The sequence below is a fragment of the Archocentrus centrarchus genome, chromosome 21, assembly GCF_007364275.1.
Source record: "Archocentrus centrarchus isolate MPI-CPG fArcCen1 chromosome 21, fArcCen1, whole genome shotgun sequence".
Taxonomy (NCBI): Eukaryota; Metazoa; Chordata; class Actinopteri; order Cichliformes; family Cichlidae; genus Archocentrus; species Archocentrus centrarchus.
Genome location: NC_044366.1, coordinates 5,893,769 through 6,037,947, shown reverse-complemented (window position 1 = coordinate 6,037,947; position 144,179 = coordinate 5,893,769). Strand labels below are relative to the sequence as shown.

Genomic DNA, 144,179 nt, shown 5'->3' with positions numbered 1-144,179 from the left:
ACCTACTCCAATTAGTGACATCATTAGGTGATGGTGATGAAAAATCTATACACAATATAAAAAAGAGACTGTTGCAAATTAGACTAGTGATCCACCAAATGACTACATGCACATTCCAGTGACAGCACGATGTACAGTTTGCACTGCTGTAACTTTACAGATGTGTTTGTAAAGATGGGCTTCGTTTGTGATGTTAGTAAGGCACACTGTCACAACTTGCACATTTAAAATCTATTCCCCCAGCAGAGACTTTATAATGCACTTCAAACACGTTTTTAAAAAGCCAATGAAAACATGGCACCTCCAGCCGATTTTAAACCAAATCACATAACCTGCCCCGAACAGGTTGTGTGTTCAGCGTAAGTTACCACTGTCTTTTAACCAGGTAAGAACAGAGCCACTTTCATGGCACAGAAAACTCTGACTTTAAGTTCGACACAGCTCGTTAACCCATTAATCTTGCGCCGTAGCAAACCCCTCTGCTGTCATTGGTTGGGTGGTGACGTGAAAGAGAAGGCAGAAAAAGATTGCAGAAAGACAAGATAGAGATATTAAAATGGATAATGATATGGCATATAAATACATGTGAATGGGGGGAAAAAAGGAAGTTAAGTAGACTTGCAGTATGCATCCCAGAGCAGTCTGAACCTGTAGCAGCTGGCCTCAGTCACAGAGACAATGGTCAGCAACCTCCTGGCAACCTCTGGTCGCTAGAGAAAGGGCTTCACTAGGTCACTACAGATTTAGCAATCGATTTTACAGACAACTGGCAACATCCAACAACCACTTGTGAATTATTTGGGGAATAAACATTTTTCCCAAGTGACCAGGGTTTGCTACAGAGTCACTGACCAGTCTCTAGGGGCCCAATTAAGGGATGTTTCAGGGTCACCTAAACATCCTTGACAAAAGAAAAGTTTGTCTGTCTCCTGAACCCAAACTGAGAGCTGATAGATAAAAGCTCTGCCTCCCATTCTACTATTGCCTGTAAGCCTGCAGTTTGAGATACTGAGACATATTGCTTTTTGAGATGAAGGAGAACTGAGAAAGGAAAAGAATACTGGACTAAGGGGGGTAACAAAGGACAAGATTTCACGTTTATATCTCATAATGTCTGAATATGTACACGGGCAACTGTCTGAGGTTCAACGTGCCAAAATAAAAGATGATGTTGCCCTCTCAGCCTATGCTCAGACATACTGGAACTCTCACCATCAGAAACTGTGAAACCTAAAGTAAATTTTACCTGGCATTTGGTTTCACATGTTCATGCGCTTGATTTTATTTGTTCTGCATTAGTTTTATTTACAGTATTTTTATCATATGCTGCAAGGTCAAATAAGTATACTGAAAGGCACTTTAAAAATGTAGCTATTATACCTGTTACAGGAAATTATTCACATTCACCAAGAAGAAAAATTTTGACACAGCATCTGGACATCAGGTAAAGCATGAGAATCATGTTAGTAGAGCAGCAGGTGCATCAGAAAGTGTTCAGACACTGGAATGAGCTGTATATACAACCACTGCATATGCATAATATGCAGGGAAATAGACCAGAATCAAAATACAAGATGAGTTCTATTTATGAGCATAAAGGACCAGCTCTTACAGTATATGGCCTGTGCAGACTGCTGTGCAAACAGCAAATAGTAGGAGTTGCTCATTTATGAGAATTCAAAAAGATGGATGACCAAAACATGCAGCTCTTTGCAGATTCTACATGACAGAGGTGATTTATGAGTCATGGGAAAAGTTGCTGCATGTGTGGGCACCATGTGATGAATGCTGAAATCAAACAGCCCAAAGCACATTATAAAAAGATACAACAGCAGTGAATGAGAGAAAGCACAACAAGTCGAGCCAAGGGCACACTTTTTTTTTTCTTTTTTTGCTTGGCTTTCTCATGGTCATGTGGCTGCAAAGGTCCCTATCTATTTGGCAATGCAAGTGCATCATCAGCGCCTTTCAACCAAGGCGAGCGAAGCTTCAGCTGTACAAATAAAAGGAAGCAGGATCCATGCTGGGATAATGTGTTTGAGGTAACATGTTTGTGGTCTGACACCTGCATCAAGTCAGATAAGGGTCAAAACTGGTGAACTCAGAACAGGCAAACTGTTTGATCGCTCTGTATCAGCCCTGCTCGGGTTCTGGATCTGAGCTCTGAACACATCTGCTCGTTTTAACGATAAATGGAAAAGATATTGCATCAATGATTAAAGCTTTAATAAAATTGCTTGAACACTGAGTAGACTTCTGAGGGCCAGCCAGCTCTGGTTTATCTGCAAAACAATAAGCAGACACGCAGCATTCAGCATTCAGCTTTGAAAATAATGAAAACAAACCCTTCCTCCTAGCTCTGGAGATGGGGCTAAATTTCAAATTGGTGGCTGCACACAGATGATTGTGTGTACGTGCAGCCATGGCTCAAAATGAGATAATATGAGACTGGGGCAAAGTTTCAAATGGCAGTTTAATTGAGTCAAATAATGTTATTGGAAAGTCCACTCGGAAACCAGGAAGATGAGACTATCTATAGCAGAATGGTCATGTGGAAGATATGATAGCCTCACGTTACATTTTTTTAATACTGTAAGCTGCTGTCTTCTTCTTCTTCATCATCATCACACCCTGTTAGTTACCACAAGGGCTGTTTCCAAATAACTGTAAATTCAGTTTGTGGCTGTAGGTTCCTTGGTGAATAATATAGTCATATTTATGTTGTAATTTTAATTTCCTGGGCTGCATATCCCTAAGCATTTAAATATCAAAGGGCAGCTACATGCAATGCCGGGGGCCCAAAAAGCTCAGACTTCACATGGCTTGAACGTCTCTATTTCAGACAGTCAATGAGAGGGTGAAATACCTTATATGGTCATTTCATACACACAACTCTGATTGTAAGCACAGAAGCCCCCCCCCCCCCCCCACATGCTGGAGAAATCCTTTGTATGAAAAGGGAAACTAATCAGTAGAAAGGTGTCTTAAAGGGGAAAACAGCTAAAACAGTTTGTTTCAGACAGACGAGCTGAGGATGAACTGCGTAAAGACCCATAGTGGCTTATTTTAAACTGTGAATCGCACAAAGCTAAAGCCCAATAATGAGGATAGGTCTTTTTTCTAACTTTTTCTAACCAGGAAGTCCTTTGAAATTAAAATCTCTTTTTTCAAGTGAGACCCAGCCAACTGTGTAGGTAAGAAACAAACAAAACCATGTTTGCACAGTGGAGGTCTGCATTACTGCGAGTGAAGGCAGAAAAACTACATTTAACTGAATAAAAGGAAATTTTAAAGAGTTTACTGGAGAAGGCATTTGGCCTACTGGCTGATAACATTGCATAAGATACTGGTAAGAGGAAACACATTTGAATTTGTTGGACAGGCTTTGAACAGCTGTGTTTGATCTCAAAGATGAACATGTTTTCCCCGACTTCTGCCAGCCAATCAGCTTCCATTCTGTCTGCTTTAAATTTCAGCACTCTTCCTGTCATATGTATGTGAGAAGTGGGTTAATGAACAAAAGATTACATTTTATGGAGGCAAGCGAAAGTCCAGAAAAGGCAGCAGAAAACAAAGTCCACAAAAGAAAATGGGAGGACATGGGAGAAAACACACAGACACCATGACGAACAAAGAACTAAGCCAAACTGAGGTCCTAAATACACAAGGTAATCAAGAGAAGAGGACACAGGAGGGTAACAAGACACAGCTGAAATTAATAAAAATTAGACAAGGAAGTAAAACTAAATACAAGGCACAAGAGAAAGTTGACCATCCAAGTAAAACAGGAAGTGTCAGACTCCAGGCCTGCGGGCCATTGCTTTCCGCTCCAATTGGAGGGGAGTGTTCTGATTACCACGGGGACCACTGTTACCTTCACCTTCCATATCTCATTGTACATTCTGTATGATGACAAATAAAGGCATTCTATTCTATTCTATTCACATCCTTTCTAGCTTTGTTTGTCCACCACTGCGATGTCCGGTTGGTTAGCCATCCCAAGTTTGTCTGTCTGTCTATATCTATCTGGAAGTGCCACAGGATCTTACCTCTGTAATTCTTGACCACCGTTGGGGGTATATATCCCATTTTGACCTTAAGACTTCCAGGTTATACTAGGCTCAGATTTTCCTTTATACTATGTCAGCATACATGGCATTCCATGTACCCTGCATGTTAGCATCTTATGTGTTGGACTGTCTCAGGGGCATCACTGCAGAGCCTGCACTTGGGATGTCGCTTGTGTGGTAGACCTCAGCCTCAATCGATGTTGTGCTCGGAGCTTGTTCCTGTGCTGCCATGATTAGCGCCTCTGTGCTCTCTCTCAGTCCAGCTTTGTCCAACCATTGGTAGGATTTTTCTATATCGGCCAGTTTCTTCTGCCGTGGTACATGCCGTGCAGAGGCCTGCCCTTCCATGATGGTTTCTGTTCTTGCTCATTTTCTTTCTCAGGTTTCTGATCCCTGAGGTATTCACTATGATCCTTTGTGGCCATCTTCCTGATGTATTCATGGATCTTTCTTGCTTCATCTAGGACAGTGGTTCGGACACTCACTAGTCTTCGGCCTCCTTCTTTCTGCTTAGCATACAGTGTCAGGGTGCTGGATTTGGGGTGAAACTTGATGCTATAGTATGATATATTTTTTCCCTGAATTTTAGATTCCTGCATCCCTTGGAGGACAAATGCTTACGCTAACATATAAACATGTTAATACTTCCAGTACAAGTACCCTCAGTGACATCATGCATTCTCTCGCCCTGAATAAAATGTAGCAGTCAATTAAAAGTCATAGCCCCGCCCTTACACTAGCCAAAAGTCTTATGCCTCAAACTGCTTTTTTGAAGGATGTGACTGCTAAAACTCAAATTTTCCCTCACAAAGTTAACACTAATACACTGCATATATACAGAGCAGATACGAACCCAATTTCTGGTGAGATTACAAGATATAGCTGTCTTAAATGGAAACCAAAGCCTTATATTTAAAAAAAACTCATGGGCACTGGGCACTGAAAATGCAGTCTAGGTGCAAGGAAAGAGACAATAATCATACTTGACATGATCCCTTTGGGATACTGAATGTAGCGAACTAAAGTAAAAAACATGCACTTTATTTGTCATACTGCCCCTCCCAAACACTCATTTCCCCAAAGACAAGAGGTGATGTGAGTTGTTGGCGTGGCTACACTACTCATTTCACAATCTGACTCCTTTCTCCTGTCTGGTATCATCACTGAAACACTCGGTGTAGAAATGGTTGGTCTTATGTAACTCATATGTTAGCCAATGGTCCATGTTCATAAAGCATGTCAGCCACTCAATGATGATCTCAGTTAGCCCTACCCGGCATTCCCATAATGTAGAACTAATATGGCCTAAGAAGCTGCCCTGTATTGCAGTGTTGGATTCATAGTTCAAAAAGTAAGTGCATGTTATTATTTTGGTGTTACTCTGCAACATCAGATTGAGATGAACTGTCATGCAATTGCAAAATTAAACTTGACATGTGGCCATTTATTAGCACAAATCCCTGTCTCACTAAGGAGGATGTACAAACATTGTTTGTTCTTTGTGCTCCTTAATAAAGTACCACAAATGCCAAAGGCTTGCTTGCATGTCCAAGAGAATCAAGCTAGCGCTGGCAGTAGGCTGTACTGCCCCAAAGAGGTGCAGTAATTAACAGTAAAATGGCAACTGATATCCTGACAGTACTCAAGGAAATTTTGCAAACCTAGTTTGTTGTCACTTGTCTCTGTTGACATTGTTCTATTGCTGCTGTGTATTTTTTTCTTTTCAAAATGTTTTTAAAATATTTAAGTGAAAAATTAAAAAAACATTTCAAATACAATTATACAATTTTAATACAAATGATTTTTCTCAACTAAAATGACAAAAATGGCATAAAAACACATCATCACCTTGTTAAAATAATGGCCTAAGTCATTTTTAAATGAAAGTTTTATTTTTGCCTAAATTATATAGATTTCTATTTTTTGTTGAGTTTTTGTCTTTTCTGAAACCCCCCCAAAAAAGGACTTAGGCCATTTTACCTTGACCTCCAGAAAGACTGTGAGGAATCTACATTAGAAACATCCTGTCTAAGAGTAATGCTGAAAAGCTAATTCATGTATTTATTACTTCTAGGCTGGACTATTATAATTCATTATTATCAGGGTGTCCTAAAAGCTCCCTTAAAAGCCTTCAGCTGATTCAAAATGCTGCAGCTAGAGTACTGACAGGGACTAGAAAGAGAGAGCAGATTTCTCCCATATTGGCTTCTCTTCACCGGCTCCCTCGTAAATCCACAGTTTAAACTCTTTCTTTTTACATACAAGGCCTTGAATAACCAGTCCCCATTTTATCTCACAGACCTCATCATACCATGTGACCCCAGGCTTAAAGCTTTCCTTTTTGATCAAGCTTATACTGGATCAGGTGACCCTGAACTCTCCCTTAGTTAAGGCGCAACAGGCCTAGGCTGCTGGAGGGGTTCCCATGATGCACTGAGAGTTTCTTTTTCACTCACATCTTTTCACTCTCTATGTATTTATACACCACTCTGCATTTAATCGTTTGTTATTATTAATCTCTTCCACAGTGTGTATTTTATCCTGTCTCCCTGTCCTCACCCCCAACTAGTCTCAGCACATGGATGCCCCTCTCTGCCCAAGGATTCTTCCTGTTAAAAGGGAGTTTTTCCTTGCTACTGTTACCAAGTGCTTACTCATAGGGGGTCTTCTGATTGTTGAGTTTTCTCTGTATTATTGTAGGGTCTTTACCTTACAATTTAAAGTGCCTTGAGGCGACTGTTGTTGTGAATTGGTGCTATATAAATAAAACTGAATTCAGTTGAAGTGATTGTTCAGATTCTGAGTCCAATCCCGCAACTGCCTCTTCATCCATCATCTGTAGGACCATTTAAAATTTATACCAAACAGCCATGACACGTCAGATGAGGAAACATAAAAGAAAGAGAATGTTTGAATGACAAGCAAACCTACTGATCAGTATGCACCTATAATACTGACCACATATGCATGTGCTCAACACACAGATACACATACACATACACACACACACACACACACACACACACAAACACACACAAAGATACAGTAGTCTTACTGAGCTAATTTTGAAAACAATAAAATAGGCACTTCTTCTTTCACACAACAGTCATGAATGCACACACATTTCTGATGTAAAACATGAAAATAATACTTACATGTATCAGCTCTTGTCATGTAAAATAATAATAATAAAGGGTGACACTCTGAGTGGTCCACAAAATATGTATTTCTGATGGTCATAGCTGATAAGGATCAAAAGTTCCCATGGAATTCCATAGGAAATGAATGCGGGTCATCTTTGACTCACTAATGGAAGCTTGGGGCAATAATGCAAAAACTACAATTTTGTAAAACGAATAAAAGAAACGTCAAAAAAATTAAATGGCGTCATATCAATACCTGGAATATGAACTCATAACAATCTTTAATTACAAAGATACTGCAAGAAAACAAACTCACTGGGTCATTTTTTTTGACCCATTTATGCATCTAAGGGTTAAGAGGAAAACAGAAAGATGGGGGAAAAAAAAGATACAGTTTGACTCAAACTCAAGTTGAGCATTTTCACTGCCCTTTGGCACCTTTTGTTTCCCTGTCAAAGCCACTTTTCTTTTGGGATAGCCACGACTGTCTAGCAGGAGCCCTGTGGATTTGAGACATAATGCAGCAATCAGCATGATGAAAAGACATTTAGCTTGGTCACAAATGGGCTACAATAGAAGAGATTAAATGTTTTGCTGTCCCTGAAGTGAGCCCCGTCTTCTAAATATGATGAAATTTAAAAGCCTGATGGAAAAACTTGGGGATTATGCTTCCACCAGCCTCCCTGCCTCCTTACATACACTTTTTCTGTTTTCCTCCAAATGCAATTGAGAATGCACATTAGCTGTACGGGAATGCTGCTCACAAACCATTCACTTTCATCATCCACACATAGTTTGAACTTTTACGAAGTGCCTCAGTTTGAACAGTGCAGTCACTTCTTTTGGGTCTGTTCTTTTCTGGGTTTTACAGTTTATGATAAAAATGCAGAAAGAAAGTGATTCTTTATTTTTTAGAACTTTTTCCCCATCTCACAGTGTGCCAGATACAGCAGTACAGCATCTCCTAGGAAAATGACTGAAAATAAACCTATGACATTAGAAATTAAGTTGCCATACATATAACATTTCATACGTTATGCTGGTAAGCTGGATTGCCAGTTTATGCTGATGATATCCATGAGTGGTGCGATATGAAATGGTTTGCATACTGTGATGTCTTTGGTCAAACAAGCTGAACTTTGAGGTAACTAATAATGTGTACGTAAGCACTGACTATCAAGTCCTTATCTTTAACGGTGCAGACAGCAGAATATCACAGTGCATGTGCACGGTGTTAAAACGGCCCGTAGTAGCTGGATTAAAGCAGGACTCTACACAAATGATAAAACAAACTAAAAACACAGTTTATCACAGGTGATGTGTGCTTTCAGCAGTCTTTGGTGTTTACCGGCAGACCTTTAAAGGCACCTGATCAACACAACCTAATGAACGAAAAAAAGAAGCTCTCTTATTTTCCGAGCGGCCACCACAGCAGATGGAGCGCAGATTTTACATCAGACACAACTCTACCATTTATCCAGGTACGGGACCAGCTCTAGGAGTTCACTTGCTTGTGATCCCCCAAAGGCTGGGTTTGTGTCTCCTCACCAGCTTGAAGCAGGGATCTTTTGCATGTAAGACAAATGTGTTAGTGGCTCCATGGTGTAGTGGCTCACTAAACAAAGGCCTTACTGTACATAAATTAAAGATTGCAACATAGTATCCTACAACCATCTCTGTCATCTAAAAAAAAAACATTTGAATACATTCCATCTTTTTAATTAGACTTTAACCTTGAAAAAGGTGCTCCAGACTCCTGGGGACTCACTTTGCACCTTTAAGAAAGCACAAATGTAGTATCATTTGAAATGATACTAGCATAACAGTGCAGACTAACTTCACCAGTACCCTCAGGGAGGCTGCTAACAAAGAAATACTCAGATAAAATATTCTGTCCGGCAGCTCAGCAAGCAGAATTATGATCTGAACACACTGTTGTGCCAAACACATTTGCTTTGCCAAGAGGAGCTCTGTCGGCTCTACTTGTTAGTCAGTTCCTTTTACTTTTATTTATTTATTTATTTATTTTGTATCCTGTAACAATGCCTGATTTGACAGGCGAGGAGGGAATTATTCTCTTTCTTTGACAATGCCTATAAATTACAAATGTGCAAATTCATGCTCTTCTGTATGTGTAAATGAAGAGCACTCTCATTACGCATGGCCCTCAGAGTTGTCTGCCAGTTTTGAACTGACTGTGGAATTTAAAAAATTGTGTTAAGAATTAGGGATGCGCCGCTCCGATATTTAGCCGGTGCGCTCTGATGGAGCAGAAGGAAATGTTTTTCTAGTGTCCAAAAGAAGCCTCTTCGTCCCTGTAACCTCCATAAACCTTTACTGGGAAACAGCTGGAGATTCTTCATCAACCACCTGATCAATAAGTGAAGAAAAGAGAACTTTGTAGCTGCTCCATCCACCCTGTTTGTTTCACACAGGGAAAAACTGCAGTACGGAAGTTAAAATATGCAGATGAACTGTTAATATGAAAAAAAGTATTTCTTATCCAGTGACTTGGGTAATCAATATAAATAGAATACACAATTGTTAAAATAATCGATAGTTGCAACCCTAATGAAATTTGCAACATGCTTCTCACATAGAAGCAACAGGATTCAGGTGATAGTTATTGTTGTAAGTAAGTAAAGTTTATTTATATAGCGTTTTTCACAGAAAGAAAAGCGCTGTACAATGATTAAAACACAATATCACACCCCCCCCCACCCCCAGAAAACACTATGTTGAAAAACATAACATTACTATATTAAAATAAAAAATAAAAATAAAGTCAGAAACCAGAAAGCCTGGTTAAACAGAAAAGTTATCAACTATTTTTTAAATGACGCCACAGAGTCAGCTAAATGGAGCTGGAGTGGTAAACAGTTCCAGAGCTTTGGTGCCACTGCCTAAAAAGCTCTGCCCGCCCTGGTCCTCAGTCTTGCATGTGGAACAACTAAAAGACTTTGATTTTGTTGTGTGAGAGACTGTTGACTTCTTTTTTTTTTTTTTTATGTTTTTAAATGCCTTGATCAATTTTAAATATCGGATTTATATTGGTATCGGCCGATATCCAAATGTAAAATATCGGTATCGGTATCGGACATAAAAAAGTGGTATCGTGCCATCCCTATTAAGAATATAAAGTTTCCAAAATGCCTTACTTTATGTAGATAAAGAGAGAATTTTGGTAAAATTATTTGTCTGCAAGTAGTTAATTGTATTTCATACATTATATTAAGTTCATTAACGACTGTGTACAACAGGTCCCTCCTAAAAATGCAGACGTTCTCTAAATTAAACCAATTAATGCATCAGTCAAATTAGCTGTCTGGAACTGTTTCTCTTGGCAGGGAAAAAACGAAGCTGACTCAAACTGGGAAGCACATTTTATCACATGCCCTGTGATGTTTGAACACCACCAACCTGCATGCTGCAGTGAGCGTGCTTGTCACTGGAGAACTTTCTGCTCAAATTGATCCCTGGTGAACGGAGAGCGCCTTTGAAGTAGCGGCCTTCTAACTTACAGCAGTGAAAAAGATGCAGCACGGATGTCCGGGAAGGCTTGATATATTCCTGATTGTGCCTGAAGCCAAAGGCTATTATGTTTATTGATCTTACCCTGTTTGATCCTACAGGACTGATTGTGCAGCTGCGCCTACCAAGTAGCTTGTTTTCCTGCTTGTCCTAATGACAGCAATGATCCATAGATCTGAAGATGTTAATGTTTACACAGGGAAGTCTCACTTCTCAAAGTAAAGAACATTTGTCCTGCAAGTTTTCTTTTTTACAACTGCAGCAGACATGCTTTAAAGGCCCCAAACACTTCATATAATTTTTGTTTTCTTTTCAGCATTTAAACAGAATTTAAAGAAGAATTAGAGTCATCAGTGTCATTAAAACATGTATAACCTTTTATCTAATAAGCATAGAGACAATTTTAAATGAAAGAAAAAACAAAATAGAAGAAGGTTTTCCCCAATTTGGTGTTGTGATGATGGTTTGATGGCACTCAGAGCCTTTTTTACTCTCAGTTCTTTGCAGGACACACAGAGATTGCAGCGTGCAGCATGTTTCCTTCCTAACCTAAATCTCAAAGGAAGTATCATAACCAAGGTTCAGCGAACACATGCAAGCAGGTCATCGGTTGTCCTGGTAACTTTGCTCTGAGGCACAACACATGTGCTTCTGGCTTATCGGGGTTTCAGGTGCTAACTTTAACCCTCATATTATTTACTTTCCTTTTTTTAGAGCGAGAATGATTGCATGCCTAAAATCTGACATCTTTAAACACTAAATGCCCCTGTTAGGACCAGCTGGGCTATCCTTGTTCTAGAGGAACACGCCATGAGAGTCATTAAATGAGCTAATGAAAGTCTGGAATATCTTTACTTTGAGAAAAAGCTGAAGTGAAAATCTTCTCAATGCACCAGTGTGTTCCACTCGTAAGGATCTCTGTTATTTATGGTAGGTCTGTGGTATGTAGGGTATGGCTATGTTTTTACTAGTGTGATGCACGCACATACATCTTTTTTCCATTCTGTGAGAATTTTTTTGGCTTAACATCTGGGTTTCATTTAATGCAGGAAGACAGGACCTGCCGCGCCTTTCTAAAAGATGAGAGCAATTTATATAGTTAGAGGCAGGAATTCTTGAAGCACCCTGGCTTGCGATCAAACATTGGTTTCATATGTATTTACATCCAGAATGTGGTAATTTGTATTACCACCGACCTTTTGAATATCACACAAGGAATATTCTCAAACACTTGGGACACGCATCCTTCACAATGCAGTTGCAAGTGTTTGTTCAGAGCTTAAAGCTTAATTAGATTTTCCTTTTGGAATTTTTTTTTGCAGCGTTAGAAGATTAAAAATTACTCTTATGTGTGTAAATATGAAGCTACAATCAGCTTAGCTTAGCTGAAACTGGAAGGCTGCAAATAGGAAAACCCTGGATATGTCCTTCATTTCCTTATAATATGAAGTGTTTGAGTGTAATAACTGCCCGTGGAAGATTTACAGATTGTGAAACTTTGTACTGTCCACAAAGTTGCTGATCCTAGCCAAGAATTAGTCTGTGCCGACCACTTCTTCCCCACCCTTTCTTACAGATTCTTGCTTCGCAAGCCAGTCAGCAGACAGTCGGCACCATTAGGATTTCCTTCCGCTATGACTCCTTCCCTTTCTTTAGTCTCTTAACTGATGTTATCTGCCACATGCATTAACAATGGCATTTTGTTTTGCCATCTTCAAAGTAAAAACACGCTAAAGCTGAGTCTGGTGAGCTGACATCGTCCTGCTAGCATTCCCACAAAACTGTGTGGGAATGCTCCTTTCCTGGCTCAGTTTCCTGCAATGTCCACAGTGGGGCTTCAACCCCCCCCCCCCCCCCCCCCCAGTCCCATTTCCCACTTTAAAACACACCCAGAATGTCTCTTTCACACACTCTAACTTAAGGAGAGGGACAAAAGAAGAACAGGAACTTGAACTTTCACACTTTCTATTTCTATTGTTCTGTCTTGTTTTCTCTGTTGGTTTGGGACAAGCTCGCTCATTCATAATTCAAATGTCATCATGAGCACTCACAGCGCCTTCCGCCCGAGAACCGGTCGACAGCAGAATGTTAAAATTTAAAGCTGGCTTAGTAAAGAATTGATGCAGTGAAGGCCTGAAGGAATTTTAATTTAAAATTCCAAATGTAGTGTCACCTTAAAGTTGACTTATTATGCTTTTCCTTATTGTGTCCCATACTGTATGTGCTTTTACAATAACGGATACCAAGGTTTTAAAATAATAAGGTCAAATAACACTGAATGCAATGAACCAAATCTAAAAAAAAAAAAAAGAACCCTAACCAGCTTTCAAGAGAAACATGAACAAAATCCAAACATGAATCAAAACTAAAGCAAGAACCATAAATCCCATCAGAGCTAAAGATATACCCACACAATAATCCCAGCCTCAAATGTAGACATCAGGATCCAGATATTAGATACAGGGGTAGGCTGCCATGCCTCAGAAACTCGGTGGACCAGATCAGACTCAGAATTTACAGTCTGTGATGAACCAGTGCAGGCAAAACAGTCTCCTGGGGGCCCAGCACAGGCAAAATAGTCTCAGTGGTAGCCAGTACTGAAAACACAGCGAGCATAGGCTCAGTCTCTGGGGAGACCCTGGGTGGAGCAATCCCTGGGGAGGCCCAGTCTCAGAGGGGAGGGCTCACGTTGATTGGCCTGGGTGCAGGGAAAAGCTGGCTCATCCTTGGACCAGGGACATGTTTGGGCCTGGTGTTGGCTGACGCAACTGTCAAGTAGGTTTACAACAATATTGAAATATCTATATGCAAGACATACTGTCATTAATGTAAAGCACTCAGATTAAAGGGGTTTTAAATTAACCAGCAGGCACAAGTGCTGTACCTAAACATGCATGCCGCTGTCCTTTCCACTGTAATGTGTACAAGATGCATAAATGGCTAACCTGGCTAACTGTTGAAGATAACTTTTCATATCCATGCAAACTGTCATAAGGAAGGACTGACTGCACTTCTTTTGTGATAAACTAGTATAGAGTGGACACAGGATACATCAAGATACTTCTCAGCTTGTTTGTCCATGAAGAAATGATATGATGAGAGCTTTTCTGTACTGATTATTACTTATACAAGAAATAATCAAACAAAATCAAACAAATCAAATATAATGAGCCCTTTAATAAGTACCCCAACCCCCCCGCAAAAAAAAAGTAAATGCCAACTCAGTTGTGACTATTTGCTGGTTTTTTTTGTGTGTGTGTGTGTGTGTGTGTGTGTGTGTGCCAAAACTACTCATAAATTAATGCATGACAGTTTTACCAGAGGTGGGGCTTGGCCCAACTTTTGTAGTATATTCAGAGATGGATACAGATCAAGGAATATTTGGAAGGATTCTTTACCATTCTGAAATAAGGCAAAATTGGGTGAGTCACGTCATACCTTCACCTTGTTGAAAAGTTAGGAGACGTCATCTTGAAGGATATCTGGATCCGGGGACTCATGCAGGGTGTGGAGGGTACGCTCAACCTTTGCAGAGGTAGGCAGTCTCTTTTTCCTGAAGCTCTTGTTTATCATTTTGGTGCTTTTGAATGTTTTCATGTGTGTTTAATGATTACTTAAATTGCCCAGGTAGGGCATGGGTAATGTGGATAATTAAAGAGTAAGCAGTTTGTTTTCTTCACTCTCCTATTTTTCTACACTTTTAATAGAGCTTGTTTTTTTGTTTGTTTGTTTGTTTCTTTGACCTGTAGAACTTTGTTCTGCAGTTCTTTTGCATTTTGTGCCAAATCTTCATCATCATCATCGTCTTTACCGTACAATATAAAGTGCCTTGAAGCAACTGTTGTTTTGAATTGGGGTATATAAATAAAATTTAACTGAACTGAACATAGCCAATTTTCATTATTAGCTCTCTTAAAAAGTGAAAACAGTGGCTTGAGTTGGCCGTCACAAGTATCACAAAACGTTATGAGTGTGATGGCGTTTACAGACATGGCACAGTGCTGAGAAAAGTGACAAATATATGGTCAACAAGGAATGGGTTTGCAGTATCTTGGCATTGTATTTGTTTGTTCAGATTTGGAGCATGCCGCAGAGGCTTGAACTGAGTTCCTCGTGGCAAATGTGTGAAAATTGGAAGTCCTGTTTCAATATTGATAGCACACTCCTTCCTTGTTTGTGTTTTTGCAGTCTCAGCACCAGTTCTGGTTGACTGCCAGCTGTTTCTTTAGCGACAGGCTTTTAACACCAACTATTTAGTAAAGTGGTGTGGCTTTCTGGTGTGGCTGAACTCTTCAAAAGGTCACAGCTATCCAAAAATAATTTTTCTCATATTATGAAATGCCGTAAATGACAAAAGTTTTGCTTTTTCACTTTATTTATTTTTTTTTTAGCCCAATCAGTATTGTCTTTGATGCAGAATAATTATTCTTAATAATGACGATTAAGAAAAATTAGCTTTGAGGTTTCAGCACATGCAGCAGAAAGAAACATGCTCCTCAAATCAGGACTAATCCAGCCAAGCATCCATCTGTCTCATGCTTCCCAGCAGGACTGAAAAGTTATATTTCAGGACTTCCTTTTTTTTGTTCCAAAGTGTTTCCATTCGCACGTGTGTTTTGAGAGTGGATGCACCTGTTGGTGTCCAGCTTGTTTCTGCACACACCGGCTCACCGCTCTTAACAACAGAGCACTGACATAATTGCAGTGCACGAGAAAGACATTTCCTGCAAGATATTTCCTAAAACTCTGAGCTCTCTCTCTGAAGCGCTTCTCGGAAACCTGTTCCCTATTTTTGACGACTCATGCAATCTAAATATAATCATATCACAACTTGCAGAGTGAAAGCACTTCACACTTCACTGTGACCCAGTGAGACGAATGTCACCCTGCTGCGTTTCCTCATTTAAAAAGAAACCCAACATTAAAACACTCCTAATGTCCTAATATGACCCCTAATTTTGGCTCAATTTCAGCAATAAACTAATGCCTAATAATGGTTTTAGTGTGTATATATATATATATATATATATATATATATATATATATATATATATATATATATATATAAATAAATAAAAGATCAGTTAGAATTTAATGCAATGCACTTTAAAGTTGGGTGTTACAGCTATGTGCTTCAGCAGGGCTTGACCAAAAGAATACAATCACTGTTTCAGCAGCTCACGAACAGCTGGAAGAATAGCTGGAACTTTTCATAATACAATATTGACAAGCATCATAAATTACACATTTGGGGCAGTGAGGGGTCACTGCCGGACTAGAGCGGAGATTAGCAAGTACAAACATCTGGGGGATTCTCGGCTCTGAGGTCAGAGGTGGCAGTGAGTTTGGCACAGCTCAGCACAGTGGAAGTAAGGCTTTCTGCACAGAGCACACGAAGCACATAAACTGAACGGAATACAATAAAAAGTCTACAGCGCTGACATTTTGAAATAAGTTATTTACAGGATACCAAAAACTAGAAACTGCATGTATTTTGATGTGAATGAATTAAAAAAAAAACTGACCATTGTTACTCAGCATAGCAAAAAATTATTTGGAAAGGATTTTACTTTTTTCCATGAATATATATACAAATGTTAATTGTAGTGAATCAATCATGTACCTAACTTTTATTTTTATTTTTTTTATGGCTGTCATGTCTGGCAGTTTTTGCAAACGGAATCATGATCTGAATGCATTATTGTACCAAACATATTTGCTTTTACAAGGAGAGCTCTATAAGTTCTCTATAGGCTACTCTTGTTAATGTTTGTCATTTCTTTTATTCATTAATTTTGTTTATTGTCCACAAAATATGACTGCCAGGTCTGACAGCCAGGAAGGAAAGAGTGAGAAGTAGAAAGGAGAGAGAGAGGGTGAAAAAATAAAAGGAGGGAAGAAAACAGAACAAATAAGGGAACAGACCTTGGTGTACATACACACACATATATATATACATGCGCACATACACACACACGGACAGTCTTAATGTGTTATGTTTAAATGTATGCGTGTGTCTCTGTCATGAAACATACTCAATAATGAGGGTGAGAAGCAGCAACCACGGCCCCGAGATCTCGAGGTAAACAAGGAAAGACCCAGGGGATCCGGGCCATCCACAGCCCACCCGGAGGTCAGGAGACCTGCGGCCACACATCTCGATGACATCCGCAAGCACACCCCAGAGGAAGAAGGAGGGAGACCCTAGATGGAGCTCCCATGGCCAAAAGGCAGAGGCAATGAGCAGCCCACACCCCCGCGCAAGCCGGTCACCCCAGTACGAGCCAAGAATGCAGCCCCGAGGCCCCAGGCACCCAAGAGTCGCCCAATCTCCAGCAGAGGCCACCCCCCACACCCCAACTGTACATATGCACACACATATATACCAGTCGCATCCTCATTCACAAACGCAGACCTTGCATGGTCACAAAGTGTGGACAAGCGGGTACCAGCACAGAGCCAGCAGCAACCCGGGGAAGCAGCCGACCCAGTCCTGAACCACTAGCCAGACCCCACCCCAGGCAGAGTGCAGGAAACCGGGGTGTGGGAACACCCGCCCATCCCCTCCTCCCACTCAATGTGTTGGGTGTATGTGCTGGTGTGTGTGAGTGTATGTAATGGGAAGAGTGATTATGACTGTGAGAAAGCTACAGTGCTGTCAAAAGTGGCGGGACACAGACATGAGCACTGACCAGTAACACTCATCCTCATGCCCCCCCCCCCCCCCCCCCCCCAAGACCCTCAATGTCTAAGATGTAAATAAAATTGAGGAGCAGGCAGCAGTGAGGAGACAAGTGGGGCCACCTCAGCAGCTCCACCCATCAACCACTGTGTGATACACCTGCCCCCCAAGGCCCTGTGTGTACTTGGACGTGCCATGAGCCGTAATGTCTATGATGTAATTAAAAAGGAGGGATGGGACATCATACAACCCAGTGAGCAGAGCCAAGGGAGTGGTCCCACTCACTGCGGTACTAACCCCCCCCCCCGAAAAACCCTACATTATGTACCTAACTTGTGGTTTTCTCTGACTGAAGTCAAATTAATTAATGCTGTACCACCTAACCTGAGGACATATTAATGTAAAGTGAATTATGGTAAACCTGCAATTAACCTAGTCTCTAAGTCTGACATTTTTTTGTTAAAAGTAAGCATTTTTTTAATGGGGGCCCTTTATTCTGACTCAGTAAGTATGCCTCAGTTGCGGAGAGAAGGTTATTAGTCACTGAATGTTCTTATTTCATAAATAAGTCAGTTGACTGGTTTGAACACATTTGACTGTCTTTTGCAACAAAAACCACTGTGTCATTTTTTTTTCCCCAGAAACCTCTTTGGACGAAAGGAAACAGTTGCAAAATCACTGAAGATGCAACTAAAAACTGATGAAAGCAGAAAATGAAAACAAAATGAAACACTGAACAAACTGATCAGCAATAAGTACAATAACAGAATAAGCAATAAACAAAAGATTTTTCCACAAGTGCAACCGCACTGTGCACAGTGCTCAAAATAAACAAAAAATGATAAAACTGACAGACAAATAGCAATCTATCGAAAAATTGTTTAAAAAAATAACCAAAAATAAAGAAGTATAAAGAGAGTGTCATGTTAAGTTAGTTAAGTACAAAGTAGTGCACAAAATTAGCACATAATATTATGATAACATTCTGAACAAACTGACAAATGGGATTTGACTTGTCTGGATGTCATATGATCGGATTTGCATCTTTTGATTGGTGGTGCTGTGGAGGGAAAGAGGCTCAGTGTGGGATTTAGCAAGGTCTGAAGAGAACACGTTTTAGTACACACTACACACAGAGGTGACATTTAGAGGCTTTTGAATTTGAAAGCTTTACTTGGAGGCCTTATTATATATAAATGCAACAGCATTAAAGGAAGCAGCAAAATGTTCATAGTTAACATATGAGTTTAATGTAGCCTGTTGTTGACGGTTCAAAGCAAAAGAGATCAGCAGATTATGACATGAACTGGAAAATGTATTAAATGTATTGTCAATCATGTTGATCATCTGTTCTCTTGAACACTCAGACAGCCCACCGCCCTGACTTATGTGACAGCATCATGTCCTTTCCTTTTATAATGAATGGCCCAGTGTTTCCTCTGCTAAAAGAGTTAATAAAGGGAGCACCAAAGCACCTTTCACTGGTATTTCAGTACTTATGTATCAGTACTTATGGTTACCATGCAGCTACACCTGGGTCACGTGACTCAGTTAGGAACTTTCCTTACAAAAACTACATATATGACCACAACCAACACAAGTGGATAAGGCTTCTGTGTACCTAAGAGGACGTTTAATGATTCAAGACTAAAAAACAAAAAATAAAAAAAATAGGGAAAGACACTTTAAAGTGAACATTTAAAGCAGTCTGAATCCTGAACTGTTTTTTTTTGTATTTTTAGGCAATGTTATCTGTGCTCTGTTCCTCCTGCTTGTTTGATGATGATGATGATGATTTTAGAGTTTTCCCTGAACACGCTCCCTTTTTGCTGAATGTGGAGACAAACTTGTGTCATCAAATTGCCTTGTAATATTTGCCAGCCACCAGCGAAAAGCAGCCATTTCTACACTGCTATATACTCATCAAGTCTCTTCTACTTCAGTACAGGCCTAAAGTGTGTTAGCTGCAAACTTGAAATGCAGAAGGGAATACATCTAAACTGCAGTAAATACCATATGCTGCATAACTGTTACCAGACAGTGTCTTTATTACTCAGGAGACAAACACTCATGCTTCGGGCATCGGCTTTTAATTCAGGCACTGTTGGTACTAAACAAACGCTGATGGCTTCAACAGAAAGGTCACATTAAGAGCTAAAGGGAATCCAGATCCTAATGATCAAAACAATCTAAACAAAGTCCCCTGACAGATGGCTAGATAAGCAAACAGGTAGTGTGGGTATGATTCATACTGTATTTTAACCATTTTTTTTTCTTTTATCAGAGATGATCCTTAACTGCTTTTCAGTGATACACAATGCATAAGGCACACAATGCACACTTGTTGTCAGTGTGTTTGTGTGACTAAGCAAATACCTTTAAAAATGTCTGTGCTCCAGCTTGGATCCTTTGCTGTCACAGAAAATGTGTCAGAAATACTATAAACAGTTTGTTATTCTATTTTAGACACAGTGGCACCTCTAAAACAAAGCATGGCCCAATTTTCAAATTGTTGTCCTTGGATGAACGAAAATATTCGTAATTTTAGAAGATATTGTCACAAGTTAGAACGTTTATGGAAGGCTTCCAAGCTTGAGGTTCATAGGTTACATCTTAAAGATTCTATTTTCTTACTAAATGACATGTTGAAATGTGCCAGAACAGAGTATTTTGGAAAGCTTATAGTTTCAAAAAAGAAAAACCCTCAAGTCTTGTTTGATACAATTAAGAAAATTGTCTGTCCTGATATTCCTCATGCACCAGTCTATACAAATTCTGAGTACAATGAGTTTTTGAATTATTTTGTAAATAAGGTCGCTGCCATCAGGTCAAGTATTTCTTCATTGTGTTCTCAATATTATTCCTACAATTCGCTTACTTCTGACACCTGGTCCTCTTTTGCTTCTGTTACCTTACAGGACATCTGTGCTTTGCTTGATTGTATGAAACCGACTTCAAGCCCCCTTGATATCCTTCCTACTTCATTGCTTATTAGTGTGTTTGACTCTATTGGCTTCTGTATAGTGGAGATGATAAATACTTCTCTTCAGACTGGCTCAGTTCCCAGCTTCTTTAAACAAGCTGTTGTTGAGCCAATTTTAAAAAAGTTACAGGCCAATATCCAAATTGCCGTTTGTGTCAAAGATTTTGGAAAAAACAGTAGCAGAACAACTTAACCATTTTTTGGAAGAAAACAATGTTATGGACACTTTCCAGTCTGGTTTTCGCAAATTGCACTCCATTGAAACTGCATTACTTAAAGTATCTAGTGACATTTTGATGGCAGCAGACTCTGGAGAGTTCACAGTTCTGGTTTTATTAGATCTCACCTCTGCTTGTTGATCACAGTATCAGGATAAACAGGCTCAGGGATCTGTTTGGGATTACTGGTGTTGTTTCAGAATGGTTCATGTCATATTTATCTGAGAGACCTTTTACTGTTCATATGAATCAAGTGATGTCAGAAACAACAGTTTTGTCTTGTGGGGTACCTCAGGGATCTGTTTTGGGTCCAATTCTCTTTTTACTTTATACAGTATATTCCCTCTAGGCCAAATTATAAGACGTTACAATGATATTTCTTATCATCTCTATGCTGATGACATTCAGTTATATTGTTCTTTCAGAGCCTCTGAGTTTTATAAATTGTCCATTTTAAGTAATTGCCTCACAGAAATCAAGCAATGGTTAAATGACAATTTCCTCCAGTTAAATACTGATAAAACAGAAACATTGATTATTGCTCCTGACCACATGATCTCAGAAATTAGATGACATATCAGCTTCTTTAAATTTAGGTGTCATTTTTGACAGTTCAGTGTCCCTTGAGCATCACTCCAAACAGGCTGTTTTTCTCATTTAAGGAATATTTCAAAACTTAGGTTACTGGTGTCAAAGGCTGAGCTTGAGATGATTATTCATGCTTTTATCTCTGGATTATTGTAATGGTCTTTTTACTTGTTTTAACAAACCAGCTTTGGATTGTCTTCAAACTGTGCAGATTGCTGCATCAAGACTTTTAACTGGCACCAGTAGAAGATCTCACATCACTCCAGTTTTGGCTGCTTTTCATTGGTTGCCAGTAAATTTTAGATTTCATTTTAAAATTTTAGTTTTATCTTTTAGGGCCTTACATGGCCAAGACCCCCAGTATATATCTGACCTGTTGAAACCATATTCTTCGTCCCGAGCTCTTAGACCATCAGGTCAAAGGTTACTGTTGGTCCCTCGCACTCGTTTCAAAACTCGTGGGGATCGGGCTTTTCGGGCTGTGGCACCAAGGTTATGGAATTCTCTTCAACTGTCTTCACGCTGTACAGACTCCACTGACTCTTTTAAAAAGCAGCTGAAGACATTTTTATATAGAAAAGCTTTTAATTAACTTGTTATGCTGTATTCTATTGTTTTATATTGTTATACTTTTATTTCTTGTCTTTTGCTGTGAAGCACTTTGTGACTTTTATCTGTGATGAGTGCTATATAAATAAATTTTACTTACTTACTTATGTTTAAGTGTTGGCTCATTATTTTTGAATCACTAAGCTTATGGCTTCTAGGGAAATAGAAAGGTGGCTCTGTGTGCCCAAAGACAGCACTCATCTTAAAGCCAGTCTGCAAACACTGCCAGCATGTTATGTAACACTGTTCTCAAGGGATGTACCTACTCTACCTGTTTTGTGAAGTGGGAATTCCTGCACTAGAAAGATGATCATTGCACATGACCTGCAATTCCTTTTCCTGTCTGAGTGTTTTTCTGCATCTTCACTTGTATTTTTTTTTTTTTTTGTTGTTGTTTTTTTTCACATGAACACATAAGTTGTCGGAACATTTAAGAGCTGTGGTAAAATTAATTTCCCACATCTGTGCAGCGTAACTCGCACTGGCCTCTTTAACCGGATGAAAAACAAGCCGCTTTCCCCGAAATGGAACAATAAAGGAAAATTCTGTCCTGAACAGATTAAATCTTTCTTTGATTTTCAGTCAGCAAAACATTTGTTGCGTTCACTGAGAAAGTTCTTGTTACATTTCAGGAAGAAAGAGTGCAGAACCTTGAGCTGTGCTGAATGAAGTAGTTTCAGATCAAAAGTAAAAACATTAATTAGTGACAGCTATGTGTGGAATGGTAACATTGTTCACTATGAAAAAACAAATTAAAAAAAAAGAAAAAACAAGGTGCCATATGTAGAATACAGTTTAGCTTTTTTCTGGAATATACGCGCTCTTTTCTGTGCATTTCTGTACAGGCAGGCTGCTATAAGCAAATTAATTTAAGTCCTTCACATCAAGTACTCTGTTATTCAGTTCTCCAGGTCCCCTCTCAGTCCCATATCAGATTATTGCTCTCTGCACATTTCCTCTGCGATTTTAAAAGTGTAGCTATCATTCCTGTCTGACAAAGCTGCTGCACATGTACCTACACACATGGACATGCAACACACGCATACATACTAAACAATCTGTTCATTAAAGCGCTGTCAAAATCTACTGTTTGTGTCCTTTTCCTACAATATAATAAGATTTCCAGGCTATTGCACTGCATGATTAACAAGATAATTACAAGAATCCTCCTTTCAGATTTCCATCTGAATAACAATGAATAAATGAAATCAACTGCAGAGACGTGCAGAAGATAATCAAGTCAGCATTTATCTGGTTTCAGACAGACTGATTTGCATTTGCTTTCACAGTCAGTGACAACTGACTTGCAGTTAACTCTGTGGAATTTGACAGCATTGACTGAGTGCCTGAGACTTTAGATTGCTATGCAGTAGTAGAATCACCTCTCTATAAAGTGCTACATTATATGTGAAAAACAGGCAATGATTCATGCTGTATATATGCTTTAAATGCTGGGGAGTTTGCAATACTGTGCAAAGGTCTTGAGTCATCCTTCATTTCTTTATATTTTGTTAGGGAAATGGGAAAATCTGCAGAGATGCATAAAAATACAGTATATAAGGCATCAATTCTAACAAGCTTCAGTATTTGGTATGACCACCTTTATTCTTCAACACGGTCTGAACTCTCCTACGCAGCTTTCCTGTAGTTTTCAGGAATAGTTCTCCAGGCTTCTTGAAGGACATTCAAAGCTCTTCTTTGGGTGTTTCTGCCTTTTGTTCTGTTCTCTGCCAAGATGACCCCACACTGCTTCGATAATGTTGAGGTCTGGACTCTGGGGAGGTCGGTCCATGACTGATAGTGTTCCTCTGTGTGTTTTTCTATCCAGGTATGCTTTTCCTGCATCAGCAGTGTGTTTGGGATCATTATCATGCTGAAAAATTAAGCCACAACCAAACAGATGCTTTCCAGATGGTATTTCATGGTCTATCATTATTTTAGTCCATTCGTAATTCCATCCATTTTGACAATCTTCCCAACACCACTGGATAAATTGAAGCCCTAAAACATGACAGAGCCTCCACCATGTTTTACAGGTGACTGTAGAAACTTACTGTTGTACTTCTCCCCGGATCTCCCACAGACTGATAATTTTAACCAAAAATTTTAAATTTAAAATTCAGAAAATCTGTTGCCACTGAGGCTCAGTCCAGTTCTTGTGTAATTTGGCAAACCTGTGTTTTCTCCGTTTCCTTTACCTTCTGATGAGGCTTCAGTGAACACTGATTGACTGAAGGGCCAGATGCATTTCTCAGGTCCTGTTTTGGGTCTTTGCTCAATTATTTCTCCTGTTTCTTAAAGCCATGACTTACAAATACTGTTCATCTACTGTAGATGGTTTAAGCTTCCTCAGGCCACTTCTTCTTCTTCTTTTTTTGTCCTCTACTCGTCCAATTTCACCATTTTTCACCAGTGACGAGACATGCCAAGATTTTTGCACTAAACTGTGTCTATGAAGTAACCCTTTTAAGTACATTCACATATCTTTTACACCTGATAACATGAGTGGAGGGCAGCATGGTGACACAGCAGTTCGCACTGTCTCCTCACAGCAATAAGGCCCTGTTTTCAAATTTGATGCCCGGATGAGGCATTGCTGTGAGGAGTTTGCGTGTCCTCCCTGTGCTGTGCGGGTTTTCTCCAGGTATTCAGACTTATTCCTACAGCACAAGTACATGCATGTTAGGTTAATAGGTGATTCTGAAAGCAGAAATAACTTATATTTCTGTTGCTACTTTTAATTAAGACCATGCTTGCTAAATATTGCCAGTGCAGTTCAGCCTCTGATTGATCTCATCACTTGTGAGATGAGAACTCCAATTCTCTCTTCATACCCATCTCCTTTTCTGAAACCCTGAGATTTGTGAAAAATATTAAGGCAGTATCTTATATCATACATGTTGAATATGTAAGTGATGCCTATTTAATACCCAAATTATTTGGATTGCAGAATAAATAGAGTTTTTAGAGTTGGATGCATTTTTTTGAAATTTTTGTAATTTTTAGCTATAGGTTTAGCTGATCTACACATTAACTCGCTCTGCGGTTACCCTTCAACAGGAGCACAGCTCTGTGGGAAAACTGCAGACCTTTCAACCCTGAGTTGCGCTACCGAATCCCATTTGTTGTAGCCACAATAACTGTAGACATAAACCATAACAGAGTGTATAAAAACAACAGAGTTGCTCACTCTGCTTCCTGTGTCATTGTATGGCATTAATAGGGAGTGCAGTGAGAGGAAAACAAAAGATACAAACATTTTGCACACATATACTTTAAATATTATAGTTTTTTTTGTTCTGGAAAATATATAATTTCTCTACTAGAAAGAAGCCTTCCAAAAAAAGTTCAGGGAAGTCACACCTCTACAAAAAGGTGAAGCAGGGCTTCCATTACACTCCAGCTCTAAAACAAGGGGACAGGAACATCTTTCAACATGTGGGAAGTTTCCACATAGTGCATCCCCATTACAGTCCTTTGTGGGTTGGCTTGGTGCAGTGTATCTTGTTTCACATGACACTCCACTGCCAGTCAAAGAGCACTTTGGGATGCAGTTAATCTCTGGAGTAGATGATGTGCAAAGCCCCTGAGAGGGGTTGAATGGAAGATATGACATTTTGTTGAATGTGAGAGCTGATCTGCATGGACAAAACTTCTGTTCTCCAACATAATTTTAGGAAATGCAAAAAGTGCTACTAAACGGCCAAAGAGCACTTTAATATTTTGTATAGCATTCTGTTGTGGATAGCTAATAAAAAAGAGTGCACAAGGCATCCAGATTTAAACTGACAAAACAGGCTTGATAACCCTCACCAACCTACCTACATATTTCATATTGTGGAAAATCTCTACCTGTTATACAAATCCTGGATGCAGCTCACATTAGTATTTAAATCTTATTTGCCAGCCTTTGATTGTGGTATACTTAGTTGTTAATACTTTCAAATATGAAGAGGCTGAAGCTCCAGTAACACCTTTTTAAAAAAGAAAAAAAAGCAGCATCTGCAACCAGAATCATGATCTGAACGCGCTGTTGTGCGAAACACATTTGCTTTGCCAAGAGGAGCCCTATAAACTATATCATTCTTCTTGTTAGTCTTTTCCTTGTTATTTTATCCATCCATCCATCCATCCATTTTCTTCCGCTTATCCGGGGCCGGGTCGCGGGGGCAGAAGCCTAAGCAGAGAAGCCCAAGCTTCCCTCTCCCCAGCCACCTCCTCCAGCTCATCCGGAGGGACCCCAAGGCGTTCCCAGGCCAGCCGAGATACATAATCTCTCCAGCGTGTCCTGGGTCTACCACGGGGCCTCTTCCCGGTGGGACATGCCCGGAACACCTCACCCAGGAGGCGGCCAGGAGGCATCCTAATCAGATGCCCGAGCAACCTCAACTGGCTCCTTTCGATGTGGAGGAGCAGCGGCTCTACTCTGAGCCCCTCCCGGATGGCCGCACTCCTCACCTTATCTCTAAGGGAGAGGCCAGCCACCCTTCGAAGGAAACTCATTTCTGCCGCTTGTATTCACGATCTTATTCTTTCGGTCACTACCCAAAGCTCGTGACCATAGGTGAGGGTAGGAACGTAGATCGACCGGTAAATCGAGAGCTTCGCTTTTACGCTAAGCTCCCTCTTCACCACGACGGACCGGTGCAGCGTCCGCATCACTGCAGAAGCAGCCCCGATCCGCCTGTCGATCTCCCGTTCCCTTCGCCCATCACTCGTGAACAAGACCCCGAGATACTTAAACTCCTCCACTTGAGGCAAGAACTCGTTCCTGAGCCGGAGATGGCACTCCACCCTTTTCCGGCTGAGGACCATGGCCTCAGACTTAGAGGTGCTGATTCTCATGCCAGCCGCTTCACACTCGGCTGCGAACCGTTCCACTGCGAGCTGGAGGCCCCCCCCTGATGAAGCCAACAGAACCGCATCATCTGCAAAAAGCAGAGATGAGACTCTGAGGCCACCAAGGAAGAAGCCTTCCGCCACCTGGCTACGCCTAGAAATTCTGTCCATAAAAATTATGAACAGAATCGGTGACAAAGGGCAGCCCTGACGGAGTCCAACACCCACAGGAAACAAATCCGACTTATTACCGGCTATACGGACCAAGCTCTCACTGTGGTTGTACAAGGACTGAATGGCCCGCAACAATGGGCCAGACACCCCATACTCCCGCAGAACCTCCCAAAGAACACCCCGAGGAACACGGTCGAATGCCTTCTCCAAGTCCACAAAGCACATGTAGACTGGTTGGGCAAACTCCCACGCACACTCGAATATCCTTGAGAGGATAAAGAGCTGGTCCAGCGTTCCACGACCAGGACGAAAACCGCATTGTTCCTCCTGAATCCGAGGTTCGACTAACGGACGCACCCTCCTTTCCAGCACCCTGGCATAGACCTTACCGGGGAGGCTGAGGAGTGTGATCCCTCGAAAGTTGGAGCACACCCTCCGGTCTCCCTTCTTAAAGATGGGGACCACCACCCCGGTCTGCCAATCCAATGGCACTGCCCCAGATCTCCACGCGATGTTGCAGAGGCGTGTCAACCAAGACAGCCCTACAACATCCAGAGCCTTCAGGAACTCAGGGCGAATCTCGTCCACCCCAGGGGCTCTGCCACCAAGGAGTTGTTTAACTACCTCAGTGACCTCACCCCCAGTGATGGTCAAGTCATCCCCCTCATCCCCAGACTCTGCTTCCACTACAGAAGGCGTGTCAGTGGGATTCAGAAGGTCCTCGAAGTATTCCTTCCACCGTCCGACTGTAGCCTCAGTTGAAGTCAGCAGCACCCCCCCCCCGCACTATAAACAGTGTGAGTGAAGCACTGCTTTCCCCTCCTGAGTCGCCTGACGGTTTGCCAGAATCGCTTCGATGCCGTCCGAAAGTCTTTTTCCATAGCCTCACCAAACTCCTCCCACACCCGAGTTTTTGCTTTGGCCACTACCCGAGCTGCATTCCGCTTGGCCTGTCGATACCTGTCAGCTGCCTCCGGAGTCCCACATCTTATTTTATTTCATTCATATTAGTACATGTGTAATTTTGCAATGCCAGAGCTGACAGACAGGGAGGGGAACTAGCAACACTTGAAGTATGTAAGACAGTTATATTGTTTGAAGCATTTCAGCTTATTAGCATGAACATAAAATACACTGCTCAAAAAAACTTAAAGAACAAACATCAGCTCTCAGTGCAAAATCATGCCACATATCCATGCTGGTATGGACTGGGTAATGTGTTAGGAATAAGAGGATGCCACAATGTTTGATGGAAATGAAAATTATCAACCTACAGAGGGCTGATAATTGATGCGACTGCTTAATGTGATTTGGCGCCATATAAATAAAAATGGATTGAATTGAATCGAAAGACAGCGAGAAATTAAAGTGAATGAAAATGATGCAGCAGGCCGGTCCATTCTGCTGAAATTTCACTGCGGCAGCTCAGAATGGTGCTCAGCAGTACAGGCAGTATTTCCAAAAAGGACAACCAAAAAAAAAAAAAACAATTAAAATAAATCTGCAGTCATTCAGGCTTCAACACTTTTTAAACTTTTTTCAAAACTCGGTAAGATACTTTGGGGTCAATATGGCCAACTGGCATGGAATAAATCAATGCTATTCAAATATGCTATTCAAATTTTGCCTTTTCAGTTTGTACATACTGTAAAATGAACCATGTTTATGGAGAACTAGAAACAGTCCACAGTTTGGCACAGGGCTCTGCATCTGCTGCACCGGTCTTCTAAGAAACGACACAGCACCTCTGCTCCCCCTGCAGTGTGATACTATAGCACTCATGGAAAACATCTATTAAAATTGCATGGGCAGAATTCAGTGCCTGTATTTGCCAAGGACACCAGTCCAACTGTATTTTTAAAGTATTCAATCAAATGCAAACAATAAAGCAAGACTGACAAAAATCAAAAAAAGCATATTCACACTTTGACCTCCCAAACGCCTTAAGAAAACACAATGTTCTTATCTATACTCACCATACTTTCACAGCCGAAGCATATTCATTTTCAAGTGCCTCTTCATTTTCCGTACTGGACTCACCCAATATCATTATTCAGAAGTTATGAAGTTCATAGCGCTTTGACGTACTTCCAAGTGTTGGCCTTGGAGAATGCAATCTGCTATTGTATCTATAAGACCTCGGGCCTAATGGAACACTATTCCGGGGATTGTTGCCCTTGATGCCTTTCATTCACTTGCTTTTACATCTACTGCTGATTGAATCTCTTAATATAAAAGCTTTATAGCATAGAAACAGTGTTGAAACATTCCAGCTGTGATTTTGAAGACAGAGAGACATTTGGTCGACAGCACAGCAAAGAGTTATTGAAATGATTTGCTGAACAGAACACACACTAAATCTTACTTCAGAAAGGTGAATCACTGGACTATAAGTGATACGTGGCTCAAGGAAACATATAAATAAAGCAGTTAAAAACTTCAACAGCCAAGCAACTATTACACCGTACTATTATAAAAAATCCCACAGCATTCCTCAAATGAAACATGGCTGTCACATCAAGTTGTCACAATATCAGCAAATCACACAAGCAGGAAACAGACTGTGACAAACACAATGAAACTTTCTGTAAATCTTAGTGTGACAAAAAAAAAGAGAAGTTAGAAACAGGATTATTGTATTAGGTCTGTGTTTAGATGAATGCCCCATCTGTGCTGCCAGAGGCGGCTGATGTCATCCGGATGAGATGAGGATAAATGTAAACTTCAGCCATTCATGGATGGCGACACACCAAAACCAACAAAGCAAGCAAAGCCATTATGTCCTTACACATAAACAACGTTACCGCCCTCTGAAACAACCCATCTGACCCCAAATCTTTACATTACATTAAGTCAACAGAGCAGATGCATACAACGGAGAAACTCTCCAGAAGTAAATGGAGTTCATTCACATTCCCATCAGTTGAACGCCTTTAAGTCACTGAAGGATGCATAATTAAAATAAAAATCATCCAACCCTCTAACTGTGAAAAAAATGTATAAAAATAAGGAAATCCAGCTTATGTTTATTTTATGTACTGAGTCACACGTTGTGTGTCTGAATTGTGTCATTTCATTCCTATTTCCTACCTACAGCATTCAGGCTTTCCTGTGGTTGATAACACGATGATGACCATAAAACATTTCAGTCGCATGCTTTATGTACATCATCAACCACACGAATGCCTCGCTGGCTAATACAACAGAAATTTTATTAGCTTACCAGATCCCAGATTTTGGTAGATGCAGTTCCTTGCACCTGTGTGCTCAGCATTATTTCTTTGGATTGCCTGTGGCTCTGGAGGAAAAGCAGGATGTCCTTAGAGCTGACTTGTCCAGCTTACATGTCAAAAACTGATTTGCAATTTGGCCAATTTTCTTGTCACTGTTTTTTTTTTTTTTTTTTTTTTTTTTGATGGGTACCAGCTTAAAACATAAAAAGGTTGCTGGTGTTTTGGAACCCGGGTACAATTATCACCCAGTCTGCAATTATCCCTCACTCTGAGGAGTACTTTAGCATCTGTCAGCAGGACTCTTGCATCACTTCAGATCATTGTAATCAGTGTCACTTACAGATGCAGCAGGCAGCTGCAAAAAAAAAAAAAAAAGCTATTAGGCTCGTTGTAATGCTTTAAAGAGCCACACCATTCAGCAGGTGGAAGAACTCAAAATAAAGCTAAATGAATTTTTTTGAACAATGTGAAAAGTCCATTGGTCTTAAAAATATAAACGCAGAGTTAAAAGATTAGCTGTCTTAAGATGGACAAACGTTAACATACACTTGAGATCCAGTGGAGCCCCGTAGATTTTCTTCTTCTTTCCTTTTGCATTGAAACAAACTGAAATTTGCTTAGCAAGAAAAAATAGTTAATAGTGGTGGTACTGAGCACTATAACAACGTGCAAATGCTTTTTAAAGCTGGTTTTAGGGTTCCCTGGTGGCTAAGTGGTGCAGAGCAGCCGCTCAATTCCCTGAAGCCCTTGGCCTGATGTGTGTAACAGCACTCCCTTTTCAAATAAAACAGCGGTGTAATCCGAAGAGGCAGCTGTTTAAACTCTAGATGAGCCTGACTGTAGCCTCAGGCCGACCAGCAGCTTTTTGTTTTTTTGGTTAGCATTTTGCTGGCTGGAGATTAAAGACAAATTGTCTGGCCTTTGCCTTTTTACCTAGTCAGTTTCAAACAGCTTGAACGAGGACCTCAGGCTAAATGATCTGTTTTCTTTTACTTCCAACATTTCAGATTGATACTTTGTTTTTTTCTTTACATGCTTTTACAATTTTGGTTCACCTTCATCTTGTCTTGATTGCTTTTACTAAAACACCAAAGAAAATACCAGGAAGGTGATGATTCTAATTAAAATAAGGGGACACACAAAAATGATAGTAAGTCATTTCAGGGCAGGGTCTTGAAAGGAGTTCTGTTGTTTGGATTTATTGGAATAATTAGTCAGATGGCAAGCATCTGTCTATTTAAATTAATCTGTTTGAGCCTAATTTGACTTTACTTAAATGCTGTGTATGTGTATAAACATAAGTGAAATGAATAAGATGTTATATTAAAAAAGATGTTAGTTTTAGAGTTGGAATTTGAGCCTTCTTAAGTTCAAAATGCTGCTGTGACTTTCCTCTAGCTTTGCTTATTAGCCGCTAACCTTTACTGTTCCAAGCAACTCTGCAGTGATAAGGGGGGAGCAGAGAGATGCAGTAAAAATGTTGCATAAACCAGATCTTTTTTTTTTTTTTTATTTTCTTTCAGGGCAGCAAACTCTGAAACTTAGGCACATGTAGACACTTTATGGTTTAGTACAGTAAGTTAATCACAGCACTTCACTGGGGCTACAGTATCTGGTAACAGTAGATTTCCCAGGAATCCAGCTCACACAAAGGCTTCTTAAAAAGAAATGTTCATCCTAGAAAGAGGATGTCCATCACCATCACAGATAACAAGGGGGTCAGAGCTGAGCTCTGATATAACCCCAGCCCCACCTTGAACCCATCTGTCACTCCTACCACACATCTCACCACTGTCTCCCTGTCCTCAAGTCCTGCCACTCCTGATTTCCTCATTCCCATATTTCCACACTTGGCACCCCATAAAATGTTGTCTAGATTATGTTGCTTGTACAGCAGTAGTGAGAACCTGCCTCTTTTACTCATAATGGGGAAAGCTAGTGGAGGCAGGTCACAGCCAGCCTATGATGTTTAATATCATCAGTGTTACAATTCATAACACGCTGCAACATATCTGTGTGTTGTTTGAGTAATATAGCATCCTGTTGTTCACCTCCTTAAAACTGCCTCTTATTAAACCGCTCTCCATCTCTGTCATAATTCACAACAATTTGCTGGACCCAAAGGCAGACACGACAACAGTAGTGATTTAATGTGAGTTTATTTAGAGTGAGCAAATGGATTAGCAGTGTGAGAGCTGGAAGATAAAGCGGCAGGCAATCAGGGAGAGTCTGGAAGAGAGAAATAAACTGTTAGTATGACCAGAATAAACAGTAGGGAAAAGGTGGCTGCACTAAGTATGAGTCCTTACTTGGGGACTGAAGAGCTGAGGCAGGGAGGGTCCAGTAAGTGGCTCACTGTGTTCCCAGGAGAGTGTTGCGGTGTGGTGGAGAGTGGCTTTTCTGAGAGATGTGACTGGGAGGTTAAGCTCATGGGCTGTGGGCTGGGATTTCTTCAAAGTGACGCAGGTGAATTCTTCCAGGAAAACGCAGAAGCGAGGAGATCCAGGTAAAGCTCCTTGAGTTCACAGGCTGCAAGATGGAGACGATTATTCGATTACTGAACGGATCAAACTAAGTCAAGTTCATGCACAGACAACACTTTACTGCTAAGGGTGATGCAACAGTCTAGCAGAGCCCCACAGTCGCAGCCCAGTCTGAATACACAGTCCACCAATGGACCAATGACCAAATGTGTGCAGGTGTGCAGGAGCAGTGCCAGCCTGCCCACATCTCCACCTGAAAGAAATGGACACACACACACACACACACACACACACACACACACACACACACACACACACACACACACACACACACACAGACACACACACACACACACACACAGCCTGTATCCTGACAGTCAGCCTCATTCAACTTTGCTTCTGTCTGCTTACCAGAAGTTATTTGCATACATATATGCAAAAAATATCATCTAATATCCAGAGCTTGAAATTGTGTGGACAACAGTTCGAGGAGCAGCAAATTTCCCTCTTTTCATACACTTGGGGGGGGGGTTGTCCCCTGTGACAACCGTGCATAAAAAAACGCACATCCTTCTGATAAAATATTCAGAAAACTATTCAGGACATGATTTCATATTTACCAGCCAAGGCACTTTGATTACTCAATCAAAAAGCAAAATGAAGTGGTCAGACTCCCTTTATGCACATGGGCACTCGGTGTGTATGAGCAGTGAGTAGGGGTGGCAGGACTATTCCAGAAACCCATTAAAACCTGTGTGTGAGTACTTGAAACCGTGGGTGGGCTGAATCGCCTTTTTTTTTTTTTTTTTTTTTCCTTATAATGCATCATTGTGAGAGCAAATTATATTCTATCCCTGAGTTGACTGTCACTTGAAGTGTGCTCACAGGTCATGTTAGTCATTGTTATGATGAGTCATTCATGCTGCAGTGCTGGAACTATCTGGACGAGACGAGAACACTGCGTCAGATACAGTACAGGGTTGTTTTTTTTTCATGTCATCATTACATCATTGCATCCTTACCTAACATTCATTTAAATCTTTTATTTTTCTGGACACAAACATTAAAAAACAAGTGAGCAAAATTTTCACTTTTAGAAGCCTTCTACTAACTGATCAACAACAGATCTATTTATTTCTTTAAGTCTGCATCCTTGAAAAATGTGTTATATAAGGACGCACCTTCCCGATGTAAACAGATGTTCCAGAACTTGGGGATAAAAGCTGTTTTGGCAGTGACTGCAGTGTTATAAAGTATTCTGTAAATTAAATAAATCTCTATATGGTACTCAGGAAATCAAAACAAGCATATGATGTGTTGTATTTGGCTGCTAACTAAACAGGATGTCACCTGTTTTTCTGCTATGCTTTAAACTTGTTTAAATATCCACCACAGTGTTTGACAAAACTCAGCTTGAGGTTCACTGTGGCCTCATCTTTTATGTACAGTCTGTAATTTAAAGAGTATCACAACACCGTAATTGCATCGTCAATGACTGCGAGAAACAAGTCAATAAATGCTGGACATGTCTCTACTAAGCCACACACTCTTGCAATCGCAGACACACTTTCCAAGTAATTACTTGTGTAATGTACTGAAAGAAATTAGGTGGATTTGACCAAATTTCTTTTAGCGTTTTAACAATTAACCGTAACGAAAACACATATATTGTTCTGCACAGTGACGAGCAAACATTCAAGTAATGTGCTGTAAAACAAAAGAGATGCTTCTGTTTAATAAATCTGCCTGTTTGACTCAGACTGCAGCACTAATAATCCGAGAGTTATTAAGAGCCCAACATCACTGAGTGTTAAATTAATTCAAATACAGAGTGCATGGACGTAGCTGACACCAGCTACAGTCTGTCACAGATTCTGAATATTTGCTTTAAGGTATGTTTTGTTTTGGTTTTTTCTTAATGAATTTATTTATTGGCAGCCATCTGCTGCAAAATCCCAGCAGTGCTTCCACAATGACGTCAAATTAAATATAATTTCTTTAATTACATTCAGTTACGGGCAAAGGGCACAGGAATGACAGGACGCTTTGTAAACATTCCATCCGGTGTTTATAGGAACGTCTTATCTGAGGATGTGCAGGAGATTAAGCACAAGGAAGTCTGGAGCTTTTTTTTCTTTAGTATAAGCAGTTATGAAACAATCCACTGTTTACTCATTCCCATCCAGAGGCTGTAAGTGTAAATACGACATTTGAATTCTAAAACAATCAAACCATGATATCAAAATGCTTTTGTCATTATTTCACTTCCATTTTCAGGTACAGGAATAATAATTCCATCCATCCATCCATTCACTTCCGCTTATCCTGGTCAGGGTCGCGGGGGGGCTGGAGCCTATCCCAGCTGTCATAGGGCGAGAGGCAGGGTACACCCTGAACAGGTCGCCAGCCTGTAGGAATAATAATTGCACTCTAAAATAAATTATAATCCCCAAAGACATGTTGCAAATTTCCAACAGTGATTCCCAGGCAGCGGGGTTGGATGGTTCCCACAAAAGGTTAAATGCATCTGTAAGATGATTAAGATGGGAGTGGGAGACTTTTTTCCTGGATTTGTTTTTTGTTTTTTTTTTTGGCCGGGGCCCTTTTTCCGAAAGCATGAAGATATGAATATGGATCAAACTGAACAGCCACAGTTCACTTACGTTACTATAATATTAGGTAAACTCAATGAGATTATTTTAAATGACTTTCAGCAGAAAATATGTAGAATCTTCAGAATGAAAATTTCAGATACTGCACCTTTCAAATGTGGCTTGGCATCAGTTAATGAGTTTATTTCAACATGTGAACACATTTCAATATGAAATTCAGTCAGAATATGAAAGAACTTCTGCAGCCTGCCTTTAACAACTCACATTTAGTCCTGTTTTAGAAACTCATCTTTTCTCAAATAACCATCATCTACAACAAGGTGACAACTGTGACAGGCACTTATCCATCAGTGTGATTTTCTGGAACTGGACCAAAGCATAGCAAATGAAACAGAAAACAAAGCCTCAAAGTGCCTTCTATTTAGTTACTCAGGGAGAAGTGAAATCGGGTCAAAAATGTTGGGAACCCACATTTTCAGCAGCATCCTGGTTAAATTTTTACACCTTAAACAGCAATCTTGTACTTTTGATGGGATCGTGTTAAGACCCCTGAAGTGGTTTCAGTGTTTTCTGATGGTCAGATGCTTGACTTTATTTCATGAGGAATATATTAAAAAAAATAAAATCAGTTGGCAGATGTTTGGGGTGGAAGCACAGGTCAGCAAAACACCAGGTTTTACCTGATGAGTTTGTGTTCCATTACCAACTGACAGTCAGTGCTTTGAGGCACGATCTGTTCTCCAACATTAACCAAAGCGTTTCAACCTGGAGGTTTGTATGTACAGGTAACGTGCAGAACTGCAGCCAGGAGAGCTGAAGTCTAACAAGAAGTGGTTCCCTCCCAACAAACATGCCTTTATCTACACCTAGTCAAATGTATTATAATTATAATACATTTATACCACTGAACACTCCTGCGGTTCAAATGTATTATAATTATAATACATTTATACCACTGAACACTCCTGCGGTTCAAATGTATTATAATTATAATACATTTATACCACTGAACACTCCTGCGGTTCCACTAGAAGCCCAGTAGGAGTTGCTGAGACATGGGACATAAACTTTGTTTCTTTTAAACTGGTGATTTAAAAGAAAACATTCCCCACTCAGACAAGCATTTAATCACCATTTCAGAAATAATAAATTTAAGCCTGTATGCACATATCACATGACAATTAGGGTAAACCTGAAGCAGAGGGTTGTTATCTTGTAGAAAATAAAGAAAAGGAAAGTAATGTCAAAAGGTAACATCAGAGATTTCTTTACTTGGAGCAATAATGACGGTACTGGGAGGAAATGTGATGGAAAGCAGACTGGAAGTAAAGAGAAAGCAAATACATATAACTGGGAAAATCATCCAGCGCCACAAGGATAAAATCCCAGAAGACATATGAGCTTAGATTTAATATTTTGTTTTAATGTTGGGGACCGATGAGACCTAATGGGATGAAAACCATCAGTGTCTGCATGATAAATGTTAAGTCTCTGATTTCTGTCTGTCCAGATTAGAACACAATCCTTGAATAATCACAGTAAAAGTGGGTGAGCAGCATTTCCAAAAGACTGTTTAAGGAGTACTAAATGTGTACATTGCATAAACAAGCTGAACAAATAAATATAAATTGAAAAGATGCATCCAAAATAACTTAGCACGCCTTAAGCTGCCTGACTGGGAAGACATAGAAACTGATCAAACATAATGTATTTTCAGTTGCTTGTAACTCTTCTGTTTTAAAATGTAAAAAACAAAACAAACAAAGAAAACAAACAAAAAACCCAGCAGAATATCAATGAGGTAACAACACTTCTGCAAGAGAAGGACATTATGCATCTTTTTATGTGTGATACAGCTTGCTCATACCTATTCCCGTCATAGTTCATTACCCAAATGCAGTGATTTAGATGATCTAACCTTAAACTGGTTCTTACAACACCGCCGTCTGCTGCTTGGAAAGGTGATCTCTGACGCCAATGCTGTTTGGAATTTTGCTTTCTTACTGTGGCATGCTGCTGCTTCTTCCATGCAGTATGCCACCAGTGCTGGCTGCTCTTGCCTGGGGCCAGATAAAGAACCTCTGCAGGCACTGCAATCCCTCTCTAACATAATCCACTGTTGGCTCCTGTGAAATTTAAAATCCATTTGAATTTGTTTTAATCTTTGGTTGTTTTTTTGGCATATGTGCAAATTATCATCTGAAACTCTGTAGACAGGATGAACAAATCCTGCAGCCTAATGCTTCACAAAATAAAATTAAACACTAATTAACTGCAGCTTATCACAAATCACATTAAATTTACTTTCATTTCCATTTCTATTTAACAGAAGTCAAACTATAGTTAGCAGAAATTTGAGTAAAATATTCCTGTTAATCACCATAATTGTCATGTCCTGGGCCTTTTGCCCAGCATTTTGTGTTTATAGTTTATTTCCTGAGCTTGTCCTCCCAGTATGTTTGATGTCATGTTCCCAGTGTTGTGACTCGTCCGCGTGTTCCTTGCTTTATCACTTCCTGTTTTATTTTGCCAGTGTGATTTCCCTGTGCTTTGTGTTTAGCTTTGCTTCCCCTGTGTAATTAGTTTCATTTGCCTCACCTGTTGTTCCCTGCTGTTTTCTCTTGCCCTGATTACCCAGTGTGTATTCAAGCCCTCAGTTTCCATCTGTTCTTTGTCGTGTCGTTGACTTTGTGTGCCCCTGTGCTCCCTGTGGTCTCCCTTTGTCTCCCTTCTGAAAGGTTTTTGTATTCTTTCCCCCCCCATCTTTAATAAACCTTTTGAGTTATGTATGTCTCCGGAGTCCTTCGTGTTTGCCCTTCCTCGCCCGTTTCCTCCACGGCCATGACAATAATGATGTTTTCAGTAAATTACATATAACATAGGACAATATATTCCCTTGGTCCCTACGCCTTCTCCTGCTACTATATAGAACTGAGGTTAACACCAATCAGATTATGTGTTTACTGACTGATTGCAATTTAATAAAAGCCATTTCCTCCGATTAATGTTTAAAGTTCCTGGAGCACAGAAAAGATTTTAGTACCAACAAACAATAACAACAACTTTATTCCTGAATGAAGTCTTGCATACTGATACAGTACAGTGGTAGACAGGTACGTAAAGTATAGAGTAACATCTTGTTTTTGTGTTGTTTAAAAAAAATCTGTCCATCTCTATGAATCTTCCCCCTTATCATGATGCTGGGGTTTGTGTGTCCCAGGGCTCAGGCTACTGCCCCGTGACCTAGCCCTGAATAAGTGGAAGAAAAAGGATGATAAATAAAAATCTGTCTCATTGTGTTTAAAGTCTCATTCATTTCTAACAATTGTATTGAAGTTATTTGTGTTTGGAGTTTGTTCTACTTTAAATTATCAAATATCTGTTTGATTTATATGGGTGTGCACATATAGTCGAAGCTTCTTAAAATATAGACCTGAAGATTTGGGCATTTTTGATTTGACATAATTTATGTGATTTTTGATATGTTTATTCTAAACAACATTTATCTTGTGTTTTGGCTGTAAATATTAACTCAATATGATACATGATGTATCATCTGCCACAGTAGTAAGCGTTGGTTTATAGCTAAATTAATTTTTTTAGAGAACACAAAATTTTAAATCAACATTTACAAACTGACATGGTAATAAAAGAAAAGAAAAACCTATAATCTCACTTTAGTGTGGGACCGTAATCTTTATGTTTTAGATTGCTTGGTGTGTTTTTTTCCCCCACCAAGCATCACTCAACAAGTACGAGTTACAATTTGCTGGAGAAACACAATTATCCTCATGACTACAAGCTCAGAAAGTATATGTACTAAAAAGCAGTGTTTTCTTTTTCCTTCTCCTACAATTGCCGGAAGTCTTGTGGCCTCTCAGTTGTGAACAGCCTGGACAGACATTTCCTTGTCCTGATAGAGTGAAGAGCTGCCATTCTGCAGTCTGTCTTGTTAGCAGATGTCCTGAACAATCGGCTCCACAAACAAGCCACCCCTTTTCTCAGCTCAACTGGGTGGAATTGTGTAAATTGTTGAACATTCCAGTTTCGCTTGCTAAATGACAGATTTTACGGTTGAGGAAACTTTGTTTTGTCTTCAAGCAGGAGCAACAAATGACCTGATTGTTAAATAAATACTGGTTGCTTTATTTTTATGTGTTACCATGTTAAAATTTGCTAATTAGCCCACAGTAAAACATTAGGATGATTTTTGTAGGTATTGTTTTTATTAAAAAAAAAAAAAAAGCTCTCATAATTTAAGTTTGATTTGATTTTATTGGGTGAAAATATGGTTTTGGTTTTGGAACTGGACATGGGATGAGTTGGGGGGGGTGGGGTGTATTCATACAGAATATAATGACGCATAAGTTTTATTTAAAAACATGCTCTTTTTGTAAAGGTAAGGCTGGAGATGCAGTGCAAGTGGTGAGGAATATCTAGGTCACTGGTGAAGAGGGGGTATGCATGCATTTGGCACAGTGTGGTGAAGCTAACAACATGGAACTGACAAGACTTTTGGAGCATACAAGATGAGCAGAGTTAAAACTAGAAAGCATTTAAGACTAAGAGAAGATGGCCTTGACATTACTACCAGACAGCTCAACAGAGTAGTGAATAGTAGGACTGGGGTATTTATACTGCAGCTTGATGAGTGGTTGATAGAGATCAGGTGTGCCAGCCAAAGAACTGTGAAACAGGAAGGGGGAAACAACAGAGAAGGAGAGAAAAAATGTCAGCTCAGCTACTTGCTTATAAATGCAGATATTTTGCAGTTGTGTGCACTGCTAACTTGTATTATAAATTACAGGTTCATCAGGCATGAAACCCTGGTTCATGTCTCACTGGTACCTTTGCATTTTGCACATTGCGATAGCTGATTTGTTTAGCTCTCCACTTGCACTTTTCTTTCGATTTGACTCACTGGTTACAGCGACACCGACTTCATTAGGTTTAGGAAAAGATCTTGGTTGAGGTTAAAACACACCCATTCATAACTAAATCTGCTCTGTGGCAAATGAAGACTTAAAATTTCCATAATCCAGTGCATCAGGGCACAGATGCCAAAAGACACAAAAGGACACCCTGGAAATGAAAATGAGCTGATGGAACTATGGCAAACCAGAAGATTATGAAAATGATTTCAGGTAATCCTAAGGAGAGCACGGATATTGAGATCATAAAGATGCAGAAATGATCACAGTTGCTGGAATGCTCGCTATTTTGATATTAGATCTGCACCAAAATTTTATGCAACATCAGGGAGGTACTGATAGTGTGGTGAAAAATGAAAAATTGAGGGATTACAACCATATATTACATGAAAATCCATCTCATCAATGCAGCACATTTGAGCGCATTGGACTAATCACGTGACCAACAAACGTGGGCAGTATTTATCAATATTTAACAGAACTCATAACCTGCACATCCCAAGTTTAAGATCTTTGATTATTTCAGTTTTTTTGGCAGCAAACACATAAAGAAGATCTCCAGATGATCTTCCACCGGAGGACCAACTGGAACCAGTCCCAGTGGTGTTAGTTTCAGCTGAACTGCTGATCTCTTCCGGGTTCCATGTGACAGATTTAGCAAGGAGTTAAATCCCTAAACCTCTGGTGTCAAATCCAAGGGCATAGGAAGTATGATCATTACAGTACACACTGAGGGTATTTTTGTTGCCATGGGCACCAATGCAGGACTGGCATGCACTGCGAAACTGCACGACTTGCATTATTATTCAGGACTGGATTGAAGCGAGAATTACAGCATTTTTGAGTGTGGATGTTTGGAAATATGTGCATACAGAACTACATTCATTCAGGACAGAAACATTCTGCAACACATCTCTACAATGTTGACATACAAAGACACACAGCTCTAATTTCGCACACGCAAAAGCTCTGTCACAGCTTATCCTTCCATTCTCACTTTCTACAGTGTCCGTGCCACTGTTACGATACACCTGTCATCACGCTTCCCATCATCAGCTGCCAAACAGCTTTCTGGCTGATGTGCATTAGTGCTTCCTGGAAGCTCTACGCGGTCAGCCATTTAACTGCAAGCTGCTGACAGAAACTTATCTTAAACAAAAAGTGTGTATATGTTGAGGCCAACACGCCTAACTGTGGTGCAAATTTTACTCTACTGATCTGGTACATCAAATTGGAATTAGTAATTTTATCAGCATGTTATTAGTAAAAAATTAATAATACAGAGCCTTCCAACTCTGCTTTTTCATCCTTTTTTTTTCTCCATCTGGTAAACCATCCTTGAACAAGTACTGTGGCATTTCTTTAAATATTATAAGGCTGTATTTAATTGCAGTTTGCACCTTAACCTAAACAAGTTAATATGCATGAAACAGCAGCAGTTTCTTCCATGTTGCATCCTTCAAAAACCTGAAAAGTATCTCTGCTGCTTTTTGATCCATTGCTCCCAGTCAGCCAACCCTCCTTTGAGGTGAGAGTAAAGTTTAAATTACTTCTGACCAAAGAGACACGCCTCTATTTTCTTACCTGTTGCTTCTACCTATAGGGTCAAAATAGGTAACTTTAAAGATAAACCTGTGAGGACAGGGATTTGTCCAGTCTACCTTCAGAGTGCCCTTCAGAGTGTCCCAAAGTATGAGAGACTCATAATTACACCACGTAGTTATTTGTGAATTTTAAGTATTCTCACAAAGACACTAACATTAATTATGTCTCTCAAACATTTTCTCTCCTCACATTGTCACAATGTCACAGTGTCACCGCACACCAAAGCACCCCCCCCCCCCCTGAGTGTTTCCCAAGGAATGTGAAGCCTGGGTGAACCCCTCGCATCCCACATGGTCAGAGGGAGAAGCAACCCCAAGATTCTCAGATATCTGCACCTGTCTGCGCTGTGAAGCAAAGGAGCCCCACGTGAAAGCTGCAGGATATAAAGAGAAGTTTGTCAGTTTCAGAAAGAGATGCATAGAGCATGGAGCAGGGGGGGTGGAGGGGTCAGAGGGAGCGGGGGTCAGACAGAGTCAGGCTCAATTTCCTGGTACATCATGGTGCTAAAGTAATAACTCAGATTCCCCAGATAGCCTCTTATTAAAACCAATTTGACTGGCCACAGGGGGATAAACTAATTTATTAAGTACAGTGGGATGAGCATTTCTCAACATGAACTCAAAATGAACTGCAGACTGGCTTAACCCTTTAAGCGCTAGAGAGAATACTTGATCGTAATAGCTACAAGCTAATATAGACTGCTAATGTCCTAACAATGAAGATGCATAATACTCACCAAACTCACCATCTCAGTTTTGCACATTAACCTGCTCACATTTGCTAAAACTTAAACACAATAGCCCACAGCTGAGGTTTAAATTTTTGCTTTGAGAGAAGAAGTCAGACGATAAAATCTGTAATATTTATGCAGAAAATAATGTCTGCATGAACCCTATTTCGCAGAAATCCATTCACATTTCAGTCTTCAACAAACTGACTACCAAGCCAGGTGACTAAAAGTAGGATATTTAAGTTAGATGGTTTCAATAAGCAAGAACATAAAGAAGCCAACAATAGTGCAACTAAACCTTTAACTGCCTCCATCAGATTGTAGAACGAAGCCTGAGAAACTGATTAAAAATTAAAACTGGCCCCTGTATTGAGGATAATTCCTATGCTTACGTTATATCAGATAGCTCAAGATGTGACTTTCCCACTATCACTAATAAGACATGGTCACAGGGTCTTGCTTTTTGGACACATACCATCCAACCCAATACTGGACACAAAAATTAAGATACGTTTGGTTGTAAGGGATCCCTCTGAAGGCCCTGAGGGAAGCTGGGGTAAAGGATGTATAGGCTGCATCCTTAACTTGTTATTGCCATAACCCTGCACAATGATCTGTGTGTGTGTGTGTGTGGGGGGGGGGGGGGGGGGGGGGGGGGATAAAAAAGCAAAAAAGAGGAAGTCACTGCAACTGTGCACTCTACAGTTTGTATTAAAGCCAAATCCTCAAAACAATACAAATATAATTTGTTTCTCTTCTTTATTTTTATCTGTGTTCCCAAAAGTGCAGAGCAAATAAAAGTGTTTTATTCTAAAAATTCTATTTTTTTCTTTCTTTGACATATATTGATAAATACCCCCAAATTTCCACATAAATATTTGAGGAACAATGCAGTTCATATTGATATATGGTAGGTGGGGGAGTTATTCTTGCTTCCATGACACAGACTTGCCCTATACTCAGCCTGCATTCTTTAAAATCCCGCCCATGTGACCTACAAATAGTACATTCTGAGCTTCCCCAAAGGCAAACAACCTTCTTCAGCATCTTTCCAGTGTCTGTTCTGCTGTGTGTATACGGCAGTTATCACTATCAGTCAGGGTAAATGTTTCCATTAAGCCATTTCCTCTACTGTCATGAAGGGGTGCAGGATGGGGGTGATTAGAGAGTGACAAGCGCTCTGCAGCTTGTTCAGTATGGTGCAGTGAGGGGTCAGAACTATACTGTTGTGGTAAAATAAATCAAGAGAGGAACTGCTTTTCCTTAATGGAAGCTATTCCTACAGTGCATAGCTGCAGTGCATTTTGGTCTAATGACAGAGTTTTTTTTTTTTCCCCAAAAATGAAATTACCACCCATTTTATGGTTTGTTTAGCAATTCAGTTTAAACCGAAAACACGAGAGTGTCATGTCTCTTCCTGAAGTATTGGAACAGTGAGGCCAATCCCTTTATTTTTGCTTCGGTTTGACATTAAAAGATGAATACGAGAAAAAAGATCAGATTCAGTTTTTATTTCCAGGTATTTACATGTGAATGTGAAACACAGTTCAGAAGATAGCACCTTCTGTCTATACCCACGCATCTTTACTGTGAGCCAAGTATTGGAACATGTGACTGACAGGTGTGTTTTGTTGCCCAGGTGCATGGTTCTAGCCAGCAGTTGATGGCTGAGAGTTTCAGCAGTTAGCTACCAGAACGGATTCCTAATGTAACAGTTAGCTAGCAACGCGGTCATTAGCATTAGCGAGCGATTCATCCACTGATTTCAGCTATCACTCCATTTACTGTAACGGTCATTCATTTCATTACTGTTAATGAGCTGTTTCATCAGTTTGTCCATTATGTTTGATGAACAGTTTTGTTTGAGCTGCTGGTACGATATCAGCTGTTTGTCCGTACTGTTAGCTAACAACCCAGCAAACATGTCAACTTGGGAGTCCTTGTGGGGGGGCACTGTGTGCAGACCCACATGGACCCCAAGGTGAGCCAATTCACTACAGTGAGCCTACAGTGGACAGCCCACTGTGGGTTACAGAGTTCTTTCTGCTGCTGGCTCTGTGCAGGTACACCTGTGGCAAAAGTGTGGGTTCGCCTACAGTTACCCACAGTGGGTCCGCACAGACACGTTTGCTTGGAATTTAACTACTTAACTACTGTTTAGCTAGCAGATGTAATTCAATTGTTTTCATATAAACAAATTAAACTCAGTTTTCAATTTAATTTGTTTCTTCATATTATTCACTTATAATTTTGTTAACCATATTTTAGAAAGCTTTCAACCATTTATTCACTTCTTTAATAATGTATGTATTGCTTTTGGCAGCTTGTTTCTTCTACTACTTACCCATTACGTTGATGAAACTGTTCCATGTACTCCCTGGCTACTGTAGAAATGCCCCTGGGGTATTTCCCTAGTTAGGAATCACTGAGCTAGACAGCTACACAATGAGCTGAAAGTCATTATTAAGTTGGAAAGTCAAAGTGAGATACAGAAGCAGCTAGTTCTCTTTAGATCCCCAACTCCTAGCATTGTTTTTGTTGTTGTTTTTTTTACATTGTCATTTGAGATAATAACATTCTATAAAGATACATTGTAGCATCTTCAATAAAGCACAAATTCCATTGGGCAAAAGCACAATTATGACAACAGGGTTTGAGGTGCACTGTCATTTCTGTTCCTGGTGCTGCCCTATTGATTTTTGTTCCACTAATCCACATTTAGAATATGCTCACATACATTAAAGGAACACTTGATCATCACAGTATAACACAATCAGTTAAACTACAGGGAGATCTGTCCAGTTAGGAAGCATTTACTATTGGGAATCCATGAAGCTGTCAGATGCCATGGTGTCTCCAAACTCTTTCACACCTGTCACGTGTGCTCAGTGTGAACCTGCCCTCATTTGTGAAGAGGATGGGGTGACGGGGTTTTGCTGTTCTCTGCCAAATACAAATCAAACTGCATTGTGGTGAGCTGCAAGTACAGGTCCCACTGAAGGACCTCATGCCACCCTCATGGAGTCTGAATGTGTAACCTGCTGGAGGTCACTTTGTGGGGTTCTGACAGTGTTCCTCCTGTTCCTCCTCACACAAAGGAACAAATTCCAGTCCTGCTGCTGGACTGATGCTGTGACTCTAACCAGCTTTCCTTGTGTAACAGCCCATCTCCTGGTATCTTCTCTACAGCATGTATGGATGTGCCATCCTGCTGGAGTACCTGGGTGTACCTGTGTAATCTAAATGATTGGCAGGTAACATGTCATGCCAGCATTTGTCTCATACATTAGCAAAAAGCTAAACTGGAGAGAAATCTGTCAGGAAAAGGAGGAAAACGGTCTGTGGTTCCCACCTGCAAAACCTTTCCCTTTTAGTTGTTGTCTTGTTGTTGCCTCTCTGGTACACCTGTTGTCAATTTCTTTTGCACCAAAGGAGGTGAAATTGATTGACGGTCGTTTCTGCTTTGTAACTGAACAGATTGACATCCCTGAATTAATTTTTGAGCAGTGTTTTTATTTATCTGTGTGAAATACAGCTCATTTGGGTCAAAGTGTAGAAAACAACACACACACACACACACAATGTCAAATAAAAAAAAAAAAAAACCTCCTTGTTGTGCGCCATGTGGAGTGTACAGCTGTACCACAGCTTTTGAGGCTAAGTGCAGGTGACAGCAACCTAAAGCAACCTTTTTTTTTTTTTTTTTCCTTTTACCAGCCAGGGGTGTACATAGTTACTTATTCAGGTCACATAAGAGGGAGACAAGCTGGCAGCAGCAGAAAAAAAAAAGACATAAAATGTCTGATGACATATAACTACAGGAAATGTGTTCCTTCATTTCTGAGGGAAAATTCTATTTTTAACACTTTTGCTCAGGTGGCACGTTGTGGTTTTCCGTAAACCTCTCTTGCCACATGCTGAGCCAGAGAAGGGCCATAAGAAATTCCATATGTCGGCTCAGGCTGCTGTAGGCAGTGGAGCAGGAAAAGTGTGATGCCGGGAGTTTTAATTGGACATACAGGAGGCTTGTGCCGGAATGTTTTTTGTAGACTTATATTGTTGTACAGTGTTGCTGAAGTGCACACAACAGAACATTTGAAAATAATTGATCTTATAATCTCACAAACAGTATTATGCTGCTACATATCCCATTAGGACTTTACTAATTTAAAATATCTATGAACATTATCCTATTTAAGTAGCATTAGTGGTACTGCGGTTGTATTAAATGTTAATCCCTACATTGTCTCAATTTACATGAACATTAATTCCAAATTAATTACAGTGAGAGCAAATTCTTTGAGACATGGCTCTCAATGGAGCTTAAATGCATGAAAGTGTGCTGAGGTTATGGATGGCTGGTGTCTGTAATAAGTCAGGGAAAAATATTTGTAACCTATGGGTGGACTTTAAAACTTCTGATCATCACAGGAGTCAAAGATTTAGAGCTCATAGCTTTGTAATCACCTTCAACTTAAATACATCTCAAATGCATATTTAAAAATGACTCAAATACTGATTTCTCATTTTAGAGAATATATTACTCGATTTGCATAGTGAAAATTTTAAAATTGTAAGGTCATGATTACGGGGTGGGAATCAGAGTGACTCACAATGCTGTCATGACACTGATGGTGCCATAGTCCACACATCAATTTACAGGTGTGCCGTGGAGAGCATCCTTACATCATTTGTCACTCAGGAAGTGTTTGCAGTGGGCAGTTAAGTCTGCAGTCTCCCACTGAAAAACTCTTCATCCACAGTTGCAGGAACAGGACTGCCCCCCCCCCCCCCCCCCCCCCAGGAATAAGGTTGTGCAGCATCAGGGCCAGAACAACCACACTCCATCCAGAAACTGCGACATACAAGAGACTTCTCCAGGTGCAAAGATCGACATACCATTATTCACAATACCAAATTACACACAAAGGACTCTCTCTCATGTGCAGTAACACTAAATGTTCATGTTTATACTCATATATATATTAAGACTTTCTTGGACAATCATTGCACCTTAAATTGCATTTTTATCTTACTGATATAACTGTAGCTTTTGTTTTTCTATATTTAGCTTTTATCTTAAAATTGTGTTACTGATTTAGTTGATTAGTTTAACCTACTGAACCTTTAACTATGATACATTGATTCTGCAATACTTGATACATCACAATAAATGACTTTACAAATGATGAAAGATTAAAATGTGTTTTTATGGGGGTAATCACTGCACTGTGTATATTAGCATGTATTATCAGTTTCAATGAGGTGAATTTTTTCTTTAACTCTGTTCACCTAAAAGCAATGTTAGCACAAGGGATTTTCACAAGCATAAGGGAGCCTGATTACCATACAACAACACTCCGACAGAGAATGGCTGCTCAGGCTGGTCCTTACGTACAGTACTGGCAGGCAATGAGCAAATCAGGAACAGGTGTGTTGCCTGAAGAGCGGGAAACCCCTAATCCCGACCCTGACCCTGCCCAGCCCAGGACCATGACAGTACTACTCTGGCGGTAGCTGTATTGCCAGAGAAGCAATATACACTCACTCACAGGCCGCTTTATTAGGTACAGTTAACCATTTCTTAATGCAAATAAATAATCAGCTAATCACATGGTAGTAACTCAAAATGGACTGGTACTTCTACTCTGAGTATTCAAAGGGATTTTTACTACAAGCGTCATTCACACAGTCACACAGACATTAACGTAAGCACTTTTTTCTATACTTAAGCACTTTGTCTAACATTTGCACACACACTCACACCCTGATGCATGCATCAGGGCCAACTCGGGGTTCGGTATCTTGCCAAACAGAGGCTGAGGCTAAAGTTCACACAGGCTCTCAAATCATTACCTGGTCTCGAGTCTGCAACATTTGGATGCTAAGGCCAGAATGACATCAACAACATGTCCTGCTGCGTGCCAACGGTTCAGACTGCTGCTGGAGATCTAATGTTGGAGATATTTTCTGGGTACACTTTTAGCTCCTTTGAGGATCTTACCTGATTATTGTTGCTGACCATGTCCATCCCTTTATGACCACAGAGTACCCATCTTCTGATGGCTGCTTCCAACAGGACAGAGCATCATGTCACAAACCTCAGATCATCTTAAACTGGTTTTTTGAACATGACAGTGAGTTCAGTGCACTCAAATGGCCTCCACAGTCACCAGATCTCAGGCCAATAGAGCACCTTTGGGATGTGGTGGAACAGGAGATTTGCATGATGGATGCGCTGCTGAAAAATCTGCAGCATCTATGTGATGCTATGATGTCAATATGGACCAAAATCTCTAAGGAATGTTTGCAGCACCTTGTTGAATCTGAGCCATGAATTACAGCAGGAAAAACAGGTGATGATGCACTACTAATCAAAAATGTATTCATAACCTATAAACAAGGTTAAAGGTTCATGAAAAATTCACACCTATCAAAGTGCAGACACAAAACCCCACAGCAATCATTTTTCACTCAGTAAATTTCAACTTGTCTGTGCAGCATTAATAAAGAAAATATTATTACACCTCAGGGTCTTTATGTACTTTGCAACACTTTCAAGTTTCAACATTTCTGCACTCAGTCACCTGTTAATGTGTTGCTCATAAACTAGGTTAAATTAAGTAATTTATATTAATATGGTGTTAGTCATAATCTCCCATTATCACATGATTTTTTTTTAATAGCCTCTTCAGAAATTACTCAACACTAAAGGGATTTGGGAATGGAATAATGTTAAAAAAGAAAAAAAAAGAAGCCTGTTTGTTCACTTTGACAGTTTCTGTGGGGACTCTTTGGCAACATAGCAGATGTTTCTCATTACAACGGCCCCCCACTACAGAGCCCCAGAGGTGTCAGATCAGCTACACAATTCAGTTACACTGTGTTCTTTTCACTTCAACACTAAACTCATAAATCAAGTATATAGTCGATGGGACAAGCGAGAATGATATAAAAATGTTACGTGGTACCATTTACTGCTGAATACACGTGCTTGAATGGCTGTAGAATAACGAAGGCGAGAGCTTTAACAAACTGAACAGAAATGACCTGCACTGGTGAATGATATGCTGGCCACATTCTAGATGTGATATTATGAGTCGTGCTCTCTGTTGAAAACAAAATTTACTACAGGATGGGCATTGTACTTCAGTTTGAAGCAGTTCTGTATCTGGATTTTTTTCATTATTGCTACAGTCACACTAAGGAAAACACCGGTTGGAGACTGTGGCACAACCAAATTAACTGGTACTGTGTGCAATTAGAAATAGTTGCTTTGAAGATGGGAAACAGGTCTGTGACCACTCGCAGTCAGTTGCCATCTTCAAAGCAATTTTGGTAAAGACTGCCAGAAAACGGTGAAAAAATGGTGATAAAATGCTATCAGACTGCAATCAGTCTGCAATCAGTTTGCTATAAGTTCATGATTGAATGGAGTCAGGTTGGCAATTTCTTACCTTCTGTTACAAATCTGTTACAAATCTGTTGCTCTCTCACATTACTTACAGTCCAGCCAGAACCTAAGATTTAAAACAAATTCAGAAATTCCTCCACAAATAGTGATGGACTTGCTGCAGGACAGCAATAGTAATACAATCAGAATACAACCAGTTGAGTTGAGTTCCCTCTTTCAAGAAGAGGCCTTGCAGATGAGTTGCGCTCATCGAACTGATTCAGGTTGATTGCTGACACGTTTCAGTCTATCTGCATTTATAAATTAGATGGCAATTATTCAAAAACACTTCACCAATCTGTCAGAGTGAGGCTGAGTCAGACCATGACTGTTTGGAGAAAGGTCGTCTCCTACCAGGTGACCTGATTGCACGGGTCACCCAGAGGTTGAGGTTGTCGCACGCTCGACCGCTGGGTGACTAGTTGGTGACCGCGACTTCTTGCAAGTGGTCGCCAAATGCAAACAAATAAATAAATCAATGCAATCTTGAGGCAACCACCAATTTTTCTAGTTGCAAAGAGGTTGCTGTTCTGTTTTTAAATGCAGTGTAACTGAGTCATAGCGTAGTGATATCTTTTCAGAACCTAAACAGGGGCCATTTGAAAATACTTGCTATGCTACAACGTCGACATTGTATGTTGATATTGGACAAGATGTATAAAAAAAAAACAATAGAACGAAAGAAAAAAACTGCTGAAGGTTGGTGCTGTGCTATACTGTATTAGTATGTAGATACACACAAGATAGCAACATTGTCTAACTCAGTGAAATAATTAAAAAAGAGACATTGTACTATATATATATATATATATATATATATATATATATATATATATATATATATATATATATATATATATAATGTGTTCTTCACATCCATAAAACAAAACCAATTACATTCAAACAGTAGTGTGAAGTCAATGTGTCAAGACTACCAAAATTAGAAACAGTACAGTATAAACAAAAACTACAGACATTGTCTTCAATGCTTTTGTCTTACTTTACAACATTTTACCAAATGTCACCAGGGACATCACAAACCCTTTGGAGAGTCATATGAAAACATTTCACACATAAATACAGAACTTAAATGATACACAAGATTTACTACATTTACCAAAAGCCTCTGGCTTTTCCACAGATCTGATGAAATTACTTTCATAAATGATTATGAGGCATTACTACACAATAAATGACTTTTATGGATACTTTATAGCTTTGTCATTGTACATTTATCACTTGCTGCAAAGCAGTGATGTGTCAACCATAAATGTAGATTGCACAGTTCATGTTTAAATGAAGAAACTGTCCTGCAGATCTGATATGAAAAAAAAACTACAAACTGTATGTTTGATACTAAAGCCTGAACTCATATAGTGTCAGTGTTTGAATACTGAGAATATGAAACACAAATTAATTGGTTTTACCTCAAACATTAGTCACTTAGTGATTATGTTTCTTAAAAATATGCCAATTCCCTGTTTGTGTAGAACTGAGCGGTTTAAGTCATCACAGTTGTATTAAAGACTGGAAATGGAAACATTCAACAGTTATCATAAATGAATAGCCAGCAATGTAAATTGATTTGCCATTTCAGTGAGTGGTTCTTTTAGATATCCATGAAAGAGTTACCGTATCCAACCAGGAAAACATTCCCTTTGGAAGGTTGAATGTGAATCTCCACATATCAAACTTGCACCATATGTGTATTTTGATAATATGGCATGAATAACTTACACAGAATGCACTTGTGTTTTTCTTTGCATCCAATGACAGGCAAAGAAAAAAAAAAGAATCTAAACAGGATGATGACAAGTAATAAGGGCAGCCAGCTAAGGTAGCATGTTTCCTGTTTCCTTCCCTTTTTAAAACACAAAGTAGTGGTTGAATGCTTCGATGAGTATACTATACTCATAAATACTGTATATATAAATCATGCATACTATCACTCACACGTTTCACTTGTCCTCTTTGCAGAACTGTTAGATTTACAAAAATATTTACATCAACTGATAGTGACTCATGTTCCCAGCATTATGGAAAATGTGTTTAAATGATTTACGGTGAAGAAAGGAAAAAAAAAAAAAGGATCTAAATGAGCAAAATGACCACATAACTGTATAAAAGTGCAGTGAATATTGACCAGCTCTAGAAATTGACTAAATGCTTTAAATAAAAAATGTTTTCAGTACATTTTTAAAATTTATTTTATTTTGGTTTTGTCACATGACATGTGAAAGGTTCATCATATGTACTTCTGAATAAGGCTGTGTGCACACTCTTAAACCTTAACCCAGGTCATCCATTGTGCACCGGCATGACCTGGAAAGGTTTTCTTTATACCTCACTCTCAGGGACAGAATAAAAATATTTGAGCTTAAGTTGACTGGTCAGGTTTCCATCCAAATGTAGCAATTTTAAGCTTAAAAAGAAAAAAAAAAAAAGAGTAAATGATTTGTGTTTTCTCCTTCCAGGTCATCAAATAGAGACGTTCTATCAGATGCCATCGGCATCCCGTACAGAAATACCCACAGGCTGTCCTTTTGCATCTGCCTAAAGGACACCAAAAACTACTAGGCTAGCTTTAGGAAAAGACCATTCTTTTGACATTCATAACATTTACCCTGCATGTACAAAAATAACTCTGAACTAGTGTGTTTAAATACAAAACCAACAGGTCCATTACATGTGTCTATATGTGATGATTTGGGGGCAAGACATCACCTAAACTTGGTGCGTAATAGCACCACAACCTTGTAAGTGTCATTAAGACTCCAGTGGCTTTGACAAAATGTCAGAATTTGATGCTCTGGGAATGACAGTGGGCTGAATCAATGCATGCATTTTATACACTAATGATAAAGATTTGGTTCACTGAGGCAAGAAGGTTTTTGCCCCAGTGAGGATTTGAATGAAAGTAACTGAGGAAGCACCAGTCAGACCTAAAAACAAACACAAATGGGTGGTGGAAGCGATGGGGATTTATAGAATTTGCTCATGTATGAAAGTGAGGAACATTATTATTGACGCTTCATACAGATCTAATGCCTTTTTCTCTTTCACCATTTTCATTTCTTCAGTGTAGCAGAAGCTTTAGTGGACATTCAAGTTGCATGCTTCATTTACGGCAGGATTTTGCCCAGTTCTATTGCACTTTTCATGTCTTTTTTATGGGCAAACTGAAAACGCAATCACTGAAATCAATCGTCCACACTGGCCTAAAACATCATTTCATAGCACGGCTATCCTGCAAAAAGACAACAAGATACAAAAGTAATCACACGAATATGGGGATTTAGCGGCCTGAAGTTCTCAAAGTGGGTCGCTTACAAATTGCGAAACTTTTTAGCTGCAGACAGTAAACTAGCTAATATTAAGATACATGATCAATTCAAATGATTAACAAAAATATAAATAATGTGTATTAGATTTTAAGAAGATGAAGGTGAATCAACCCCAATTTCTAACAGTTGCACTATGAAGAAGTAGAAACATGGCTTTATTCATTAGAAATAGACTTACTACATGACTGCACGGGAATATTGTTTTAAAATACTAAATCGCCCTCCTCTTTCACGTATGGATTAATAAATCTGATCTTCCTCAATTCAGTTTCATTTTCCTGCTTCCTACTGCGGTGCTTGAAGAACCAGCACCTCATTCAGTTACCTTCCTGCATTCAGTCTGAACACTGAGCACTGTTGACATCTCAATTATCTGTAAGTGGTTTGCGAGGGGTAAGAAAAGAGACAACGGTGAAAGGGAATGTGATGTGTGCTTAAGAGAGCCAAGCCTTTAAACAAGTGCTGCATTCCATTTGCCTCAGAAGTCGGACGTTGTAGCTGGGAGTCACTCCCGAGTCGAGCGTGTTCCAGCTGTAAAGTCAGACGAGCGAAGAAAAACAGGATTCGGTTTGCTCCTCAGTAAGGTAGAGCTAGCCGTGCAATACAGCACAGTGCTTGTTTAATACGCTTAAAAACGCCACTGCAGCACACTCACAGAGACCGCCCGGTCAAGGCTCTGCATATGGCTTATTTAGCAAGTCAGAAATATACAACAGCGGCAGTGCAGAGTTTTACTAATGTTTGCATGCACTGCCGCAGACCCACCAACAATAATTGCACAGTCATGGTTTCCACTCCGGCTTTCTGAGCTGGAAGTCTGATTTGAAAGGGCGGTCCAGTTGAAAATTCCAACTAGGAACTCAGAAACTCCAGCTTCCAGCTTCAGATGAAATGCACCACTGACTCTTACATTCAAATGTGGCTTCTCTCTGATGATATTGTGTTAACATGTTACATTACAAGCTTCCATCTGGCTTAAATGATGCACATGTCAGTAAGGATCACTTGAGCACGCTCAAACATCAGCATGACAAAATGTCGAGATGCTTAGAAACGAAGAGCACGAGCAGAAACACCTGCATTAAACGCACACGTGGGAACAAACACTGAAACAAAGAAGAAAATGCTGAGAAAGTTTATGTGCTGCTGGCAACAGGTCATATCAGTATTTCATTTTGAGAAAAAAAAATCATAAATACTGTATGGCATTTAATCTATTTTCATTTAATAAACAAGAATACGTTGATAAATTAAGTTTAACATGTGAAAGATATAGATAAAGATTTAATACTTCACTATGCACATGTTAGACGTCCTATCTGATTCATTACTGATAATAAAAAATAAATGAGGCAGGCAAGATTTCTTGGTTTGGCACTAACTGTGTCAAAAGAATTTACAGTGTAACCGAAGGCTTTCTGTGCACAACATGAGCCCAGGAGGATGATCAAGCAGTCCGCAATTATTGATTTAAGAACAGTTTTGTCAGGCAGAAAGATCTGAAAGCGTCGTAGTCCAAGTAAAGCAGTTCAGTTGCAAATTGTAGACAAAGCACTGCGCAGGAGTAGCTGCATCAAGCTCGCCATACAGTACAGTTAAAGGACTTGTGTTTGCGTGGATAAGAAGTCATCGTTTTCTTCAGGTGTGTGAGAGCCAGGATGTACAATCTTTTTACTCACTCATTTTCCTCTGACACTGCATCTGTGGCAAGTGGCCAGTTTTCCTGCATGGTGAGCTCCAAACATGTAGCAGATTTTAAGGGTGATGGTGGGATGGACAGAGTCTGACAACACTGTGTATGTCAGGCATAGGGGCTGTCTGATTTCAGTATGGAGGCATCTGAGTCATGGCAGCCCTTGCCGTTCATGTGTTCTGAGTGGCAGTCGATGCTGTAGCAGCCCTGTACCTCAGTGATGGAGGAAGCTGTGTAGGAAGCAGAGCGCAGGGCATCTGAGTGGTTTCCTATGCTGCTGCCAAACTGGATATGATACTGGTTCCAGTGCCGCCTCAGAACAGCTTGGACCTAACCAGAGGGATCAGATATCAGATATTAGCTGACAGGAGTGCTTAGGAATCATAAGCTGACATAAAGCTCGATTAATAAGTGATAAGCCCAAAGTAATTTTGCATAAGATGGCAGAAAACTCCTAGAATGGCTCCTTATTTTATAATCTCTACACCAACAAAATAGAAATTAAACATGCTGTGTTTTTAGATCTGTGAGAAGTCCAGACTAGCTTTCTGGCAATTACACAGTGATGACACTGCTGAACATCACTAGTGACACCAATCAGAAAGATTTTTTTTTTTTAAACCTTAGACAAAACCAGGCTAGCAGTTTTATCCTGTTTTTGTCTTAATGGAGCCAGAAGCCCGTTAGCCTAAACTAGTAAAGAACTCAAAGACAAATGATAAAGAATTACAATTAAGTTATTTATTCATTACCTTCTTAAATATGAAGACCAATAATATCCAAATTATTTGATATTATCATAAACTGATACAAATACATTAGTGTTGTAGTAGCGGTACTAGTAGTAGTAAATGATAGGCATCTTCACACTTTTCTGACATTCAATCCAGTTGTTTTCAACCTGGACTTAATTATGGGATGTTGCATGTGTATAATTATCATGGAAGGAAATATGCATTTCTTCTTTTATCTGTGCTAATATGAAATATTATATTAACTGGGTTACTCACACACACATTAGAATACATCTTTATCATCTCAGTTTCTGAGAGAAAGCAAGACTTTTTATTCCAAGCAATTTAAAATGATAGATTCTTAGAAGAACTGATAAGTAATACAAATAGCTGAGACATGGCTAGCTTAGCTTAAAGCTGGAGGTACCAAGCAACAGGAAGCCTTTGCCCACTTCAGCTTTTCTTTGCTGAACAACAGCGGCGCACAGTGAAAATTCAGACCCACGTCTTCGCGTGACATTATTTCTCCTTCGCTGCAAATTCTTTGTGAAAAACATGCTTTGATTAAGGATCGCTCTACTGTGTTTTCCTGAGCCTGTGTGTTTCTGTGTGTAGCTATAACAGTGCCACTTTCTTTGAGCGTACAATAAGCACAGGATTAGGACAGACTTTGGCAGTAAATCAGTAGATAAAGATCAAAGGGAAGCTGCTTAATGGATCTTGTAAATCATTCACTTCAAGTGAAGTCAAGCTATTTTCTATGTAGATGAATTGCCTGCAAAATTGACAGTAATCAGCGCACAGCCTGTGGCTGCTTGCCAGCAACTTAATCTTCAGTCTTTGGAGAGCAATGCTGAGGAGTAGTGCTGTTTTTTTCTCTACTTATCCACTGTGAGTACAAACACGCTGTTTCTTTTTTTTTTGTTTTTAATTGAAAAATTGCTTCTGTACTGTAACTGAGCTTCCTCTGACCCACCACAACCTCTTTTTCTTTAGTTGTGACCACTGGGAAAATCAAGCCTAGATAACGTATTTATCAGCCATCCACAGTCATACCTATTGATTATTGCTATTTATTAACACATGTCCAAAGATACTGTAAGCTACTTTAGGAGTTACTGAATGGCATGTTTTGTATTGTACTTTGTTACAGTTTCATGTCACATGTAAAGTTTAGAGACACTGAGTTAAATTGATCATTTTACATTAATTCCCTGGGGTGTCTTTGCTGTAGTTTATTTTTCTTCAAATTGGTAGCTTGGAAAGTTATGACTACAGATTGAATTCCCCAACACTGGAAGACAGGCCCTGGGGGGTCTGACCCTGACAAGGCATGACCCTTATGCACCACAAGGTCAGCACAGTGGATGCTGTCTTGGATACCCGTGATCACAAAGAGGAAGTGTGGGATAGTGTGCGTACATGTGTTTGCATAGCTGAAAAGCACAATAAAAAAGGGCATAATCAAAAGGTCTTACTTCGCCATTGAAAAAGCAGAAGATGGTGGCCACGAGCAGGCCCTGGAATGAAAAAAGAAACACATGAAAAAGAAGATTGGCATGCAGCTCACTAATTGGACTCAGGAAAGTTGTTTGTAGACAACATCTTAGGGTCTAAAGTGCTGTGAAGCAGAGAAACTTAGGAGGTCAAAGTGATTACATTTTGAAAGCTGATTCAGGCTGTTACTCAAGGCACGGCGCACACTGGGACCGCTCAGGATGATCAGATAACGCTTCATCAACATCCAACAGATTTCAGTCTCTTTCAGCTCAGATAATTTGTGCCTTCCTTCCTGCTGTTCTTGCCTGGGCTACACAAACAAAGTCTTGTCTGCGGCTAATGGGAATGTTTGACTTTTGGTAAAAGCTAGGAAAATACTGAGGTTGAAGTCCATTTAATGGATCATTTTATTAAAATAAATGCCTTTATCACTGGAGGGGAGAGAGTAATCACTTTTCATAATAATTTTATATTAGGCACACACAAAGATAGCATAACAACACAAACAGTACAGAGGATGACCTCAGTAAATAACACTGGTAGCAGACTCTCTATATAATATATACAACAATAGACATGTGGAAATGATGGGAATCACTTCAGGTCTTCACACTGACCATTAACCACCGTCTCACCTGGTAATGCATGAGTATGTGCATGATGTAGTCGTATATTTCAGAAGAGACCCGTCCCTCGGGCTTGTAGGGAAGCAGGACATACTGAATTCCAAGGAGAGGTACCAGGATAAGCGTGGCTCTCACTGCTTTCATGTAGAGACTCGATTCTGCCTGATGGGTCACCTTCAGTTTGGTAATCAGAACTCGCACGATGTTAAGTAGAAAAAACAAATTGACCTAAAGGGGGAAGATGTAAATAAAATCAGCATTACAGTCTAGTCTTTGGATAGGATCAGGTATAAAAGTATAAAGAACAAGATGATATTCATATAAAAATGGAAAATCAAACACTCCAGAGTGATTGGAAATTTTTGGGCTGCATGCAAATATGGAGGATATCTTGTAAAAATTGCCTTTTGACATATTTGAACAGTCTTTTTTTTTTTTTTCATAGCTGATTAAATACTTTAAGTGGGCAACACGTCTGAAGTACGGTCAGTCCAGTTTAGCATGAAAACTCTTACAACAGAGTCATGCTATTATAAAACACATGGCATCCATGTCAACCATTACATCTGCACTAATGTACTCACATATCACCATTTATGCTGTTTTTAATCTGTGTCCTTGTCATAAGCTAGATGATTACTCCCCTCTTTAGCCAAGAGAACTCAGCAGTCCGAAAAGAATTCACTTACATTTTACAGTGTCACAACTTTTAAATTGGTAAATTAAATTTGGTATAGAATTTTACTGAGCAAAAAATGTAAGTACACAGAGTTTAGCTCCGCCCCCTTTAGTAGAAATAAGTTGTCACTTTAGAATATTGACCCTTCACTTTAACATTAGTGTAGATTAGTGTAGTAGATTTTGCTAGTATGATTTGGATCATTGTACAACTTCCACAAAGTTAACTTGCATTATTTTTGTTATGAATAATAATAATTTTGTTATAAAGTAGAATTTAGCGCTGAATCACTGACTGTAAGGAGCCCAGTCCCTGAGGGAGCAAAGCAACCTCAAACTAGAATGTTTCCTCTTCATGTCTGCTCTTACTGTGGCTAAACAAACATATTTGTGATTTATCTGTCCAGAGTACATTAGTCAAAAAGCTCTGATCACATGTCTGTGCTCGACAGCAAGGGTGGTTTGTGTGTGTGTGTGTGTGTGTGTGTGTGTGTGTGTGTGTGTGTGTGTGTGTGATCTGTATTTGATTGTAGACACATGAACTTTGACACCAGCTATAAAAGTTTTCTGCAGATCCTGAAATAAAAGTTTAGGGTTCTTTGATATTTCTTTGGCATCAAGCAGTCTGCTCCAGGGGGGTGAATCTGTTAATGCATTTTATATCAAGCATTTGAAATTTACGCCACGTGCAGATTATTTTCCATAAAGCTCTAGAAGTTCTTTTTATATCCCCTGCCAGACACGAAAGCATCTAAAGCTTTTTTCCAAAGGCCTTAGAGAGTTCTTTAGATCTTGAGATGATGACACCACACACTTCAACAGTAAAGAAAATAACAGAGTCAAGATATCACAGGTTATATCTGTCACTCTCGACCAAAGCTGGAATCATTGGCACTCAATCCAATCCAAATTTTAATTATATAGATTTGAAATTTGGAGGATTTTTAAGTAGTATTAAATTAATTTTTTTTCCATGTTGCTGAACATTTTTTAAATAATTATTTACAGTGCAAATATGTAAAAGTGCAAAAGTTGTGCAAAAGTCCTGAACCATCCCTCGTTTCTTTATAGCTTGCTAGGGAAAATGAGAAATGGGTCCAATCATTTATAAGGGAAAAAATAAAGTTTGTGCAATTCTACCAAACTCAATATTCGGTACTGCAACTTTTATTCTTCAACACAGCCTAAACTCTCATAGGCAAGCTTCGCTTAATTTCTTGTAGTGATCAGGAATAGTTCTCCAGGCCTCTTAAATGGATGTTGGATGCCTTTTGTTCCATTCTCTGTTAAGATGATCCCACACTACCTCAGTCATGCTGAGGTCCGGGCTCTGGGGAGGCCAGTCCATGACTGATAGTGCTCCTTTCTATCCACGTACGCTTTTACTGCACTGGCAGTGTGTTTGGAATCATTGCCATCCTGAAAAAATTAAGCTGTTGCAAATCAGATGCTTTCCAGATGGTATTGCATGCAGGGTTGTGCAATACTGACAAAAAATGATATCTTGATATTTTCTGTAGTTTTGTTGATAACGATGATAAAAGACATTTTGCATTATTTAAAAATGTGTTTGTAAAAGAAGTGAAAGCTATTATTTACTGAGTGTGTGACACTTTGGGTGATGTAGGTTTGTCTTGGACAGCGGGCTCCCAAAAATTTTCAGATTCCTCATACTCTAGGTGGTGGTTTGTTCAGAGATGATGGAACAAGTTAGTTGTCAAGCTATCCTTAACGGCAACCGCTTTCTTACAAAGTCTGCAAATTGCCATCTTTTGAGTAATGTCAGTCTTTTCAAATCCAAACCACCTCCACGCGATTGAAGATGATCCTCGCCTATGAATTAAATCTAAGGCGGTAGACTGCGAGGCTGGCGATGTCTAAATTTCTTCCCCCGGTGCAGTGTGTTCACTCATTTCCAGCTTTAGGTGTGTTGTTTAGGCAGCTATGCACAGTATGGGCACTCTCAATGCGCACGCGCAGCAGCCTATACTAAAGCATAAATTAGTGAACCCGTGGAGTCGAGGCGTTTTTATTGCTGTATTTTTTTCCCCACTCAGTAGCATACTCAGTAACTTAACTCACACATCATTAACAGGGCAATTAAGATATTATCGTAGACGATATATATCGCACACCCCTAACTGCACAGTGGATCAAAATCTGATGGTACTTTCTGTGTTCATGATTCAATCAATTTTGACAAGATCCCCAACACCATTGGCTGAAATGCAGCCCCAAACCATGACGTGGCTCAAGACTTTTGCACACTACTGCATATAAACTATGTTTAAATGTGTCAACCTTAACAGGCACATTTCAACAGGACTTCCAGGAGGAACGTTTACTTATTCTAATATACTGAGAAAGTTGTTGCTATTATACTATAAGTAGCTGAGACACAAGTTACTTCTGAGACATGATAAGGTTTACTAAAAAAAAAAGCACCAGAGGCTGAAACCTACACATAACATTTTAAAGGATGTTGGAGGCTGAACATTTAGTACAGACAGGGTCCTAAGGGACCATGTTCTCTGAAGCATGCCCCAACGTGCTGATTAGGTGAATTCCTAGAAAACAACACAAGCCTGGGGACCAGTGGGTGGCTCCTCAAAGGGGAAGATGCATTGATTTCACAAGACAAACACATTTATGCATGCTCTGAAACTGTGTCCTGCTCACAGGACCCCCCGCAGAGTCCACTCAGAGGAGGACACAAGCAGCTTATTGTACTCATTGCGCAATAAAAACAGTGTAGCAACAGAAACATGAACCAAATCAGTTGGTTTATTTTAGTAAACACATATATAGTGATTTATTTGTTGTAACTGACCGGTGTTAGGAAAGAAAAGCTGTAGCATTCTTACCAAAAGAGCAGCACAGATGGGACCGTGGATTATGTAGAGCAGTGATGTTTTTGAGCTAATCCAACAGCTGCAGAGGAGCGAAGTACGGGAAAGGTTTACACAACAGTAAAATTTCCTCACATGACAGCCGATATATCACAGCAATCTGTGGATTTCCTGAAAAAAACACATTACCGGGGAATTGCTTATGCAGGCAGTAGTGTTAACTTACTTGTCGTTGTAGTAGTAACTACGAGCAACAGCATGTATGGTGGCTGGTATAAGAGGAAAGCCTGCAAAACAAAGGAGCAAATTAAGTAAAGAAAAATTTAAAAATGTACATTGTGATTAGCTGATTAATATCTTTTTCTTACCCCATCCTAGGAGATAGTACCACATCAGATGCTGCTTCTCAGCAAACACCGCCACCACGATGAGAGTGTGCAAATATATTCCCTCACACAGCATCCAGAAGTAATTACAGCCAAACAGGTACAGATGAATAAACTGGGACACTTTACAGCTTGTCTAAAAAAGAAAAACAGACATAATGAATGTGGATGCTGGCTGTAGCCAACAGTGCAGTTTTATAGCAGCTGATTTATGTTTATTTATACTAAACTAGAATGACCAGAGTAATGGTGCATATTAAATTAATAGAGAAAGCTCTGATACTATGGCAAAATGAATCAAAACAAATAATAAACTATAAAAGATTTGGGTAAAACTGACTGGATTGCTCTGCACCAGCTCCTGGTTGTTGGCCACTGCAGTCAGCAAAATGATGGTGATCACAGAGTTCAGAACAAAAGAGAAGAAGAGGTTCTTATGAAGGGTGATCCTTTGACAACTCAAACTCCTGGAAAAATAGAAAACTGATGTTATGTCACAATGCTTTATGTCACGGACAGACTGAGAAATATCAGTCTATGGAAGCTGCTCATATAACATATGCTAACTCACTTGAAATGGAAGAATATAGCTAGGGAGATGAGGAGGGACGTCAGGGACAGCCCATGTCCAATGAGGGCAAGGTAGAAAAGGTTCATTGCAGTCTGAAAAGAACCAAGAGATAGAAATCAGGTCATCTGATTGGATACAGCTTAGCGTTTGCACAGAAATGCTCTAGAAATTGTTCCATGTGCCTTGAATGTTTATATCAAACAACAGCACATTTTAGTACTGTACAAAAGTCTTGAGCTGCCACCTCTTTCTTTATCTTTTGCTTCCAAGGAGCCAAAGTGGTCTTGAGCAATAGTTCTCCAGGCTTTCTGGAGGCCTTTTTCTTTCATCACTGGTTGATTCTTCACTGATTTTTAATCCAGTCCTTGTATCTGACCATTTTTAGAATTTGGAGGATTTTATTGGCGTCTTTGCTTGTTGGACCACCCAACATTGACCTATGAATCATTTAAGCATTGCAAAATAAACACTGAGCTCAAGGGATGATCCAGTGTTGTGTCTACACATAACAGACCACTTAGTAAAGAACAAATTTTAAATTACATCTTTAGCCAATTTGTGACCAACAGCCTGTTGCCAAAAGCATAAATTGTTCCCATTTCTTTATCATGAATCTACAATAGATTAACATGGTTTGACAGGTATAAAAAAGTCCTAAGAAATAGCGGAAAAAAATCAAATAGGAAAAAAAAAAAATCAAGGTCTCTGTGGAGGGGTTGCTGTCAAGAAGCAGAGAAACGGGGAGAAAAAGGCTGAGGTGTGCCAAATTGCACAAGAACTGGACTGAAAAATCTGTGGCAACACATCTTATAGAATGAAGAATCCAAATTTATGAAGGAGGTCATACGAGAGGTCCAACAGTGAGTGTCTACAGTCATCTGTAAAACCCGGTGGAGGCTCTGTCATGGTTTGGGGCTGCATTTTAGCCAGTGGTGTTGGAGAGCTTGTCAAAATTAATGCACTTGCGAATGCATAACAGTAACACTGGAGCTTGATCCACCATGCACACTATCAGTCGTGGACTGGCCTTCCCAGAGCCTGGACTTCAACATTATTGAAGCAGTGTGGCACTATTTTGACAGAGAATGAAACAAAAAGGAGCCAACATCCAAAGAAGAGCTTTGGAATGTCCTTCAAGAAACTTGGAGAACTATTCCTGAAGACTGCTTAAAGAGATTACGATAGCTTACGAAAGCGAGTGTTACAAATAAAAAGTTTGATAGTTCGGATAATCAGCTGAGGTACCATAAGAGTGTTTCCCAGACTGGGATAAAATTTGAGACCTTGAGACCACAGATTTAACCCATCAGTTAGTCTGCTGATTATAATGTCACCTCATTGTGGAGAAACTTTTGGAGAAACGACTGAAATATAATTACTTCAAGTAAAAAGGTTCAGAAAACATTTTGCAACTTGGCTTGAACCTTATTTTTGTAAAAAAAAAAAAAATGCCAATATTTAGTGCCAATTCCAATAGTTACTATTCACAGATATTGTACAAAGAGTAGATATAAGACGGTGACAGAGCGTAAGTGAAAACAAAGTGGGAAAGTCTAAGGAAAGCGTAGGTGTTAATTTGTAATCTCTTTGCATTTAGGGGCTTGAGATGTGCAGGCATTGGCTGTTCAAGGTGCATGATTGTGTGTGCATCTGTGTTAGTGTGAAAGTGTGTGTGTGGAATATGAAAAGAGACAGAAAAAGAGTCTGAGTGTAAAAGCACCTACCACTCTGCCTTCTGTAGTGTGCTCATTGCAGCGGGTGTAGTTGGTCCATGTCCGGTTGCTCTCCGGATGCAGAAACCAGTGACCACTGTCAGTGCAAATCTTTGTGACCATCTCTGCAGGAAAAATAAAGAATTAAATAAAAACTCCATACTTAGACAGATTTTTGTCACTAATATTTTATGGTATTAAAATACCATAAAATATGGTATTTTAATACCATATTTTATGGTATTTAGAGGCACTGCCAGTAGAAGGGGAGAGGGAGATGAGAAAAACACATCAACATGTACAGAGCTAATGAAAACAGCATTAGAAGGATTAAATCTAATTATAAACCTGCAGGTCCTGTTGACGGCTGTGCTTGACTGAATTTGGTTAAGAATTCCGCAGAATCTTAAATCTAATTTACTGCAATAAACAGAGTAATGCATTTACACCACACACACACACACACACACACACACACACACACACACACACACACAGAAGTTAATAAATGTAAAAAAAAAAAATCATAATAATAATAACCTGCATCATAAATAGAAGCAGCTGCACTCGGTCTTTAATACACACTGAAAATTAAAAATGCTCCTGCTCATCCACTGAAAGCATCAAGTCTTCATGCTTCACGGTCATTTGCTGTAATTGGTTTGTGCATTCAGTGTCTGGGCAGACTGTGAGGTATAATCGCTGCTATTTTCACCTAGAATAATTCAAGCTAAAAGATCAAGCAAATATATACATGAGGAACAGTTCACTAGTCATGAAGAGCTCCCCCAGCCTGTGAAATCTGTTGCATAACACCATTTGTGGTTCTAGAAAGCTTTAACCCTGGTCATATAATATAATAAGGGCTATCTTGGTTTGGGCTTTTCTTTTTAACTAAAAGCATTCAAAATTATGAATGAGGATCTGATATCCATAACAGGGACTAACTGTCAGAGTATCTTGACCTCTGCTGATTCTGCAAACTTGCAGCTAGATGAAGCACATTTGGCTGCTACAAGCTACAGATCTCACCTGAAGGATCAAAATCCTGGAAATAGTCCGGGCAGTGCTGCTCAGATGTAACTCCTGCTTTGGTGTCATCCCAACAGAGCCAGCCATCCCAAGTGCGATTGCACATGGCCTCTGAAATCACACACACAAAAAATAAACAAAAAGCTTAATAAGTATTTATAATACAGTTGATACAATAGAGAAGACATGATGTACTTTATTTCTATTATATTTAACCAATACATCCTTTTTGCTGACCAGTGTACTGTTTGCTCCTGTCACTGGGAATTAAAACAGCTCATCAAATGTCAGAAGATGCTTGTTTTACGTTAAGAGCTTTTTCCACTTCAGGGTGGAAATTTACTCTCCACAGTTTGGACATTGCAAACTAACAATGAAAGTATACATTTGTAGAATTTTGAAAGTAGGGTTTTCATACATAATTTCAATGAAGACAGCTTTACCTTGTCTGCTGTGTGGATTTTCTTTCATGATCTTTTGGTAGCACTCAAACTGGGCTGTAACTATCTGGTTCCTGGTGACTGTCATGTCATGGTATACATTAGTTGGATGCTGCTGCTGGGTATCATTGACCTCCAAGCTTGCCTTTGCCATAAACTGCAAGAAAGGGGAGAAAATGTAGAAATCTAGTCATTTTTAACCTTTACAAAGTAGCATAAAAGATGCATTATACTGCCAAAAGTATTCACTCATCTGGGAATTTTTGACCATTCTTACAAAAGTGCATCTGTGAGGTCAGACACTGATGTTGGACAGAAGGCCTGGCTCACAGTCTCCACTCTAGTTCATCCCAAAGGTGTTCTACAAGGTCGAGGTCAGAACTCTGTGCAGGCCAGTCAAGTTCTTTCACACCAAACTGGCTCATCCATGTCTTTATGGACCTGCTTTGTGCACTGGTGTGGAATCATGGAACAGGAAGGGGCCATCCCCAAACTGTTCCCACAAAGTTGGGAGCATAAAATTGTCCAAAATATCTTGGTATGCTGAAGCATTAAGAGTTCCTTTCACTGGAACTAAGGGGCTGAGCCCCACACCATAATCCCCCCTCCACCAAACTTTAGACTTGGCACAATGCAGTCAGACAAGTATCATTCCCCTGGCAACTACCAAACCCAGACTTGTTTATTGGATTGACAGATGGAGAACCACGATTTATCATTCCAGAGAACATGTCTCCAGTGCTCTAGAGTCCAGTGTCCAGCATGCTTTAGACCACTGCATCTGATGCTTTGCATTGAGCTTGGTGATATAAGGCTTGGATGCAGCTGCTTGGCCATGAGGTCAGACACTGATTTTGGACAGAAGGCCTGGCTCACAGTCTCCACAGAGACCTACACAGACCTCCAGACTAGCTCAAGAACAGTGCGTAGAGAGCTTCATGGAATGGGTTTCATTCCATGAAGCTCTCTACGCACTGTTCTTGAGCTAGTCTGGAGGTCTGTAGTGATTGACCCTGTAGAACGTTGGTGACCTCTGTTAAATATGCACCTCAGCATCTGCTGACCCCACTCTGTGGTTTTACGTGGCCTACCACTTCGAGGCTGAGCTGCTGTCGTTCCCACTTTGTCACTTCCACTTTGTCATAAACCCACTAACAGCTGACTGTGTAATATTGAGTAGCGAGGAAATTTCACGACAGGACTTGCTGCACAGGTGGCATCCTATCACGGTACCATGCTGGAATTCACTGAGCTCCTGAAAGCGACCCATTCTTTCACAAATGTTTGTAGAAGCAGTCTGCATGCCTAGGTGCTTGGTTTATGCACCTGTGGCCATGGAAGTGGTTGGAAAACCTGAATTTAGTGATTTAGATAGGTGAGTGAATACTTTTAGCAATATAGTGTATGTTATGGTACAGAACAATAGAAAACTCCAGTTCCAATAACTTGACTTTTTCTCCCAAGTTAAAAACAAACTGCAACAACACTTCTGCTATTTCCATGTTTTGAGTGTATTTGCTCTTTTTCTTTTTGTCCTTCCTCACTGTTTAATAAAAAAGTACTGTTGCTTATGTTTAACATTAGTGTCTGAGCCATTTTTTGGTTTTCACCTTCTGGTGATGTATTAGTGTAAAACAGTCATCACATACTACCTAATACAGGAAAAGGGAGTCATACTTAATGTTTCATTAAACTAATTTGCGCTGCATGGAAACTATGACATCTGTGCAGAAGTATTGGTGCACAGATGTGTCCAGACACCAATTTGAAGCAGCATTTTTTGTCCTTTAAAGGATTTCAAAGAAAAATGGCAAAGCAGTAAATAACTCTGAGGTAGAATTACAGTGGCTGCAGTACTTATGAAATCAGTAAGAAGTAAAGTGTGTCTTGTGTGTATTTTGGCTGACCTACCATTGTTGGATTACACAGCAGTATGAGAGCTACCATCCAAATCAGTCCAAAGCCATTCAGCTTCCTGTCAGCCATGTCAGAGCTGGATGATGACTTAGAAGCTGCAGATCTGCATGGAAAGTAAACAAGTAGGCACTAATATTAAAGCATAAAATATTCCTCAAAAAAAGGGCCACTGAAGGTCTCTCTTGTATACATGATATACCATCTTTTTCACTAGAAACAGACTGCAGTGAAACCTATGCAAAACAGGCAACACTTAATACAAGGAGTACTGGATCAGTCAGACTGGGTTGAAACAGTGCGTATTATAAGCTATCTAGGGTGGCTTAGTTCCTCAGAAGCCACATTTATAATTTGCAAGCTACTTCAAACAACTGATAAATAACCATTCAAATTAAAATTTCTCATGCTTTAAAGGATAAAACAGAATAATCTTAGTGGATAAAAGGCATGTGACCTTCATTAAATGTGAGTTTCTTGAAACATTCAGTGCATTTTTTTCTGTTTGCCAGTTGTTTGTGGAGCTCAACAACGTCTACCACGTTCAAAAATATTGCACTGGAAACAATACACAACAACTGTATTAGAAAGCTTACAAACTAAACCATTCAATGCAACAAACTGTCACCACCAGAAACTGTGCAACAAGGACTCAGTCAAATCTGTTTTAATACTGACTCTTAACTGCTGTAATGTACTTCATAATGTCCTCCCATTAACAGGCAATATGCCTTCACTCTCCATGTTAGGTCAGTTTGGAATTACAGGCTCCTGTGAGGTTGTTTTTTTGGCACAGCATTTATAAGACAACACAGCTGAAAAAATAAGCAGCTGGAATCAACTCAACAAAACCACATCAATCAAAGGAAGTTCCACTTCCCTGATAAAAGTCATGTAAGCACACTAAAGACTTAAAATCTCTTTTTGCTTTGCAGTCCATCATAAATTCTGACAGCACTTATGGATCAGTTAGTGGGTGCGATGTTGCGCCTCATCAAAGCAGAATCCCGTAAGGTTGTTTGCAGCAAAGCTGCAGGCCACTGGGATTTCACGTCAAGGCTGTTGAATAGCAGATGAGAGAAAATTCAAATAGAAGTATATCCCTCAGGTCCTACAGATTTGCTTTGCAAAACAGTGGGTTTACTGATGCTCGGGTTGCTTTAGACAGTTGAACATAAGCCGCTTAAACTAAGAGTCACAAGTATAAACCCTCTTGTGAAGCCCATGTATTTGCCATAAATATACCACACCATGAGGAAGAAGGTCCGAACCAGCACCAAGATAACCTGAAATGTGTTGTTAGCATTGTTAGAGGACCTGATTTAAATCGATAGAGTAAGTTTCCGTGTGGCAGCAAAGCTTTCAATGTGCAACAAGCCTGAGAATAGGAAACAGGGAGAGAACCTGAACCCAGGATGGCGGCATGCAGGAGTGGCTTACATTTCATTCAGAGGTGAAATTTAATAACATCTTTAATACCCTGAAGGAACTAGGTCACTTGCAGGTCACTTATATTTACAACATCTGAAGTCCAATCAAGTTTGGTGAAATGGAATAATTAAAAAAAGCTAAACCAACATCAGAACAGGGAAATAGGAAAACCCGAGCTTATACTGAGGAGTTGTCTGTTTCATACAAAAAGGTACATTTGTAGAATAGGATACTGACATAAATCTTACTTTCAGAATGAGAAACAAGCTGCTTATGAAGCTGCAGACCAACCACTGCTGTTCTCCCTAACCAACAAACAAATCCACAACATCACAAGATGTAAAGCTCAGCTACAGTTAGCTGGGCAGCTGTGGCTATTTCCATCTAGTGATGTAGTCAGAAGACTACCTAAACCATCACTGCATAGATTACAAATGAATGCTTTCAAGGTTCAGTAATCAATTACATTCTGAACAGTCTGACCTATGTTTGATGTTTTATTGTAGGACATGACATAAGCATAACGTTGTTCCCCCCATTTTCCCTCCAAAGTCACTTGTCTGCAGTTCTCAGAAGTATCAGAAACAGGTGTGCAGGGTCTCTTTATAGGAAACAGAGCAGTGTTTCCCCACAGAATCAGATTCTATTTTTGGGACACACCTTAAACGAGTTACTGATTAACTCCATTTGTAAGTTTGTCTTTTGGAAATGTTTTAATTATTGAATTATACACACACACACACACACACACACACACACACACACACACACACACACACACACACACACACACACACACAATGGAGCAATTTAATTGGCTGCATCTTCTGTGAGATGTTAAATATTCACTACTTAGTTCAGAACTTTGTAAAATCATGTAACAACCTGAAAAACAAAAGAAGAGGGAAAGCGGGGGTCTAGTACAGCCACCAGTCAGTACATCAGGGAGGTATTTGACCCATTCTACTGCAGCTCAGCAACTGATAAGACTGGTGTAGTGCCTCTTCAAGTCTGCTCAGTTTAGAACAGCATTACACTGAGGCAGAGGAGGGACTAAAACAGGATGGTGATGTGCAAATTAAAAACAGGCTGGAAAAGATCAGCTGCTCTGTCACACATGCATGCAGCCAAACACACACACACACACACACACACACACACACACACACACACACACACACACACACACACACACACACGCCAACTTTACTAGCTGCCTCAACTGTGAGTCTCATCCGGTGGATGAACTTGACCATCTTACTGCAGCTGTCAGCAACAGTCTTTGTTCTGCTCTGCAGCCTCAGTGAGCTCGATGTAACGGTGCATGAAGCAATTCTTATCCTGTGGCAGCAGGCTCGGCTCCTCAGCTGCGGAAAAGATCCTCTAGAGAAGTAGCTGAATGATATCGAGACCCAACATGAGTAACCTGGTCAGTAAGCCAACTGGTAGGGAAAACACACAATGGGGCTATCTGGCTAGCAGTGATTGTACTTTCCAACATAAGACTGATGGTCTTGTCCACAAATAAATTGTTCTCAGATGTGTAGAAAATATAACAAATGCTAAAACGAGTTGGCACATATTATTGGGATCCATTAATATGCATGGGTGGCATGCCCATGTAAAGTCTGGGAGCCACTGTAGTACGACAAACTGCTACTAGCTGCTAATTCTCTGTGAAATTCTACAGCTAGGTTGAACCACTAGAGTTAGGGTTTGGTAGATAAACCTTTGAACATATTAGACTTCAGTCTCACAGGCCTAGAGGCCGTTAGCAACTGGTAACTCATGGTCGCAAGGGAAAAATGTGCATTCCAGACTGTGTGCGAGTGGTAGTTGGCTGATGCTGGATGAAAGCGGTCCAAAAGAGGATGATGCACCAATAACCTCCTTGCGATTCTTTTGGTCACTAGCAGCTTGCTACAGTTGCCTGTAGTTTGCGAGCACTCGCCAATTTACTCTCTGAGCTGAAGTGAAACTGTGAAAAAAGTGAGATGCAGACCCTTGCTGCAGACTACAAAATAAAAGCTGCATCTTTTGAAATGTCAGCTTAGAGCGTAAAATGGCGAGCGTTTGCAGACAAGTCGGCGTCTTGTGCAAATTACAGGTGACTGTAGCAATCTGCTAGCAACCAAAGCAATCAAAAGGAAATTTTCAGTGCAACACCATAAACCTTTTTGCAATCAATTCCAGTCTAGCGGCTGCCAGCAACCTCCAGCACCCACTCATCAACTGGTTGTGGAATACACACTAGCAGTGGCCAGGGTGTCACTGACGGGTCTCTAGGCCTGTGTCACTAGGGCAGCAATCGATTTCACAGACTGCCAGCAACCGTCAGAGACCACTTGACAATCAGTTGGGAAATGCACATTTCTCTGTACATCAGAGAAGGAGTTCCCCCCGTTTATTCTCACAGTGGTTTACACATTCACCTAACAAGCAAAAGATCCCTGGTTCAATCCCGGAGGGAGACACAAATCGCTTTGTGGTCGTGTCAGGAATGGCATCCAGTGTAAAGAAATCAGCCAAATCAAACATGCGAATCTACCTGGCTGTGGTGACCCCTTGTGAGTAAGGAGCAGGTGAAAGTAGCTTTTATTCTCACACAAGTCCCCATGCTGCTCAGTCAGCAAATAGACTGACTGGCGCAGTGCCTCCTGAAGTCTGCTCAGAGTTAAAACAGCATTATGCTGAGGGAGAGGAGGGGTTTACTGAAAGTGGGATTGTAAAACATTATGGTGACGTGCAAATTAGAAACAGCCAAGAAAAGATCAGCTGCTCTGTCACACAAACATGCACACATACACACAGCACTCTAGGTCTGCCAAGTTCCCCAACTGTTTCTTGGCAAGTCTTTTATTTATTTATTTTTTAAAAGAGGATGCATCATTTCAGATGGCAACAGAGAACAGATGTCAAAGACTGAATAGATGCTTGAATGTTACTCATGACTACAGCAGTATGTGCGTGTGTGTGTGTGTGTGTGCGTGTGTGCGTGAGCGCATGCATATGAGTGTGTCTACCTGCTCATGTTGTACCGTTTAACTGATAGAAATTTGCTGACTCTCCCATCTAAATGGAATTTGTCATGTCATGCAGCTTCATGGTCATTACAGTTGCATTACTGAACAGTGATCGATCATTTCCAGTAACCTTTGTTATTATAAGCCACGGGAAGACTTTAGGGCATTTTCAGTTATCTCAGAAAGCATGCTTTAAATAGTCATTCCTTTTTGAAACCAAATGATACAGAGAGAATAAAGTTTTAATTACGTGCATCCCAACACAACTAAAGCATAAGTGATTGGGAGGAAAAAAACAGCTTTACACAGACACAAAAGGAGCTCTTAATGCTTCAGTAAACTGTGTATTTCACCACAGAACCTTGTGGTCAAAGCAGGGATGCTACTAATATAATAATACCAGTCCTGTCCCTGCACTTAGCTACAGAGAAAAAGGATCCCTCTGATTATCTGCTGCGGCTGTCACATAATCCTCCTGATGAGACTCTGTTACATAATCCTTGTGGTTTGTCTGTGTTTACATTCATGCACTTAACGTTTACTATGTCTCTATGTCCTATTAATGCCGCTATCACTGAGGTAATGAGAGCTCAACAGCTGCAGCAGCGGGCTGGTGTTATCACAGCACACTAAGATGGAACCATGACATGAAACCACAGCGGTTTGCACTTTCTAAACCTCAGGACAGCACCCAGACTTCCCACATTTATTTTTAAAGAAAAACTATTTTTTTTTTGAAAAGATAAAACACGTGACCAATGAGAAGTTATGTTATCCTTTCACTGATTGCAGCATCCTCAGAGTGAGTACATCTGCTGCTCTTTCCTGCCTGATGACCATTTGCGTGTCTCTGATTGCATTTAATGTCCAAAAAAGTATTTCGTAGCAGCTGAACAAGCTAGAGGAGATTGAAGTTTTAGGGAGTGGGGAACAACTGGGAAAGCTCCAATACTAAAAGATACTGAAACAACATTATTGTTCATGTTTTCCATCTCATGTACATAGAAAGAAAATGAAAAATTAGTGTGTGTATTCACAAATAAAATCATTTAATTTGTGACATAAACTTCATAAACATCTTTCTGCTAACTGCAACTCAAAACTAAGAGAGCCGCCTGCAGAGAGGCGCAGCACTTGATTATTGATCTGCTTGGGTCAATTTTTATCCAACAACAGACCACTGCAAACTGTAGGTGGTCCACTATTATCTGTAGTACCTCAGAGTGTTTCACTGAAGTGGTTAGTCATGTACACTTTACACAAGAGATGACATCACCTACTACATCTAGCAGCATACAGAAATTTACCCAGAAAAACAGCCTATGCATAACATCTGCTGTCTTCTCACCCAGTGCCAGAGTGCAGCCTGCACTTATCAACTCCCACTGTCCCTGCAGAGATGCTATACTGCGCTGTAAACATCACAAGATGTTTGGTGCCCTGTACACCAAGTTCTATCAAGTTCCGCTCAGAGATCCATTAGGCTGGTAAAGGCCAGTAACTGCATTACTGCCTCAATCTATAGCAGGATATGGGATTAAACAAAGCGGGAAACAGCCATGAGAGCAGATTAAGCTTCTGCTCGCAGAAGAGGCTGCTGGGACATATTCCTGTTCTAATCTGATTAATCAAGATACAATTATAACATCATTCTTCAAAGAATATTTGCAATCTGAACTGACCATATTCTCGTAATAGCTACAGAACAATAGGAACTAGAGAAAAGAATCATCCATCATAAAACTACTATGTAAAATGACCAGACCAGACAATCTCACATAATACTGCATACTAAAAGATCAGTGAAGGAGTGTGAAAGGAAAATTATAAAATAAAATAGGATGCTGCGCTCGCACACTGCAGTGTTTGCAAAACACTAATCACTCTGAGAGCTACGCAAAGAAGTCTCGTGCTTGCTCTGTAAACAGGAGATGAGACAGGATAAGCAGCGCAGTTGTTCCTTCTATAGCTAATTTCATATCAGTGTTTCCCATCAGTTATCATTTCAGTGCAGAATAAGAGTCAGGGAAGATTTGGTGTGCAGGGTCATGTTTGAAGTACAGATTAATGTAAGTATGGCAAAAGCATAGGGACATGTTATTAAAAACCAGCTGTATTTGGTCTGTGCCAAAAGAAATTATAATTAAGCAGAAGATTTCCACAGAATCAAGTTCAAACAAATTACAACAAACATAAATTCAATTAGCAAATCTGCTTCCACTAATTCCACACGACACTGTTTATTTATATTGTAAAGCCTGTTTACGACAACACAACTGTGTTTTTGAAAAATGGAACCGGAGTGACTTTAGCTACAAGTTTCCATCTAATATGTCAAATCAAAAGTGACGTCTCACTTGTCACCACAATTATCTGTTCGACACCGAGGATGTCCAAATCCATCGAGATCACAAGTTCTTTTTATCAATACTGATATACATTTCTGACAGCTGGCAGCACTGAGAAATCCATTCTCCAGGAGCCATGTTGATTGTTTATGTTCCAAATGGTTAAGAAATCATTCGAAATATCATCTGAATCAGTCCAAACAAACACATGGTCTGTACATACAATAGAAATGCTCATTACAACTGCCTAATAACACCTCTTTTATTGTGTCTGTGGCTGCAATGCAGTGTACACCAACCCACTTGGTCCCACACTGTTTTGTGTTATCACAGTGTGATAATTTTAGAGGCTAGAAGAGGGTCTGTGAAAGAGGAAATTTTAAGAAAAAATAAATATGTCTGCCCTCAAAAGATGCTGAGCATGCAAATACAGAACACAAGACTGGAAAGCCCAAAGAGCACAAGACTGTATGAAGCCGGTGCCTCTGAGAGCTTCCCCTCTGATCGACGGGGCCAAATTTAGCTATTGGTTGTTTTCCACAGGATCAGCTGTACGTGCGGCTCTTTCCCATGTGAGTGAAACTGTCTGGATAAGAATTTAACCTCACAGCAACTGATGTTACCAAGCCTGCGACATGAGCGCGGACCTCCCATTTGCCAGGGGCATCACCAGATGTCAGGAAAAACAACAGCATTCCCACACAAACGTGAAGGAGGAGTCATCTTCGTTGCATGAAAAGACCTCTGCAAGTCTCATGCCACCTATCCTGACTAAAGCATGCAATATTCTTTGCATTAGCAGGACAAGAAGGAGGCTGTGTTCTTGTGGTTTTGAAGTAGAAAGCAACTCAGATACCAAAGCATTCATGTCATTTCATTCACACCCTCACCAGCATGCCAGTGTCCTCGGGGCAAGCACATGGATCTATTTACGGCGATAGTGTTGAAAAGAGGAAAAGAGTGGATTCTAATACTCATCTTCACAACTCATTGGAAAAAGTGAAAGGAGATGCTTATTGTGGATGATAGCAGATGTTATACAGCTAGTTACTGAAGTCTGTGAAGCCAGTGGACATGTGATGCAGCTAAATATCTCAGGGAATTATAAATGTTGAAGGACTTTGTCACAAACCATCTTCATCCAGTGCAAGTGTTCAGTGGCTATGTAAAGCATGTGTCCTTTTTATAATACCAAGATAGGAAGTAAGTGTGTGTGTGTGTGTGTGTGTGTGTGTGTGTGTGTGTGTGTTGGTTGAAGTACATATAGTGCATCCAATGGAGTTCTTGTTCCTTTATAAAAATTATAAATGTGAGTTTCATTAAATTGATTATGATGACTGTCTGTGTTGGAGAGACAAACAGTGTATTTTAGATTAATTGGGGGGGCGGGGGGGGGGGGGGTCTATGATAGCAACAGCTGAGCCGGGAAAAACAGGAAAGAGTGTAGGGGAATGGCATGCAACAAATGGTCCGAGGTCAGGAACTGAACTACAGACTTGCTGTTCAGGGCACTTGTGCCCATGTGGTATGCACCCTAACCATTTTGTTACTGCCACATATAAATACACTCAGTATTTTTCCTGGAGTTTTGCAGAGTCCTCCAGCATCAGGGATCCACTTAGCAAAGTTCAGACTTCAGGATTTTCAATACATTCCAATTCATTATTGGCACATCAACCCGTCACGGTGGTGATGACGTTAATGTTAGAAACGTTTACCACACTACCAAATAATCACACACAGTATCCACAACAAGATCACACAGATGTCACAAAACTGCACTTTTATGCTTTCATTTCAAATAAAATTTTTAAAAAGTGACATTTTTTGTTCTGAATATCAAGTATGTGTTGGCTTTAAAAGAGACCTGTTAGCAGAGCTTTGAGAAGCAATCCTAATTATGCCAAGTATTCGGTGCCTGAGCTGCAGCTGAGCTTTTCACCTTTGTTCCTACCCTGTAATCAGCTCCTGTCACCTCAGATTTATTGTTGGCAACCACTGGAATAAACTACCTGAAGCAACTTATGGACCGGTTACAGCAGTAAAATGCTGCTTATGTGCCAGTGATTCAGTATAGATTTAATTTGTCAATCACTGCTGCACGTTTTCGGTAAAGTGATTTATTTTATTTTCAAACCTTTAAAATCACAAATAGCCTCGCAAAATGTGATGAAGCAGGAGTCAACACAAGGGGATTACTTCACAAATGCACTTATTCAAGAACAAGGTTAACAAAGACATCCAGACGTGAGGACAGAGGTGTTATAAAAGCTTAAGAAAGCTGATATAATGATGCAGCCAGGAGAAGAAGAGGCAATGTAGTAACTCTGGCTACAACAACCTGAGTACTATACTTTGACCAAAACTAGTGAAATCCATCAATAGCTCAATATTGGATGTGCTTGAGTGAGTGTCACTGCAAATCATCTTTAGGTGATGGTGATGTTTGGGGTGGTCTAACCATCCATAGAATCAGCATCATTGAAACACCAAATGAGGAAATATATTTTTGAATGGAATGATGTTCCATCATTTCAGAGCATTTGAATCTGTTCCCTTTCTCTGCTGAGATCATTTTTGGCATAGTTGTACTGATCCCTCTAATATGCGCACCTCATATTTTTCTCCAAAACTCTGTCATATAAGATCGTGAGTATGCTGCAACACCTCAACAGACCGGCCTCGAATCGCTGGATTTTACTCAAAATGTGAAATTGAATTAATTTCATTAGTGTGTCCTCATTAATCTTTACAACAAAAAAGTTTCCAGTTACTTTAAAGAGGCTTTGCATACTATAGGTCTTAGCATAGGAAAAGGATCCTGTTCCAGAGGCCACTGGAGTACGCAAAGGAAAAAATAGTACAGATACCTGGTTAAAAATAAACCAGGCTCCATCATGCACTGCACCTGTATAGCTGCTCTTGGTGGTAATGTAAATGTTTTCAAGTAGCCACTGAGCCACAAGCATAACCTGCTGAGCATGCTCGCTGTATAACCCTGTGCATACAGTACAGGCTGGTGGGAATGGGTGGTTAATTTAACCAATTCTTTCCACTACACAGAACCACATTTTTACAGGTCACTAGTTCTTCTTTGTCAAGTGCTTTAAATGCACTGACAGCCTGACAGATTTACACAATAGCTTAAGCTTCCTCAGCAGAATTTTCCCCCCGTTCTGGGTGACATTTCAGCATCCTAACAAGCTGCTGCTTTTCACCAAATTTATTTCCATGACTGTGTCTGTTGTAATGATTCTTGGCCATTAAAATAGCAGCCAGCGGGGGGGGGTTTCCAGGCCAAACGCTGCCTTTAGGCATTAAAAATCAGTGTTTACATGTTCTTTCAGATCTTTTTTTCCAAGATAGATAAATGGTTCTTCAGTTCTGTGGATTATATCAACGAAGCTTCCACTCAGCTTCTTCAGGCTTTCGAAACATTATAAAGGCAGAAAAATGCTCTTTTGGGTCGCTCAAGTGAGTCAAGCAACATTCCTTAATCCTTCCTGTATTCCATTTCATTATATACATCCAAGCATTTCCAGAGCTTCGTATCACACTCACATTCTACATTAGGACAATGAATTCTTGACTTCCTGAGGCAGGACACGACACTGTACACACACATGATGAACACAGAAAAGGAGTAAGGTCGTTCTGTGATGCATTATTTAATCTTTGGCTGAAAACCTCTTTTAGCATTCGACAACACAGGCCGTCCAGGGACCTGTACGAGTGGTTCCCTGCGGGCACTGCCATGACAAAAATAACACTGGTGCTCAAAATTAACAGCCAAAGGAAGCCAAGGAATATCCTCTGTACGCACGCTGTGGGCCCTAGACTTGACCTCTGAAAGTGTTATTCACGTCACTACTAAGAGGTTCAAGTTTCTGTGTGCGCCTCGGGTTTGTGTAACAAAAACATTTTAACAGCTTGGTGTGTGTGTGACATGAGAGCAACAATAAAGATATTTGTTTTTTGAGAATATCTGAATCTGTTGAAGGCAACCAGCATGACGCTCGTCCCTTATTGATGTCACAAATAGTGTAAAGTGATTTTAAATTTATAAAGAGCTGCTTGTTTTATCAATAAAATGATCTGGAAAGTTAAGTGTTACCAGGAGAAAATAAGACAAACCATAAAAACCACAGATAATAATGAAGCAGTGGAAGAAGCGCTGTATGTTACAGGGCAGGAGGGTGAGGGCAGACAGCATTTGTTTGGTAATGGTAAATGGACTGGTTCTTATGTAGCACTTTTCTCCTCTACATGAGCACTCAAAGCGCTGTACACTGCACATCTCATTCACCCATTCACACATTCATTTATAGAAGCACCTTCTACATCGAAGTGCTTTCTATCTAACATTGGTGAACACATCGGGAGCAATTCGAGGTTCAGTATCTTGCCCAAGGATACTTTGGCATGCAGACCGGAGCAGCCAGGGATTGAACCACCACCCTTTTGATTAGTAGATGATCTGCTCTACCTCCTGAACCACAGCCACCCCTAATGCTGAGGCGTAACTAGCATGCAGACCTCCCCTAGTGGATGTCTGCTTGGTCACTGGATATGTTAGCATTACAAGGATGCAGAACAAGACAAAATAATGTTGTAAGCTGGACAATAAAGCAGCATTACAAAGAAATCTAGTGTATTATACGGTCTGTGGCTCTTCTGTAGCAGCTATGTCTGGCTTTCATGTTACACAGAGCAGCAGTCAGAGCATCAGCCTCATGGATGTCTGGTACAGGTTACAAAATAAAATGTTAGAGTACTCAGATTACCTTTTTTCTTCTTCTAATGTTAATTTTATACAAATACTGTTAAAATGTTACAGCACTTCCTGTAACATTAAGGAATAAAGTAATCTCAGACACACTTAGAATTTCCTGCTGATTCACTGAGCCAGTGAAACCAGACACTCACTGTAGTAACCCTCTTCTGACTCCTCCATACATATTGACAATGATTTAAATTAAACATTTCAAATTTGAATTCATCACTCCATCAGACCTGTTACCACTGATCATCAGTCCAATTCTTGTGGCATACCTCAGCCTTTTCTCTCCGTTCCCCTTCCTCGAATGATTTCTTTAAAGCCACTCTTCCACTGAGACTATTTCTGACAAGGTTTCAATGAAAAATAAATGGATCAGCTGAAGGGCCAGATCCTTTGTCAGGCCTTTGCTGGATTTGTTCATATTTCTTAAGGACGTGACTTTCAGATGCTGCTCAAGTGCTGTAGATAAACTGTCCAGTCTCCTCAAACTGCACACCATGCCAATTTAAGTGCCTTTTTTTATGTTTGAATGAGTCAAAGGTCAGTGTTTTCTCCTGAAAATGGTCAGGTACAAGACTTTTGCACAGTACTGTATAACCAACATGCACTTTTAATATCAGCAATATTATAATTATGGTATTAACCAATAATGGTTTCCAATCATCCTTGAAACTAATCTTTCCCAGTGGCCACTCATGGTACTGCAACCCAAAAATAATCCCTTAAAGTAAAAAAGCTTTTTTATGGATGCTTGTTTCAGTCGCTGATCTTTTTTTTTTTTTTTTTTTTTGCTATCCATAACTTGAAATTTCGAGTAAACAAATCAAAATTTCGAGATAGCTCTGTGAATCACAAAGCTTCGTCAAAGAGGTCATTTCCTTGTCACCCGGAAGCAGATATCACCGATGCACATGCACTCAAAATCGGGTAGCAACAGTATCAGTTAGCCAGCAGTGTATAACTAACGTGAACAAATTGTTGTCAGGTTTTTGACCTTTGAATGCCTTCTAGTGAATCTGAGCTGCATGAAAGGTATGAAATCAATGTTTTCATGTTGAACTGTTGGACAGCTGATGCCTTCAGCCTCTGCATCAGGGTAACAAGGAAATGACGTACCTTCACAGAGCTTCCTGATTGGCAGAGATAACTCAAAATTTCTATTTTGATTTATTTTCTCAAAATTTCGAGAAAATGACTCAAATTTTGAGTTATGGATGGCATTTTTTTTTTTTTTTTGTGGCAAAAAACAAGCTTCCATACTTTTCCCCCAACGGGTAGTGTACGTATTCCCTATATGTTTACCTAAAATGACGTGCTGTTAGCAGGGAAAACTGAACTTCTGTGGTTACAGGAGAGATTCCTGATATGTGTTTTGCAATGATGTATTTAAAATTAGCCTTCTGCTAGAGATGTACTAGTGGTGTGGAAGACCTCCATTTCAAACTAAGAATTAATGCAGGTCAGGCTATAAGTTGTGATAAAGACCATTACACAGACTACATACAATAACACAGCGTGTTTTTCAATGATGAAACAAGCAATTTCAGACTTTTATTAACCTTGAAAACCAATTAACCGCAATAATACGGAGAGGTTTTTGGCACAGCTTACAGCAGCCTGGGTTTGACAGCAATAATAGTCATATTTTCATGGTAGAGTAGGTTAGCTAATTGGAAATCCAACAGAAATGGCTGCTGCAGACATTTGCTCAGAGCAGCAGAAAATGCAGGGTGGAAGAGGAATGCGAAGCAGTGTAAAGTGGTTGGAAAAGGAGCCCTCTCAAACCAGAAATCTCTGCACTTAATCTTATAGATTATTTATTAATGACCTTCCATCAAAGCCCCAAAAATTTACTATGGATTTTGTTATGTGGTGAAATAAAAATCCGCTCTGTACTCATCTGCATCCAGGTTCACCTTTGGAAGACAAACACGCAGCTCTTCCCAGGGATCATTTCCTCTGTTGTGTAACCCCCCCCCCCCCCCACACACACACACACACACACACACACACACACACAGTAAATCAGGAAGCTTGTATCACTCACAGTTTGTTTAGCTTACACAAACATGGAAGACCCTTAGACACTGCACTGCCTTTTTCCACTACCCACCACAAAGCACTGCAGCTCAAAGTGCCCATCACTACACAGAAACAAAGTCGCCCTGCTCCTGAAGACATTAGCCCATGACGGGTCCCACCAGACACCTCAGATTAAACTGGAGAGAAGAAATAAATTTACCCTTCATAATGTATGAGTGGAAAAATGACCTCAAAAGGTTTCACATCCCTGAAACTGAATCCAGAACCTCAGGGGAGCACAGCAAATGTACATCACCGTGCTTTTGTGTAATATGATAGCTTCAGTCTTGGGTAAGCAGAGAAGAAAATAATATATAATATATAAAAGAGACGGTGATTCAGTCTGAGCTGAAACACAATAGGGGTTTAATTTGAATACAGCGGAAAGACAGTGAAAGGTGCTGTAAGAAATTGGTGGTCATAAAAACTTCATAAATATGCGAGAGCTCTACGGTGTTCACAACAGGATGAGGACGATAACAGAGGAATCAATACGGAGCGGGCTGCAGGAGCCCACCGTGCCTTGGTGATTTATGGGGGTGACGTTTCATGAGAATCACCATTACGCTTGTGACTGTGAATCGGGTGACCTTTGCACTCGTCGGAGTAGGTCACCTAGTGTTTATTTACAGGATGAATTCCTCACATTTTAAACACACATATAAACACTGCACAAAGGCCACAAGAGCTTCTAAGGGGTAAAGAAATCCTTTCTTCATGGTTCTCAGTCTGAATCGGCTACAGTGCGAGTGAGACTCCAGTGGCACAGCTTTCTAAACGCCATTGCTCGAGGAAAAGCTCTGCTATATCATGGAGACTGCAAAGGTTTGGGGAGCTCTGCTGCCAAGACCTTTGTCTCACCTGCATTTAATAGTTGCTTTTTAGTTGTGGGCAGTAAACACTCAGCATGGGTTAAATGTGACGGGCTGCAAGACATTCCCATTGCACAATCAGCTTGTGCATTTAGTGTAGGCTCGAGCCACTGGAAGATGTCAGAGCGAAATGGCCTCAAAGACTCATCAGACAGCCCTGCCAACTGGCAGCTTTGATACATTCACTGTCCAAAGTGCAGCCGACATGGACAGGAAAGTAAAAGCGCTCTTTTACTGGGCTTCCTTTTTGGTATTTCTCAACATTATTTTACCTTTTCTAATCCTAATCCCGTGCATATAATGTAAACTTGAACATGTAACATTTAACCAGGTTGGAGCGCTGAAGTTAGGGCATCATCATTTTTAAGGTGTGCACTATTCATTTGAAAGTCTGAGAGATTATCGTAAGGATAGCAAAGCTCAAAATAACTAATTCTGCTAATTATTTCTCAGATTTTTCTTTTTAATTGTTAAATAAGGTTACCTTTTCAGGCTAGTAGTTTTTTTTAATTAAACATGCAACTGACATGCAACTAGTGACAGCGGTTCCTTCAAAATAAAAGCCCTGTTTTTTATTTATTGGCTTCTCACGAGGTTTGAAATTATATCTAAAAATGCCTTTTTCCCTAAAATTTTTTTAACTTTGGTCATTATTTATGTAGTCTTAGATATGGAGCATTACCAATTAAAACAATCATTTTGAAATAAAGTTTTCTGGGTTGTTAAGTTTTAAATGCTATTAATTGACAAAAAAAAAACTCTTTACTTAGTCCAGCTTTAACTGAATGCTTTTAGTTTTCCAAACATACTCTCTTTGGTCTGCAGGCGCAGATACTGTGCGGAAAAAATTCAAATACTTTAAAATTGCAAGTTAGAAAGCAAAGCAGCAAATACAAACAGCACAGAAAACCTTTTGGCTTAACTTTCTGAATGCTATTGCTCTTCTTTCCCAATCACTATAACAAAAGTGCTGAATTAGGCTAAACAATATGTAATAAACATAAGAAGTCATCTGAGAATACTCCACCTTAACATTGCAAAACCCATGAAGCTCAAACATATCCAGAAACTCTGCTGCACACAACCAATCAGCACTGAGAGAGTTACCTCTGCTCTGTCACCTCCCTTATAATGACTCTAGTGCATCTTTCCTCAGCAGAATATAGACCGCCAATACTGGCCATCGTCATCGCATCCTCCTCCTACACACCATCATCATCACAACCATCATTCACCATCATCATCACCATCCCTTTCACTGTCCAGCCCACAAACTTCCAACATGTCCAGATCTGCCGCTTATGTAACCATGCAGATGATTTAGCAACCAGTGGCCACTGCTTACATCAAAGCCTCGGCGCTGAATGGAGCTCAGTCTTGTTCTCATTCAGTTTAATTCATCTAAACAGCCTGACTGCGTTTTCTCCCTTTGCTGCATTAGTCATTCGCGAATCTATAGATGTCAAATCTAAATGAGCAATATTTGGCTGTTTTAACCGCAACTGAATCGGCCGCGCATGCATGTTAAAATGTAACCTCTGAATATGTGTACCAACAGTGTTATTATTTATGTGCGTGTAAAAAGATCCTAAACCAGCTGAAAACAGGACAGAGATGAGCCTGACTGTCTTGTTGGACGTAACTAATAAATATAGGTGACATAAGTAATCACGCAGGGCGCGCTTGGGTGGTCTAATGCTGTCCAAAAACCTACAAACAAAGCTGTTTCTTTATATTCCTCTTTCCCCTCGATATTCCTCACATTCAGCCCCTGATGAAGGGACAATGCAGCTTAAATGGACCCAGTTAAGGATGCTCATCGTTTAGAGTGGGGTCAGGCGTTCTGGAAGTGTTTATCCCCGGCTCCATCCACGCAGATATAGCTGAAATGCCCTCGATAAACAAACAAAATGCCCTGTCACCTCTGCGTTAATTGCATTCGACATTACTGCAAATTGCCTACAAAACATGGAAGGGACACGGCGCGTAGCCCGCAATTTACACTCCATTTTAGCGCGTCCTACCGGGGAGTAAAATCCAACAGCAGCGCGGGAGCGAGAACCGGAATAAACTCTCAAGGCAGTCCCCCAAAGTGTCCTCTTCGGCTTCGGGGTAGAGACGTGAACACAGCAGATCTCCGGCGCTCAATGAGCACAGCTCAAACGGCTGTCAGATTGACGTTGGAAGGCAACCCACTACTTCCTGTTACATCACACTGTAGGCTACAGCTGAGGACCTGGAATCTGAGGCGAGTTCCGCACAGTGTAGGATGATGTGCCCCTTTAACTCCTACGCTCTAATGCAGACTTGTATACACAGTTCGTGCTATTAAAGAGTGTTTTCGCACTTCATGAGGGAAACTGTTGTGAACCTTGCAGGGTATGGCTAAGTGCTCTTTCAGATCCAGGCCTGCAGAAACAATAAAATAATAATAATAATAAATAAATAAATAAAATGTTTTTTTGGGAGAAAAGGCAAATTTTAGAAACACTTAAATTAAGAGTCTGAGCCCCCTTTTACCAGTTTCCTTTTTTATGGGTGGGCTAAGAGACTGGCGTATATTTTAAGAATGCATTATAAATTTATTTTCCATGCAAAGAATATAAACTTGGGAGAGCTACTTTTCTGCCTGTGGTTGATCAGAGAATGCAGCCTTCTCCATTTTTCTCAGCCTACCACGTATCCATAAATTTATGTCTTCATATATATATATATATATATATATATATATATATATATATATATATATATATATATATATATATATAAAGTGAAATATAAACTAGCAGTGGCAGTGTGGGAATGTGTCAGTGTGGGAACTGACACTTTTTTTCCAGCTGAAAAATATCACATTATTTATTTATAGATGTCTTTCTGTCATCATGATGAATGTATCACTTATTCTTCTTTCAGCTCTCTGTTGGGTTTTCTGTAAAATGACCCCCTTATTCATTGCAGGCTGCTTTTTCTTCCCTCAGCACTGATGAGAAAATTCAAAGTGATCCTTATCATCGTGATTTTGCATCCTCTTATTCATCTGTTGTGGGATTATTATTGGAATGCAGTGTAAGAGCGGATTTACACACTCAGAATACAGTTAATAACGAGTGATTTCAGACACAGCCACCTGCTGACGCACACAGACAGGTGTGACAGATTGAAGGAAATGTCTGCAGCCTCGATCCTGCGGGGAAGGGATGTTGTGTGTCTGTTGGGCTCATTTTGTTTGCATGGTTTGGATCCACTTTAGAAGGAAAAGACAATGCAAATCGTTACAAAGTTGTTCTTCCACTTTTATGATACTTCTGTCCTCGATGGGAGTGATCTATTCCAGGGTCACCGCTGACCATTAGGGGCCGGTTGTGTCTGGATTTATAAAAGCTTCTTCACTCAAAACAACAGAAAGTTTCAGCCAAACTAAAACAATATGTACAGAGACACTGGGATAGATTTGGGGAGCTAGTGTAAAGTGATGCTTCTCTGTGGATTTGACACTACAAAGAATCTCTTTCACAAGACGCAATGATTTGGCATGTTTCTGAAATGACTGTCTAGTGCAGTTTTATGTAAGTATTACAGACTTGAATAAAATCCAAAACAGAGACCAAATTTTGAGAACTCCACTTTGGATATGGGCTGTGGATCCTGTCCTACAGCAAAGGCAACCTTCAGGCATGCTTTAAAAATCGTTAAGCCCACCCTGCAAAACAAGAACCACAACAAAAAGCTGTTGGTACAGTTGACAATTCTTGTAACCATACATGATCATTAAAGGCTTATTCAGATTTTTCTTTTCTCTGTTTTCCTATGCAACACTTTGGGTTTGTTACACACACTAAAAGAGATGGAAACAGAACACATAAACCCCAAACACAGTACGATTGTTGAACTTTATTATATAAACTCTTTCAGTCCCATCCATTACAACCATGTGCAGTAAACAACACAGTAAAACAAACACTGCACAGTCTGCTGCTCACAAAACGTCTTTCTTTACACAACACTGCCCCCTTCTGTTTTTCCTTACCAACAGTACCTACAGGATTATTACAAAGCATCAAAATATTGATTGGAAATTTTTTTTAAAAAGAGTCGATAACAGACAACAATAGAGTCATTATCCTGCTCACAATGATTTACAACTGTGAGGTTTTCCTGATTGCAGAAGATCCACAACTGATTCTGGACGAAGGATCGTGCACAACTTTAATGCTGTTGTTCAAACTGAAGAGAAACTATACCAACACCGCTGTGGGATAGCATCGGCTGCTGTACACACACACAGTAAATATGCAGCAGACGCATTCCCATTAAGGCTATAGTGAGGAGTTTAAATCAGAATGGTCCTAACTGATTGTAAAAATAAAAGGACATAAAAAAAAATATGTGTGCTTAATATAACTGCAACGCAAAGCATTAGTACCCAGAGCTGCTGAGTTTTTAAAAAATCAGCCAAACAAATGTGTTTTTTGTCGGTAAGCTATAGAATCAATGTGGACGATAAGGTTCAGCCACTAAAAATCGGTTTAAGGTGATTAAAAGTATGTTTTACACCAGAGCCGGTATCCCGAGTCAGGCGGTCCACAGATCAACGTGAGACGCTGAGTAGCACAGTTTAGCAATTATATCAAACTCGTTATACAGGCTGTTATATTTTTCTGTGACCTCTGAAGGAAATGCTGCACTTCTGCAGGATTTACTTTAAGTAGTCGCTCTTTATTCAACTATAAAGCCTGGTAATAATGAGAAATATGAAAAAATAAACTCCTGCTGTTAATATGTAGCCTGCATTAAAGCTGATACTGCAGTAAAAATTATTGGCTGATCATTTGGTTGAAAGCGTTTGAATGCAGGACTGCCTGAAGGCTTCCATGATGCAGATCCATCCTTTTTACTTTGGTGATGTGGGTGACACAACTCATTAGTTTCATAACTCACACATTTTCTTTCTTTTTTGTTTTCTTTTGATTGAAAATATGGCTAATATGACTATCCTGCTGTGATATTAAAGCACGTGTTTCCTGCGTCTCTGCGTGTCGCTCAGGCTGCTGCAAAGGTTATAAACTTTAATATCTTGTAATAAGAGGCAGTAATATTGTTATTTGATGCTATCCTTGCCCTTTTCTGAGTGAGTTAATATTGAAAGGACATCATAAAGACATAGCCATCATTTATAGGGTAAATTAGCTATAGCAAATTCAGCATATCCCTTATGTTTCATTCATGTATGGCAGCTCTTTATTAAAGGTCGTGGCAGCAGCAGCGGTCTGAGCAGCAAAGGGACACTTACAGACAAACAGAATAAAGCTATATGTGACTTTTCTCACTCTTTGCAGTTTAAAAAACTGAAGAAGTAGAAGTAAATGAGAAAGACACAAGAGTGCTGGCTACCTCAGTTTGGTTTATGAAGCTTTTCTTTTTCCATGAAATATTATCCTCTACAGTCGAACCTTCTGCCCCTGTGAGTTTCTTTTCAGGATCCCGTCACTATTTCCCACCTTCATCTGTGAGTTTATGATGTCACCTCTCTTTAGTGTCCTTTGTCACACTTTTGCTTCAAAATATAACTCTCTATTAATGCAAAATGTGTGCAGTTTAAGTAAGAAAGAGCTGTTCTGTAACTTTCCTTTGGCTGCTCTGTTTTCTTTGTTACTTTGGCCTTCATGCTGTCAAATGTGTGTCAACTTTATCCCTGCAACCCTCCTCCTCCCTGTCTCCACCAGTGTAGGTTGTCCTGGCATTTCATCTGAATTCTCTACTCTCAGCATCATCACCATCTGCTTAGTGTCCTCCACCACCGCCTGTGTCTAGACCACAGGGGGATCCTGCAGTCTTTTCTTCTAATGATCTTGCTTTAATGAACATTCTTAATGATGGTTCCCTGAAATGCTTTGGATGTGCAGTGCAGTGCAAGCTCAGTGTAGTGTAACTGACCAAAAATAAAATTAACCGAGTTATTGTCAGATTATGTCTCCATTAATAAACAGGTTTCAACAAGTCCAGAAAGTCATATTGCAAAGAGAAACAATGATGAGGATGAAGAGCTTGCGATACGCTGATGCAATACAAAAAAAAAGGAGATTAAAAAAAAAGAAATGCGTAAAGCAAAACAAAACAAAAACAGATATATTGGCATAAATACAGCTCACAGCACAACACAATTTCATGCAGCGGGACGCGCTCAGCTCGACCGATTAACAATGCTGTTGATGTTTTTCCTCTTTATTCGGATCATCATCCCCTTCCCATGACCTGCAACACAACCAACAAAATGATTTAATCACATAACCGCAAATTAAAGAGGAATGAATGAAATGAGTAAACCAAACTTTGGAACTGATGTCTTAAAATAATCCCACCCTTTCTGATGCATTTGTGGATGCAGTGTTTCCGGGAAATGAAGTTGTTCTCATTCCCTCCACAGCCGCTGTAGGAAAACGACTGGCATCTCTTTTTTTCCGGGTTGTATGCAAACCTCCTCTCTGCACCATCGCACGTCCCCCTGTCCACAGGTCTGAAGCACGGCTCTGAACGACTTAATTCTGCAAATCACAGGAAGCAGCAACAAACTCTTTATTTATTCTTAAAATGTTGATTTACTTAGATCTATGTCAGTTTTATTAGAGGACCAAAATAGAGGTGGAATTTATCACAATCCTCAAGACGAGGAAGATGAATGATTCCGGTCTGCATCCTCTCAGCTTTAAACTCCACAGGGGTTCGCGTACTGTTGCATTTGGCTTCATCTGCCTGAAATTGATTTAGTCCAGCGTCTGCAGGCTGAGTCTTAGAGTAACACATTCTGAGACTGGAAGTTGTTATCATAAGGCTGTGTAAGCTGTCCTCTTGGATTTATTCTGCAGCTTTCTGCTGGGTCAGGGCAGGGCCATATTCCATATCCCGACTGGGGGCCCATGAGCGATGAGTCTTTCACTACTGATGAACACTGAGGTTCTGCATTTATCTCAGCTAGGGTCAACAAAAACAATGAGAAAATAAAGCTAAGTATCCATTCTAACTACATTACAGATGTCACGAGCAGCAGCAGAGCATTTGATATCGTGACTTGATAAATCTGATACCAAAGGAAATGTCACAGCAGCGTGGAGAGCAGACAAATCCAGGATAAATAACAGAAAGTGAGCCTCTTGTTCAGGATGAAAAGAGCGAAAAAATGACCAAAACCTAAAATGAGAAACTAATTCTAGAAACACAGGACAGCACAGAGAACAGGACACAGGGACAACAGAGAACGGGAAGGCAGGACTATATATACAATCAAGGAAATCAAGGAAAGACAGAGACAGGAAGTAAAACTAACTCAGGATGCTTAAAAAAACCCTTCAAAGTAAAACAGGAACTAACCCAAAAGACCCATACTAAACACAGAGATGAGACTCACTTTAAACATGAAGGCAGAGATAAGAGAGCCCTACAGGACAATGGCATAAACAGAAAGACAAGTTAAAGGAATAAGGAACGGATAAGGAAACACTACAGCAACTAAACACACAGGAAAGAACAACAATTATAAATGACAATAATAATCCAATGAGAACTAATACTTCCAGGTAAAGAATTAACATACAAATCCACCACGGTGATAAACTTTCAAACCAAAATTAGCACGACAAGCTGTCCTCACACACAGACACACAATGTTGGTAGACTCGGGTTGGAGCATTGTTCGGCTCGCCCCTTCTCACATGCAGGACACAACAGATGCTCACGAGAAAGTACAAGATGCAGCCGTTAAACTAAGATGAAGTGTTTGTTTGTTTTTAGGGATAATAGATAAATAAGAGTTTGCCGATGCTATATCCTACTGTTGGACTTTATTTATCCAAATTTCTATTTGGATAATTTTTTTTGAATGATGTCAGTGACTTTGTGGGCTCTGGTGGAGATCCACAGAGCCAAAGTGTGTGCCTCATCGAACAGCCACAAGATGTCAGTCTTTGATTTCAACATAGGAACATCTGCTTGGCAGACAGACATCAGCGTGCACGCCAAATTCTCTCCTGCTCATTTATAGCTTTTGTGACTTTGACAATCAAACACAGTCTAGCTTAGTAGTGAACTTTGACATGAAATATGACCTAAACTTATCTTCTAAATCTCTCTTTAAAGACCTGAAAAATTAATTGAAATTGTAAGAAGTTTTACTTTAATGCCAATTTTGTTTCTCAGAGACACTTTAATGCATCCCAGAGATTTTATCAAAGACTTTCACTCAAAAAGAAAAAGATTGATTAGGAGGTAGAACTACTGAGGCTAACTCATCCTGAATCTTTTCCACTCAATATTTTCTGACAAGAGTGAAATTGAATTCTTAGAATTATAACTCCTTGAATGAGTTGAGGGCGACGGGAGACCATCCAGGGTCTCCCTGTTCTTTCTTGCAGTGGTACAAAACAGCCTTGCTACAGGACAGCTGTGATTAATGCTCCCACAGTGCTAATACACCGAAAATTAATGAGTGGGAATGTAACAAACGGAGATGCGGGAAGAAGACACTGATGCACTCTGTTTCTGGCCTTTGCGTTTCACAACAGAAGCAATTCTGCGAGCTGTCTGCCATCTATGCATCACTGCACCTTGACAATTTCTTTTCTTCTTTTCATAAGAAAAGGTTTCTGGCAGCACACGCTGCTCTATTTAATAAATGACCTGGAATTGCTTACTTTCAGATCTAAGCATATTTCAGAATTCAACAATGACTGGTTGTTACTATGAGGACAAGATGAGTGATTTAATTACGCCTCATGGCCGTTAATCTGTCCCTCATGTCTAGTACTCTGTAATAAATGAAGACTACATGTACCGCTTCTGGCTTTGTGCTCCATTGTCTGAATGTATCTTTATACCGTTAGTCGCAGTGTTTTTCTCACTGATCAAATTTGTTCAAAAAGGTGTAATCAGCTGCTCAGCAGGCTGGATTTATTAATACTAAAGTTCTGCATCACGTTACATGGATTTTTGGGACTAACAGACACTGAAGTTCTGCCTGATCACAGAACTTTTATGCAGCCTGAAGAAGACTAATTTCCTCTCTCTCTCTTTTGTTTCCTTGTGGAAGAATATTAACCTGAGACCTAATTTGCAAAAAACTGACTCAAACATCCAAGTTTGGCCATCATGTTTTATCTGAAAACATGTTTAGAGTTGTATTTTCTTACCGTTTGTCTCTGGATTGGTGTCATTCATTTGCACCACAGGTTCACTCACACTTAGTTCCCCTGAAACACAACAACAATACAGGAAGATGTCAATCAGTCACTGAATAAATTTGCTTCCTTTCCTAGACTGAGTTTACGCCTGTGCATAAAACAGAACCGTGTGATTACACGAAGACTGGAATTACCTTACTTGTGTCTTTACAAAATTTTAAAAAATCGATACTCTAAATAAATAAACTAATAGTTCTCATATGTAGCTACTTCCTGTAGAATACCAGTGTGTCCATCTATGCAGTATTTACAGATTTTTGAGATATTTTGCTGTCTTCTGCAATTTATTTTTGAGATTTTGAGAAATGTTTCCTTTTGCTCCAAGTCATCTAAGACAGGCTAAACACCTCCATCAATCTCTCATCTCATTCTAAGCTTTGCAATTTTTTATCTAATTTAAAAGAGGGGTGATGTAATGGGCACTGATTATATTTACCAGTTACTCAAGACACAGAGTATTACTTGTGCATATAGTGAGGTGGATGGTTTGAATATATATATACAGGGGTTGGACAATGAAACTGAAACACCTGGTTTTAGACCACATTAATTTATTAGTATGGTGTAGGGCCTCCTTTTGCGGCCAATGCAGCGTCAATTCGTCTTGGGAATGACATATACAAGTCCTGCACAGTGGTCAGAGGGATTTTAAGCCATTCTTCTTGCAGGATAGTGGCCAGGTCACGACGTGATGCTGGTGGAGGAAAACGCTTCCTGACTCGCTCCTCCAAAACACCCCAAAGTGGCTCAATAATATTTAGATCTGGTCACTGTGCAGGCCATGGGAGATGTTCAACTTCACTTTCATGTTCATCAAACCAATCTTTCACCAGTCTTGCTGTATGTATTGGTGCATTATCATCCTGATACACGGCACCGCCTTCAGGATACAATGTTTGAACCATTGGATGCACATGGTCCTCCAGAATGGTTCGGTAGTCCTTGGCAGTGACGTGCCCATCTAGCACAAGTACTGGGCCAAGGGAACGCCATGATATGGCAGCCCAAACCATCACTGATCCACCCCCATGCTTCACTCTGGGCATGTCTGGGTGGTACGCTTATTTGGGGCTTCTCCACACCGTAACTCTCCCGGATGTGGGGAAAACAGTAACAGTGGACTCATCAGAGAACAATACATGTTTCACATTGTCCACAGCCCAAGATTTGCACTCCTTGCACCATTGAAACCAACGTTTGGCATTGGCACGAGTGACCAAAGGTTTGGCTATAGCAGCCCTGCCGTGTATATTGACCCTGTGGAGCTCCCAACAGACAGTTTTGGTGGAAACAGGAGAGTTGAGGTGCACATTTAATTCTGCCGTGATTTGGGCAGCCGTGGTTTTATGTTTTTTGGATACAATCCGGGTTAGCACCCGAACATCCCTTTCAGACAGCTTCCTCTTGCGTCCACAGTTAATCCTGTTGGATGTGGTTCGTCCTTCTTGGTGGTATGCTGACATTACCCTGGATACCGTGGCTCTTGATACATCACAAAGTCTTGCTGTCTTGGTCACAGATGCGCCAGCAAGATGTGCACCAACAATTTGTCCTCTTTTGAACTCTGGTATGTCACCCATAATGTTGTGTGCATTGCAATATTTTGAGCAAAACTGTGCTCTTACCCTGCTAATTGAACCTTCACAGTCTGCTCTTACTGGTGCAATGTGCAATTAATGAAGATTGGCCACCAGGCTGGTCGAATTTAGCCATGAAACCTCCCACACTAAAATGACAGGTGTTTCAGTTTCATTGTCCAACCTCTGTATATGCAGAGGAGGGATGGTGGAAACATTAGACAAAAGTTGCTGAATATGGAGCTACTGGGCAGGAGGAAAAGAGGAAGACCTCAGAGAAGATTCATGGATGCAGTGAAGGAGGACATACAGAGGGTTGGTGTGACAGAGGAGGATGCTAGAGATAGGGTGGGATGGAGGCAGATGATCTCATGTGGCAACCCCTAAAGGAAGCAGCTGAAAGAAGAAGAAGATATGTGGTGCGTGATGCTCATTGATCTTTACCAGTCTGGATGGCTGGCTGAACAACAGCAATTTTTGTCGGAGAACTGGCTTCTGGTGCTTTGGTAGGGGATCCAATGTTGGTGCACACAAAAAAGAAAAGCAACATTTGAGAATGCGTGTCTCAACTGCTATCTGCAGAACATCAATCTTACTAGATTTAGAACAAACTTCATTATATCCCACTGATCAATCATAATTAAAACAAGTTTAATCCCATTAGTATCGGCTGAGAAAGGGTGTTGGTTTGCAAACAGGGTCTAAAAATGAAACCAAACATTTGTCCATCCGGAATTACAATTGATTCTCTGTACAACATGGTCTTTGGGCAGAATTGGTCACAGCTGAGTGACTTGCTCATTATTTTTCTTGAGAATTTCAATATCTAAAATAACCTCTGCCTGTAATTGAGTATGCTTTGGTCACTTTAAAACAATTTAAATGCTAAATCAAGGTGGAATATGATTTCACGCTCAGCTAAAATTCATCACAGAGTTAATTTTCAGAGGTAGAATTATTTTGATTCTGTCACCTCGCTGAAATGGGTTTTCAGTTGATTCCTCAGCTGACTATGGACCATGAAGTATGATCATGTTTACAAATAAAGAAAGTTATGGTGTGTGTAAAATATATATAAAATAAAAATGTTTTGTAATTTATTTAAAATATCCATATTTAATCAAAACTACTACAAAGAAAACTTATAACATGTTGAAACAGAATATTGTGATAATAAAGAATTTGGTGCCAGCAGCACCTTTCAAAAGAAAATAATTGATGGGTTCTCCACTCTATGAGAGACAGTGTGGCAGAGAGAAATAATGTTTCTTTACATAAAATTTTAAAGATTCGATAATATCATTAAAAGACAACTCTCTGTATACAAAGGACAAAGGCTGTTTATCCACATTGAATTGCTGAGATCTTTTTGTCCTCCTGCAGGACTGCATCAAAGTCAGAAATCACTGCATGGCCTCCAGAAAGTTTCAAAAGAACACTGTCAGTGAACATCACTGCACCAATGCACACAAGTTACATTCTACCACTGCAAAGTAAAAACAACAGCAACAACAAAATAAATAAAACTAAAAGCAAAAATGCTGCTGTATTCTTTGATGGAGAATTCAAAAGTTCAGCCTGGCCTACCTGGGCTCAGACATTTCGCCTGACACTCGGCCATCGTCCTGAAATTGTTGGCGTTGCCAAAACAGCCGCCGTAATAGAATCGCCTGCACTGCTGATTTGAGCTGTCAAAGAAATAGCGTGACACCATCCCTCGACAAGGACCGGGAGCCTCCGGTAAATGACATGGTTTCTTGTCATCTAGGAAAGGAAGAGAGAGAAGAGTTACAACAACTTCTTTTGCAGTATGTAATTATTAAATTACTGCTAAGTAAATAAGAGTATGTGACATTTCTGTTCATCAGAGTCAAGAAAGTCCATAGTTTTTGTTCCATTTCCTTATATACGCATGAATCACAGTCTTGAGCAGACAAGTTCAATACAGACCAATTAAACATGTCTTTACAAGAAATGCCAAGCAGGGAAATGCCAAGACATGCACAACACTGAAGACACAGGGTGGGAAAATAACCCTATTCAAAACAGTGCACAGTATAAGGTGCAGTAAATGGACTGCACACTGTGACCCACTTTGCAATCACTGGGCACTCTGTCTCAGCTTGCCCACTTCCTGCCTCCCCAGTGATACAGTGACATTTCTTCTCCAGTCAAATTTCAGATAAAATCCTCCACAAGGTAAAAAGTCAACATTTCCAGCAGGAACTTCCTTATGTTCCTTTGTCCCTGGTGAGCCACCATCTCTCCTCTGTCAAGGCTTTCTTTTCTATCATGTCTTTTCCACTTCTTACTTCACCTCTACCCTTCTCCACTTTTGTTGCATATAATATCACCCTCAAGTCTTGGAGTACTGAGCCCAGGGTCTAAGCTACAGTTTTGATGCTCATCTGAATTCTGGATCTGCTGTTGTGTATTTTTTGAATCATAATATCTCAGTTTTGTTTCATGCTTCATGCATTTCACCGAAAGCTTATTGCTTCATTATCCAAGTGATTTTATTTATGCATCCACGTCTTTAATCTGAAATTTCTAACATCTGCAGTGTGGACCACTGCAGAGATGTTGTTGGAACCCTGCTGATTATCTGAATAAGCTGTCACAAAACTCCAAAGCATTACAAGTTAGCAGCAGACTGATGCTTGATTTCAGTCTGAAGTCCAATCACAGCTTTACTATGAAATGCACCACTTCCATTAGACTGGCATTGTCCACACAGGTGCAGCCTGATAAACCGCCAATGTACCGATCAGCATGTTTCAACACAGAGTAGAAAATGTGCACCTAACCCCTCTGAGTCATACAGTACGTGACACACAGGCGGGGTGTGCGATTAATTTATTAAAATATTTGTGCAATTACATCAAATTGTAATGAGATCCTCTAAATGCCTTTAGTGGTGCAAAGCATAATCATTATCTTTATCCTCAGATCTAAAATGACACTTGTGGTGTATTTTAATCTATGAATATTTATTCCAAAAATGGTTAATGCAGTGAAAAAAAAATTAAGTAAACATATTAAACCACACACCAGTGGATTCACAAGTTCTAACATCTGCTGTCATCAAACGCACAAATTATTATTTTACATTCTAGCGGAGATCTGAGAGTCGCCAAAACTGCTTAATATGCGAGAGTGGATTCTGAAGAAAACGATGCACAAACATTCACAGAACAGTTGAATGTGTTCATTTCATGGACCGGTGAAGACATTGTTTGAACAGTACTTCAGTCACACATTACGACATTGTCAAATTTTGCATTAGTGTTACTTTGACAACAACACAACCGCTTGTAGAATGGTTTTAATTGGTTAAAATATGTGAAAAGTGTACTATATTGTCATTTACTTGTCAGCTCCTCTGGCACTTTTGACACATCTGTGAATGTAACTACCAGGAAAGACTGTTTTTTAATTGAAAAAATAAATCAGACTTAAAACCTCAAAGTAACTATGCATACTGCTGCTTTGAGGTAAGCTTTGCAAAATTTTGCAATTACAGTATTATCTAATCAGAAGGTTGGTGGTTTGGCCCCTGGCTACTAAAGTTTGCGTGCCAAAGTATCCTTGGGCGAGATACTGAACCCCGAGTTGCTCCTGATGTGTTCATTGGAGTGTGATTGTGTGTGTGAATGTTAGATAGATAGAAAGTGCTTGTATGAATGTGTGCTTTGTGTGTTCAAGTTGAGCAGAAGAGAGCTTTATAAGAACCAGTGGATTTACCATTTTCATGGCTGGTCAGATGAACTCAGATTACAAGCTGAGCGAGTGTTCCATATCAAAAATCTCTCCTCTTGCCCACCTATTTGTATATAAAGAGGCATTTTTGTTATGAGCTGCATCAAGGTTGGCAGGAGGTGGTCTGGGTGGATGGTGGTCATACAGCTCATGACATCTCAACCAAGCAGTTTGAGGGCCGAGCCGTGAAGTTATGAGGAGTTGTATTGGTGGAAGCACACCTTGCCATCAACATATTACTGATACATTATGTGTACTTATTCCTAACTGCAATGATGAAAATGTTATTGTCTCAGTTATGTTTACTTCAAATAATGCTTTAGTTGTGTGGAAATACATTTGTCTGCTTGCTCGCCAGGAGTTAAAAGGACAGACTGAACCATCATTGGTTTCCATCAAGACTGTGACAATTAGCTGACCAGAGAGTGTGATTTACTGGCTAACAAGGTAACAGAACACAAAATCAATCACGCTTGTTCGAAGCTAAATGAGGATTCTGTCAGGACTTCTGGCCTGGGTGTAAATAAATGCTGCTACCTGTCTAAACCAACTGCGGTCAAGCATCTGAGGACTTCTAATGCAGGTAGCGGGTGATATCTTACAGCTGCACGCTCTCTGTTTGGTTTATCTGTTAAGTCTTTGAATAATCACTCTCCACTGAAGGGTGACTGTGATTAAAATGCTATCATTGTAACATCTAAATACATTTCATGAGGTGACTTTGACTTAAAAGCTTGGGCAAAGAGATGTGCCAAAAGGGGCAGGCTAGCGCACTCACCGGAGCAATGCAGTGATGAATAATTCAAATACACAATTCTCTATTAAAGCTGTGAAGGTGGAAGAGGTGATTTGTGTTTTGAGGAGAATTATCGCTCAGCTATTTATTTATTTATTTCAAATGCTGGGTGTGGTTTGTACATCCCATCATTCTGGCTGCTCTCCAAAGCGAACCCCAGTATTTCAGCAAAGCACAATTCAACATTTAAGACAGACGGGAAAGATTGCTGACTCGGATTATGTATGGATTTAAAAAAAACATGTTTGTTTTCCTACTTTTTGGTCTGTCTAAATGTTATCTGCAGAACGATGAGAGAGATGAGATTTTAGGACGGCATACAATGACTCTTTTGATGGGGTGAGCTGAAGTGTTTAGTCTACACTTCAGATCGCCCCGGCGCTTCTTTATCTCCTCACTTGCTCATTTTCTTTCTCTCTGCTTCTTCCTTCAGTGTTTTTGTCGATGCACTTCACTTTATTTTGGAAAGTTTTTGTTGTTCTGCCTCTGAAAGTGCTCCCACATTCTTGGTGAGGCCTCGTGTCTAAAGCAAAGATCTCTAATGGAATAGAAACTAATGAAGAACCAACTCGGGGTGGAAAAATAACCGTGAATCCAGTTCATACTACACTGTAAAAAAAGTACGTAAAAATGACAGTGGAAAACTGTGAAATGGCAACAGTAATAGACCGGAAAATCAAAAATGGTGTATTTCTGTAGCAGAAACATGTGATTACCGTAAATCCAAAAACAATACATAACTGTAATTTTCACTTTGATAATATGTTGAAATCACACATTTTCACTGTGAAAATCTTTTTCCTGCACTGCAAAAAAAGTCTGTAAAAATAACAATGGAAAAGTGTGAAATGGCAACAGTAATAGACAGTAAAATTTAAAAGGGTGTATCTCTGCAGCAGAAACAAGTGGTCACCGTAAATGAAAAACAATACATAACTGTAATTTGTACTGTCATAATATGTTGAAATCACACATTTTCACTGTGAAGATCTTTTTTCCTACACTGCAAAAAAAGTCTGTAAAAAATACAGTGGAAAACAGCCAAATGGCAACAGTAATAGACCTAAAATTGAAAAGGGTGTATCTCCGTCGCAGAAACATTTAATCACCATAAATCAAGAACCAAGATATAACTGTCAAAATATCCTGAAATCACACATTTTTACTGTGAAAATCTTTCTTTTCTGTAAAATTTCTATAAAAATGACACACTCATGCCATAAAAATAATTTCTGTCTGATTTATACATATTGCTGAATTGTACATTTAAATGTATTTCCCAGGTTGACTGAAATTTAAGCAGGTACTATTTGAAATAATAGTTTGTTTTCTCAGAAAAGGAAATGCAAAACATTGTATTGTTTTATTATTCTGTGTATCAACTGCATCTGAACTGTAAACTGAATAACTGGATTTAGATTTCATCATACAAATGTTCTTTTCATGCACCTCGTGAGTGGTCCCAAAATATTCAGCTTATTGCAGAGTAACCTGCTAATATAAAATGAGACTGAGGGAGATACATGCATGTGTCACAGACAGTATCCAATCAGCAGCTTCAGACTGAGCCATGACTGAGCAGTTACACTCAGAGGTTAGCACCTTTTCTGCCCTCTCTGTGGGATAAACGACATTACTACACAATGGTACATCATCCTGCCCCAGGGTTTACTCCAGTTTTGTGTCAACCTCGCAACAACTAGTTATGTCACCACGGTAAGGTAAGTTACCTTAACAGTACTGATACCATTAGCAGCAGTGAAGACCTGAGCCACCATTGTGGAGGTAAAGCCAGAGTTAACTTTAACCAGTATCTACTAAGGAAATGTTCAGCTGTAATTTTGGGGGAAGTTGTTTAAGACATTGAAATGTTGTGTTCCTCACTGCAAACTTAATCAAAATGAACTGTTTATTTAGGTGCATTTGCTGACATGTTGTAGATAAGGAGAAATTTAAGGCTAATTTTTACCGGAGTTATAATCAGGGTTAAAGTGGACCAGAGCATCTTCAGTTAGTGAGTAATCAATCTGAAAGGCAGTTTGATACTTAATACTGTACAGAGGTCAATTTTGTCTCTTTTCCATGGATTCTGTCATCAGGCACTGAGCACAAAAACATCAGCATGCTGGTGGGTTTCAAAAACGGCAGGTTTGATTCTTGTGAAGGAGTCGCTTGCATGACTCATCTAGTGACATCACTGCCTGGCCAATCAGTGGCATGCAGCCTGTTGATGCCATATTTTCTACATTTTCAATCAACTTGGCGCACCTGGAACCGCGGCTGAGTAGGTACTAAAAAAGTATGTGGTAGCACCTCCTGGTCCACACTCCAGTCCAGTGGGTGGCGGTAATGCACCTATAAGCTGGTTTGCCCACTGCCATTAAAACCACAAGAACAAGGTACTAGCGCCCATAGATATACGCCTATGCTAGCGCCTAATGGAATACCCTAAAAACTAAGCCAAGCTGAGTCTAGCTGAGCTGAGTAGGTGCTAGTGGAAAAGCGGCAGTCTCTGATATCTCCATGCTGACAGCATGGAGATATCAGCTCTGTAACTAGAGCTCTGCTAGCATTATAGAAGGTGTGCAGCATAAACAGAGTGTTTGTAATTGGCAGGTGATTTGAAATGTTTCAAACTGCTCGACAAACTGTGCAGTTTGGACCACAGTGTGTCTGTGAGCTAAAATGTAATAATTGTTATTCAAAGGTTGCATGGAAATACCACACAGTTTAGTGCAGGCTAAAGTAGTTAATTTGAAGTATTGTGGTGACATGTACAGTGATGCAGTGTGTTGGACTAGCGCAGAGCAGGCTGTGGTGTTAATGGCCAATGTTAGCAGGCATCAGTTTAAATTTAAGGACTGGACTGGTACTTAATGCCTGAGTGTTTGAGCTGATCTGTCTGCTTACACCTTGTTGAATTCAGTTATATCCAAAAAGAGCAATAAACCAAAGTGCAGCAGCAGATGTCAGCTGATCAGTGTGTAAAATTCTTCCCATGCTGCATCACTCCTACACCAGATATTAGGTTTACCCAATCTGCCAAACTCATGTTAACCCCAGGACATAGTGTAGGGGTGGCCAACTCCAGGCCTCGAGAGCCAGGGTCCTGCAGGTTTTAGATGTGTCCATGATCCAACACACCTGTGGTTGCCGGTACTTTACCGTGAACCTGTTTACGGTATTTACCGTAGAGCAGTTTACAGTTAAGTACTGGCAACCACAGCTGCCAGTCTTTTACCGTAAATTCAACGGATTTTTTTTTTTACAGTGTAACACATAGACAGCAGCAACTTTTCAATTAAAAATATATCACATTATGCCTCTGATTACATTGTTATTGTGCTATTTTTGCAATTGATAAGCAATAAATAAACTTAGCTTTCAGCATATAAGCACTGATAAAGGTCAGTGTTTGCTGGCTGAACTCTCAGCAGAAGAAATACTACGAGTGTCTTATCTCAGCAGAAAAAATGAATGTTATAAAACTATCTCAATAATTGGAAGCTCTGAATTACTTTCTAAAATTAAACACGCATCTGAGTTAGGCAAGGATGCCACTAATTATGATTGATAGCATTTTTTTTCACGAGCAATTCATCTGCCAGTTACTTTCTACATTAACTGATTCATAAAGAATGCAAAATGAACAGTGGAAAAGCCAGTGCCCCCTCTGCAATTCACCCCGGCATGTTGTCAGTCAACTTCTGGGCCAAATCCTGACTGATAGCAACCCATTCTTACATAATCAATGCTTGGAGTTTGTTGGGCTTTGTTTGCCAATCTGCCTCTTGAGGATTGAGGAGTTCTTGATGGGATTAAGGTCTGAGGACTTTCCTGTCCATGGGCCCAGATTTTCAATGCTTTGTTCCCGGGGCCACCTCGTTATCACTTTTGCCTGATGGCATGATGTGCCATCATGCTGGAAAAGACATTGTTCTTCACCAAACCGTTCTTGGATGGTTGGGAGAGGTTGCTTTCAGAGGATATTTTGGTGCCATTCTTTATTCATGGTTGTGTTCTTAACCAAAATTATAAGTATGCCCACTGCCTTGGATGAGAAGCAACCCCACACATGAATGGTCTCAGGATGCTTTGAACAACTGAAAAGGGGTTCAGAGAAAATAACTTTACCCCAGTCCTCAGCAGTCCAGTCCTTGTACTTTGTGCAGAAAATCTATCTGTCCTTGGTGTTTTTTCCTGGAGAGAAGTGGCTTCTTTGCTGCTCTTCTTAACATCAGGCCATCCTCCAAAAAATGCAGATGCACTCACAACCTGTCTGCTGCCATTCCTGAGCAAGCTCTGTACTATGCACTATGATTTCAGGAGCCACATTTCTTTTAAAACGTCCAATCTGCTATTCAAACTCAATCAGCAAGAAGGGGTGCTCTCCAGCCTTGTCCCCGTCAACATCCTCACCTGTGTTAATGAGAGGATCACTGAAAGAATGTGAGCAGGCTCTTTTGTGTCAGGGCTGAAATGAAGTAGAAATGTTTTTGTTTTTTTTCAGGGGAGGGACTTTGCCTTCATAACATTCTGGAGTACTGTATATGCAAATTGCCATCATAAAAACCAAAGTAGTAGACTTTGTGAAAACCAACACTTGTGTCACTCTCAAAACCTTTGTCCACAAGTGTAAACGCAGTTATGCTAGTGGTTGTTGCATTGGGGTTATTGGTTCATTATTTTTATCTGCAGATTCTGGAAAAACTAAAGACTTTCCCAGGGCTTTCTGACTGGGAAATTTGCTCTGGAAAACTACTTGTGGTGTTATAGGCAAAGAAACAAGGCAGCTGATGTAATTACAGTATATGAAACTGATATCAAATCATTTTATGACATCTACTGGGCCACCAAATTGGATGTATTTTTACCGTTGTACCCTTTAAAGTATTGCAACATTGCCCGATATGTGCTGTAAATGGCTTTCTGCTGCTCCTAAATGTGACATTTGGCACATATTATATAAACTATAACTAAATTCCACATTATTCGTAGCTTCAGGTAAAGTACGGATGAGATGATATAAAAATCTTTGGTGTTACAAATCGAACCAAATCTTTAACCCATCAAACACTATTACGCTGCAGGCCAAATGGCACACTTCTGTATCATTGTGTCTAGTGTTAGATATTACAGCAGTGAGAGGGTAAAACTTTAAAAAGCAACACCTTTATGATTTTTACATTTCAACACAGACACTGTAGGAGTGTGAGGAATACACAAATTAGTAAAGTCCTGCACTTTGCACTGTATTCCACAAACACTCACCCCAAAAATCTTTTTGTGTACAGAAATGCAGGCATAGATTTTGTTTTTTTCACTCAAGATACCTCCAAACATAATTCAGTCTTCAAATGGCAAAAAAATAATGTAAAAAAACTAATTTACCTCTGCATAATGATGTTGCTTAGGAGACAGGGCTGTATTTTCCAGTGTAGATTCCCCTAACAAGTTTGACATTTCAGCAACCTTCAGCAATATAATATTGTTTGTTTTTCTGCTATTTTTTCCACTTAGGTTTATAAACAGTATCTGTGCTCACACACTGAATGTAAGAGGTAAGTATAAGTAAGCACAGCAGTGACAGAGAAACACTGTACTCTTCGACCTCTGCAAGGCAACGCAAGCTCAGGGAAGAGTTTTGGACCCAATGATTCACTGCGGTTTCAGTAAAAAGTTGAGGCTAAAAAGGCAAGAGCCAACCTGTTCCTGAGATAAAAGGAAAAAAAGTGTCCCGTAAACCACAAAGTTCCTCACGTCGGTTTCTGAGCTTTACAAGAACATTCTCGCTAAGCTGTCCGTGTCTTTGTCAGCAGGTGCAAAAAACAGTTGAAGACAGGTGGAATAAACTTGGTTTTTGGAGTGTGTAGTGTTTGTGGAAATGAGCGTGTTGCTGATTTGATGAGAACAGCCCTGCTGCACAGGATGAGTCAAAATGCACAGGGAGACATTATCGTTTTAAGGTCTGAGAATTAGTGTGATGACATTTTCAAACATCCGTTGTGGAAAAGTCTGGTTTTATGTTCCTGTTAGTAAAACCGTTCTGAATCACTGAGGAGAGAGTTGTTTTTACGAACAAACATGTAATCAGATACTGTAAAGGCCAATAGCATGGGGGGGGAGGCATTCTAGCAAGTAGCGGTGACCAGTGAAAACTGAAATCCTGATGCTGATAAATATAAAATATCAAATTAATTTACAAAGCCATCAGACTGAATAAGATGTACAAGATGAATGTGACATTTTTTTACTAATGTGGAGCTGAGGGCGTCTTTATTATCTTATTAATGGCTTCTTACTTATGTCCTTTAAAAGGAAAAGAATACACGTGTATTTTATGAACAAACTGAAAAATAAGACGATACAATATGTACTACACGCTCCTCTTTGTAGTTCACTGTTTTGGCAACTATTGTCGCCGATAAGGCAACATATCTTTCTAAGGATGACTGTTCTAAATGAGCTCACAGGAACCCTGTGGAGTTTGTAAATGATCCAGGATTTCTTACAGCAGGGATCTGAGTGCATCCTTAAAGCCTCTTCTCATAAAATACAATCAGCTTTTATATTGTTTATCGTCTCTGCCTTTGCTGGGATCCCCTTTCATTTTGTCAAAGCTGCAACTCATAAGGTGTCGTATGACAACAGTGAGTCTCTCTCACTAATAGCTCATTACACATGGATGCTTGTAAAAAATGATAGTCAAGATGGCAAATCATAACCCAAACCACGACCTTTTCCTGAGAATCTTTGGTACCTAACCCAAAAATTGAAGGTGAAAGTAAAAATAAATGAGTGAGTTAACATAAAGTTAAAGCTTTAGAACTTTGGACTAATTTACTAGGTGTTTAAATGGGAGGGAAAAAAATCTAACTAATGTAAAAAATAAAAAAAATTTAAAAAGAATCTGTGATGATTCAGTTGTACAGTATGATTTTTGTCTTCTCCACAGCAGAGCTGAAGCTAAAGGTCTGATATCATAAATATTGTTGACACATGTTGCAGCAGCAGACAGCAACAGCTCTCCTCAGCAACTATAGGCTACCAGTGCTCGACTGTGCCAGGCATTTAAGCCAGTGCGCCTCTCACGATGACAGTTTTTCATGTCATCACGCCATCTTTCAAAGATTCTATGTTTGTGTTTCTGCAAAAAAAAAAAAACTCCTGCACATACTTAACCCCTGCTGAGAATGAGTGTGAAAGGACTCGTTTCCCTCCACTGTAGTTACGACTTTGAGTTCAAACCAAAGTCATCAGGAAAAAAAAAAAAAGGAGACACTCCTGAAAGTGTGATTCAATTTAGATAAAAGCCACCGGTACAAGCTGTCCCCTGCTTGTAGTGTGCTGTAACATGTTTTTATTTGTTCAACCAAAAAGCCATAAAGGCTGTCCTGAATACGCCCTTTAAATGCCATCATACAGATATGTAACTTTTATAGCAGTATTTAATGTAGTCGCACTTTTTTATAATCAAAAGACGGCAAGTTTCCAACTCATGTGTGAGACTGTATACACACACCAGTTATCATCTGACACTATAAAACTGTGCAGCTCAAATGGAGGCATTTACTGTTTGTAAGAACAGATAGAGGACACAAAACCATTCATGACCCTCTTGTGTGTCTGCGTAACACACACTGCAAATAATATGACATCTGCATTTGTTATGCAAAGGGCATATTTCATGTTGATCAGACATGCTTCGGTATTAAAGGTGTACTGCTTGTATGCTGTACATCCAGCTCCAGTGCCAAGACAAAGCTTTTCCTCACCCAGTCCCACGTTTCCTTTTGTCGACTGTTTTTCACAACACGTACTTCAGAATTCACCTGAAGTGCTTCTGAGAGTGAGGCAGAGCAGAGCAGCCTGACTGTGGGTAAATTGAACCTCCCATTGTGAAAGGTCTAATGATCATGGCTTTGATTGCTTTTCAAGTGCGACAGTTTTATGATATATTACTGCCATCCCACTTAACAATAGCTAAGTGCTGTGTGATGAGTGACAGGATATATGGCCACGCTGTCGAGGCTGCACTTAGCAGGTGTCACCGCGCTTTTACCACTACCGTTTGATTTGGGAGGATACGGCAGAGATCAGTGAAGGGGTCTTTTACTCATAGTCTCACACATACGTGTATTCAGAGTGACCTTTTCTATCTCCAGTTTTAGTACACCCAGGATTTAGTATTGAGTTTGTTTTGGGGTTTTTTTTGTATGTGCGTGTGTGTATATCCGTTAAGCCCAGTCACGCCACACTACAGAAAAACAGCTGCCATATAACATGTTTGAACTTGTACTTCTGCATGGAGGTTAAGAGAAGTTTAGCAATAATGAGGGTCAAATAAAAATTTCCATCTCGTAAAGAAAAAAGGAGTTACCAGGGAACACGTTGAGTTACCTGTTCTGTAATCCACTCATCTGACAGTTGGTGCACAATAGCAGGAGTGCTTTATGACAGCACTGATTGCATTCAATCAACAGCCTAATGGAAATTTAAAGATTTTATTCCTGTTGCATCTTATCTATATGCAGCAGGCATATCACACGATGTTTCAGGGAAAAATAGCTGCATCTGTGTTATAAATATGTAGAAGTTTACATCTGTGTTTACCTGGGAAGGCTGCCATAGAGAGGTTTTCCCCCTCCCAGCCAGAATCCAGTGGGACAAAATTATTTTTAGCTATATTGTTGATTTCACTCTAATTGAGCCAAAAAAAAAAAGCAAACTCAAATCTTTCACAGCAAGTCTGAGGTGAATTCACACCCATCTTAATATTATTCAAGCAACACAGACAGACACATTGCCCATGCACATACTGCTTATAAAACCCATTTCTTATTGCCCTCTTCCTTCTGTGTAATCCTGCTGTATATATAGTAGATGCAGTTGTTTCCCAGTGATAGTTTTTATCTAATCTAATTGCAAACTTTATATTGCCTGTAATGAACCAATTACCACCAGTTTGTGGTGTGTGACTGCACAAAGTAAGCAGATTCCTGTTTACTTTCGTTTTAAGACATTTAATACAGCTTAGGCATTTTTTGAGGGAATTAAGCTGTATTTTTTGGCTTAGAAATGTTAACTATGTACATGAGGCCTGTCAGGCTTTAGAGTCCTCTCAAAGTTTCAGAGAGGTGTGGCTGTGGGAGAGCACTTACAAAGAGGAGTGGATAAAAAAAATACAAACTCTTGACATCAGCATAATAAGTAGCTTTGTATCTACATGTAACTGTGGGCTTACAGGCCATTCAAGACTAAACCAATGAAACTGGCTTCTTGCAACAGCAGAACTTAAGTTAACGGCTCCGTATGACTGATTTTTTTTCTTTGTTTTGGGGTTTTTTTTGTTTTTTTACACAAGATACTGTAAAGTACCTGGATTCCTCTCCCACATCTGTTACTTTTACTCAAAACTTTTTCTTCTGCATCACACCCCAAATGCAAAAGTGAAATATGGCACTTATATTTCAGCATTAATAATAATCCTTGAGATTTCTGTGGCTGTCCCAAGCACAGTTACTTGTAGCACCTATGGAGCTACTTAAGTTAGCAATTTTATTCACATTTTTTTTTGTTGCTATAAAACTGGAATTCTTGGCAAAACAGGCAGAGTTTTAAAGCCAAGAACAACGCTGCTCCTTCATTTCCATGTCCTCTTCACACAGTAGAAAGTGTACTGATGTGAATTATTGCTTCAGAATGTGAATAATAGCAAATTTGGAGTCATTAAGTGCATCCTGATTAATATTTTGAAGGCCTGTCATTTTGGAAAAAAAAAAACAAAAAACAACTGAGCCAGAGGCAGTTTCCAACAAATTAATGTAATTAGCATTTATTAGCTATGTGATAAAAGCTTCCTGCAAAAGGTGTCTGCAGCCTAAAAATTATCACAGATTTCAAATATCATATCTGACAAGGATTTCAATGCGCCATGCTCAGATTCAAAGGTTTATAGCCACAGTAACCAAAAGAGTCTCTGCAGACTGTCACCGCTCAATGATGATGTGACTATGTTATTGGCACAAGTCTACAGGTTAAAGCAAACCCATCACATGTTTCTTTATTTTCTATGATGAGTAGGATGTGAGGCGGCGCCTTTAGTTCTCCTGTGGAACCAGCTCACTGTTTGGGTTCAGGTAACAGACACTCTCGCTGCTTTTAAGATAAAAATGTCCTTTCTGATAAAGCTTATTGTTTGGGCTGGATCAGATGCTCGTGAACCTTCCCTCAGTTACTCTGCAATGGACTCAGGCTGCTGGAGGATCTGCTGAACATTTCATCTCCACTCACCTCATTTCACTGCCTTGCTCTTGTTCTCGGTTTTACTTCCGTGTCTTGATTGTGTTTAGTTATGCCTCATTTCCCAGGCGTCTCCACTGCCCTTATCAGCCTCAGTGTGTATAAATAGCCCTGTGTCACTCTTTGCTCTTGTATAATTTGTTTATGTTTCCTTTTGTCTCTCTCTCTATTTTACTCCACATGCCTATTTTTGATGCCTTTTCACATTATTGGACTTCCTTTTTCATGTTTTTGTTGGATTTTGTTCACTATGGAAATTCATCCACACAAAGTACTCCCCTACACACTTCAGCATTGACAGTGTGTTCATACAGTAATTCCGCATGTCATTAAAATTTCTTTTCTTTCCCATAATTTCTGTTTTGTTCTTGTTTCTCAATGTTCTCCTTTCTTCTTTTCTTTCCTCTGAACTCCCGACTGGTTCTGGAGATTTCTTCCTGTTATAAGGGAGTACGTCCTTCCAACCACTGGGAAGTTGTTGCCCACAGGGGATAATCTGATTATTGAGGATTTCTCTCAAACAATTGTAGGATCTTTATCTTTATCTAATAAAAAGGTGAGTTGAATTGTTACAATGGGAATTGTTACAATCATTAAGTTTTACATACTGATGTCACTATATCTATAATTAAAGCTTCAGAAAGCTCTTAAGGACAAAGTTTAAGATTGTTGAATGAAGTTACTCTTACTTATATCGACATCTCTGGGCACAACTCTGGCTGTGAGCACAGAAACCCCACCCAACTGCTGTTCAGATCTTCTGTTTGCAAGGGGCACCCAATCGGCTCTAATAAAGAGGAGCTGAAACCCTTATTTTGAAAAGCAGATAAATTGAAAGGTTGCACCTAAACCCGCTGTAAGATTAAAAAGGGGTTCATTTAGAACATTGTGAATTATACAAAGTTATTTTAGAGTTCAAGAATTATGGAGTTAGAAACAAGCGTAATATTTAATAGTTTCCATCTTTTCCTTTTTTAGCTGCAAGGTCGAGCTGGCTCGTTTTCACTGAAAAAGGTCAAATTATATATAATTATGACCCAGAAATTAAAATCCATTTTCCAAGTTTCCTTTTTTTACATTAACCAGATGTCTTCTGCAAAATTGTTCAGAATTAATGTGCTGGCAATGTTCCATGTTAGCAACATACCAGCAGAATGACTTTATAATAGGATTTTATGCCCAAGGAGGCAATAAAGTCTAATGAGGAACAGCAGTCCTTGAAAAAAAAATGATCATTTGCTAACAACAACATCACACTGCTACAATCCTCGGCCTGTGTATCCTCACTGTGACAAATGATCTGCGTGTCAATGATGTCCCGGTACTTTCAAAAACCATTTATTTACGACATCAACCAAAAAGTCAGACTCACCCGAGACGAGACATGTTTCCTCACATTCTTCCAAGGTCTCAAAATTATTCTTGTTTCCCCCGCAGCCTCCATATTCGAACAGTTCACAGCGTCCTGAGTTGACATTGAAGAAGTACCTGTCCTTTATGGCCCTGCACGGCCCTGCCTCGTCCTTCAGGGCGCATAACTCATTGAAGATGAAGGGCTCAGGTGGCACGCCGTGGACTGAGGTGGGACAGAAACACAATTTTTAATACTCAGCTTCTTGTGGCATCCAGTAAAAAATGATTTTTTTTTTTTTTTTGTGGGGTAAGAAATTAGGTCACAGGATCAAACTCTAACCTCGGGCTTTGAGATAAGGTAAAGTTGCATGGCAGTACAATTTTCAAAAGACATTAGTGTAAACGCTTTGACAGCTGACTGTCTTTATGTGCAGGGTTGCAAAGGGAGTCTGCGAAAAAGATTTGCTTTCTGCAAAGAACAGCAAGCTCTCTGACTCAACAGAAAAATTAAAAATATGCAAATGTTAAAGAAAGCTACTCACATATTTCATTTTTACGAAGTAACTTAAAATAAAACTGGTTTCGGCACAGGCCTTTGGGTGTTTGCATCTTTTTTTTCTTGGACTTGCACTGAAAATAAGGAATCACCAGAGAACAGCAAACCCCCTCCTGCTACATAAAAGCAGATCAGATCCAAGCAGGTGGCAGCTGGAAGGAAAAGATTGAGTGAAGGCAGCACAAATTTCCCAGCATGCTGCACACAGTGCTGGTTTGCACTGCAGCACATCAAATTATTTATTGCGCAGACTGAGAGACTGAATCATTAGTGTGTTAAATAACTGGGCCTGTTGAGGTGAACTTTCTTGATCACTGGGAGGATGAGGTCCCAACTGTCAAGATCAGTGGACAATGAAGCGTTGCGCAGAAGCCGCTCTCTAATGTCATTAACATTTATAAAAGCTGGCTTTGTCAGATCCCTGAAAAAAAAAAGGTGACACGAAACCCTCTGAGCTCTACTAACCACCGTCGCGAATGTTAAATCACTGTCTCAGTGTGCTGCTGGGAAATAGCTTTCTCTGCCCTCATCCCTGCTGTTTTTAGGTCAGGTCTCTGTTATGCTCGCCTGCAGCAGCGCAGTTACTTCAAAACCCACTGAGATCTCTTTGGTTTGCTGGATATCTGTCCAAAGAGGGGGGTTTGCAGATGAACAACGCTTGAGTGACAGAATTTAAAAATGTCTTTATATCTGTGCACGATAAGCATTAATAAAACAGTTTTGTAATCTTTCATTCAGTGTTTTCTGCCTTTTTTCGTGTATGGGCACAGAGAAGAGTGATGTTTGTATCCTGGGAGTGTGAATCAATGTTCACACAATGCAGCACAATGAAAAAATATAATATCAGAAATGCACACAGACATAAAAATTGATTGCTTTCGCTATGGATCCCTGGAAAGTGGTGGTGCTCGCCTGTCTGAAAGAATGCATGACAGGTTGTGCTGGAAACACTCTGCCTATTCTGGCTATTCTGCGGAGAAAGTTTGAGGTAAATATAACCCACGTTTGTCACTCACTTTCACTTTTCACTGTCATTCTCAGGACTTGCCCCAGACCTGCTTTGACTAGAATAGAATGTCAGACTGGGAAGCAAACATTCCAGGTATAGTGGTTAAATTTGGGATATTCCAGAGCTATTTTCACACATGCACTGCAGTCCTGAACTTTTCTACACATTTCTAGAACAGATATATATATATCTGTTCTAGACAAACCCAGAAAAAAACAAGTTTTGTTTCCTGAAAGGTCCTCTAATGGTAACCACCCTGCTCTCTCCTATCAGCACAGCAGTCAACAAACAGTCACTCTGCCAAGCAAGGTAATGAGGGCAGGGGCTCATCCTTTCAGCCTGCACCTCCTTTACCTGTCCAATTCTAGCTTATAACCAGCCATTGGGGACACCAATCAAATATTCCCAATCTCCTTCCTTCCTGCGTTACTGCTAATGCATGTGGTGAGACCAGCAGAGCTGCCCTGAAGAGCTTTTCTGTGTTTTTTATTTAGGCTCTTCTTTCCACGGCTGATAAGCAGGAGCAGACCGGGTCATCTATCAGGGGAGGAATTACACATTGACACAGGTGATGTGGGTCTGTCTGGTACCCCACATATTCTGGCTATGTAGATGCACCCACTGCAGAAACACACTAAACAAATGTTACAGAGAAATGATGGCAAGTCAAAAATGTGCTCTCTTCTTTGTGATCGAATGCCTCAGGGTCCCATGGCTGCAACACAGAAAATTATTTGAAAATGAAAGTGCAGACATGGGGCAGACTGGTCTTTGTGCAACAGCGAGTATTTTAAATAAGAATGTTCAATCAGCCAGAATTTGACTGTCCAAGAAGACAGAAAGAAAACAGGTTCCTCCTATTGATTCCTGCTCCTCCTGTCTGAGACTGGCCAAAGCAGTAAGCACTCTTTTCGTCAATCACTTGTGTTCACTGTTCAGACAGAAGCATTGTGAGGCAGTGTAAAAGAAACACAACCGAAGACTGTGTTAAAGACAAATTAAGACATGTTGTCTGTGAGGAAACCAAAACGTTCCAGTCAGTGCTCAGAAGCACCCAAACTGTTCTGGTTTCATGTGACCTACCAAGTTACTACATACTTTACTAAATTCTTTTATAATTTTTTTCTATATATCTTTTATGTATAGCTCATAAAATGAATGGACTACTTGAAATAATTTTTGATTTTTGGTACGATTTTGAATCCAGCCCTCAAAGGACCATTCTAACATTTTTACGCCATTTTGTTCTCAACTTGAATCCAGTGTGTTTCATTTTTTATGTTTAACACGCAGTACACCCAGCACATATAGGTGCGATCACCATGAGATCTCAGGCAAGAACATTTCAGTTCCGAACTGAAGCTGGATCTTTGTCTAGACCTGCGTTTTCATTTCTCAAGACATCCCTTGGTCCATGACTGCAATGCAAAAATACTTTCAAATGAAGCCACATCTGTCCATTAATAGTTCGATCCTCTTATGAAATGTTTTTAAAATCAAAATTAAAGAAAAAAGACCTGCAGTCTATTTTCTTGATAGATTCAAAATAAAGTTCATTTCCACAGCTTTCTTTTTATGAACACACAAAGAGTCATGTCAGGTATTGTCACTAGCCTTTCCCCTAACACTGCTAGGTTAGCATAAATGAAACTCACCATTGCCTCCAGTATTTTACTATTAATAACTCCTCTATTCTTTTTTATGCAAGCTTTTAATGGAAAACCCATCAGTGCAATCAAGTACAATCTGGAGGGCCGCAAAGAAGAAAAGGCTGAAATTAATTAGACAGTGTTAAAAAAAAAAAGCTGCTGAGAGTTCTTGAGGGATAGGTGTGACATGACTGATTTGCCAGCATTTGTGCATCTTGTAGGCCTGTGGCCACTCTTATTACAGCTCCGGTTTTATGGAGCGGCATCATGGAATTGCAGCTTAAAGTGCTAAAGCCCAAACAGATTAAACATTAAAAAATGAGCACAACTATTTTTATTTTTTGTCAGTTTCCAACTCATGCAAGAGGAGCTCTTCTAGGCTGACACTTGCACTGCAATTATAAAATGAATAAATATTTAAAAAAAAAAAGGCTATAAGCTTCATTTTGCATAATGGAATTGAAGATTAAAATTTTATCTTAAGTATACTGAGTTAAATATCAATAAAAAGCACAAACTTCATGCAGACTCTTTGCAAACAGGCTGTAAATGTGAACGACCTTTCACAGCAATCTACAAATCCACCCAAAGCTCCAGATCTGTCATCAGGAATCCTCCACACTGTTGAGCAGAGGGGAAGTAAATATATTGTTCACAAAATGCATCAGCAAAATCCTTGAACCTCAACCAACATATCAGTCAGACTCCTTGAAATATGGACCATAATGAATAGGGAAGCAGATTTCAGACGCATCCAATTTATATTGGCAGCTATTCTTCTGAGTACTGCTGACAGCTTCAGCTTGGCCAAGATTTGTACACACACACACACACAGATGGATAAAGATCTGAGTTGCTCAACACGTGCACTGTGCCAAGCACCTCTGTAATTCCCCGGGCAGGTTGAGTCTGATTGAGATCCAGTCCCAGCTTGTCTGGTGTACCAGAAGATTATCCTGCATCTTCATTTCTAGGCCCCTTTGCAAAGAGGATTGAATTACCTGTAAAGCAACCACAAAGCAGCAAACAAAAACAGGCAACCCATGAAAATGCAAAAGAGGAAATATGAAAGAGCACGCGCCATCTTCACGATGACAGCTAAACATGATGTACTAAAAGACAAGCTGGAGAAAGTGAGACAGATAAAGAATGAAAACAGAGATAAAGAGCCGAGGAATCCGACGGTTCTGACAGCTCATAGAGCTTTTGTAGGAGTGTACACTGCAGGAAGAAAATAGGCTTTCTTAACATTTTCCCATGCTTTGAGATTTGAAAAGAGACAGCAGAAAAAAGAGCAACATTTACTCACTAAGCTGAATAAATGGCCACAGTATCAATACAATAACAAATGCCTCTAATCTACACTGAAAACAACACTTTAACGTGCGGTTTCATCACTGGCAAACTGACTAGCTGATAACGAGCCCTCCTCCTACTGGCTGAAAATGGTTTCTTACTGCTGTGTAATCTACAGCAATCAGCTATTTGACCATTATGAGCACACAGTCCAGGTATTTGCAGAGTACTTCATGTGGCCATATTTACTCACTTATGAACTCAAAACAGTAAGTCAAACTATGGAAGTACATGATTTAAGACACAGCATTGGTGGTCTTCATAGCAAACGTGACAAGCTACAGATGCACATGTTTGAGTCACTCGTGTGTAATCAGTGATGTGATGCAGGAGTTTAAAGGTAAACCTTTATTATTTTTTATCTTAAAAAGTGCCCGTTCCTTTCAGGGCTTGCTGGGATAAAAATTGGCACACTTAGTTGGTGAGGTTATTTCAAACAGGAAAAAAAAGACTTTAAAAACTATATTGACTACATATACTAGTCCCTGCTTATGGAAAATCAATTTCATTACTGACTCATCTCACTAAATATTTCACAAGTTCAAATTCCAATAATAAAATCGATGTTGGATTACGACACTTAGCCAGATCAGTATGCATAAATGTTGACGAAGAAATTAAAAGGGTGCATCAGCGCGCCAGTGCAGATAGGCCCGAGACTGTGAGTGCTTATCAGAGCCCTGCCCTGAGGCCGGTGGACAAAGGGCTGAGGGCGAGTCAGTGAGTCACAGCCTGTCCCAAGAGTTTACGGCTGACCTCAGAGCAAATAAGGCCACCTTTTCTATGTATGCGTTCCTGCCTGTGTGTATTGCATGTGCATTCACACACACTTCAAAATATTTATTTGTTTTGTAACCAGGTTTCAGTAGAGTTTCCTTCTGCACGGCTGCGCACAGCAGCATGTTTGTACAGTTTCAGGAATGATTTTAGTCTAGTTTGTCTAAAAGTCTGAAGGACTTGCTGAACAGACAGTTTGTACAATTAAAATATAGTCAATAAATTGCATCGTGGTTCTCCAAAAGGTTGAGAAGGTTTAGTTCAGTTTCTCAGATTAACCCGAGGTAAAGCCTAACAGTGGCCTCTCTTGGCAGTCAATGCGCCCAAGCTTTAAGACTTAATAAAACATATACTTAATAAAACATTTACAGGTGGGTTAATGAAGAAATCACCAGTCATACAGTCGTGAAGGAGGAAATTAACTCTAGAGACCAAAAACGTTTCTGTATCAAGATGTAAGTCTTTAAATTTAATATCTGAAGTTAGTATATTTAATGTGGGAATTGGCTTTTACAGCCAGCCTCAAGTGGCCAAATGAGGAACTGCATTGTTGGCACTTAATGGACTTCATCAATATCTTCAGGGGAGGATGTGTAGTTGACAGACACACATTTGCTTCCTGATTGGGTTTTATCTGTGTCACAGTTTTCTGCCCAGTCAGACTAAAACATAAAAAAAATGTTTTTTTTTTTTAAATTGCTAATTAAAAATGGTTGTGAGGTGTATCTACAACTGATCTCTAGAAGAAAAAACAAACAAAAAAATGACTTGGATTGGAAACATTACAAAAACAACAACAAAATATATTATTGTACCGTATATAATTTTTGAAGCTTCAAGGACAAGAAATGAGCACTCAGGTAAAGCTTCAGTCCTGTAAAACGCTGCTATGGTAATTGGGTGGGACCGACAGAAACCTAAATCTCGTGTTGCTGAACCAAAGATGTTTATTATAGAAACCGACCGCACCTCAGCATTTGTTCAAATATTGTATAAAACTACATATCACACGAAAAACTGTTTTTCGTAGTTACAGGCAGGATTTAACAAATATAAACTGGAACTGTTTATTTTTTGCAGTCATACTGATGAATATGCTGCTTCTGTGTTGCATGATTGACTTCAGCTTTTACAAACAGATTTGAACCGTTATTTTTTTTATTTAACTTTTTTAATAAGAGGCTCTGGCGTACAGTACACGAAGAGCAGAGCTCACTTTAATAAGTGTACTGAATTAATGTTTGCTGTGCTTGAGGCTACTAACAGCAAGATAAAGGGTGGGTCAGCATAAAAAAAAAAAAATGGTCAACCTGAAAAAGAGGGGTGTACAGGAGAAATGATCCTGCAGATCATTTCACATTCAGCTCATTAAAGCAACAGACTCTGGTCTTTGAACAGCTACAGAAAGATGACCTCATTCCTGCATCAATCGCGGAAACGGGAGGAAGTTCCTCCAATGGCTCTCCATGCTGGGAGATCAAAGTGGGCCTCAAGCACCTTCCAAAGCATTTTCACCAACAGATCAAAGGAATCCCACTGAAACACTGACATGTTCATGCCTCCAGGACAAATGCGTTGCCATTTCTACAAACAATGAAAGCTTTGAAAGTTCAGGTTGTGTGGTCAGGGAAACAGACTGGGGGCTACCCTGAAGCCAGAGTGAGTCGTGAACCTCTTCGTGTTTGGGCAGCCATGAGTTTGATCCTGTATAGTTCAATGCACAGAGGATAGCACAAACCCCCCTCAACTGTTGGTGCGATTGCTGCTGGAGACGCCCAAATTAAAAACACTTTGGACAGTTACGCATCAGATCACACTATCACCAAACGTTCACCAAAGTTAGCATGCCGAGCTCTGTTTATCTCTAGTGTGTTTTATCTGGTGTTGCGAAAAAAGATTGCTACAGAGCTTTGCTTTAGACTGCAGGGAAGCTACTTAATTATCTAAAAGGCCTGTGGGAGCCATGCATTTTTAATCAGAACCTCTGTGATGGTATGGCAGGTGGAGAGGGAGGAGAGATGCAATGAGCAAGATAATTGTTGCTACACAACTCGATAGCTTTTGTGGACTCATTTGTACATGCCAAGCCAGATTTAACACTTATCTCCACTTACATTTTTTTCTTTTTTACCCAGGAACTCTGGAGTTTTCTTTGTTAGTTTGTTTTTCTCTTGCTCTGAGAATCTGGTGAGACAAATCCAAAAACTTTCATTGCCTTTTCTTTTTTTTTTTTTTTTATGGCCTTAACTCTTTTCCAGATGTCTTGCAAACCTGAAGAGGCTTTTTCTCCTATTTTAGCTCAGTGGTGGAAATCACTCCACATTGCAACGGTATTATATTTTCCTGGCAATATCTAAGTTGAGCTTCTACCCGTTTCCCACTTGGTTTTGATAACAAAACAATAGTGGGAACCAGAAATCCCTCTCGCTTCAGTGATTCTGCCAAATCCGTCTCTGACATTTGCAAAGCCAAAGCACTTCCGACCTGAACAATCCCACTCAGTGCCAATTACAGTCTGTCTCGGCCGGTTCTCAACCAATCAAGTGGACAAAGCATGTTTCCTGGATGACACTCTATTAGAGATGTGTGTGATTAGATGAACTGCAGGTTAGTGACAGTTATCCACACACCTGATTGTGCCATTGCAAGAAATTAAGCATGCATCTGTATGAGCAAAATGATAGTCTGGGCCCTTTAATTTGATAGAAGACTGTGACTTCTCGGTCCAAAAGGAGCATATGGCAGACAATGATGCAGGCATAAGTTTGACATAAGTTGTAAAAGCCTCTAGGGGAGAAATTACAACAGCACCATCTGCCATGTTGAGGAAGTCCCAGTTACAAAAAAGACTCAGTCTATTATTCATCACGTCGCTTGCAATCACAACCGAATGATTCTCAGGAATGAGGGTGTTGAGACCAGTAATAGAAAACTTTCATTACAAAGCACACTGATATAATAAACTGAGATCAGATTAAAATGTCAGTAGCTGCTGTTTTAAACTAATTATAACTGTTTATCTAAATAAATCAGGATATGGCCAGTTATGTGTATCATCTCAGAGTGGGTACCACAAAAACCAGGCATATTTTACATTACACAAATGAGAGCAGCCGGTAAGAAAACCGAAGGAACAGAAAGAAGAGTTTAGTCCCGGCCAGCTGGACCACTTACAAATCACATTCATAATCCTCATGCATGGAAAAACAACATAAAGTGGAGCAAAAATAAGGCCTATCACACCATTTCTTAGGTACACAGCTGAAATGGAAAAGGCTGAACAGAACACATGAAGCAGAAGTCTGATTGTGACCTCTGGGGAAAATTGTATTAGGCCTGATTTAACTGCAGACTGGTGGCTATGAAAGCAAACTTCATGCTCTCTCTAACCGTGTGTCTGTGTGTGTGTGTGTGTGTGTGTGTGTGTGTGTGTGTGTGTGTGTGTGTGTGTGTGTGTGTGTGTGTGTGTGTGTGTGTGTGTGAACTAAATTACTATTCAAACTGGATAAATACAGTGTATCTCAGTCTAGTTCAGAACATGCAATCGTGGGGAAGTCTGCTAACTTAACAGCTGATGAGATGATGATTTTTATTTCATTTATATTTACACGTTTGAAATAAATCAGTCAATAAAGACCTTGAAGAGTGCTGTATCAAAACATTTTAAGGGAAAGTTTGCAGGAAGGGAAAGAATGGCAAGAAAAGCCGACAAGCAAGAGAGATGACAGCAACGTCGAGAGGACCTTCAAGAAGAGTCAATTAAAGAAGGAGAGCTTCACGGCGAGTGGACTGAGGCTGGGCATCAAGAGCCACCACACAGATGTCTTAGCATTCCTAATATCAAACCTGAACCAGAGACAACATCAGAAGTGTCTTATCTGGACTAAAGAAAAAAAGAACTGCACTGTTGTTCAGTTTTCTTTTCAGATGAAAGTAAATTTTGTATTTCACTTGGAAATCATGTCCAAGGATTTGGAGGAAGAGTGACGAGGCACAGAATACAAGTCCATGGTCTGTGGGGTGCCATGTCATCTGTTGCTGGTGGCCATTGGTTTACTGTGTTTTATCAAGTACAAAGTCAATGCAGCCATCTATTTCACTTTATACTTTATACTTCCATCTGCTGAAAAGTTTTATGGAGACGCAGATTTCTTTTTCCAGCAGGACTACTACTACCAAATGCTTTGCTCACCGTGTTATTTCTGTGCTTGGTTGGCCAGCCAGCTCTTCTGGCCTGAACCCCACAAAAAAAATCTCCAGGTTATTGTCAAGAGGAAGATGAGAAACAAAAGATGATGACCCAAAAATACAGAAGAGCTGAAGACCACTATCAGAGCAACCTGGGCTTCAATAACACCTCAGCAGCGCCACAAGGTGATCGCCTCCATGTGACAAAGCCTCAACCAAACACTGAATGTATAAGTGGACATACTTTTCAGAAACATTTATATATATTGTAAATCATTTTTTGAGTGATCTTAGGAAATGTTCTAATAAATTGAGGTACTGGAAAAACTCGATCATGCAGGTTCACAGTTTGCTATTTTAGCCATTCTAGGTAACTGAGATAAAAGTCATGTTTTCCACGTGCATCGATATTCCAGGTACAATGAAGCTGTGATTTGTTAAACACTGAAAAGAAGCTGAGAGATTCTACAGACTGCAGTCATTAATGTTTTTGTCTTTGATGTGGTTCTGATGGCGCAACTGAATCAATGGCTCAGAGAGAAAGTGGCTCATTCCCCATCTGTGCAAATGCCATCCTCCACCGATTGCAGATGTAGATGCACTCCTCATTAGATTAGGAGATCGATATAGCAGCTTTTTTCTACAGTGCAGGTTATCATTCAAACAAACAGATGAGAAAAAAAAATCCTTTTTGTATTGGCAATTGGAGAGCCAAAGCAAGACTAAAAGTTAAGTTTGAAAGCATAGTTTCATATGAGGGATTACCCCTGCTGTTGCTGCTGCAGTGACACCTGAGGAGAATACACCTGAGTGGCACTGAAAGTTCAACAGATTACAGTTCATTTTTGTTTTATTTCCACTTTGTTCAAATCAGCAGCATCCATTTCTGTCCTCAGTCTCACGGTCGCTGCCATTATGTTATCAGATGAAAAGATTAGCAGGATTCATGGTTGCATGGGCAGACCAGGAGCAGTTTTATAGAAAGGAAAATGACCCTATAACCAGTACAAAGAGACGTTTTAAGCCTGGGAAATAAGATCATTCAGTCAAAATGACCCCTATGAGAAAGCACTTGGCGACAGTGGGAAGGAAGAACTCCCTTTTAACAGGAAGAAACCTCATTGCATGATTTCAGTCTGTGTAAGAGACTGACAGAAACTTTCAAAGAGATTTGAAAGGTAACACCTTCTAGTTTCTCAAACTATGCACGTTTAGCATGTGGCTAAAATGTAACCTAAACCCACCCTTATCCCTAAAAGTAACAACATGATGTCTCTTCTGGCCATTTTAAGACTCCAGAAAAAAAAAAAATACCATCATTTGCTCTGGGTACTCCGGCTTCCTCCCACAATCCAAAGACATCCATGGAATTGTTAACTGGTGATTCTAAATTCGCCATAGGTTTGAAAGTGAGTATGTGTCCATGTGTTAGCCCTGTGATAGATTGGGAAACTTGTCCTGGCTCTTGCCCTGAGACAGTTGGGATAGACTCCACTTTTCCATTTTTAATCTGGCAATAATAATGTGGGGATTGTGATTGATCAGTGTTTACTAAAACTAGTGGTTTTAAGAGTTTTTCATTTACTGTTCTCTTGTTTTTGGCCCAGCAACTGCTCATATTGTACTGTGGATGTGAGTGGGAAAACTGAGATTCAAGACAAGATGATACTGCCGTGGGGGTGGGGGGTGGGGGTGTAATGCAAGTCATGGGAACAGCCAAGACGACTGTTGAAATGTTGAAATCTGGAGTGCCTGGCAGTCTGACATGGTCATGCCCAGAACAATGGCACTGGAATAACTAAAACAAACGAACAAAACGAGAGAGAAACAAGAGAAATAAACATCGTTTTGTTTCTCAGAATGGAGCAGTACCAATCTCTTAACATTAAAGCGCATGGAAACAGAAGCTGTGGGGGATAAATCAGAGGTGTTACAAATACAGAGGACAAACTGATTGTGTCTGACTTCTCACATTATGTAAAATGGAAAACTAATTTTTAGAAAAACATCAGACAGAAAGACACAGTGGGAGGCTTAAGAAAAAAGTGTGTTCAGACACAACTTGATAATTTATTATTTGTCATATTTCAATATGCTCAGAAGCCCAGATATGCCAATATCCTGCTGTTGGTATTATTCTTGTTCATCTGAGTGCATATTCACAAATCTCAGTGTGGATTTATAAATGCCACATTTCCCATGATAAAATTTTTTTCAGTTGGTGTTCAGACTACCTATATATATATATATATATATATATATATATATATATATATATATACGTAGTAGTTCAGTTACACAAATTTATATATCCAACAGTGCTTGAAATATAAGGAAGCAGCAGTGAATCTGAGAGATCTGAGCGCTTTTTAAATTTTTTTGAAAAATTTGGGTGAAGCCAAGATTGCTGGTGGCATTTAAACATAATCCAGAGAACACAGTATTCTCTCGCTCTCTTTTTTTTTTTTTTGGATGGACTTGCATTGAACTAGGGCTGCAACGATTCATCGATTAACTCGATTAAATCGATTCTAAAAATTTATCGACACAAATTTACTGTGTCGATGCTTCGTTTAAACTCTGCAGCGCTCAGCTGTCTCGGTGTAAGCGGCGCTCCTCACTAGCATTAGCAGCATTAGTGCTGACGTTTTTTGTGGGTTTATTGGTGGCTGGCAAACCAACATAGAACTGCATTACCGCCACCTACTGGACTGGAGTGTGAATCACTCACGTATACACAAGCACACATTCTAAAAAGCTCTCCGTCGCTGCAATGGATTTCATTTAACACAGAGTGGATCATCACTAGAGTTGCCACCTGTCTCGTAAAATACAGAACCCCGTATGTTACGGGACTCCGTGGAATACGGCTCCGTAACATGCCGTGTTCCGTACTTTACGGGACGGGTGGCAACTGTCGCTGACATGCATTTCCACGCCTCCACTGCTCTCTGTGTGTCTGTGTGTGTTGTGCTCGCTGAGAATTTCAGCTGCTATTTTTGTCTTTACTTCAGCTGTAGCTACCAGAACTGGTTTGCTAGCGAGCGCGGGCCATTAGCACTAGCGATGGTTCGGTACCGGAAGGCCCGCCCCCCAGGACCGAGGGGCTCCTTCAAAATATTTTTTATACTTTAATCCCTTATTAGTGACTAAATATAGACCTGCAGTAGAAACGTATTTTCGAGAATGCTTGTGAATACAAAGCATTACACCATTACTCACACATGCGCCATGGCTCCCGCAGCCACTAGTTTTTCAAAACACTCATAGCAGGCAGCGGTTTTAACTGCGCAAGCGCAAAGAGGCGAAGCTGTGACGGTGAGCTCAAGTAGTGAAAAAGGAAACGTTTTTCCAGCGTCCAAAACAGCAGCTTTTTCTTTTAGTAACCACCATTAAATCTGTGAAACAGCTGGAGGTCCTTCATCAAGCACCTGATCAGCAAGTGTTAAGGTGAAGAAAAGAGAACTTTGTAGCTCCTCCATTCACCGCTGTTTGTTCACAGGCGAAAAACTGCATTACGGAAGTTAAAATATGCAGATAAACTGTTAATAAAAAAAAGTATTTCTTATCCGATTACTCGATTAATCGCTGGAATAATCGATAGAATACTCGATTACTAAAATAATCGTTTTATGCAGCCCTACATTGAACCCAACACAGCTCTGCACGTTGATATGTGTGCATTCTCAAAGTTAAAGGTTGCACAGCTGAAAGTGAACAAAGATAGTTTCAAGTGCATGGAGCCCAGATAGCTGACGCTTTCTTTCACCTTAAACGTTGGAATTAATTCAACCTCAATCTGTTGTTTTTCACATTTCTTTTAGGTCCTTCATTCAAGCTTTTTCAGCAGATCTGCTTATTCTGAGAAACACTGGAGTGCAAAACAGACGTAAGCTCAATTTCAATGATAATCAACCTCAAGCAGCCAAAAACAAGAAACCTATCATCCACTTCTGCCTTGCCTGAACTGGTACAGACTGAAGAAAAAGTGATTGGCCTTTCATCAAGCATTGTTCTTGAATTCGCCTACAACAGGTTCAGACTTGGTTCACTTCTGTCTTTTATTACCCAAACTTTTGTCCAGTCTGCCGATATATGTAGTGCAATTAGTCAGCACACCTTCTTAAGAAATTATATATATATATATATATATATATATATATATATATATATATATAACAATTTACTGCCATTCCTTATCTCAAGCCACATTTCCATTTAAGACATCTCAGAACTCCTAATAGCTTTTATCACCCACAAATTCCGTATCGTGTAAGATGCATAACTTCCTGAAACTCTCCCCCTTAAACAAACCTAACAATTCAGCCAACAGGAAATAGTGCCATAGCCTTATCCACTTGCAGACAGCCAGTTGCGCTCAGCTGCAAAAACTTTCCAAACTCAAAAAAAGATAGTACTATCTTTTTCAAACAAACTATTATGAGTCATTCATGAAGGCATAAGGCTACATCCCTAATTAGTACCCATGCTGGTGTCATTCACCTCCTGTGACAAATGCCAATTATGACTCAACATTATGATTAAAGCTTCCTGCAAGCTACAGCAACATTAATAAAGTCGCTACAGCTTGCAGGAAGCACGGCCAGCTGCAGACTCCTTCAAGACAACAACACACTGCATGGGGACAGATAAAGGGACAAAATGCTTTGAACAAAAGGCCAGTTTTGTTTGGCTTTGTACCTGGACGGATAAAGCAGCGTCAGTATCACAAAAGGCAGAAATTAAGCACGTCGTCTGATAAAGGCTACAAATGAGTCGATTTTAACAACCTGTATAATTACAGCTGTTCTTAATTGATCAGAGCAAGACCAGAGAGATTCATAGTGTTTATGTTACATCACATCATTATTGGAGCATCAACAAGGAGGACAAAACAAAGCTTTTCCTCCAGTGTGTTCCAGTTATTTTTATTAGGTCTGCCACATGGTTGTTAAAGGTGCACTAACAGCTAGCCACTGAGTATTTTCACAAATGATAGCAGATTGTTAGTTTGAACTGAATTCATGTCATCTAAACACTGACTACAGTGACCCTACAACTAACAGTCAAGGGATCAATGTAATGAACCTAGCTAAGGATAGCTAATTAGCACTTACTTTATTTAATATATATTAATATTTATTTATTTGGAAAGACTTTCTTGCCCTTCACATCTCAAACTGAAACATTATGATACACCTAGATCAGAGTTACAGATAATTATCTATATTTTTGTACCTTGTTTTCTTGGCATCAGTGTCAGGGGTGGGGTGGGATTTTTGTTTGTTTGTTTGTTTTGTTTTGTTTTGTTAATTAAAATTGGAGCTAAATGTGGATTGTTCCCAAAACTTGCATTTTGTTCACATATTTTTGTTTTCTTCTTGGAGCTTTTATCTTTATGTTTGTCCTGCAGCGTCTGTGCCGGTCACTGAAAGTGTTTAGAAATCTAACTCTGGATTACAGCATTCCCATCAGGTCACTCAGTGTAGTTTTCTTATGCTCTGGTTATGCTACAGGTGTTAAGATGGCTGGTTAAGTATGCAGGCAGTGCTTCAGATTATTTTAGATTTGTGTTGTTTTTCTGAACTATGTAGTTTTCTAGTTCTTTGATGAAATGACAAATATAATTGCATGTACAGCAGGTGATCAGTCACCTTTAATCCCATAATAAGCTGCACCTGTGTCCAGCTGTCTCCCCTCTCTTGTGTTTAAGCTCTGCCAGATCATCTTTGTCCTTCTGTCCACCACTGCAGTAGCTATTCTGTCATGTTAGGCTGTCATGTTTTTTTGTTTTTTTTGTTTCGCTTGAAGGTTGTGAATTTAAACCCAGTCTCTTGAGTGAGACTGAGGTGAGTGTGAGACGGTGGGGGTGGGGAGTTAAGCAGGGAATATTCAGTTATAGAAAAAGGATTTTCAGAGATATTACTTTGAGTGTCTTCACAAACCTGTGCTGCTGTCAGGCCAATAAAAACCGCAGTTTTAAATAAAGAGCACATCATGTGCACATTAACACCTATGCATGGGAAGCTAGTGCGTTGAGTTAATGTGAAAATACTGTTTCTATCCCTCGCTGAGCCACTTTTTTTCCTCCGACTGAACAACTGGCACAGACATTTCCAGATGTTCTGGCTATGCTTCCACAGCTGTGAACGAACACGCAAGCTAAATATTGTCGGGTGAGCTGAGAAATGACCATGGAGACAGTATCTACCCTCTAAACATAGAGCCAAGGTAGTGTCATTTGCCAATTTCTGCCGGTGACAGTGCACAGGACTCACAGATTAACCTGTGCTGGATGCTCCTTAGAGTACATTCATCATCCCCCACCCCCAGCTGTGTCAGACTGGAGTGGACAGGTATTTTCTCTCACAGGACACATATATTCACCATATTGCACCACAGTCAGCCTTTTATCTGAAAGTAGGGTAATAGCGACACAAAGATTTGATGCCCACAACAACTTTCTGCAGAGGATCTGTATTCCACACATCATAAATCAAAAGTGGAAATGTTGTGCTACTGTTACTTCCTCTTAGTATACAGAACATTGCTTGGAGTTCATTGTTTAACTCTGCAGAAATTGTCGAGGCATTCTTGCCTTTGCTTCATTAGGCCCACTCTTGCCTGCAGAAAGACTCTTGACTAGCATTCCTGCTGTTATGATATACACCAAGGTGTTTTATATTCTGCAGCAGATGAGTCAGCGCTGACTTTTGAACTCTAAAATCTGTGACTTTGTAAAGTTGGTCAGGTCAAATAAAATAAAAAGTTGTTCTCAGCCAATTAAATTATATAACTGTGTGTCACGATGAGTTTATGGTTCCCACTCAAGCAGGTGTGTAGGCTATGATTACACATGCTATATTTCATAGTGATATGCAATGTATATTCACTGCACTTGAGACAGGAAAATATGATATACACTTTATAATTAGTCAACCACCATAGCTACGGGGATCACCTCAAGCAGAATTTAACACGTTGCCTCTGAGACTTACAGTAACTTGATGTGATGTTGTGGTGGGCGAAAGCTGGGGATGTAGGCCACATGAAACAATTGTATTTAATTAAATCTGCTTCTATTTCAGCATATTGCCACATATTTATGTATTTGGTGTCATACAGGGCAGCGATGCTCAGGGAGCTGAAGTAACAAAACTGGAAAGACACTTAAGGGTTGTGAATAACGGGCTCACAATGATCTTGTTACAAATTCCAGTTATTATGACTCACACAGCTCATTTCCACTAATGACCATTATTATTTAAACCATGCACCCTACAGAAAACACCACAAAAGCATACCTCTTTAAATATGTCATCACAATAACATGCTGGGACAATTTAATGTATTATTGGAAATATGGTAGACAACATGCCTCAACCCAGTCAAGAAATTCAAGTTACAGCTGATTAAAATCTTTGGGCTCATTTTTAAGCAATGTAGCGGGTCTTTTGGGAACCCAGCCACAGGGGGGCACAGGCCAGTGTACTGTGACCACTGGTCCCAAGCTCAGGTAAATGGGGAGGTTTCCATCAGGAAACACACCTGGCGTAAAAGTGTTGCCAGATCATCTTGTTAACAGCAACCGGTGCTGTTGACCAACAGGTTGCTGGTGGAAACTATGCTACTGCTGGGCAAAGACAAAGGAGGAGGAGGGGGGAAGGCTTGCTCAGAGACAGCAGGGGGAAAGGTTTGACCATAGAGGTGAGAGTAGGGACTTTAAATATAGGGGCTATGACTTGTAAAATGAGAGAGAAAAGATGGAGGCCACAGAAGAGGTTAATGGATGTAGTGAAGGACGACATGCAGAGGGCTGGTGTGAAGAATGCTAGGGATAAGGTGAGCATCCAAGTAATATCTCGGAGCATGCTCAAGTAAAAGTTGCAAGTCGTTAAGACTAGTTCACTTCTATCCTCAAGTCTTTTAGATAAAGTCCAAATTGTGTTACAGAGAGTAAATCCATATCAGGTCAGGACAGAGTCTAATCTTGAGTCTTTTTCTGCTTGAAAGGCTAATGCTTCCCTCTCAGTGCTGAAAGGGCTTTAATGATTTAAAAAAAAAAGAAGAAAAGAAATAGAAAAAGGCATCTTTTGTAGTGTTCTGTAGGCATCATTAAAGTTATTAACTCAAAAACTGTAGATATAGTGAATACAGTGGCTGGTGGTGCCCCTACAATTTTGCTCAGAGATTGGATTATGTGACTTTGAGACCATCTCTGACCTCTGCATCCTCTGACCAGCCAGCCAGAGGAGCCAGTCCAAAAATCACTGCAGGCAGAATGATCGACCCAGAAAGAGAGGGATAAGAATTAAGCTAAGTCAGCTTGGACCTAAAGCTGTTCCTCTGCCCAGCCTACAGGAAACATCACAGGAAAATAAAATGGATGAAATAAGACCCAGCCACAGGAATCAGAGGCTGTTGTGCCCACATCTTTACGGGGACTTCACTCCATCAGAGAAGGTGGCTTTAGGTTATCGGTGAACCTAGAAAAGTAGTATATACATCCCAGTCCATAATATTCTTACAGTGCATCTCAGAGCGCTCTGTTTTCCAAATCTGAACTTTTGAGCTCCATCCCTTTCTAGTCTGGTGCTAGCAGGTGCAGCTTCACATTTGTAGGAGGCCATGGAGATGTTCTGAGCATCCCTTTTTATATTGTTTTTATTCATGTATTGCTGCACCTTATGAGTTAATGAAACTTTGCAATGTCTTTCTTCAATATCTGCAGGTCAAACAGTCATGTTCCCTGAGCTTTTTGGGTTTTTTGGCTTTACGCTCCGAAAGCAGTTAGACATCAAGTCTCACAGCCGAGTTAAGTCACAACTTTGGGGACAATATATGCCATGATGGTCAGCTGTTTAAATAAAGAAGAAATAATTAGGCAAAAAAGATGGCAAAAATTAATCTATGTTAAAGATATGCATAAAAACAAACAATTAAAGTTAGAATTAAAAGGTAGGAGTGGGTATGTGCACAGAGAACAGAGAGAGAACAATGAATTGCATCAATAAGAGAAGTTTCACACCTTTTTCTTTCATTGAAAGTCTGCATTTTAATGCTGATAACGGCCCTCAGGAAACGCTGCTGGTAATGTTGCAGCAGAACTGCTTTAGAGTGAGTTTCATGTTGAGACAAGGCTAACCCTTCTTTGTTAACAAAACTGTCAATGCATTCTGGCTAATAGCGGGAAACATTAGGCTATAGCTAATAGTAGCCAGTGCAGAGAAGACTTTCCAGTTATAGGTGAAGTCATCTTGTGGTAAAATGTCTAGTGACGTTCTAAGCCTCATACTTTTCTGAAGTCTGCTCCTTACTGCAAACGCTAATTAAAATTGCACATGCTACACTGTTTTCTATGGCCTGAGGCTCTCTAATAAAAGGACCACTTCAAACAGCAAGTGAGCTTCTAATTAAATTTCTCTACAAATTAATGAGACAGTGTTTACGCCTCCATGAGACGATTAGTGATGCGACCAGGACCGTGCTCCAATGATACTGATGTTTAGTCCCAAACAGGCTCAGTGAATCCCTTATTGTATTACCTCTCAAGAGCACCTAAATGATATGCAAATAGTAAAAGCTAATGTTCTTCTGTGAGCAAAACATTGTTGAAGGCCACTATAATGCATTAGACACAAATTGCCTCTCTGTATTTACTGACGACTTGCATTCTCATTCTGCTGGTTGGCTGAAAAATAAAACTGCCCCCGGTCATGTCTGCTATAACATTGACTGTATTATGCCTTTTTAAAAATATTCAAGGATGCAGTATTTTTGAAGTTTTTGCCTTATAGTTAAAAATACGTATATATGCAATGGTAACCATCAATAAATGGTGCCTCTTAGATGCAAATGTGGTGAAAACCAAACAAGCCTAGGCTGCTGTTACAGCAGTCCTGGTTAAGCAGTGTGACCTATAGCTATTGTGGGGGCCTTATTTGAGCTCACCCCAGACCATTTCCTGTGTGTCAATCCCCCCCCACATTCTCTGCTTTTCTGTCCTATCCACTATCCTAGCCAATAAAGATTAAAATACCAAAAATATTTCTAGAAAAAAACAAGCCTTGCCTCAAAAATGTGTTTCTGTACAAGTGAAAATGACCTTTTTGATTACTATTTGAGGGAAATATATTCTCTTGTATTAGAAAAATTATGGCTTTTCGGTTACTTGGGAACACAGCAGTGGCATTTTTGTTCTGATTATATCATTCAGGTTACAGATTCTTTTTTTTTTTTTTTTTTTTTAACTCTGGAGTTAAAAACTCTGTCTAACCTTGGCCCCTTGCAATGTAATTTAAAGTAGCTTTCCATTTATATGCAGATAATACATGACTGTATCTCTCAGTCAGACCCATGGGGATTGGCAACCCAGTTCCACTATATATTTGATTATATAAATGACCGGATGTCCCATAAACTTCAAAAATTGAAGCGTAATAAATTAGTACAGGCCATGAACATATTTCCAACTAAAATATCTAAAATAATATATTTCCAGCCAGTCAAAATATGTCAACCGTCAAAAATCTGGGAGTAACTTTTGACTGTGGCTAATAAAACTGTGTAAATGCAATTATCATCCTGCGTTTTTGTTTTGTTTTGTTTTTTTGAGTGACTCTTTGTAGTCAAGCTACAGACTTGCTCCATACTCAGCAGCTAGACTACTGACAAGTACAAAGCAGTTTTCACACATCACACCTGATCTCAATCAGAATTTATCTTAATGTAGTCTTGATAGCATACAGGTATTTGTATAGTACAGCCTCAAACTGTTATTTAATAGATTATAGTGCAGGAATAGTGCTTAGTTTTCAGTTTCTGAATATTAGAATGCATACTGTCATGTAAGTAATACTTAATTAAACACAACAGGATACTTGGACAGTGCACAGAGGGGTATCAGAGGAATTAAAAGGGGTCCACAGGTTGCCCCAGGGCCCACATGGGGCTTCATCCAGCCCTGGCCAAAGTGACCACAAGGCAGCCAAGCCTGAAGAGCAGTCTAACATTGTTGGTTCTTAATGAATCTTTCCAAAGAAAATGTTCATCATTTGTTTTCATCTGAAAAATAATTTGTGACCGTTAGTTTCTCTGACAGTCCTCTTCAGCAAACTGTTCCATGGGTTCCACCCAAATGTAAATTTTGCAAGAAGACAGGAAAATATTTTAAAATTAAATATAATATCTAAATGTCGAGTTTGTCAACATAAGAAGGTTTCCAACTTAAGAATTCTAATTATAGCCTTAAAATGTCCTTTTCAGGCTGGGAAATGATAAAAAAACAAATAAACAAACAAGCTGTGTGTCTTTGACAGATAAGAAAAAGGCAGACTCTGACATTAAAGACATACAGTGAATGTTACAGTTCACCAAAAACTATCCACTGCCTTCAGCTAGTATCTGACCTACAACATAAATGCTGTAGGTCAGATGTTGCAGAATGACCTTTCCGGACTTCCCTATCAACTACACAGCTTCCATTAATAAACCGATATTTGCTTGCAGGAAAGGAGAAGTGGAAGCAGAGTACTGGGCTACAGTTTCTTCACCCCTTTGGACCAGACCTGCCTCTTCTCAGGCCTTTCACAGCTTGTTGGTTATCTGACATCCAATCCCATCGGTCTCATTATAGCCCGCAAGGCTGCTGTTGCGACATGACAGGACAGGAGGAGGTGCCAAGCGGTTCAGGTGTGAGTCGCGGCCAGTATGAGAGAACTGCATTAGTTCTGGACTTTGGCCTATCCTGACGCCGCAACTAATCAGAACTAAAAAAGTCTCCAACACATCAAAACAAAAGTTGTTGCCATGACCGCAGTAAACATATTGATTAGGGTATGGGGTCACGTCTCAACAGTTTGTGGATCTTTGCACGTGATGCTGCTTTAAAACTTATCGAGCAAAACTGCAAAATAAAGGAGTTTCTATTGAGCGCAAGTCTCCCGTCTGACATTTTACGCGTAATTCCTAATATTTAAGCTTCTTTATGAATATCCAATAGTACAGGAATATAGCTACTATAAACAATTAGCAGCAATGAATAACAAATTCATGCAACATTTCAGCGAGAATATAACTAAGTTGATATAATGAAGTGAGTATGGACGAACTCTGGGTGTAGTTCTTTTTTACGCACGGCTTTAGCGAGGAAAACTTTCCTCCACAGCACGGTCGTTGACCGAGTTGTGAACTAGGGGAACCTAGTTTAAAAAATAATGAAATACATACATATATAATTTTATTCGTCTTACCTTTTCTGCAAGACCCAAAACGGGTTAGAAAGGAGATCGAAACTGCGCACAAAATCCACCACTTGTTGGAGAGAGGCATGCTGCTGAACGGGGGGGCTGGTCCGCACGGAATGTAAAGTTCAGAGGAAAACTTCAACAACTTAAAGTGCTGAAGCGTGCGTGCGCGCGCGTGCGTTTGTGTCTGTGTGGGTGGGTGGGTGCGTACTTCCGTTTGATAACACTTTCCCGATAATTTCCTGGGATACATCGATAGAAGGAAATAAAATGTCCAATCTTATTCATGACACTTACAGAGAAATTAAATGGAACGTTTTCTCTTATCATTTTTCCCAAGTAGACAGTAGGACGTAAATATATGAATAATAATAATAATAATAGGGTTGGGCAGACCAAACCCACCACCCCCTCTCGGGAGAGAGACGAACTTGCATCAATCTAAACCCCCAGGTTGCGTCTTTCCAGCCCCTCAGCGCTCTGCACCGATTCATATCACTCTGATGAGAAATTTCCATCTGAAGTGCACAGACTCCGCTTTCCGTGTCATTCAGGAAATGCATACCTGAGTTATGGCCTTTGGAGAGATTCTGAAACCTTTTTTCAGCTCCTTCAGGCCACAGCTGGCGACACATGCTGTAATTGAGCTTCGTGTTCGCACATATGTGCTGAAATTACAGTCTGCAAGCATCCAAACGTTCATAACTTGAATGAATTCATTACTCCGTATTAAATACCCCCAGTGGATGTACGCACAATAGCACACTTTGTTGCATGCAGATAGCTGTACTGCTGCCAAGGCTGAGGATTTGATTCACAGTTGGGGGTCGACCACAATAAAAATCCGTACCTTGACTGTCACACAAAGCACTTTGGTGGAGATTTTAAAGATGTTTCTCCTGTGCTGTACACACTTAAAACCCCGTTTTGTTTTAGGATATATTTTTTAAATAATATTTCGAATGATAGCCCGTTTAAAGGCTACAATAACTTGGACTGCTGGGGGTTTTATTTTGGCACAACTGAAGAAGTTTGATCCTTTTTGTCTCAGTAAAACGGACCTGAGGAACAACCAGAAACATTTTCTGTTTTTGAAAGGCCCTGGTTACAGGTCAGTGACATTTCCTGTTTCTATACTGGATGAATTTGAAACTGAGTTGTGAAAGATGGAAGAGGAGAATGGTAGCATACTGGATTTTGTTTATTTATTTACAAAAAGAGAGAGAGAGATCTGTAAGATGTTATTTGATATGCATTAAATTTGTGATAACATTAAAATGTTCCCTTAGACCATGAAAGCATTTGGAAGGATTGAGGGGAAGGGCGACATTATGATGGCAGAGTTCTGCCTGCTCGCCGATAGCTTCATACCCCATCACAGGACCACATGCAGCTACTGTGAAGTGGAAACATCTCAACCACATTTTTTTTCTGCAGTTAGTGGTCTTTGAATTTTATGTCTTTTTTTAAAATACTCGAATCTCCTCCTCTATCCCTTAAAAAGACGCTGCTCAGAGTAGTAAAGAAAGAGAAAATAACCAAAACAACAAAAAAAGAAAAATGTTTCTGCGACCTTTCAAACAAAGTGAAAAATGATGGGTTTTCTAAAATGTCTCGGTGTTTTCTGAAACGTTATTGTGCATTTTTCTCTTTGTTATGTTTTACACATCAGGGCCATTATAGATAAGCACAAGGTGTCCTTTGGCATGAGTGTCTTGAAGCACCAGGCATGGCAATACTGGATACAGAGGAATGATCCTCTTTTAAGAAGTGATCAAATCCACATTAGGGGGACAGTGAGGTGTCAGTGGAGGATGTTTGTCAGCCAGGAGATCACACTTTGTATCTTGCTTGGGAGCTTCATGCTGTGTGATTTATTTTGCTTCATTTTAACTTGTCTATTCACTGATTTGTTTCCTTTATGCTTTTTTTTCTTCTTGGTTGTTTTTAGGCACTAAATGAACTTTAGATTAAGTTTACACTGTAAAACTGCTTACGTTAGTTTTAGGAAGAGATTGTGATTCAGGTTCAAACATGCCCCATCACAACATTAAACACTGAAAACACCTACAGCTTTTGTTTAAATGTGGTGGCAACCTGTGTAATTGTGTTGATAAGATAAGTGTGAGTAAAGAGTTTGAAACTGTGAGACAACAAAGGTACAACACAGCTGATGCTGTGTGAGTCTTTCTCTGGCTTTTCTTTGTTTTAGGAAATTTTTAACCAGGAAATGACTGAAAAGAATGATTCAGTGTATGTGCCTGAGAGTCAGCGTTAATAAATAATTTGGATGTGCACAGAAGACATTTACTTTAAACCCACAACCATATACAGTTTACACAACTACACAAAAGCTTGATTAGAGAGTTGGGCTTTTAATAAATATATGTTATAAATATTCACTGAATTATATCAGTATTCAAAAGACAAACACAAACTCTGGGTGCTATCAAAAAAGAAAGCAGCAAATTGGCATTGCTCCAAAAATAATGGCCACACTGAAACTTTATGAGCTTTCTCCAGTTGCCAAAATAAACTCTTTCCGGACAAGAGTTTGACAGCAGGTCACAGTTCAAGTCCCCAGAACAGCTGGAAAAATCTGTGCAGGGAACGTTAATATTTGTTTCCTCTCCCTGAAGGCGCGCTGCGGTGTCATCGAGCCAGTATCCTAACCCCGCAGTTGCTCTCATGGAGGCCATAAACAGCCCACAGCAGGATCGTGGTCGTACTCGGTCAGCTCCCCGGAGTGAACTTTATGTGTGTGATGCAAAATGGGGAAAGAGCAAGGCAGTTTTTTTTTTTAATTTGACAATAAAATGATAAAAATAATATAAACTGAGATATTCGAGGATGACATTTCAATGAAGATGTTATTAAATGTATGACTCAGTGATAGTAACACACCCCGAGTAAACTATGACGATTTCATTTTTCATAGGCCAATGTCTAAGTTTCACATTGTGTAGTCACATAGATTTAAAACACGGTGTACATGTGATTCCAATGAATCTCTATTAATTATTCTTAAATGTAGCAAATTCTCATTTTTTTTTACTTTACTTACTTCAAAGCTGCATTTTCAAATCAATATAGATTGAAAGATTGACGTGTTACATAAAAGTACTCACTTGTCCGCTTTCATTCCTGCTTCATTTTCCCTTATCAGCTACTGTAGGAGTGTGTTTGTGTTGTCCCCATTTTATTTGTTTTTACAGATCCACCCTCACTCTTATTATTTATCCTCTGAGCCCGGTGCTATGGAGCGAGTTCAGCTTACCCAGGGTATCTTGTCATTGTCTGGATTCACTTACCCTGACATCAGCAATAAGTGTCACATGAAGCTGGTTGTCAACTCAACATATTAACACAGGGTTTCCCCTGCATGTTCACATGAAAGGTGTAGGGCTGGCAGCATCTAACCAGTCACAATAATGGATAAGTCTACTGGCAACGGTGCAAAGGAAGATAAAACTATTCCAGGAGGAAAAATAAAGAGATTAAACATAATACAGACTGAAACTAACACAGCTCTGACGTGAATGTGTGTGTGTATGTGTTTGTGTGTGTGTGTGTGTGTGTGTGTGTGTGAGAGAGAGAGAGGCAAAGCATTGTCACAGAGTTGTATGAATGTTTGTGCACATTAAGCATTTTGGTCAGTAAAACTAGAAAAAGAGCTACTGCCATACTGAAGTTTAACCTATTTAAAGTCAGGAACGAAAGCCGGCAAAAATGCTGACTGTGCGAGTTAACAGACTTATCAATATCCCAACTCTAGCGTTAAGACACAGCAGAGGCTATGGAAGCCATCTGTAAATCGAAATTTAATAAATCAGCATTAATAAAAAACTTAATAAATCAATATTTTGAGAAAATAAGTCGAAATTTTGAGAATACTGGGCCCAGCAGAGCTCTGTCTGGGGTTGTTTTCTTGAATCAATGTTGAACAGTAAGATGTCCTAGTTTTAAGACGGGCTTTTTTTTTTTTTAATAGAGCAACAAACTTTCCAGGGTAAATGAAGATCTTACAGCTTACGGGTTATCTGCTTTAAGCTGCGCATTTGTCAGTTATACCATGGAGTCAGGCTCTTCTGAGTTGAGGCTTTCCTTTTTAGAGGAGCCAGAGTTGTACGCAGTGAGGAAGTAAAACTGTTGAGGACATAATCTGCCTCACTAGCTGCACTGGAGTGTAGGTAGCTGCTCTGCACTGTGTTGGCACATGGCACCGAAGAGCATAATAAGAAGGAATTAAACTTAGTTACAGCACTTTCAGAAAGAAATGTAATGAAACTTGGTGTGTAATCCATTAAAGTAAATGTAAATGTTATTAAGAAATGAGTAAGGGCCAGGTGGATGATGGATAATAACAAATAAATGCTTCTTTTTTTTTTAACCCTTGCTGCACCAATGGACCAATTCCTATAAAAAAAAAAATTAAAAAAAATCAGAAGTCAGAAATTAGTCATTAAATTTCTTATTTACCATTTTTGTGTGGTTTAATTGTAAAACTATTTTTTCCCATAAAACTTCTTTCATGCTTTGCAGTTGGTTCTCTGTTGTAATGGAACCATCTTTTGCCAACTCCACCCCTTGTTTTCTTTCATTCTCGCTGTTGTTAAGGCATGCCCACACGTTTGACCTTTATTAATAAAGAAGTTGTTGCATGCTGTTTTAGAAGTTGCCTGGCTGAGTAATCCCGCATGGTGCAATACACCCGCCTCAACCTTGGTTTCAGAAGGGTCGATGGCCTCTGATTACAAAATAAAAGCTAAAGCTGACATTATTGCATGTTCATATTATAAGTGGGGTTTCAATAACAACATCAAAAATAAAATAAAACCTCAGTTAAGCAGCATGTTCAGCTGGCCTGTGACTAATTTTTTTTTTTAAATAATGTCATGTTGCTTAATTTTATTACATTTTTTCTCTGTGGCTTTACTTAACCACACTCACTTCTTCCAGTGGGCAGCCTTGCTGGTGTTCAATTTCATCCAGTCTGAAACAGTGGGAAACTATACTTACACTGCTTTGTTTCCAAAGTAGTTTCCCCAGTGATGAAGGACTAAGTCTGACTAAGTCTGCTGGATGATATTCCAGCCCCAGTGGCACACCGCTTCCTTAAACTTCTTCATCATTCTGTTGAACTTAATCAAAGATTTCAGTTCTGTGGCTTTACTTTAATCAACATGTTCCACTATTGTATTTGCACATATACACATTATAATCTCAGCAATATTATTAAGCCTCATATTTCAGAAGAACTACATTCAGTGTGTTTTTATAGATTAGCTTCTTCTTCTAACTTACAGTAGACGATGCTTCACCGTCTGTAATACAATGCATTTGTTGACTTACTTTGGAGAACACACAAACAAACAGTAGGATTAAGTGTAGTGAAGATGCAATAAAGAGACGCCCATTCAGTTGTGATAATGATATTCACTCCTAAGGCTCCTGAAACAAAAGAACCCACGCTGGGAAAATAAAAGCTGAGTTATCTTAAGCCATTGGCAGATATGCTCTTGCTTTTAGAAAATGGGCCCTGAAGGCAGAAAATTGGAGTGAATCACTTGTAACACATGAGTCCACAGTCTTGTTACTTAGCCAGTGTGCCGGTTTCTTTGTTGTGCATTTGTTCACATGTATGGGGTGTCAGTGGACAAGAATGTGCCTGTCTGTGAGCCTAATCATGCAGACACATTACTCACTCCTTTCAGGGAAACAGTGCCTCTGTGGTCTCCTAACCTCTGTGTGGAAGGTGTAAGAATGAAGAAAGTAAATGTCACATGGTCAAATCTGCAGAAAAGCTCTGATGGAATTTCCTATATGCTAATTTTCCCACGATATCATGACCTCAATATTTCTCCCTTGGAACAATGTGTCAGAAGAACACCAGCAGATGAAAGGATGACAATGCGCTTTGTTCTCAAGGACTGTCTGGAAATGCTTGGAGATTAATATGGGTTCTAGATTTTATGTGTATAATTCATGTTAATACATAGAAAATACATAACAATAATATAATTTGAAATGTTTGTTTACAGAAGGTTTACAAAATGAAATAAATGCTGAAGTGATATTTTGCAAAACAAAAATGATCTTTGTTTATTTTACAAGTTTAGAATCAGCCTTATTGGCCAATTATATGTACATATACTTGTATATGTACATATAACTTACATATAACATATAACAGCAACAACATGTATAGCATGTTTCCAGATTTATGTGTGCAATAGTGCAGAGTGCGAGACTAATTATGGGCTAAATAGGGGATGGGTAAGTGTATTACAGTAGAACTTGACAAACTCATTAATGTGGTTGACTCAAATATATGGAGTGAATCCAAGTATCCATTCAGAAGTGACAGATTTTTAAGTGAAATGTTTCATTTAAATCATACATGTCTACATTAATTTACTAAATCTGCTTCAATTTGGATTTTTTTGTTTTTAATATACTGAACTTTCCCACCTTAGTTGCTTGTGTAGCTATTTTTGATGTTTCAGGCACAACATACAGCGCTGGGACAATCACCAAGATGAGCAAAAAGCAACTTTTCGCTGCTTTCCTTCTAATGGCCAGCAGGGGGCGACTCCTCTAGTTCCAGAAAGACACCCAATTTTATAGAAATCTATGAGAAAATGACTCTACTGCTCACGCAGTCTATGACCTCAGAAAACAGTTTCCTGTTGAGTTTATGACCACTTCAAGTCTTATTTATTACAGCATGATGTTCATTTAGTCTATGGTCTGAGCAGGGTATCCTTTAATGTGGACCCACTTAATGAGTAACCCAAATCCATCTCTCATTCATCATGTCCAGTTTCAAACCACCATTATAGCAACCACCTCAGCTTGAGGCTTCAAATGGATGGCATCGCACGTGGCTTAGTCTATTTTTAATATTTTGTGTATTGTCTACATAATCGAGCAACTTCCCCTGTAGGGACTTTGTCGGCTGCTAAACATTAAGCGAGTGCTTTTGAGTTAGGGATTCAAATACAGTTATCTGAAGTGTTCTTATCTAAAGTGAGCAATTAAAAACTAAAACTAAAAACTAGAGCTAGTTGCTCAACATCTGTGGGTGTTCACTGGGATGAGGTTTCAGTCTTCAAAACCATCATTCCTTTTCATTTTCCTGCTGCCACTGTTACAACCTGGATACACCTATTGTCATATAATTTGTACTTTGCATAATTTAGCTGGGAGTAACAAATTTAAACAGTTCAAAGGTAAATTTTTGTCTTTTGCTGTTATTCTAAATGTTGCTCTGATTAATGTTGGTACCAACAGTTCAGAGTTCAGTATATGATGTCATCAGCTAGAGCAGATTGGTGAATGGAGTGACCCCTCGTGGGCATGGTTTTTGCATTCACACTTATGTTAGTCTGTGGAAAATAATAAACAGAACTGGGAATAAAGTTGCTGAACTGGAGACAGAGTCCTGTGTGCTTGAGAGGGCAACACCACTCTCTGCAAAGGACTTGGATAAAAGTTCACTCAAAACCAGTTCGTCCTGTCAGATCCAGCTTGGCTCAAAGTGCAGCTCAGGTATGTTGTAAAGTCACAAGTTGTTGAATTTGTGACCTAAAAATGTGACTTTGGTAATGAAGATTCAGCATGAATAATTTAGCAAATAATAAAGCTTTGAAGCTCTGCAGCAGATATGGACCTGTCCAGGGTGTACCCTGCTTCTTGCCATATGGCAGCTCGGAGAGGCTCCAGCCCCCCTGCGACCCAGAATTGGATAAGCGGAAAAAATGGATGCATGGATGGATGGATGGAGCTTTGAGCCAGGGTGTTTATAGTCACATTAACAGGTTATTATATTTGCTTTAATACCACAATATGTTCACAAAAGTTCAGATAATCACTTTAAAGCAGCCAACAGTTTACATCATATCCATGGTGAGTTCACCTTCAGATCAATTATTTTATGAATCAGTCGAAGTCATCATTTGACAAAGGAAGGTCCTGTTGGCTGTGAATAAGAGAGAAGAGATCTAAGCACAGGCTTACACAGATTGAAATATGTGGTCATTTATCAGGGTCAGAGCTACAAAACCTGCTGGCTTTAATGTGAAACCCCTCTGCAGGAAACTAAACTTGGCAAAAAGTAAGGAAATTTGTGTTTGGCCGATTATTTCTGTGTTGTAACAATGTTCCTTGGTAATAAATCCTCCTCTTGTTGGTCACCAGCTCGGCCACACACTGCATCCCATTCTCCAACCAGTATTTGTCACAAGTCAGCCAATGCAATTGTGTTGGTCACTCTGGCATGAACAGCACGCCCAAGCTGGTCCCACAAGTGCTCAGTGGGGTTGAGGTCAGGACTGCAGGCAGGCCGTTCCATCCTCTCCACTCCCAAATTCTGGAGGTAGTCTCTGATAAACCCCGCTCTGTGGGGGCGAGTGTTGTCGTCTTGGAGGATAGACTTCGATTCCACACTGTGGAGATATGGGATTGCCACTGGTTACAGAATCTCATCTCAGTATCGCTCTGCATTGAGATTGCTTCCAATGATCACAAGCCTTATTACCAGCAGCTGGGGTAACAGAAGCTCAAAACAAAAGTCAATAGCTGAATAAGCTCTTTGGCTTGTTTTTCATGGGCACAATCCTCAATACTCAACTCCACTGCTCCACCCAAAAATACATTTTCCTTACAAATGTGGCACCATTTAAGAGGAAATAAACAGGCTTTCCAATGGTATAAGATTTATTACCAAGAAGCATTGTTACAACAAAGAAATAATTGACCAAACACAAATTTGCTTACTTTCTGTGCTAAGTTTATAACCACCTGGTGCATTTCATTATTGGTCTCAGTATTGTCTTTGCAACTTCACTGTCCTTAGGGGCTGGAGAATAAGAAGCTCTCTCTGATGTCTGATGATGGATTATGGCTAAAAAACTAGATAAAATTCTATCACCTCAAACAGAATTAGAAAATGAAGAGGTCAATTTTTTTTTGCCCAAACCCACCTACTGATATGTTTGAAACTGAAACGGTTGTCAGCACTGATACAGGAGGATGTGAAACAGCTTTCTTACCTGGGGCTGAAATACAAGCTGCTGTTGATTGTATGTCAAGAGGAAATAACACATCATTATATTGTATATTACTGTTTATTGCCTAGTATATCTGTTCCCAGAGCACCACCTAAACCCAGGTTACAATAAACCTCGAGCTTAGCTAAAATATGTGGTGCTTTAATTGCACCTCCAGGTGATGATGAGTCATTTTACAACCAGAGGGAGACGGGCTAATATTATATTTGAAAAAAAAAAGAAAAAGAAAAACAGTTGCTTCTTTTTTTGACATAAATGTCACATGTTAGGGCAGTAACAGATTAAAGTGTATTAATGAATAAGTGCATTTTAATTGGATTTTCTTCCTCTCTATAAATGTCATTTAAATTGCACACGTGAAACAAGGACAAGTCACGGAGCATACCATCCCCACTGCCACCACAAATCATGGGCTTATTATGATGAAAGAGCATTACTGAAATGTACTTTGCACAGGCTTATTGGACTTGAAGGCAATTCAAAACCAGAGACAGAAGATAAACTTTCAGAATCTGTCCTTGAAAACAAAAAGCTGCTTTAGAAACCTCAGTAAATTCTAACTCGTTACTCTGATGTATGCACACATCCCCAATCAGAAGGACTCGAGTGCTTCAACAATGTGCTAAATGTGTTCATTTCAGCTGAGTGGAAGTGTGTGTAATGTTGCTTATATGTTTGTGGTCATTCTGATACTTTGTGAGAGGTGACAGTGAGATATTTTAAACTTTTTTTTCTCATTACTTCCACTTATTTATCACATGTTCATTCAAATCACTCATTTGGTTTTAGTTTAGTTATCAAATTGTATCGTCCTACTTGCTACCCTATTAATAGATAAAAAAAAAAAGATTTAGACTACATCATTTAAAATAGTGTTAAAAGTGACACACAGCTGAACTATTACATGTAGTGTATGCATGTTACCACATACACTGCATACAAAAAATAGACACAGCCATGGTAACATCACCCATTGCTTTGTGGACTGATATTTTGGGAGCTCTTGTCCCGCATGCATTGTGTTCAGTTTTGCGTCTCCTTGTCTTGTTACTTTGATTCTGTTCACCTGTGTCTTGTTTTCCCCAGCTGTGTCCTCTCTCTCTAATTACCTTATGTGTGCATTTAAGCCCTCAGTTTCTTGGTGTGTTATCCCTCGTTCGCTTCTAGGCAGTGTACTGAATTGTTCTGAAGTTTATGGAATGTCCTCGTCAGATTATTTGCTCATGTAGAGCCTTTCCTTGGTTTCTTTTGTTTTGTGACAAGTAAGTTTAAGTCAGTCTCCAGAATTGCATATTTGGGTCCACAACCTGACTGACACACTGCCAACTATGACAATCAGAGAGTGCCAGCCTTTATGTATGCCTCTAACCATACATACTTGACACAGTTATTGTATTGAAGGTGATGTGAACCAGTCATGGCTGTGAACTTTCACTGCCATTTTCTACCAAACAGAAGAAATGCAATAGTGTTGCAAACCATCATTTCGTTGTGTGACAATGAGTTGAATCTAACATCTAAATGGAAGCTCAAAATTGCACGAACCACATTCATAGCAAAAGCATGTGACTATACACTTTAAATTAAATTGTTTTGTGCTAGTTGTGCTATTCCAGTTTCCCTGCACTGTGTGGCAACACCAGCAGTTAGCCTGAATACATCTGACTGCCTGTGAATTACTGCTCTAATTGTACTTCCTGCAAAAATATCTTGTGTTGTATCTGAAGCAAGTTCAAAGAAGGACTCTTTCACTTTGTGAAGAAAAATATATTTCTCTCAGCATGAACATTTCAGATGGCACGCTTACATTAAAGCAAAAAGTCCACGGGAACTTGATTAAAATGGATTTACATACTAGGCTAATGTCAAACAAAGGACCCTAAGGGGATTTCAAGCTCATGCAATTATTTCGTACAGAAATAGGTCTACAAAGGCTTTACTGTGCAATTAAGGTCCTTGTTCTATCCCAAGCTATGAGTATCAGATTGTGGTTACAGGGCAAAAGTAAAAGCAGGAGACTGAAAATGAGACATGACAGGAGCATTCATAGAATTAGTAATTTTAATGCTTATTCTGACTTTTCAGAGGATGCAGCAGGCTCACTGAAGAAATTCTCAAATCCAACGCACAGATTCCAAGTTGGATACAGAAACGTTCCCAAGCACTATCAATGTTTCTGCTTTCCTTGCAGGCATGTATTCTTCAGATGATTTTTCTTTTTTTATTGCTTCTATCCTGGGAGCCCGAAGAACTTCATTGGTGCTCCGCCTTAAGATCAAACATAATTCAACATTCCAGAAGCATAAACTTATGTAAACTGCAGACTTTTCTCACTCTCTGCTCGCCAGAACTGATAATTAACCACAAGTGCATTATACCGAAAAACAAATTTAATTTAGACTCCATGTTTGGCACAATGAGTGACCAGCAAATTATTATGGGCCTGCAGACTGAAGAGGACTACAAGCACAGAGACAAGAAATCCCCCAGCAGATGTGAATAATGGATGCCTGTTTAAAGCTCATGAGAACATTTTTTTTTTTTTTTTTACACACTGAAAGCATAAAAACATTTTTTTTTTTTCCTATGAACACCTGTTTCCACTTGAGAGGTTTCTTAACATTTTTTTTTTATTCTACAAAGATAAAAAAACACAATTTTTAGCGTTCATGGTAAAACATGTGCCCAGAATTTGTGGGTACATTTGAGAGCATCATTCTAACAGAGCGCTCCAGGAAAATATTTGATTGGATCAAGAAAAGTAGAGTGTGTTGTGTTTTTGATTTAAGATAGGTAATTCGATCCATCCATCCAGTTCCGCTTATACATGTAGTAATATATTTTTCAGTAATAGAGAAGTACGTAAATGGAAAAGCAACAGCTGCAAATTACAAAGAATAAATATTTAAAACTGTAGAGATCAGACTGGAAAACAATATTCATGGGAATAAAGAGTGGAATTTAATGTTTGAATGTGAACACTTTTATGATACGCAACCACCACTTGTTTTATTCCTGCCAGGGGGTGTTAGTAATGAAGTGAAGGGCACAGAGGCAGACGAGGTGAAAACCTAAGCACCCCTCATGATTCAGTAGTTTTTAGAGTTATCTTTATCAGCAATAACGTGAATTAATGATGTTCTGTATGACGTTACCAGCCTTGCACATCATTGTGGACCAATTTTGAATATTGCTTCAGTTCAGATTTGCAGGCAGGTTTGAAGCTTGCTGAAGGTCCCACTACAGCAGCTCAATCAGGGTGAGGTCTGCACTTTGGCTCGTTGCAGGACTTTGATTTTTTTTCTTCTTCTTTTTCAGCTAGAAACAGGGGGTGGCACAACTTCCCCACTGGCACAAATCACCCCACTTTCCCCTACTACTGGCAATACCTTTAAACCACCAGTGTTCAGTTAACAGCAGGGCCTTGACCAAAGTTGATTGTCTGAATCTTGTTTTCATCAGTATCAGCAGTTGTGTTGGTACACAGCAAACCGTCCTTTTTGTCTGTTTCAGGATTGCATATTAAACACAATCCATTAAACCTCACAGTTAATTAATGACTAGCTGAAGTAAGTTCCTCATTACTGTAAAACATGAATGTCAATCAGTCCAAAAAGTTTCAAGAACTTTGATCATTTTTAAAAAAAAACTGGACTTGAAGAAGCTTCCAAACATTATGATGAAACTGGCTCTAATGAGGACTGCCCCAGGAAAGCAAGAGCAAGAGTTCCCTCTGCTGCAGAAGGAAAGTTCAACAGAGTTACCAGCTCTGGTGATTGGCAGCACCTCAGATTAGAGCCCTGTGAAGGCCCCAGGCGAGCTGGCTCTGATTTCTCACATAGGTGCTGTGCCCACCCACATGCTGCGCTGATCCTGTTCTTTTGCTTCACTGGCCTAGCTTCCAGTTTGCTACGGGGTGATACCTTGATTGGTGACTGTTTTTTCACCGGAGAGGATGAGGATGAAACCCAGGCTTTTTCAGTGTGTGTGTGTGTGTGTGTGTGTGTGTGTGTGTGTGTCTCTCTCTCCCCCTGCCAGACTGGCACTGGGCAGCCTCTTTGTTTTCATAATTTCTTTTCCTTCTCCTGTTTGCACCTCCATAAATTTTTGCATACATATGGCTTTCAACAGATGACGCGAGATTTACTTACTAAATTAAAGAGCTGATTTAGTGCACAACTCCTTTAATTGATGCCACCCTCATCCAGTTTGTGCTCAGTGGGAACAATCGTTTGTTTTTCCACAGAGATGGAGAGCCAAAACACTCTGACCAAAGAGCTGATCTGGATCAGATCACCTGGCTTTAACCAAACTGAGATGATTCGGACCACAGAGTGAAGAAAAAAAAGCCAAGTGCTCATCTCAGTGCATAAATCAATTTAATAGGTTTTTGTTAATTAAATATAATTTAG

The 144,179-nt window shown here is 39.8% G+C and overlaps 2 protein-coding genes across 4 annotated transcripts; both read right to left on the bottom strand.

Moving 5' to 3' along the window:
* Nucleotides 1-32,222: 32,222 nt before the first annotated feature.
* Nucleotides 32,223-84,065, bottom strand: calcrla (calcitonin receptor-like a). 2 transcript variants are annotated; one of them, XR_004021696.1, is made up of 15 exons: nucleotides 83,924-84,065; nucleotides 67,361-67,469; nucleotides 65,453-65,606; nucleotides 65,010-65,120; nucleotides 63,990-64,102; nucleotides 62,266-62,357; nucleotides 62,035-62,161; nucleotides 61,677-61,830; nucleotides 61,535-61,595; nucleotides 61,324-61,390; nucleotides 57,791-58,009; nucleotides 57,134-57,175; nucleotides 55,135-55,251; nucleotides 32,380-32,599; nucleotides 32,223-32,299 (listed from the first exon to the last, which is right to left on the bottom strand). XR_004021696.1 is itself a non-coding variant. In XM_030758428.1 (13 exons), the coding sequence occupies exons 2-13, from the start codon at nucleotides 67,433-67,435 to the stop codon at nucleotides 55,030-55,032; spliced, it is 1,437 nt and encodes a 478-aa protein (XP_030614288.1). In that variant the 5' UTR covers nucleotides 67,436-67,469; nucleotides 83,924-84,065; the 3' UTR covers nucleotides 50,754-55,029. The 2 variants fall into 2 exon arrangements, 1 of the variants encoding a protein (XP_030614288.1); XM_030758428.1 differs by lacking the exons at nucleotides 32,223-32,299; nucleotides 32,380-32,599 and having other exon boundaries at nucleotides 50,754-55,251.
* Nucleotides 84,066-85,770: 1,705 nt separating this feature from the next.
* Nucleotides 85,771-130,842, bottom strand: tfpia (tissue factor pathway inhibitor a). Of its 2 annotated transcripts, XM_030758939.1 has the most exons (7): nucleotides 130,703-130,842; nucleotides 108,936-109,139; nucleotides 94,294-94,470; nucleotides 93,151-93,207; nucleotides 91,079-91,138; nucleotides 88,259-88,441; nucleotides 85,771-88,151 (listed from the first exon to the last, which is right to left on the bottom strand). In XM_030758939.1, exons 1-7 carry the CDS (start codon nucleotides 130,779-130,781, stop codon nucleotides 88,081-88,083), a joined length of 831 nt encoding a protein of 276 aa, XP_030614799.1. In that variant the 5' UTR covers nucleotides 130,782-130,842; the 3' UTR covers nucleotides 85,771-88,080. The 2 variants fall into 2 exon arrangements, with proteins under 2 accessions (XP_030614799.1, XP_030614800.1); XM_030758940.1 differs by lacking the exon at nucleotides 93,151-93,207.
* Nucleotides 130,843-144,179: the final 13,337 nt, after the last annotated feature.

Bases quoted from the DNA above. Each gene is read 5' to 3' on its own strand.
- calcrla (XM_030758428.1), bottom strand. From the start codon at position 67,435: ATGGCTGACAGGAAGCTGAATGGCTTTGGACTGATTTGGATGGTAGCT. The intron at 61,596-61,676 runs GTAAGAAAAAGA...TTTGTTTTGCAG, and splicing joins GTACTATCTCCTAGGATGGG to GCTTTCCTCTTATACCAGCC. The intron at 61,391-61,534 runs GTAAGTTAACAC...GCTCCTCTGCAG, and splicing joins AGTTACTACTACAACGACAA to CTGTTGGATTAGCTCAAAAA.
- tfpia (XM_030758939.1), bottom strand. From the start codon at position 130,781: ATGCCTCTCTCCAACAAGTGGTGGATTTTGTGCGCAGTTTCGATCTCC. The intron at 91,139-93,150 runs GTAAAGATCAAT...GTTGTGTTTCAG, and splicing joins TCAGCCAGCCATCCAGACTG to GGGAACTAAGTGTGAGTGAA. The intron at 88,442-91,078 runs GTAAGAAAATAC...TGTGATTTGCAG, and splicing joins CACCAATCCAGAGACAAACG to AATTAAGTCGTTCAGAGCCG.